Genomic DNA, 121896 nt, shown 5'->3' with positions numbered 1-121896 from the left:
AAAATCCCTGAGACTGAAACTCAGAGTCGCAGGCTTGAAGGTTACTTCCTGTAGGGGTGATGCAATCCGAGAGCAGACGGCGTGTGATAAATTCTGGATAATAAAAGGCAGCAGGGGGGTCTGCAACGAGGTGGGGTAAGGCAGCACCCAACATTAGCGGCCTGCAGCAGGTTGATAAGCAAATGGGTGGAGCTTAGCAGCCATGTCATACAGGCGGCTCAAGGGACGCCCGAGAACAAGATTCATTCTTCAAAAAAAAAGAAAATAATTCTTTTTCTGAAACATCTGATCACATCCACCTCAAGCTTTTCACAAGGCATCAGATGATTCTCTCCCCTCTGCTTTAACAAAAGTCTCTCCAAAGTGGAGCTTTTTGGTTTTTCTATTTCATCATCATGTTTCATGTTATGCTGATGATGCTCTGGTCTATTTATCTGTTAAGCCAGGTGAAACTTATCAGTTTACTAGACTAGCATGTCGCAGAGACGTGAAGGTCTGAGGATTTTGATGTTGGGGTTGGTATTAGTCTACAGACTCTGGTCTGCAGAGGAAAACCTCTCAGGAGGAACCTTGAAGCAATTTTTGCTTATTGACTCTTGGAAAATCACAAGATTTTGGTCTCAGAGAGTATCAGTGGAAACAGTTCATGTATTTGTTACTTCAAGATTATTTTATGCTGATTTCTAATCATCTGGTTGCTTCAAATGGCTTTAAAATTCCCACTCCGATCATTTCTTGATCTATTGTAAAAGTACCAGTGGTCTTTTACTTATGACTTATGTCGTTTTTCTAGGACATAGTTTCTGCAGAGCGGCAGTAGCTCATTAGAAATTCACCTCTGAAGTGGGCTGGGACCGTTAACCTCCTCTCGTCACTCATAACGGAGCTCTCTGTTAACACTCTCCCACTAGCTTACAGCTCCTCACAACCCTAACCAAACACTACCGGAACAACAAAACTAGCTAGCAATATCAGGCCAATCCAGCCGTACAGTTTGGATCCAGATTCCAGTTCAGACGAGGAAAACAAAGACGCTTGTGGATCTATTTGTCTGCAGATGCATCAGAATGGAGCAGAGCAGGGCGACTGTGATGTGGCGTAGTTTCCATCTGCTCCCGAATCACAACGATTTGAGTAAAAAAATACTCAGAAATGCAGTTTTAATCTTAAATTCCTTAATACACATCCTCCATGATCAGAAAAAATGCCACAAGAACATGTCAAAAACTCCAAAAACACAATTTTCATCGGAGTGGGTCTTTAAAAGTTTATCCAAAACGCTGCAGCCTGAGTTCTCAAAACAAGAGATCCCGTGTCTCTTACGTTGACTTCTCTTGGTTGGTTGCCCGTTTGAAGCACATTATACTTAAAAAGTTCTATTAATGAATAAAGTAGTAAAACAAAAACTTCATTTTATCTCAAAGAGGTTTTTTAAGTATGTTTCAGCTTTTGGTTTTGACAATTTTAACATTCCTGTTAATTGTATATTCTTGTATTTAATGACTGATGCAATTTTTAATTTAAATTTCAGTGATTTAGTAAATTTTGTACCATAATTGATATACTGACCAAAATTTCATTGTACCAGTGACAAAAAGGTATTATTATTATACTAGGTATTCTATGATATTTTACTGACAGAACTCTGCTTGCAGAATTCATGATTGTTCCAAGAACAATGTAAAAACCTCTTTAGGTTGTTCACAAAAAATGTAATCCTTCTTATCAAAGTGTGTCGAATGAAAACCAAATAAACACGAAGAAAACAGCATTTTATGATTTTTCACATCATGTAAAACCTGGGTCTGTTTGGATGAACGCAGAGCTGATATTCTGGCAATGGCAAATGTTTTTCATGCCAATTAGGTGAAATTCTGTTTGCTTCTGCACAACAGATGAAAAACAGTGGATTATATCAAGGATTAATGGATTAAATGAAACCAAATTGGGTTCATGAACTTTCTTTTTTCTTAGTTTGATTTTCTTGTTTCCCATGAACTTAGTCTTGATGTCAGCAAAGATTTGAACAGCTTTTTTTTATCTGAAACAATAAATGTTTACATTTAGGCCTTAATGTGTTTCTCATGCATTTCTTTTCTTAGAAATAGAAAGTTTAAGGAAAAGCATCATCTCATTTAAATTAAGAACTAATTTATCTTTTTTTTTATATATTTGTAAAGAAAAACACTTCATTCAAAAATAACCTTTTTAGTAAAATTATATTGGCTTCTTTCTAAATGTGAATATTCTCATTTTTTGTTTAAAAAAACATTTTTACTAGACAAAAAAAAGGTCCCATTTGGTTTGTTTTATTTTTATTTATTTTAAAGCAGTTAACATTTCCATAATTATATAAAGATTTAAGCTGAGGGGCATTCATGTCAAATTCCCTTTTCTTAAATGTTTTTTTTTTATTATTTAAGAACATGTGTAACTTTTTATTTTATTTGGATCTTTTTGGATGATTTTAAATCTTTAAAAGACAAAAATCTGCAAGAAAATACATTTGATTTTAAATTAAATTTTGTGCGTAATCCCCTTTAAAAAACGTATTTTTTAAGATTTCTTTGAATCCGGTTTATCAAACTGTAATTTTTGAAGTTTTGACAAAAACTTTAATTATTTTTTTAGATTTAAAAAATGTCTTTTTATTTGTAGCAGATATTATTCATCCTTTCTACCAGACGTTTAGGATTTAATTGTTCACAAATACGTCACATGATCCCAGATTTTAAAACAATATACAATTTAATGTTTCATTTTTTGTAACCTCAGTCTGATGATGGTAAAACTAAATACCTTTTGGTTGACGTTTTGGGCTGAACATGGAAATCTTTAAATGTTTAATAAAATAAAATAATCTCCAGTTGTTTATTCTATTGATCTGCAAAAACTGAGGATTGCTGCTGAAACAGAGAAAAACTAAAACAGTCATTTAATCCATATTTCTTTAAAAGTTTGACTTGTATTCTAAGTGAGTTTGTATTTTCTCACTTTTTTCCCCAGAAAAGAGGAAAATCCAGCCTGAAATAAAGTTTTGTTGGTTCTCTTTGCTGATCTGTCTTTTTTTTTATTTTCATGTATTTTTTTTTGTTCCTTTCATGAAAATTACTTATTGTCCAACATGTTTACATGTTTGTTGTACCATATTAAAAGTTTTCATGATTGGAAATCAACCTGTTGGGCAAAAAACATGACCATGAAAACGCAGATTTTGTGTGAATCAGCAGCAGATGCATCAGGTTTCCTGCTGCTGAAACAGTGAATCGACACCGAGTCACGGCTGAAAGCCGGTTGTCAGGAACGACACAGGAAAGATCAACAAGAGGCGGACGGTTTGCAGGTTGACTGGCTTATTTTTCCCCCTGCGAAAGGCCACAGGCACAGCGGCGGCCTGCTCCTCTGCTGCAGCCCCGCAGCAGCAGCAGCAGCAGGTTTGCAGATCAAAGCACAAGAGTCAGAAACAAAGAGCAGGAATGCATCCTCATGCTTCATCCGCCTGCTTTTCTCTCCCATGCAACTCATTCACCTGAAAAAGTGTCTTTGCCCCCCACCTCTTTCTCATACTCTGCATTGTTATCGTGGCTGTCATCGCTAACAATGAAAAACAGTGTGTGTTGAAGGGATGGGGGAGGAGCAGACACACAGAGCGACACAGGAAAAGAAGGAAAGAGCAGCCAGCTGTCGAGAAAACGAGAGTGACTGTTGGAGTTTGCAAAAGCTCTGCCGTCCTTCAAAGCAGCAGAGGAAAGCCTCAACGTCCACCTTAAATAAAGCAAACAAATGTTTTCCTCCTCGCTGCTTTGGGTTGGTTTATTCTCCTCTTTGATTTGGAAAAGTTAGGAACAAATTATATGCAGACGACTTGCTGCTCGGGATCTCTTTAATGTGACATATTTAAGCAATTATCAGCTGATTCAAACGAAGCACACATGTTGCCATGCCGACGCACACACACGTTGCGGGAGCATGTTGGACGCACATGTCCACATCCACTGACTCAGGTTGTTATCTTCCAACTGACTTATTTAATTGATTAATAAACAAAATCCAGGATCCAATGCCAAGGATTTCTGTCTTTTTGGTCACTTGGAGAGAAAAATCTGCTGACAATTAGTCATAGTTTGTTCTGAAAAAGTCTGTCTGAGGGTCGTCACTGTTGACAAAGCTGTGAAAATCAGCTGGAGGGAATTACCGTCCCAAATGCCTCTGACCTGCTTGGGCTCTCAGTCATTCCGACTGTCGGAAAGGTTTGATCTGCACTGGGCTTTGTTTCCTAAAGTAGTCCACTCTAGTTTGGGAGGTGTGAAAGCTCACCTGAACTCGGATGTGGATCAGTTTGAGATCCGGGATCCAGGTTTACTTGCAGAAGCGAACTGAAGGAGGTCAACAGAACCCTGTGAACACGTGACACAAATCACACAAAGTCTCTGGCTGCCTGTCAGCTTTAGGACCAATTCTAAAGACCCTCGCCGATCATCTTTAAATCTATTTGAAGTGTTCCCTTTCATGCTTAAAATGGCATAATCGTTGTCATTTCCCATCATTCCTTTGTTAATACTCTCCCACTAACTTACGGCCCCTTACAACCCCAAACTAACATTATCGGTGCAACAAAAACAGTGAGCAATACTGGAACTATGATTGATTGATTAATTGAAATTCAAATCCATATATTTATAAGAAAGTGAATATTTTCATTGAATATTCCTATTATATTAAAAAGCATTTTCTAAATTTGTTCAAGAAAATCTGTAACTGAGCAGAAACATTTTTTTAATAGACACTGAAAATCCTACAAGATGTTTGTCAAAGGTTAAATTAAATTTGATAATTCGAAACATGACAAAATTGTATAGAAGCTGATCAATGATAAGTTAGCTAAGATATACAATAAACAAAAATCTGCCTGACTCAACACTATTTTCTCTGTTAAGATTAATGTGCAGCTGATTCTTTCTATATTTTGGATTAAAAACTTGTCAGTAACTATTGTATTATTATATATAATCAACATATTTAAACTTTTTTCATTATATACAATTACTACAAAAAATTGAACAATTCAAGCATTTATTATAAAACATAACTACCAACTTTTTTAACCAACTTTACTTCTAGGAAACGTTTTTCTCTAAATATCCTTAAATAATCAAATCCTAACACACCCTCTTTTAAGATTTAACTAAGGAAATCCTTCCATTTACAAAGTCTTTACCATTTAGGGGAAAACTCAACAAGTAAGATGCTATTTCAGAAGGAGAAAGTAAACGTATAATTTCTTATTTACTAGTAACTCATTTTAGTCCATGTGAATCATTGCAGCTTTTTCGCTTTTTTAAAAGAAAAAGAAAATGTTCTTTTAAAAAAGTGTCAATGAATCAAGTACATAAATTGAAATAAATTATCCATTTAGGCTTAAAAAATCAAATAAAACAATAAAAATAAATATTTTAATGCTGAGGAAATGCAAAAGCTGTGCATTAATTGTATACATTAATCAATTTCAGGTCTTTTCTGGCAGAAAGAATTATTTTTAATGTGAGAATCCTAATGTTATCAAAGAAAGTTCTCCAATAATTCAAGTTTTTTTCTTTTTGTTAATAATAGGTATATTAAAATAACTTTAAAAATACAGGAAAAGAATCCGCAGTACCGCATCCCCAACGCTACGTGGCAGCAAACCCTCTAGTCTGCGTCACTTAAAGCTCACTGTAGAAGAAGAAAAATGAGCCGTAATGGCGCTCAAACAAGGATCAATCACGACTCTTTCTGTGCTCAGTTTGCTGCCTTCCCTTCTCTTTCAGGCTTGTCTAAGTGTAACGGAGGGACTGCACTGGGATGAGAATGGCTACGTCCTGTACTGCCCCTGCATGGGTAACTTTTTCAGGCTGAACACTCGGTTCGCAATGTAGCGAAGCCGACGAAGGCCAAACTTTAGTCGCTTTTAAGTTGCGAGTTCTGTGAAACGAAGACCCGGATGTGTTTTTTCGGAGACGCTTTAGATCAGGAATAACTTTGCATTTTAACCGGGAGGACATGTAAACCAAATAAAAGTTAAAACTGTTTAATCTCTTCCCGACTGTTCAGGCAACTCCTACTGGATCAGATTTGTTGGATAAAATACGTATTTTAATAGAGAACTAAGTTAAACTTGTAAACATGTTTCTTTCAGTATAAAACAACTTGAAGGTTGTCTGTGTTAATCAGTTTTTATTTGTGTATGAAGAACTTTAAGTAACACCTGAACGCACGTTTACGGCTCAGGTTCAGATGTTTTGCATCAGTTTACCTGAAATAAGTGACCAAAATAACCTCAACTCAGTTTTCAAGCCTTCACTTTAAGTTGTAGAAAAATCACAACAAGCGTTTATGAACCAATAAGATTAGTGTTTATGATTTTTGCCTTTCCCCTTACTAGTTAATTACCTAACATGTTGGGGGAAGTTTGGTCAAAAAACTGGAATGCAAGCTAAAATTTGTCCAAAGTTCCTCACTACTGAGTGCACTTGAGAGCGTTTGCCATTTTTGGGCGGTGTCCGAATCTACAATTCCCAAATCCCAGGCCCTGGAAATTTCCCAGACGTTTCTGTGACAAACTAGTAGTTTGCATTAGGGAATCTCTGTAAACCTGAATGTACTTCACGCCATTGAAGTGAATTGTGGGTAAAGTGTAGCTTTGCTTCTCTTCTGCATAGCCTTAGATTTACAATTTAAAGTGTTAAAAGTGTGCAAAATTTAAAAAGGATGAATTATTTATTGTTTTATTAAATTACACCAAGTTCTTTATTAGCCAACTGAAAGGTTTTTCCTAAGTGTTACTTGCCTATTAGCAAAAAAAAAGCATATTCCAGAATTTTTTTGTTGCTCTGAAACACAAATCATGTATCGAACTGAAACAAAACCGTGACCCAAACATCGTATCGTGATGGAAGAGTATCTTTGCATCCCTAGAGTGCATCAATGCTCACCAGATTGGTGAATAGAAACCACTATCCATCGCATTTGAACAAATGTTCATTTGAAGAAAGTATGTAAAACCTATTTTCATTAAAGCACAGTGGCTTCAGAAATAGTCTTTGTAAAATGTTCATATTTATTAGGTTTTTACCTTAGTAAATGGGTGACGTCATATTTGATGTTTGAAAATAATAAAGTAGTAAGCACGTGTCTGAATTACTTTAAAATCCAGGATGCTGGATTGTCCCGCACCAAAGACTTTTAGGGATTCGAGACTCGTGATGGAATTTCTGACGCATAATTCAGTCTCATAAAATGGATATTCTTGCCTTTCAGGCCGGTTTGGAAACCAGGCCGATCACTTCCTGGGATCTCTGGCTTTTGCAAAGATGTTGAACCGAACTCTGGCCGTACCCCCCTGGATTGTGTACCGCCACCACATCCCCCCGTACACCAACGTGAGTGCCGTCAGGGTTTGGAACCTCAGCAGCAGCAGAAGGAAAATACTGTGAAAATCCCGTAAACAGAAATGAAAGTTGGCGTCAGTTGGTTTTTGCAAAAACGGACACAAATGGTGTCTTTTTGGGGAGGTGGGGGGTGAGGTAAAGGTTGAATGATGATGGCGGATTTCCCCGTGGTCAGGTGCATGTTCCCTACAGCGAGTTTTTCCAGCTGGACGCCCTGTCTGCTTATCACCGTGTGGTCAGTTTGGAGGACTTCATGGAGAAGCTGGCCCCCACGCACTGGCCCCCGGGTCAGAGGAGGGCCTACTGCTTTGAGACGGCTGCTCAGAGAAGTGCCGACAAGAAGTCGTGTCCCATGAAGGTCAGAAGCAGAATAAATTGTTGGGTTTAGAATCAAAGGGCTGAGGGTTTAAGTGCTGCCCCCTGCTGGCAGAGGATCAGACAGGCCTGAACTCCTTGTTCTGATTCTTTCACAGGATGGGAACCCGTTTGGACCTTTTTGGGATTACGTTGGTGTGAATTTTGACAAGTCTGTTTTGTTTGGAGGCCTTTCCTTCAGTTCTTACCACCAGCTGCAGTGGATGAAGAAGTGAGTGCTCGATCACGGCTTTGATTTCTGGATGTTCTGGCTAATAGTTTAATACGCGAGGTCCTCAGGTTCCCCCCCTCTGAGCACCCGGTGCTGGCGCTGCCTGGAGCCCCAGCTCAGTTCCCGGTGATGGAGGAGCACGTGGGCCTGCAGCGCCTGGTGGTGTGGTCTGACAGGATGGTGACGGAGGGGGAGGAGCACATCGCCGCCATGCTGACCCGCCCGTACCTGGGCATTCACCTGAGAATCGGCTCAGACTGGGTGAGACCAACCCTCCAAACGGAAATTTAAGCTTCATCCAAGCTTCTCAAAAGGTCTGCAGAAACAAAAGACAACAGCTATTAAACAAAAATCTTGAAGTTTGGCCTTTCAGATACAAATTTTCTATTTAAGAAAAAAATCAAATCCCTGTTTTAAGGTGAAATCCTAATTCAGGATTTATGTTTTTGGTTTAGTTTAGTGGAGCTTCGCCTTCTTTTTTTTTCCAACAATCTTCACATTGATTTGTTTTTGGATTTTTACATTATTTTGTCTTTTAGATGTTTGGTTTTGGTTATATATATATAACCAGTTTGATCAGAACTTTTGTAGTAAAAAGTAAAAAGATTAAAATATTTTCTACTCAGAATTAAGTTTATTGGACAGTTTCAGATTCATTGTGGAATTATTGTGTAATTTAATAAAACTATAAATAAAAAGAGGCTGGGGTTTTACTAAACAGATGGACATTAAGGACTGCCTAAAAACTGATTTAAAGATAAAATATTAGAAAATTATAGGGAAAAAAAGTTTTAAAAGGTCTTCAAGCAATCAGTTACCTTCATTGATATAAAATGTAAATAGTTACTACACAAGAGAAATTTTTAAGCTCCAAGTGCTTAAAAATATAAAAATACAATATACATAAAGTGAAAAAAATAAATAAAATAAATGTTATTCCACCTACATGTTAATAAAATCCCCATAGAACAAGAAAACACTGGGAATCTTGTTTATAAACAATAAATAATAAAAGCAATCCTGGACATCCCAATGGGTCAAGTTTGGCTCTTTTTTTTTAACTTTTTTTTTTTTTTTAAATGCATAAACATTTGTCTTTTATGGATGCTGTTTTCTGCTGAACCCAGAACATTGTTGAAGTCACTTCACCCAGTCACCAAGCATTAATGTTCTCTTGATTTCTTGGGTTAAAATAAGGCTAAACAAACGAGGAATCTAATATTTAAAACAAAAAATGAATGTTTTTTTCTTCCTGACTCAAAGAACTTTGATCTTCCTCATCCCTGACAGCAAAATGCCTGCCGGCTGCTGGAGAGCGGCGACGCCGGCCCTCACTTCATGGCGTCCCCTCAGTGCGTCGGCTACAGCCGGCAGACGGCCCTCCCCCTCACCATGACCATGTGCCTCCCGGACCTGGCAGAGATCCGCAGGGCCGTCAAGCTGTGGGTGAAGAAGATCTCCGCCCGCTCCGTCTACATCGCCACGGACTCCGTCGCGCACAGGGAGGACATCGAGAAGCTCTTCGAGGGAAAGGTGAGCTCCCCTGGGATTGAACACTTCTGCTGACTTCCTGTCAGCTTCTTAACCACGCCTCTTCCTGTGGCTCCTGCAGGTGAAGGTGGTGAGTCTGCATCCGGATTGGGCCCAAACGGACCTGTACATCTTAGGCCAGGCCGACCACTTCATCGGAAACTGCGTCTCTTCCTTTTCCGCCTTTGTGAAGAGAGAAAGAGATGTTCATGGACGCTCGTCCTCCTTTTTCGGGATGGATCGACCGAGAAAAGCGAATGCTAAAGAAGAACTGTGAGCGTTGGTTGTTCCCCAGGAGGACAGGAGTGCTGCCCGACCGCTCGGAGGTCAGGAGGAAGAGGAAGCACGAGGAAGAAACCTCTAAAATCCAAAAAATGGATCATGGAAAGAAGGAAGAATTAAGTATTTGTATGCACAAAGATGAGGCACATTTCATTTTTACCAAGTAAAAGTATTTCCCCCCAAACTGATTATTTTGGGGAAAGCCGAACTTTCAAATAAACTTTTTTTCAGACCTCATTGGGTTTTAATCAGAATCTGGTCTGGGTCATCCCAGGATATCTAAGTCTTTAGTCGCTGCTTGGTTTTCCATTTAGTGATTTTGGTTTTTAATCGCATCTGAAATTATTACAATTCCCAACCATCTAAAATATTGCTGCAGACTGTTTAATTATAAATCACTTTAAGCTACTGAAGGCATCAACTTTTATTTATTAAAACATTTATACATAAAAAAAGTCACATGGAGAACAGCAACGATAAATATTTTTAAAAGTCTGTTATGGCTCAACGTTTCCTAAAAACCTTGCGAACAGAATAGGCCAAAAGCCAAAGGAGTCTTCATTTCCTGACAGCGCAGATGAGGCAGTCTCTGAAGGGGAAACGTTTGGCCTTGGAGTTAAACCCCCACCTGAGGACAGGAGACACAGCATGAGAAAATGACCCATTTCTAAAAAACAACCTCCATGTTTGCCTAGTTTAAGACTGCAGCCTCATTGGCTTCCATGTTTTTGTTCAGTGATGAGGAAAAAATAAATAAAAAAAACCATAAAGTAACTAAAAGATGTGAAATTATAAAAAAAAAAAAAAAAAAAATTTGATTAAATTAAAAACTGTCCTTCAGTTTTCTTGTAAATTATGACTCTTCTGGGTTGCCATACCATTAGTAACAACCTGTTAATATTCCATGAAAACACACCCACCTGTCATTTTTCACGTTGTACTCCAGAATCTTATTGCGGCGATAGAACATGGAATCCTCTGCCAGGACATAGATGACATTCCCGACCGCCACACACCTCATGGCGTGGATGCCCAATGGCATTGGCATTGGCGTGGCAGAGCACCACGCAGAAGAGCCAATTTTAAAGTATTCCACTGATCTCAGACGCCCTGTGGACACAGAATCACCACAGGTTTGTCGCTCCGTGCCCGACGTCATGATAGTAACAATAAATCGACTTAATTGATTTATATTCCTATGATCCAACCATTTTTGGCTTATATCATTATAGTATCATTTCAAAACGAAATAGATTCTAATCATTATTGGAAAATACCATTTGGATTGAGGTGTGGTAGGTTTGTTCTACTATAACCTAAAAAACGACCAAGTGCATCACAGCGGACAACACGCATGATGTCAGCAAAAACTGATCTGTCCATCATTCCAGTCCAATGTGAGGAAACACTTTGAATTTAGCAAAGTCATGTGACCATCCAGAGTGTCAGAATGTTCCAAGACTGTTCCCTTTGGATGTGGAAAAACAACAGTGGGCTGACCTCTAAGAAAACTAAAGTGTGAATGGATTTGACATTCATTCTTGTTTACTTGTTTGGACACATATTCAAATGATTATCTTGCAGGAAATACTAGGAATCTGGAAAACTTCACCTGCACTGTTCAGTACCAGGTATTTATGTCAGAGTCCGACGGGTTGAATTTTTGGTTAAAGATTTGCAGGATTCATTCCTGGTCAGAACTGATAGGAATCTCCATGAATTGTATCGTCAACCACAGATCATGATATAAATCAAATATTTAAAATGAATCGTTAGACCCCTAGTTCCCACCCACCTTCTGGGCCCGAACCCCCAACAGCAAAGATCCGGTTCCCAACGACCACCAGCCCGTGGCCCTTCCTCGCCTCCCTCATGGAGCACAACTCAGTCCACCTAATGATGTCAAAGAAAAAAATGTGCAAATACTTACTCAAAGAAAATACATTAAAACATATCCTATAAATTCTCAAAAAGCCTCAGGGTTTAATCATTGACTGTATATGAGAACTGGACTGAGCGACTGAGGCGTTCTAAACAAAAAGTACCTGCTGGTTCCAAGAAGCTAAAATCCCATAGACTGCTAACAGCTGTTAGTCCTTCTGTTCTATTCATCTTGCTCCAATTCCTTTTTACCGTGTTCTTCATATTCCTTTTTTTTTGTAGTCCAAATTGACTTGAGCCACAAAATGACCAATCAGATGCCTTAGTAGAGGTTGGTGGTGCCTGCTGGCGGTCACACATCATTTTAATCGTTGGACTGAATTTGAGTAGCCCGCTGTCCAGTGGTAGATGGTTAGACTCACAAACTCACACCTGATCGGAGAGTGGTTTCCACAGAAATTTTATTTGGACTGACATCACACAGCTGATAGATGATTTTTAGATTGAATGTGGCAGTGGGGAAAAAAATGGCGACTGACTTGGCTTTATTCAGGAAGAAAGCCATTTTCTATGGGTGACATCACACTCGATCCAGTTCTCATATACAGTAATTGGGTTTAACACAAAAATCCTTGAAGGATAAACTGCTTTACAGAAAACTCAGTGGTTGATGACCCCGCCCCCTTTCCCAAACCTGTGTTTTGGAGACTTACTCTTTAGTTGTGGGGTTGTACACCTCACAGTTGTTTAGAATGCGACCATCGTTCGACCTTCCTCCGCAGACATAAATGAGCCCCTTAACTTCCACCGACCCGTGCTTACAGCGGGGCATTAGCATGCTAGCTTCAACCTGCCACGACTCTGATATAATGTCATAAGACTCAAAAAGATCCAGAGCAGTCGAGCCTGGGGAGAAGTAGGCACATCTGTCAGGAGGACCTGCTCTCGCTGCCTTTTAAAACCCTGACCGGATTTGTCACCTTCACTTTGTGCGACCCCGCCTGAGGTGTAGATCTTCCCCTGGGTGGAGCAGGCAGCCAGGCCGCTGCGAGGCTGCAGCATCCCAAGCTTTGAGTACCAGAAGTCCCTGTTGATGTTGTAGCAGTCGATGATACATGACCCACCCAGGATGTAGACTTCACCATCCCAGAAGACTGCGACGGCGCCCTGCCGAGGCTGCAAGGAGCAGCGGATTTCTGTCCAGCTGTCGTCCTGCGAAGCAGAAGCATATTTTTGACGAACACCTGAGCCTCAGAGGTGATCAAGAACATTTACAAACCTTTGGGTTGAAAAATCGGCATGACGGACGAATGGAAGTTTGAAAAACAGCAAATCTGTTGATACTGTTCAGCTGTCGACGTCGACTGATCACTCCCAGGTCCAAACGGTCTGGTGGGCTAAGCAAGTTGATCTGGAACTCATCTAAGAAAAGATACCAGGGGCCTCATTCATTTAAGTTGACAAACAGTTGAGCTGTAGATTCCTAACAAAACCTAGTTAGAACAGAAACATGCCATAAATATTTAGTAGATCCTCCTTTTGCAGAAATGACAGCCTCCAATCGCTTCCAATAAGGGCCTGGATTCTGGTTGAAGGTATTTGGACCATTCCTCTTTGCAGAACATCTCCAGTTCAGTCAGACTTGATGGCTTCCGAGCATGGACAGCCCGCTTTAAATCGCACCACAGATTTTCAATAATATTCCGGTCTGGGGACTGAGATGGCCGTTCCAGAACATTGTACTTGTTCCTCTGCATGAATGTCTTTGTAGAATTAGAGCAGTGTTTACGGTCATCGTCTTGAAGCATCCAGCCTCGGCGCAACTTTAACTTAGTCACTGACTCTTGAACATTGTTTGTAAAAATCTGCTGATACTGACTGGAATCCATGTGATCTTCAACTTTAACAAGATTTCCAGTACCTGCACTGGCCACACAGCCCCAAAGCATGATGGAACCGCCTCCAAATGTGACTGTGGCTAGCAAGTGTCTGTCTTGGAATGCTGTGTTCTTTGTTGGCCAAGCATACCGCCCCTTGTTATGTCCAAATAACATTTTAGTTTAATCAGTCCACAGCACCTCATTCCAAAATGAAACAGATTTATCCAAATGTGCTTCAGCAAACCTCCGTTTGTGGCATGTGTGCAGAAAAGGCTTCTTCTGCATTACTCTTCCATACAGCATCTCCTTGTGCAAAGTGCGCTGAATGGTTGAACAGTGACACCATCTGCAGCCAATCATGTTGTAGGTCTTTGGAGCTGCTCTGTGGATTGAGTTGGATTGTCCTCACCATCCTTCACCTCTGCCTATCTGAGATTTTTCTGGGCCGGCCACTCCGGGCCTTTGCTTGAAGTGTGCCTGTGGTCTTCCATTTTCTCACTTTATTCCTCACAGTGGAAATTGACAGCTGAAATCTCTTAGCAAGCTTTTTGGATCCTTCACCTAAACCATGATGTTGAACAATCTTTGTTTTCAGGTCATCTGACAGCGGTTTGGAGGTTCCCATGTTGACATTCTTCAGAGAAGATGCAAAGAGGAGAAAAACTTGCTCTTGGCCACCTTAAATACCTCTTCTCATGATTGGCTTCACATGCGTATGTAGGTCAAGGGTCAATGAGCTTGTAAAGAAAATTTTGTGTTCCATTAATTATTGCTAAAGGTAGTCAAATCAATAAAACAGGGGTGCCCAAATTTACACACCTGCCTATTTTTGTTTAAGGAATTTTTGCACAGTTTCTTTAAATACAATGAACTTCATTTCACTTCTCAAATATCAATGTATTCATCTGCAATATGATACATTTATCTGCTACTGATTATCAGAACAACCAATGATTTATGAAGAAAAATCTTGAAAATGGGTGCCCAAACTTTCTCATACCACTCTACATCTGGTGTTGCCCCTCTGTGAATAATGGCTCAGCCTCACATCAAACACTTGTCTCCACCTCTCCATCACCGTTTCCTCATCCAAGTGTTCGTTAATGCCTGCAAACTGAATTGAGGATTTTTCGGCATTTGCGTACGCCATGTTTTACATTAAAATCCACAAAGTGTTTGGCCCCAAATCTTCTGTAGTTGTTGATTTGACATTTCAGTCACCCCCATTCCGTCATTTTAAAACAATCAAAAACAGATCATCCATCTACGAGATTTGAACCCAGAGGTTATGTTCTCATGCACTCACCCAAGAGCATATTGACACAGTCCATGCTCTCCGTGATGAGCGGCTCGGCTTTGACAGTCTTCAGGAGGAAGCTTTTGGACATCAGAGGGAAGCGAATGCAGCGCAGCACCTCCACTTGGTGTTGTTTTCTGCTGAGGAGGTCGTGCTTCAGCCAATGCAACGCCGCTTTGTAGATCTGGAACAAACGACTTCTTGAAAGACCAAAGGAGCTTTGGTTTGGTAGATTTTTTATTTTTTAACTTAAGCTTTTTCAGTTCATCTCTAGATCATCCTCAGTTGTGTTCCACGGCTGTCAAGCCCGTTTCTGTTGCCTTTACACCCATTTGAGAACAAGTTTGTTTCACGTCAGTTTTGGGATAGAAAGGCCGTTGTATTGTGGTGACAGACGCCTCATTTAGCGTTTTCTACATGATTGTCTCACTGTGTTCAGCAGGTCTGACTTATTGGAGTCAAAGCCAAAGAAATGCTAAAAGAAAAACCTTTTAAATGTGGCACCACTGCCAACATTCTGTGGGTATAAAAGGCAGATTTAGTCAGTGAATCATTTTAAAGTTCATCATTTAAACAGATGACGAGAAGCACCACCTGGCCACAGTGCTCAAAGAGTCATCAGCCGACTTGCATCAAGACACAGAACTATTGGCCGAGTTTGTGACAAACCCAGGAGTGGAGTCCCACCAGTGACAGACCATAACCACAATCCAAGGACCTCTGCGCTCAGACATAGTTTAGCAAACGCCACACAGCTGCAGGCCCGTTTTCCAGACATGAGTGATACTGAAGTATCCAGACAAACCGCTTTGACTTAAATGTCAAGACAACCGTTGCAGGTCACTCCGCTGACATCAAGACACAGCCGTGAACGTTTGCAGACCATGTGAACCATGGACGTTCCATCAATTCATTAGTGATTTGTGTGTCATATACGTAATTTTAATTTGATACATGTGCCATATTTATCAGTGGTACAAGTCCATTACATACATGAACGGAAAGCCGCAAATTTGCACATGCATCTCGCAAAAAATGATTCACAATTGCATAAGGTTTACATAATTCTGTAAAATCTACATAAAAATATGCATAAACTGCGTTATTCTAAACCAAACATTTTTAACAGCTGAAAACTAAATTTACTTAAAAGGCAGGTCGGCCAAAACCCTCGACGGACATCTGCGCACACCAACGGGGGATAATCACGCTCTTATCACAGAATAATGAAAGTAATTACATGGAAAATGTGCAAAAGTGTATGTAGTGGCTGTGTGACATGGCCTAAAGCAGTGTTTTTCAACCTTTTTTGAGCCACGGCACACTTTAACCTTGACAAAAATCCCGCGGCACACCAGCATCCCCAAAAAAAAAAAAAAAAAGCAGAAACTCATAGTCTGTTTTGATCCACAGCCCCCCCCCTGATTGGTCAGACTGATGACATGTGATTAAGCCTTCAAGAATGATTGGTGGAGTCGTGGAGACGGTAAAAGCTGCGGGACTTTTCAGAAAACAGTTATAGCTGCAGGTAAATCGCGGCGCCGTCATTCTTATCAAAATGTCTTTAATAGAATCAATTAAACACAAAGAAAAAAGTATTTTATGATCTTTCATATTCCTAACTACTCAGTGTTTTATCAGGACCTGTTTGGATGAACAAAGAGCTGATTTCCTGGAGATGGTTAATGTTTTTAGATCAGTTAATGAGGGCAATTTTCCACGGCACACTTGACCATCTCCCACGGCACACTAGTGTGCCGCGGCACACTGGTTGAAAAACACTGGCCTAAAGATTCCCCTCATTTACGCACAGATACAGAAGACAGATCCGTCTTCATTACTCTCCTTAAAAGAGCAAACCTCCACCTCCCTAGATGTTCCTCCACCTGCTCTTTGCTCTCACTACAGATCACAGTGTCATCTGCAAACATCCTGGTTCTCAGAGATTCCTGTCTAACTTCAGCTGTCCGTCTGTCCATCACCACAGACAATCGGGGGGTTCAAATCTGATCCTCCACTTTGAACTTGTCAGCACCAGCAGTCTTTTTGTTCTTCGTTCACTTTAGACTCCTTCACTTCCTCCTCCTTGCTTAGTCAACTATAAAGACCGTGATAGGTATGAAAGTTCTGGCTTTGACCTGCAGGCTTTGTTTTAAATTAGATGCCCTTGATAAAACTGTTTATCTTGACTCAAGACTGGCACAGCAAAACACTGGATTGTGCCCTTTTGTGGTTGCATTCCAAACATTAATAAATAAAAAACAAATCTGCAATTTTTCTAAAAGGTAAAAAAATACATCTACATGTCAGGAGGTAAGTAGTTTTTGTTTTAAAGTCCCACTCCAATCATCTTTTGATCCATTTTCAAGGTGTTCCCAGTGGGCTTTAGATTATGATTATGCCCGGGGGGGGGGGGAGGGGGGGGGGGTGTAAGCCAAAAATCAAGGAACTCATCGTTTTCTCAAACATTTCTGCAGAGCGGCAGTAGTTCATTAGAAATTCGCCTCAGAGTTGTTGGCGAGTTAACCCCGCCGTGCCTTCCTGCCACCCATAACTGTGCTCTCCATTTAGCGCTCTCTTACTGGCTTACAGCCCCTCATATCCCCAACCTAAAAAACAACAAAAAAGAAAAAAAATATATTATATATATATATTATTATTATACATGTGCTCCATAATAAGAAAAATGCCACAAGAACATGTTTAAAACGCCAAAAACAATTTTCCTCGGAGTGGGTCTTTAGCCGTTTCCTCGCTGCAAACAACCTTCATTTCAGGTCAGACTTCTAAAATTCCCCACATAACAGTGTAAATATATATAATGGCATAACTTTAAAGTCACATACCTCCTCCCCACAAACTTTAAGCTTTTCCTGGCGCAGCAGATGAGTGAGTGTGGTCACATCAAGCTGGAGGAATCTGCTGGTCTTCCAGATCCTGGTAAAGTTGCGTCTGAGGATGCTCTCTGCTATGGCCTTCAGCCCCGGACAGTTTGCACGATCTGCAAGGACTGCAACATCTGCAACACAAGCAGGTCAGCAAACACGAGGACCACGAGACGGACGTTTCATTTCCTTTTACGTTACCCAGGCAGTTTGTTGCATCAATCTGTCTTTTGATGAATTCCACACAAACGTTCTTGATGGGATCGATTTGGAAAAAGTCCGCTGCGTACAGCAGAGCCTCCACGTTTTGGTTGTCCACCGAAACTCTGAAAGTAACATGGGTTCATGCTGCATCACAGTACCGACTTCTGCTCAGCAAAGCCACATGACTCACTGCGCCGTGTAAATGAAACCAATCACCAGCTGAAGAATGTCAGGGGAAACGTCCCTCAGCTCCACCTCATGAGTCCTAGACTCCACCATACTGGCTGAAGAGAGAAAAGAAAGCTTAGCTTCAGATCAAATCGACCAATATGGCTTTGCATTTTACTTACTGCTAAACAGAAGATGGAAGAAATGACTGGCTGCCGCCAGAATCCCTCTGTGAGCAGAGAACCGATTCCCCTGAACAACCAGGGTCACGTCGCAGAGCCTACCCTGCAGGAGGGGGCCGGCGCCACATGTCAGAACAAACGCCTTGTGTGCTGAAACACCAAAGTCCATCTTATTCTTACCTCTTTTCTAAAGCTGTTCATGGTTCTCACAACGCTGGACAGTTTGTAGGACTTTGAGTCGGACGTCCAAGTTCCTCCATTTCTGTTGGCGCTCTGAGAGGCCATCCTCGCCTCAGAAAGCTTTTCTGATTGGAAGAACGTGAGAGACGTAAAAATAAATGACTTCCAGTTAGAAAAGGTGCCTCTTTGATCTGAAAACATTTAAAAATCTAAACTGATGACAACCAACCAGTGACGTTTGTTCTTTAGAACCAAATTTATTTTTAACCAACAAGTTTGTCTAAAGTCAAAATTTACACCAACTTAATTTATAAAAAGAATTTACATTAATTTAATTAAAGAATTAAAAAAGAAAAAACTCAAATGTCAATATATCCAGCCAATACCAAAAAAAAAAAGAAACAAAAAAAGTCTCAAAATAAACGCGGAAGTTTGATGAAATTCAAAACAAAGATAAAGTATTAAAAATATATATTAAATGTAAACCTTAGCATTTACATAAAAAATATTTAAAGCTGAAATAAAAACAAAGGACTAGAATTACTTTAATAAAAATATGCTAATGTGTAAATAAGGCCAACTGAAACAAATCAAGCGTAATCAAGCAATAATCTAAATTACTTAGCAGAATTTAGCCAAATAATGACGAACAAATACTCAAAAGACATTTTTTTTTTTAAAGTCAGTAAAAGCACATTTGTTCATACTTCAGCAGTGCCTCGCGGAAGTTTAGTTAGTCGGTTGAGAACAGAAGTGAGCCTTGAGAAAAAAAACATCTGCTGTCCCTTCAAGCGGGAAACAAAAAAATCAACCGACGTGATGAGGTACACCTGTGTCCGTTAAAGTGAAAAGACGGCTAAAAATATTTTTTCTCTTTTTTTCTAAATCATTTTTCTAAATCATGCCGTTATCTCTAGGTTCTGTGAATGCCGGGGGGACTAAAACCTGTCATAAAACGTAAAAAAGAAGAAGAAGAAAACCACCACGCAGACTGAAAGAAAATCGCAAACCGGAAGTTTATTTTGAAAAGCTAGCTAATATGGACTGAACTGTAAACTGGAGCCAGTTGGAACGATTTCTAAACAGTAAGTGTAACCCTATTAACATCATAAATTAAAAACATTTGCCTTTTGATTTGTCTATATGCTCTGTAAATGTGTTCATCTTCAGTGAAGTTTAAAAAAAAAAAAGAATACCACAAAGCAGCACTTTGTTTTTATTTAAACAACTTTTTTTTGTTTTACTTACGCCACTCCAGTGTGGTGTTTTGTTTGTTCCATCGTGCAAGTGTTTTTTCCTTTCTTTTGGGCTTTTTAGGTAAAACCTGACAGATTAAAGGAAACACAGAAGAATGTGATTTGTTGCTATGGTAATGTGAGTAGGTAACAAATTAGTGAAATCAATAAATTAATTGTTTTTTTCCAGGTAAGAATGGCCGATTCTCTGAAATAAGTGCACTTTGTGTCCCACAGGTTTGTCTCAGAGATTTTTACATTAAAGTAAACCCCAAAGTGCATTTTAAAACAAGACATGGAAAGATCAATGTCTCTCTGCATTATCACAGACAAATATATTGTGAGAATTAGAAACATTTGATGGGTTGCCGAGGCAAAGGGGTCAGACAAACGAGCATGTCCCCACTGACCAAGGCTACGTTTTCACTAAATATAAAACAGATAATAGCCAATAACTGCAAGTTTTATTTTTCTAATGTAATTTTCTACTTTCACCTAAATATAAGTAATATAAGAAAAAATTTGCATCATTTTATGACACCTCTCAGTTTTGTTCAGCCCCATATGAAACGATATATGAAAGAGCCCTTTTTGTACTACATTTGAACCGTACCGTAATGATAAACAACCAGTAAACCTGTCTGCTCTATGCTGCTTCATGGTCTTACCCCCCTTCCCCTCCTATTATCACCCTCCTACCCCCCCCTCTCTCTAACGTCCCTCTCTCTTCTTCCCTTCTTTCCTTTTCCGTCCGGTCCAACACCAAAGATTTTCAAACATGATCTAGTTCTTTGTATGCAATGTTGGTGCTCGTTTGAAATTTATATTTTTAGTTTTGGGGCATTATCGGAGTGCAGCACGTGTTGATGCCATATTTTGTCACAACCAGAAAATAAAGAAAACCGCTCCAAGAAAGTTTCTCCGGTGTCTCGTGGCTTCCTGAGGGTGCTCAACATCACACAACGCAGAGCAGAGACCAGAAAACGGTTACACATGTATGACCCTCAATAATCTAGCTAATGTTTACATGAGGCTTCTATTAGCTAAAACTTTATAACTTTCAACCTCAAAACAAACAAAAAAAACCCTGTTACAGGGTTGAATCATTGTTACTGGGCTGAAGGTTCAACTTGGAATTTTTTTTTTTTTTTTATAAATCAAATGAAATTTACCTACAATAAGTAATATTGCACAAGGGACGTGATTACCACGGAACTGGAATAGTTTGTTTGAATAAGTTTAAACATAATAATCATCCTAAAGTTAGATTGTCATGCTACGGGGTTGAATTAAAAACAAACCAAATGATGACTTCATTTCTAATAATTTTTTGGGTTTCATCCCTATGGTGGGAAAACAAATTGTCTGAGAAGTTCAAATTGTCAGATGCAATGTTCAGAAACACAATTATTGTGGTTCATTTTGTTTTTAGAAACCGTTAACTGAAAGTTAAAGGAATTTGGACAATTACGGTAATCAAATAATGTATGAAAAATACATTTCTATCACATTTAAATGTGATTTCTGCTTTTAGATACTGTATTAAAAAAACATTTGGATCCTTGATCCATTGATGCTGTCTAAAAGTGGACAAGCGAAGAAGTTATTCAACAGGCAATTTACCCTAGATAAGGAAGAAATACAACCACTGCAGAGTTATTGTACGCCTCAATGACTGTATAAGAGAACTGGACTGAGTACGTGTGACGTCACCCATAGAAATTGCTTTACTTCTGGCTCCAGCAAAATGAAGCCAACTCAGTGGGCTTTTTCTTTTGCGATACGGACGTCGCCTTACTGGAGGCAAACGAGAGTAATTGGTCCAAAGAGTCAATGTTTCTATGGTAACTGCTGTCGCCAATCAGGAGTGAGCATGTTCGAAGTTCACACCCCTTGCAAACTGTCAAACGTTGGAGGGAGGGGCCAGTGGGCAACACATACTTTTACTGAGGCATTTGATTGGTCAGTTTACAACTTAAATGATTTCCTGTGGGAAAAAAAAAAAAGATTGGAAGGAACTACAATAGTTATTCTGACAAATAGAATGACTGAGTCATATCTGCTTAGTTAGGGCGTTTTGGCTTTTTGGAGCCTGTAAATGACCCATTTTAATTGTTTTCTTATTACCAGTATTGTTTAACATTTCCTTTGATTGAAGATGCCTTTTATTTCAAAAGAAGTATGCTGAAGATGTAAAAGAACATTATAAAAACAGTATTGTTTGCAGAGTGTATTTTGTTTTGAAAACTTTTATTGTGAAGGTTCCACCTACTTCTGCTTTTTCTGTGAAGTGCGTCAGTTCAACAGAAACAAAAAAAAACGGTTAACAGCTGATGCTACGGCAACAAAGCAAACAGACAAATAACAGACGGATAACTGTCTAAAGCTATCATTTGTTTTTGGCATCTAGCTGGAAGGCGAACAGGTATGATTTTTGGTTCTGTTTACTCTGTATACATTTTGTGATTATTTTCAATTGGTTTTATGTAAAATAACAAAAAATGTTTCTGTTTGAAGTTATTCAACAATCTAACGCTACTAGCTGAGGTAAAGAATGGTTGTAAATCAAAAAGGAATTATTGTAAGTTTGTTGTTTTGATTTTCTTCAGCTCTTACGGTGTGACTATGACGGTGGCGTAAATAAATGGGTTGGAATACCCCAGGCACTTTCTATTTTAGAATGTGAGGGGCGAGTATTCGCCTGTGGCCCCCGACTTGCTAGGTCCGCCCCTGGCTCAATCCCTTTAACCGTAACTACGCGAGTAGACGCGCAGCGCCGCTGGCGGCTCGTTCAGCCGCTCATGAAACGGACTTTTCCCCTCATTGATGGTAGTTAGGATCTAGTTTCTATTTATTGAGGGAAAAACAACGCGACGTTTCTTGTGATTTGTGAGGCTGCAGTGGTTATCGGGCGGGTTCAGACGTTAAGCTCTCCTCGGTGATCGTTGTCCGTTGGGGTGTTCCGTTTGTTAGCCGGCGGATGCTACCAGATTTGTAGCTTAGGTGACCGGTGTGTTTGCCGTTGCCAGGCCGGTGTTGTTTGTTACCGAACGCGCTAACGCCTCGCTCAGTCCGGGTTCGGGTCGGTCACACCGGGCTCGGTTCGCGGCTCTGTGCCACCGAAGGCTTTTATTAGCCTCAGCTTTTCCAATTAAGAAGCCAAACAGGAACAGCTAAGCTGAGGTCGGTATCTTTCTTTCCACTGCACCGATCCAACACACATTTAGTTTTTTCAGGGAGCTGATTTCCAACTCAGTTTTTGTGTTTTTCCTGCTCTATTAAAGTATTTAAAGATTGGAAGAGATTCGAGTCACTGTTAAAAAAAAAAAAAAACAGAAGACTAAAAAATATATAACTTTTAAGAAAAAAAACATACCTTTTTCAGTGTTGTTTTTTTGTGTGCCTAGTTATAAATAACTTGTATAAAATTGCAGTTATGTCCGGTAGGGAGGCAAAAATTAATTGATGATGAATTAATTGATGTTTTTAATCAAATCCAAATATACCATTAAGAAAAAAAAACAAAATTAGATCAATTGATAATCTATATTGGTAAATACCATTTGGATTGAGGTGTGGTAGGTTTCTTTTTATACAATACCAGATATAGAAAACATCCCCTGCAGTGTTCAGTACCCAGGCTTTTATCTCAGCTATTTAACACTTTGGCTAAAGTAGTCCCAGATCGATCAGAGGTCAATAAATCGGAACGTTCCAAATGAATCGATATCGACTTTAAAGTGTATCAGTGGCCACAAATCATTGTTAAAATGAATCGTTACACCCCTAACGTCTGGTTGTCCATCCATCTTTCAGGTCGGGGCTTCGTTTCCTGAACCTGCATCGGTTTTGAGGTTTGGTTGGGCTGGCCGCTGATCGTCGCCATGTCCAAGAGCAAGAGCCCCGAGTCGGTCAAGGTGGTGGTTCGCTGCCGCCCCATGAATGAGAAAGAGCGGGCGGCGGGCTTTGAACGGGTGGTCTCCCTTGATGTCAAACTGGGTCAGATCATGGTGAAAAACCCTCGTGAAGCTTCAGCCAACGAACCCCCTAAAGTCTTCACTTTTGACTCCGTGTACGACTGGAACTCCAAGCAGATCGATCTGTACGATGAAACCTTTAGACCGCTGGTTGATTCCGTTCTCCTTGGGTTCAACGGAACCATTTTTGCCTACGGCCAGACGGGCACAGGGAAGACGTATACCATGGAGGGAGTGAGGAAGGACCCAGAGAGGAGAGGAGTCATCCCAAATTCATTTGAGCACATATTCACTCACATTTCACGCTCCCAAAACCAGCAGTACCTGGTGAGCGCATCATATCTGGAGATCTACCAGGAGGAGATCAGAGACCTGCTCTCCAAGGACCAATCACGCCGCCTGGAGCTGAGGGAGAGGCCCGACGTAGGCGTACATGTCAGAGACCTGTCGTCTTTCGTCACCAAAAGCGTGCGGGAGATCGAGAACGTCATGAACATCGGCAACCAGAACCGCTCAGTGGGCGCCACCAACATGAACGAGCACAGCTCCCGTTCCCACGCCATCTTCGTCATCACGGTGGAGTGCAGCGAGATGGGCGTGGATGAGGAGAATCACATCAGAGTTGGGAAGCTGAACCTGGTGGATTTGGCGGGCAGCGAAAGGCAGAGCAAGACGGGCGCTCAGGGCGAGAGACTCAAAGAAGCCACCAAGATCAACCTTTCGCTCTCTGCTCTGGGGAACGTCATATCTGCTCTGGTGGACGGCAGGAGCAGCCACATCCCGTACCGCGATTCCAAACTGACCCGGCTGCTGCAGGACTCACTGGGGGGAAACGCCCGCACCGTCATGGTCGCCAACATCGGCCCAGCTTCCTACAACGTAGAGGAGACCCTGACGACGCTCCGTTATGCAAACAGGGCAAAGAACATCAAGAACAAACCCCGCATCAACGAAGACCCCAAAGACGCCATGCTTAGAACGTTCCAGGAGGAAATCCTCCGGCTGAAGGAGCAGCTGAAGAAACGTGGGGGAAAGAAGAAGAGGAGGAAGCAGAGGAGGAGGAGGGCCGATGGAGAAGATCAGGAAGAAGGTGAGACGGACGATGATGATGATGAAGATAAAGGAGAGTACTGGAAAGAACAGCAGGAGAAGCTGGAGAGAGAGAGGAGGGCCATCGTGGAGGATCACAGTCTGGTGGCGGAGGAGAAGGCTCGGCTGCTCAAGGAGAAGGAGAAGAAGATGGAAGACCTGAGGAGAGAAAAGGAGGCTGGAGAGATGCTTGCAGCTAAAGTCAAAGTAAGTTTCTGTCAAATCACAAGCAATCATGTTCGATTTATTTATTATTTTAATTGATTTGAACTTGCCAACCTCCAGGACATGGAGAGTAGGCTCCTGGTTGGTGGGAAGAACATTGTAGACCACACCAACGAGCAGCAGAGGGTGCTGGAGCAGAAAAGGCAGGAAATCGCAGAGCAGGTAATGTGAAAGTTTAATCACATTGTTTTTTCTGAATGACTGTTTTATCCACACGGAACCTTCCAGGCGGGCTTATGCACCTCTTTCTTACCAATAAGCTCACAAAAACATCTATTGATGTTCTGACCATTGACTGTAAGAGACCTGGACTGAGTGAGTGTGACATCACCCATAGAAAATGCAACCAATAGTCTATTCTGTTGCCATTTTTCGCGATGCAGTAAGCAATAATTGGACTAAGTTGGCCTGAGTCAGTCGCCAATCAGGAGTGAGCTTGTTGAAAGGCCACACCCCTGCAGGCTGCTTTCACACCACGTGAAAGCAGCAACACTTTGTAAGTTTGATGTGAGACCACCTACTCTTAGGAGAGAGGGGTCGCTCAGTCCAGATCTCATATACAGTCAATGTTTCTGACCCAAATCATACTTGGACTCGCACCTGAGTGTGTCTGAGGTTTCTTTGTCTGGATCACCAGAAACGGCGAGAGCGTGAGATGCGCCAGCAGATGGAGAATCGTGACGAAGAAACACTGGAGCTCAAGGAGACCTACAGTTCTCTGCAGCAAGAGGTGGACATTAAAACCAAGAAGCTGAAGAAGGTAGAGCGCCGGCTTTCTCGCCTTGTGTTGTTGGGGTGGACTTAGTGGGACGTGCACATGGGATCATTTCTCTTCACATCATATGTATATGGGCATGTATCTTTATGTATTATGTATATTGTCTTCCAGTGTCATATAAGCCCGTGTGGGCTGGGCACATTAGTGCATGACACATAAATAAATCAAATCAATCAATCAATCAATCAATCAATCAATGCACACAATCCTATTGACCCTTTCTAGACCCCCTCCATTGAAAATGGTGGTAACATGTCCTTTGAGCATTTCTGAGTATTTCTTTATTCCAATCATGTCGGATCAGGAGCAGATTAAAAAAAGCAGTTGATACAACAGTTGCTGTGGGCGGGGCTAAGTCTCCTTCTCCACGCCAATTCTGATGCATCCACTTGCAGACAGATCCCTTAACAGCTTGCTTTTCATCGTCTGAGCTGCTATCTGGACCAAAACTGTGCAGCTGGATGGCTCTGATGTTGCTCGACGTTTTTTTTTTTGCTACGCTAATTTAAGGTTGGGGTTGCGAGGAGCTGTAAACTAATTGGGGAGGGGGTAGTCAAAGGAATGCTGGGAAATTAGGGGAGCTGACTTCCGCGCCAACAGTCCAGCTTACAAACCAGAGTCAAATTTCTTTTGAGGTCCTGCTGCTCTGCGGAAAATATACTTCTGAAGGAACGACACAGGCTTTTTCGTGTTTGGCTTAAACCGCCGTCATCATAATGAAAAGACCACTGGAAACGACTTTAGGGGACTTTAAGCAACAACAATCGTTGCATTGGAAATACGTTGCCGATCTAAGAGTTTGGGTAGTTTGAAGAACATGGACGATAGTTCAAAGAAGATTTTTGAACTGTCACAACTCTGTGACTGTAAACGGGTCTCCAATGTATCTCTAACAGATTCTGAAGCGAAAAAAAGCAGCTTTTGGCTGATACACATGTAGTCACGTGTTTACGCAATCAATGTCAACCAAAGAGTGTGTTACTTTGCTGTCGCCAGCGATGCATCCGTGTTAAAAGCTTAAGCAACAAAGCTTAATTATGGATGCAGCGATACACGTCAGCTGAAGAACAACTCGTTTTTTACTTTCTCTACCCAAAGTCAGGCTCTTTTGAGCCTTTTGGTCTACCATAGTTTTTCCACCAAGTTGTTCTGGACAACAGTCTGGTCAGCAGACATCCCATTTGATGATCTTTTCTTTCCCCAACAGCTGTTTTCCAAGCTACAGGCTGTTAAGGGGGAAATAGAGGACGTGCAGGAGCAGCACATTAGTGAGCGGCAGGAGCATGAGCAAATCCAGGATGAGCTCACACGAGAGCTCAAACTCAAGTAAGGAGCCCGTCTGTCTGTTTGGAACAGGAGCTCCCTCAGAAATCAACCTGCATCAAGCCTTTATGCTTAACAGATACAACTTGGTATAAATCAAAAAAAATATTCAATTCAATTCAGTTTATTTATATAGCCCAACATTAAAAGACATTTGTCTCAACAAATGTCACTAATTAGACAAAATATAATATCAGTTATAAAAATACAATAGCTCACTGCTAAACTAGAGTAACAGGGCCTCCTTGCCCTTAAGGCCTCCTTTTAAAGTGTTTTTTTTGGTGTTTTTAAGATGTTCTTGTAGAAATGCTCCTATGATGGAGGAAAATTCAGCTTCAGTTTGCATTTCTGAGTCTTTATTTAAACTGTTGTGGATCTGGAGCTGACATAAAGGAATCTGATTGAAAAAGAACTTATTTGTGATGCATCCGTGGATGTCTTCATTTCTGGCTCAAAACTCTGCGGCAGGTTAGCTCTGATGATGGAAAATTTCTTTTTTGTTTGCTTTTCAAATTTACCATGTGGCTTTTCATTCACTTGTAGCTGATTTGACTCCATGCATCTCCTCTGAACTGTTTTTCCTTCAGGCAACTGATCCTCGAAAATTTTATCCCACAAGATGAGAAGAACAAAATAAAAACCAGAATGTTCTTTGACGAAGAGGAAGAGTCCTGGAAAATGAAGCCCATCACACGCTTAGAGGAGTGAGTTTGAGAATGTTTTGTGCCATCATGAGGTTCGTCTCCTGTCTTAGCCAGTTCTTTTGAAAGCAGGATAGTTTCCAACGTCAAACCCGTTTGCGGATCATGTCTGCTTTGTGCTTTTCTACGGGATCACCTGGAGTCGGCGTGTATCCATGTTCTCCTCTTTGTTCCTCAGAGACCATCAGATGATGAGCAGGCCCCAGTCCGCAGGCGGGTACAGGAGACCCCTCAGTCGGGACGCCAGGTACAAAGTAAGTCCTCCTCTCCTCTAGTGTAGCCCCATCTGCACATACACAGGACAATGGTGCAAGTATCCAGCTACCTTCACACCGGCCTCAGCAACGCGCGTTCACATGGCTTTTCCAATGAAAAGTCTATGTAAATGTGGGCACGTGTGCAAGATTCACCAGATTTGCACCACCTTGACATTTCCCACCAAATCTCTTCCAGCCGTGGAAGGCGGACATTCATTCATTTTTTTTCATTCATCTTCTTAACCGTTTATTCCCTTTCGGGGTCACGGGGTTGCCGGAGCCTATCCCGGCCACTTGGGCGTAGGCAAGGGATACCCTGGACTGGTCGCCAGTCTGTCGCAGGGTAGAATATCCTCAATCACACATCCACTCACTCTCACACTCACACCTATGGACAATTTAGAGTTGCCAATCAACCTATGTAGCATGTTTTTGGACGGTGGGAGGAAGCCGGAGATCCCGGAGAAAACCCCCCCCAAAAAAAACCCCAGCTGGGACTTGAACCGGGGACCTTCTTGCTGTGAGGCAAGAGCGCTAACCACTCCGCCACCGTACAGCCCAGAAGGCGGACATGTGCTAGTAAAGTCTAATCCGCTTGTCCAGTCTGGTCCATCGACTGTATAAGAGAACTGGACTGAGTGAATGTGACCGTCACCCATAGAAAATGGTTTACATCCAGCTTCAAGGAAATGAAGTCAGTTCAGTCACCATTTTTCCACGATATGGATGCCGCCATTTGGTCTGACCATCTGATTGGCCAGTTTATCACTTGTTCATGAAAAAAAAAAAAAGAGGACGATCAAGAGCATGTTAATGAAAGGTATCAGAGAAAGAATGGTTCTTCTGACCAATAGAACGACTGAGTAACAGCTGTTCATTTCTCTATAGAAGTCTAAGGGGTTTTGGCTTCTTGGAGCCAGCGGGTACTTCCTGCATGTTGGAACGGAACGGGGGAGGGGTTGCTCAGTCCAGCTCACATATACTTACAGTCAACGGTGTGAACAGCATGGGCAATAGTTGCTTTCATGAACCTGCGTTTAGCCCGTTACATCCCTGGTGTGTTGGTAGCTTGAGGAAGAACATCTGTTGAACCGTAGATCCTCAACAGCATTTCTTGTTCTAAAGATTCATGTTTGATTTTGCGAATAAAGTCCTCTACATTGGCATTATTAGTGTGAGAAAAATCTATTTAGTTTGTCTGAAAGAACAGATCAGCTGAGGTTTCACCAAAAGAGTTCTGGTATGAAGGTAAAGCGGTTCTGAATAAAACGCAAAGATGCTGCTTTGAAGTTGCCACGGCAACAGCCGTTCGGTTTGAGAACTGAAAGTGCTCCATGAATGACGGAGATAAAAACATGGGAGGTCAAGTTTTTTGTTACAGGATCAAAGAATGTCAGAGATGCAAATTCTTCATAAATGTGTGGAAACAGGCGGAGAACGTGCTCATGTTGGCGATGGACATGCCCACCAGGACCACCAGGGACTACCAGGAGCCGGTGATCGATCCGAAGACGGCGGCGGCCCTGGAAGACGCTCTCCGGGAAGAGAAGGAGATCCAGGTGGACGCCTCGGATCACAGCAGCCTGGGAGCAGCGTTTTCCAGCGGCAGCCTCAAAAAGCCAAAGTCAGGGTAAGGCCGCCGTCTCAGCCCGCCACCGCGGCGTCACGCCTGCCGTCTGAATCTGCTCTCTGTTCCACAGCCGGCCGAGAACAGGGAGGAAGTCAGGCACTCCAAGCCCAGGGAACCCTCTGTACCCACAACCCCGCGGCCTGGTGCCCAAATGATGACCCACTGACAGCCCAGCCCCCCCCCGCGCGCCTTTCTGTTTCTCGCTGGTGTTTTTATTCCATCAGAGTTTATTCTGTTTGCTTTAACTTATTACAGTCGTCTTTATAAAGAGTTGTAGATAAAATTTTATATTTGTTTTTCTTCAGCATAGTTTTATTTTTGGAGCTGTGTAATTTAAGGTTGAAATTTTGTTATTTTTGCATCAAATCTGCAGGATGTGTGTTAGTTTGTATTTAGTCTGGCTTTTTAGCCTGAAGTTTCTTCCCTTAAAAAGTACTTGATTTTACACAATTTAAACTTTTCTTTTTCTTTTTTAGAAATCCGGTAAACACCGACATCATTACAGTGTTGACCAATTTTATATACTAATTAATTTCAAGCCAAATCGTTCTGCTGTTTTTTTTTATTCAAATGTTGAATTTATGTCTTAAATAAAGCACTACTACACTGTAAAGCTGGAGCCAACCTCAGAGGATTTTAATGAAACTGCAATGTTTGGTTTAACTTTAGGCACCATTTTACCACCTAAGCCATTCCAGGCCAACCTGAGCTAAGCCAGGCAAACAACCTCCCCGTCCTTTTTAATGTTTTACTTGAACTAAGCCAACATTTCTTTGCTTTTTCCTGGCGTCAACATTCGAGTACAAATCAGGACACTCAGAAAACGTTGCTAAGGAAACTGTTTAACCCTTATGCAATCCTAGGCACTTTAACATTGGGAGTTGGGTCATCTAGACCCACTAGACAGTGCTCTGAACCTTTTCTCTTCAATGATTTGTCATCTTCACTGGTGTCCATGGATTACATGAAATAGGAATAACACGTCAAAGTAAGGGTGGGGTCATCTAAGATAGCACAAGGGTTAAGTAGATGTTGAAAATTGAAATATGCGTTTATCAGCCTCGTACAAAAAAAGCTGGGTTTCCATAAATGCATCTTAATTCGTTGAGCTTGAATCTTTTCTAATTACATCATGATAAAATAAATCATAGTTTCTTACCTTGCAGAAGTTTATTTTCAGCAATCAGTAATACAACTCATATCTTTAAAATCTGCAAGCCATTCTTTTCAAGAGTTGAATAAAAAAAAATAAAACGACTATACACTCAACAGCACAGACGCACAACGCCACACAGGAACGGCTCCTAAAGGACTCAGGAATGACGACGCCAGCGAGGAAATTATCCAAACGGAAGCAGGTGATGCTCCGGCTTTTAAAAATAAGAGCTAGAAGAAAAAAACTGAAATAAACAGACAATTTTATGATTTTCAAACATTGTGACCACACCCACAATTTCACCGATAAAGCGCATATGCTGACCTGCATGATTGAAACGAAACAAAAACAAGTACTAGTTTAAATCCACGTCCTTGAGTTCATGCAGCCTGGGTTTGGCACAAAAGGAGGTTTTTCAAGGAAAGGAGCAACCAAATATTGCCCCTAACTGAAATCCTACGCAGGGAAAACGCGATCAAATGTTCTTCATGATTCAGGAAACGGTGCTGCAGATGCACATCACTAGAAAAATAAATAAAAACCTGCACTCAGATTAAAAAAAGAAAAAAGATTTTTCTATGTTGATTAACTCACTATTATAGAATCTACTCAATGAGATGTATGGATAAAAAAAATAACAGCTAAAAAGGTCCAGAACTTTCAATCATTTAAAGGGTCATTCTGGATGATCTCAAACCCGTTTTCTGTTCCTGGGTTGATCCAGAACCGAGCAGCTCAGAGTTTCTGAAGGAACCTCAACAACAATGAGGAGAAAAAAAAAGATTGATGTATTTCTGGGACCCAAGACTCGGTTTTTAGGCTGAAAATCGGTGGAAATGATCAAGTCCACCTCAAACCTTCAGTCATGGCTGCTCCTTACAGACAGCTCCACCTCCTGGAGGAGGAACAAGCGGCCACGCCTTGAGGCTCTGACCTGTTAGGAATGTCTTCCCTGTCAGTTGGAGAGCAGCCGTCAGGTGATGCTTTCATGATGACGTTTAAATCTTCTCTCAAGCCAAACTAGGCAAAGATGTGAAAGCTAAGAGAACCCCACCCACCCCCTGGAGACCCTTCACAGCAGAACGAGGATGGCGGAGACGTTAGACGATGAGTTGGGCTTTGGGAGCTATCTGGTTCGGGTGAAGGCGGGGCTTCGACGGCGGAGGAGCTCACTTCTCCCTGTAGAACAGCAGGAACATCTTGAGCGGCTCGGGAAGCGGCAGACTCAGGATGCGCTCCCTCAGCACGTTCACCGCCGGCTGAGGTCGCAGCAGCTCGCCCGTCTCCCTCTCCTCCTCCTCTTCCTGCTGCTCCTCCTCTTCCTCCTCCTCCTCCACCGTCTCCTCCTCTTCCATCAGCTCCCCCGCCGCCCTCCTCCCAACCCTCCTGCTCCCTCTCGTCAGACGCCTGGCCTCCCTCTCCACCCCCACCTCCTCGTCCTCCACCCGCCCCTCCTGGTTGTTGTTGCTGTCCAGGGGCGCGGGTCCGATCCCGCTGCTGGCCACCACCTGCCGCGTAGCAAGGACGAGGGCGTTGCAGTGGCGCCGGTGGACGCGCCGGCGTTTAAAGCGAGGGCCGTACTTGTGGAGGCCCGCCACGGCCAGACCCCTCCCCACGCTGAAAGAGGAGCCTCGGCCTCGCGGCTGGCTGTCCCACTCGCCTGTGGTCACTCTGAGGGTGTGGCGGATGCAGATTCGAGACAGCTCCTGCAGCGTCCGGACCTCGTACTTCGCTGCAAAGAGAAAACGGGCAAATAAGAGGAAGAAAGACGAGGTTTTCTGTATTAAACAGTTCTTTACATAAAACATTGAAAAGAAATATGAAAGGACAGAGTGATCCCTAAGATCCAGCCTCACCCCAATCACTCATAACCGAGAGCTCTCTGTTTACACTCTCTCAAGCTAGCTTAGCTTAGAGCCATTTTTGGGCACCCGTTGGTTTTAGGTCCATAGAAAAATGGAACGGACCGATTAGGGCGGAGCTACTGTTGAAAGGCACTGATTGGCTGAAGGTCATTACGACAAAAGAATGCTCCTAGAAAGTGGCTGCATTCCTCTTTCCCGCCCACAATCTCTTTTCAAGAAGCATCAAATGTTTTACGAAGTACTAAAAGGTAAAGAGTAAAAATGAGCTGCTTGGATGACCCCCCCATAGTTTTTGTTGTTGTTAGCTCCATCCCCACAGGCGCCGTGACGCTCCTAATTTGAGTGGAAACGCTCACCTGAATTGCCTGGACCTTTCTAAAATGGACCGGCCCGCTCAGCAGAACTGAGACTATTATAAAAGAATTAATTATCAACAAATTTTTGATACTTTCAATGCAGCGAAGTAGTCATTTAAACAACTGAAATAATGACTAAGAAGAGTTATTCTCACCATAAAATTTAAAAATGAGCTCAACTTTTCCCGGCAAAAGTGTTTTTAAGATTTAATGGAAGCAGCCATTTAGAAATAAGCAGGGAAAGCCAATCTACTGCCCCTAGTGGAATGACGACGAACTACAGAGTAAAAAACTTGGACCAAGTTATGCACGATGGGCTTTAAGGACAGTTTGGATCATCCTGACATGCATTTCTGAGACCCCTCAGAACGGTTACGAAGAGTTCATTTTTTAAACTTTTTAGGCTGATTTTGTGACTGCAGTACTATAATTTAGGTCTGCGTCCATCACTACATCAGAGGAGGAGGCAGAGAAAGAGTGAACGGGAAAGCGTGTTGAGGAGGAGACTCACGGAGAGGAGGGGTCTTGGGTCTGCCGTTGGTGTTGTGTTTAGGCAGCGATAGAGGGGCGAAGGACACGGAGATGATCTTCTTAGTCTCCCAGCTGTTTGCTCCGGTGCGCGTGATCTTTGTCAGCTGCAGGAAACGCCAAAAGTCGGACTTACAATTACACGGAGCAGCAAAAAGAACTTTGCATTCAGATGGAAGAAAATCCACAGATTTATTTGATCTTTTTCCAGCTTCAGAACCGACCTTTTCCTCCAGAGGCATCACCAGGATGCCCCCCACCTTGAGCAGGCTCTTCATGTAGTCCTCGTGCTCCTTCTGCACCCCAGCCCCACAGTACACCCTGTCATACTGACGGCTCTCTGGAGGAATCTCCAGGCAGTTCCCCTCCACGAAGGACGGCTCACAGAACTCAAACCTAAAAAATGGACGGAACAACAACGGTGGCTGAGAACGCGGACCTGAAGGTAGAACCTCAAACACATGTCTGAAGACGTACTTGTCAAAACTGTCGTTGGTTTTGATGAAAGAGTCCAACTTCTGGTAGGCGTACTCAATGACGTCAGCGTGCAGCTCAATCCCGTGGTTCACTCCAAACGGACCTGTAGATATCAGAACAGAACCTGATACGAGCCTCTCCTGCACGGACGGCATCATTCAGACGAGCAGGAAACGTTGAGTTTCAAACCACAAAGCTTCTTCTGAAGCTCAGGAATTCAGGAAATGAAATGCAGCTGGATGCCTTCACTTTAAGCGCTAACAAATAGACATTTTTGAACTTGGCTTAAAGATAAGGAGAACAGAAATGAATGCATAGTTGGGGCATGCACTAAAACACAGTGGTGGCAGTATCATGATGCAGTACGCTGTCAAAGTCATCTATTGGAGACCTCACAGTTTTGTTTTTGATCAATGATCAAACTTGGATCAGAAGACAAAGTCCAGATGACATGACTCCACTTCAACACCTGGATGAGAATCCTCACCAGCATCAACCAATGAAGAGGTTAAACGTAATACCACAAAAACAAAAGAAAAAGAAAAAAATTATCTCTTAGGGGATTCTTGTTCTTTCTAGTCACATCGGTCACACTGTTTGTTTTCTTTTAGTCACCTTACTCCTGAGGATTACCTGGATCAGTTGCGGCTGCTCCATTAGAACCTGGAATCCTTAAGTAAGGATTAATGGCCGATGAAGTGTGCATTATCACTTTTTAACGCACGCTGTGGAAGACTGAACCGTCCGATGCGAAGCGCGTTAAAAAGTGATAATGCATACTTTGTCGGCCATTAACACGCTTTTACCACGGTAACTTACAAAAGAAATAAATAGTAACTAGTTTTTATTCCTTAATTCTTGTTTTCCCCCCCAATTTGGATGTTCGCGTCGCACCACCGCTGCAGTCAAGATTCGGCGATATAAACTGATATATATATATGCTGATCTTTCCGATGGGTTGAATAAAGCATCAGTTCAGAGAGAAAGTTCACCTCTTCCCGCTTGTTTTTATCCAAAGGATTTAGCAAAAGGTTGTTTTAAAGAAGCCGGCGCAGTGATACAAAACATTTAAGCTAGGTGACCGGAACTTCTTTTTTCACCGTACAGTTATCCTGTGGTATGTCACTTTTTAATGCACACCCAGCAGCCAATAAGAATCGAGTATTCACCCGGACCACAGTATAAACTGAAATAATCAACATCCTAACAAAAAAAAAACACTGAGGATCCATCAAACCACCGGTTTGCTGAATTTTTGGTGCAATTATGGATGGATTTTTGTTTTGTTTTCTTGTTACAGTGCATTGTGTACTGTGTCCTGATTGGCTGTAGATCTTGCCATGCCGCATCTCCTAAACAGAATGTGCTTACTTTACCAAATCTGCATAAATAGTGATCAGATCCTTCATTCTATAAAACTGGACTTAATTTTCTATGAAGGTTTGAATATTGAGATTCTAAACAAGAGAGAAAATGTTCATGTCTGTCTGAGATAAGTGGATAAAGTCTGTACCGAGGAGGCTTACAACATCTAGAATAGTAGTAAAAAACGAGGGTGAATACTTTGCGGATTAATTTTTTCAAACATAACTGCCACATTAAATGAGGGGCCACTGTAACTGTTGGGCAGCCAGGCCTTAAAACACTGTTCTAACTGTAAAGCATGGTGGTGGAAGTGTCAGGATGCAGGGCTGCTTTGTTGCACTTCACAAAAATGAGCAACTTTATCCACAGAATAAAAACTCTGTGGATGTAAAGACCAAAAAGCAGAATAAAAAGATCCAAGATTGCAATGCAATAATAGTCTAAAGTTAAAAAAAAGGAAGTCATGGAGCGACGTGACGTTCTGTCCTTGAACTCAAGGAGGAATCGAATGCGTGCAATTCTGATAAGAAATGTCTGCAAAGAGCTTTTTGTAGTTGTGACTGAAAAACATGAAGTTTAATGTGAGATTTAGTCTTTTTTTTAAACTTTGTGTGAACTTTTGTTTAGTGAAAACAAAAACGGATGTCGACTTTTAGCTAAAAAAACTCAAAACGTTTCCAACTCAAACAGCCAAACATTCCAAGTTTAAACCACACTAAGATATGATGGTTGAGGGAAGGAAAACCACCAGGAGGGAAAAAGCTCCGCTGCATACCCAGGATGAGTCCCACCATGGTGCTGAGGTAGCCGGTCCCACTACCGAGGTTGAGGAAGGAAAGGCCGGGCTGCAGATCCAGAGCCTCCATCACCTCAGAGTAGATGCACGGAGCCGACAGGTGGATGTTTCCATGCCGCCACGCCAAGTCCTGCACTCGGCGACAGTGGGACTTGTTTATGTGCTGACATCTGCGAGCCGGTCGGTTCCCCGGTTCATCTGGGGTCTCACCTTATAGGCGTTGTCTCTGTACTCGTCCAGGTAATAGTCGGCACGGTCGATGGCTCGAAAGGCTCGCTCCACCAGGTCTGAGCGGATGTAGTACGCGTCCTTCAGGTTGTCGATCAAGTCGTCATTGTCCTCGCCGGCGCTCACGGCTCCACCCATCCTGACTGAAGCCAAACAACAACATTTGAACATAATTTGAAGGTCAGAGGTGCAGAATGACCTTTTTATGTCAACAGAAATCGATTGTAGATAAGAGCCGGAGTGGGTGAGTGTGACTTCACTTCTAGAAATGATTTACTTCCTGCTCCAACCAACGGAAGTCAATTCAGACGCCATTTTTTCACAATACTGATGTTGAACGTTGGAGATGGGCGCCGTGAGTAAACAGTGATTGGTCCGAGTCAGTAGATGTTTCTATGCCAAATAATCTGACCAATCAGGAGGGAGCTTGTTGGAAGGCCACATCCCTACCATTTAACAAAATCTGTCAATCAAATGTTTTAAAAATTCCATGTGTGACCAGATACTTTTTTCAGGCATCAATTGGTCAATTCATAACTTGAATCACTTGCACTACAAAAAATTAATTTAAAAAAACGAGCATCAGCACAGACATGTTAATAAAAAAAGTATCAGAGCGAGAATGATTATTCTGACCAATAGAATGACTGAGTAACAGCTGTTTATTTCTCTATATGCGTCTATGGGATTTTAGCTTCTTGGAGCCAGCGAGTACTTCCTGTTTGAAACGCCAGGGGGGAGGGGTCACTCAGTCCAGATCTCCTTTACAGTCAATGAAAAAACACAGAAAAGACCCACAGAAGCAAAACTCTTGCTAAACCAGATAGAATGAAGCCCTGAAGTCTGCAGCCTGAAGGAAGTCTGCTTTGGTTTCACCAACAATTATCTCAAACGAGGAACCTAAAGGTTTTTTGTAATTAATCATTTTCACTTTGATGTTTCTGTTTAGCTCGAAAAATTGCTGTTTTTTTTTTCTTTTAAGATTTTGACGCTGAAAAGGTCAGATAAAAAAACTGATTTTTAGACTTTTTCATGCAGTTTAAGTCGCTCTTGTGCTCAAAAAGCTTCTTTTTGTTTTCATCTAGTCTAGTCTTTCACCTAGTTTTTTTGTCTGACCAACAGGTTAATATAAAAAAAAATTCAGACTATTCCAATTTTTCTTTACGACTTTTTTTTTTAGCTCAATGTGAGATTTTTCACAAGATACTTACAAAGAAACTATTGTTGGTCTCTCCCCACTCACCAAAACATGATGGCTCAAGATGCAATTTTATTGAACACAAGCCTTTAGAAATAAGGTAAATTCTATAAAAATATATAAATTAAAAAGAGAAAGTCGTCTGTTATTAATTTGAAATCAAACTGCAGAAGCAGATGAGGCTTCAATGTGGACAGACATGAGAGGAGGATCAGCCTGTAGCCACATGAATGAATGAACTATCACTGTGGCCACACGGGGGCGCTGCAGCACACTTCCGTCGATAGGCAGCATGAAGCAGAGCGGCTTTAAATCCACAGGCTGCAGCTAGCGAGGCCGATCCGGGCTTCGGTGCACAACAACCACCTGACGCTGTTGCGCTAAACGCGCACGGTGTTTCTCACGCACTCTCCGATTGTAATAAAAAAATAAACCCCGTAGATGCGGTTTGAGTCAAGCAGCTGCCAGGCGGAGGCAGTCGATGAAGGACTCCAGGCACGACCATGGAGGCGGCCGGAGCGCAGCGGCGGGTGTTCGCCCCGCAGGCCGCCTCTGGCGCCTCCGTGCTCGGCTTGAGACAGCTGCCGGGGTACCTGCTGTCTGAGCCGAGGGCTGCCGTCCGTCTGCGCAGCTCCACGCGCGTCCTGCTCTTTGTTGTTTGGAGGATCCAGACTACACAGCACAGCTGGATGTAAACATTCGGCCATCTGACGCGATGACGTCAGACGCACGGCACGCACAACCCCGCCGCCGGTCACGCGCGGGTTGGCCTTCTTTCTGTTTAGGGGGCGGACCAAAGCCAAAAAGAGGTTAGAAACCACCGCGAAATGAGAATAAATGTCACAAAATAAACATTTTAGAGCCGATTAGGACTTTTTTTTAAATCCGCGCTGTTCACACGGTTTAGCTAATCAAGCTTTTATTTAAACTGCTCTGTGGAGTTTAAAACTGAGAAAAAAATGTTTTTCTTCTTTTATTTGATTCATCAGAGAGAAAAGTTTTATATGTCCAAAGAATCAAAAGAAAACTGCAAAATGGGTCAAAGTATCACATAAAGTTTAACTTTAATTAACTTTAAGAACTGCTATTGAACTTTCAGAACTGTTTAAGAAATGTTCAGCTATAGCAGAAATAAGAAGATTCTGACCGTTAGTCCTTCAATGTAGACCTTTAACCTCAAAATAAAGGTAAGTAAAAACATGAATTATTTTATTCTTTTACAGCCTCCAAAAGTCACTTACATGGAAAAATGTTTTGCACACATCTTGGAGGGATAACAACACGATATAATGTTGGAAGAAAACCAAAACATTCGTCAAAGCTGAAAACAATCAGGTGTTATGAAGTTATGAGTCAAAATACTGAGTTATTTGATTTCGTTTATTCAATTCATAATTCACAATTAAAATATTTGTTTCTTTTTGTTTTATTTACGTGTGTTAAACAAAAGCCAGATATGGTAATATAATTTTCAAATAGTAAATGAGGAGATTATATTTTCTTTTATTTCTTCTTTTTTGTACAGTGTTGACATTTGGACCTTGAGTCTAAAAAAGTATAGTATATTAAAACCCAAAGGCAGTTTCCCATCCTAAAACAAGTAGAAAAATTGCTTTGTGAATTATTAAAGTATCTTTTTGTTTTTTAAACATAGATTTATACTTAAATAGTGATCAGCTTTTTGTGTTTGTCCCACTGTATGACAAATGTACCAAATGAAGAAAATACAAACAACAGAGATACAAAAAAGAAAAACTGTTTACCATAATCATCTGGAAAACTTTGATTAGTTATAGGAGACTGCAAATCTTGGCTTATATAAATATCTTTTAGTGAAATGGCAGAATCTAAAGGTTTATTCAAACGTCCACCAGATGCCAGTGTGGCTCTGCATAGAAGCTGCATGCGAGTGTAGTGGGAAAATAAAGTAACTTCTGCTGTGTAGACACAGAAGTTACTGAGAAAATAAAGAACTTCTGCTGTTTAGACCCAATCTGTGCAAAATGAAAAAAATTAGCATTTTAAAATAAGAGATGAAAAAACGTTAAAAATTATAGCATAATATATTTTTAATATTCATATTAAGATCTTTTGTTTGGAATAACCAGCCGATTGAATCAGGACAAAATAAAATAATTGTCAGATTTTATCCTCAGGTTTTATTATGAAGCAAGTAAATTCCGAAAAAGTGAAATGAAATGTGCTATAAGTTTAAACAAGCATACAGTTTCTGTTCAGAAAAATAGTGAAGGAACATGTCAATGTTTGTTGTTTACTGGATATTTTGTTTTATTTAACAGCAATCAAGGACACAATCACACACATGAGTATGCCTGACGTCAAAGTAGGTTCAGCACAGTTAAGCAGACAGATGTGGGCTGACACTAAATGTGCCAGGGCGTGAATGTGACATCCTTTAGAAAACACCCCAATATTGCTTGGTAATAGCTCAAAATGTGATCTGCAAGCCAAACCATAGTGGTAATGTATTTATTAAAGTTAATGCTCTTTTTAAGTGCCTACAAGCTCCATTCTTTACACTTACTAATAAACGGTAACCCATTAAAGAGAATGCACATCGCCTACAACTGGATGAGGTGGCGCATGCGCTCAGTTATGTATCGTTATTGGAAACACTGACACATGCGAGGGAGAATTTAGACATAATGGTCAGTAACAGTTCAGTAAGGACTGCCTTTTGTGAGCAGACTACAATACAGTTTGGCTCTGAAAACATAGATCTGACAGTTGGTCCTGATATAACATATGGCACCTTTCAGCTTGAGGCGCTTCACGGAAAAAAGACAGAGAAAAACTACAATCAAGACAGCAAAATCACAGTTACAAATGTAAAATCATAAATTGTAACTAAAATCCTTTAAAAAAAGAAGAAGAGTAAAGTTAAAAGACCTGCAGCTGTGAAACGCTGAGTTGGGAAGGATGCCTTTGGTCTGGAACATTGTCAGAGTTGAAGTGGATTAAAAAAATCTTGTTGTGTCTGTTAAAGACATAAAATCCAGATTATGATTCATGTTCTTTTTTAACATAAAAATCAGATGTTTAGCAGTTTTGAGAGGGATGGTTTGAGGGCGAGATGTTGGATGGAGCTGGTGGCATTTGGGCAAATGGCCCAGGACAGGTGAACTTCCTGAGGGGCAGAGAGGGTAAGGTTTTACATGGCAGATGAATTTAGTGATGGTAAAGGCTGTGATATGTCCTATATTGGAGTGAGCGGCACCATTTTAACTTCTGATTTTACCAGGCTTTCAAATCCCTTTGATGAAGTTGATGATAGGATAGATGGTGACAGTTCTACAGGATGTGAGGGTGCAGCAGGTGGGGCCCAGGGTTGTGATGATAGCACCATGAAGATAAAGGAGGAGCAGTATTCAAAAGATCAAAAGTACTTCTTACATTAATATTTTGTTCATTTTTTTGTAATAAGCAAAATTGAAAAATTCAAAAACAATTTTTTTGTTAAAAGTTTCTAATGAAAGCTTTCATTTACTATCAGATACTCTGCACAGAGAAATGATCAAGTTTTTAGCCCTTTGATCCCAATTGATAGAAATACCGATCAAACGTCTTCTGCTTCAAACAAAACTTCCTTTAGCATCTACTTGAAAGCAGAAACATAAGTCTTTTTTCAATACAGTGGTCCCACGTTTATCAAAAGAGTGAAGTTGTAATAACCTGCGATAGGTGAAATCTGTAAACTTGTCTTTTTTTTACAACAATTCTTGATGTTTCAAGGCTGTAAAACTCATCACTACACACTTGATTGACTTTTCTCAGACAGACATGAACATTTTAAACTTTTTTCTCCTGTTTAAAGTCTCAAAGTTCAAACCTTTGTAGAAAAAAAGTTCTGAAAAACTGAAAAAAGTACAGTTTTATAGAATGAAAACAAATATCTGATCGCTATAGATGATTTCAATAGATGTGAACAGGAGACATCTTACAGAAGTTTGATTGGCTAGGTCAACAGCCAACCAGGACGCAGAACCAATTCTGCTGTTAGAAAAAGCAAAAAACAAACAAAAAACCCACTATAATGGGTAATAAATTCTGTTAAGTAGTTCAATGAGTCCACATTTGCTACTCTGTGTTTATTCACCAAAATATCGCTAGCACTGTTCCATCCATCCATCTTCTTCCGCTCATCTGGGTCCAGGTGCAGGGGCAGCAGTCTAATCATAGATGCCCAGACTTCCCTCTCCTTGGCCACTTCCTCCAGCTCCCCTGGGGGGACCCCGAGACGTTTGCTAGGCCAGCTAAGAGACATGATCTCTCCAGTGTGTCCTGGGTCAATCTTACCTTGGGTCAATCCCCAGTGGGAAATGCTCAAAACACCTCCTCAGAGAGGCGTCCAGGAGGCATCCGAACGAAATGCCCGAGCCACCTCAACCGAGGTCAGCATAACGGCGGATGCTGCGCTAACCCGCCTGTCGATCTCACACTCCGATCTTCCCTCAGTTGTGAACAAGACCCCAAGATATTTTAACAAGTATAAGTTATATTTCAAAAGGAGCTCCCAAATGGTTTGGATAGTAGTAATAATTTAAGCTGATCTGAAAGCAGTTTAAATTAACAACACTTAATGAAATCCTACACGAGAGCGCCCTCTGCTGTGCACGCTGTATAAGCATAAGCTTAGATAAAAGTTGATTGTGACAGAAAATGGTTACGATTCTATATATATTTACTGTATGTATGTATATATATATATATATATATATATATATATATATATATATATATATATATATATATATATATATATATATATATACTGTATGTATATATAGCTTATAAACAATTTTAACCTGATACTAAAACATACTTATCCTCAAACAGAGGTTTAAATCAGGAAGAACCTCCAGCGTCCCCACGATCCAGATGTGTCCTCATATAGAGAAGGGTTTGAGGATATCAGTGCTCACAAAGACAGACAAACGAGTACAAACACACACACGCACACACATACAACAACAACAACAACAGATCTGCTTGTCTATGAGTCTTTATTCATATTTTCATAGAGAACATTTAAAGTGATTCATACCCTCACAATAACTGACATCACTTTCTGCTTTGTAACACTGAAACAGGAACAGGGGAACATGTACACAAGTACACAAACACACAGTCACAAACTCGGTCCATCTACAGCAGTGTACACCCAACCCCTCCCACCCCTTCCACAAAAAAAAGAAGATGAACATAAAGAGGAGACCCAGAGGACACACAGCCAAGGCCTGTCCCACTTTACAAAAGGAACAACTCCATCTACAAAAGTAACAAAAATGACCATACAGTCTATCCACGTGGAAGTGCTGGAAGTAAGGAAATGCTGGAAGGTTTCATAAGTATTTCAATATTAGTGCCTAAAAAAATCACCAGTAAAAATAGCTCATCTCTGTAAAAATGTGATAGCAGGACAACCCTTGGCTGTGGACTTTTTTTTTCTTTGTCACAAATGTTTTTTTGTTGTTTTTTTTAAACAATTTTCAACTTTTTGTCAATACAACAACAACAACACTGTTTCTTCTAAATACAAATATGTACAGAGACTTTCACTTATTTCAAAATAATGCCCTGCACACTGATGCATTTATGGGGATAAAAGACGATGATCTTCAGATTCCAGTTCGGATACCTGAATGGACAGACTAAGATCACAGTTTCTTTAGCCCGACAACAGGTTCTGATTTTGTTTTTCCTCTGCAACAGAGCGCCCCCTGCCTGCAAGCGAAGGACATCTGAAAGTAAAACATGCAGATCCGGGGCGAACAGGACTTGAAGCCGGCATAAACAGGCCGTGTGTCAACATGAGCGGACTGAGAAAGGCACACATGATAAGAAGACCACACGACAGGGAGGTGGGCAGAGGAGGGGCTGTTTTGGTTTTGGTCAGCTTGATGAAAAAGTGCCGCTCAGTTTTATAGCGCTGCCCTTACCTCCCCACTTCTCCTCAACTCATATTTGGATTTCGGTGCGGACTGGCATCCCTGAAAGTCTCACCTCGGCGGGCACACCAGTCCAGTGTGTGATCCTCCACTGTTTGGAATACTAAAACTCCCTCCATCCCTCTGTACTTTATGTAAATCAGAAAACATACAGTGCGTGGGCTCAGCGCTGTGGGCTGCGCTCGCTTTCTTAGCTCTGCTTTCATGGCCTCAGTGTTATGTATTTACATACCTCAGCAGACAATTTCATCAAGCATTTTAAAAGGGGTCATGCCATAGCAAATGGGTCAGGAGAATATTCACAGTCTGAACACCCTCGGGTGGTATTCTCCAGCATTTCAAGAAGAACACACAAGTTTTCACGCACCGCGTTTTCCTGAGGAGAGGTTACAAGGGACGAGAACAACAAAAGGGGGTTTCGTGGGGCGGCAGAGGGCCGGACGAGGGGTAAAAGTCATAAAAAGCTTTGACATTCTTTTGAGTGACGTACATGTTTATGCAACAAACGCCTCCTCTTGAAACAAAAGGGGAGATTTTGAAGCTCGGCAAATCAATTTCCCACTCCCACGCTCTACTCCCGTTCCACATGAGGCCTCCATCCAGCTGATGATGTAGCCTCTAGCCTCAGCTGACTGGCCGACCTATGGCATCGCTCCGTTTTGCCCCGTCACCCGAGGGCCAAACTGGCTTCTTGTCAATCTCTTTTTGCTTTGTTTTCCTAGTACAAAAAGAAAAAGACAACTTTCTGGTGTATCTAAGCTACTGAAGCTGAGTTCCCAGAAATCTATGTTCAAATGCTGGCATTTTCAACGGTAGTTCAGAAAGTGCACAAAGGAGTTTCATTCTATGTTGGCTAAGAGCACATTGACCACCTCAGGAACAAACGGACATCCGAGTTACGCGCAGGCATTGAACTGTACACACCACTCAAAGGCAGGTTCCACCCGAGTTTCCTCACAGCGAACGGGCCTGGACGGTCAGAAACACGCCAAGCAGGGAACCGCACCACAAGGCCGTGTGCAGAACATTAGTCAGAGGCATCGTCTTTTTTTTTTCTTCTTTAAACTGTACATGAGATTCAGTCGTAAAACACACAGCTGATGTTTTATGGATCAAAGACACACAAGTAAAAGAAAACGTAATGGGAAAACTCGCAAAGCGCCGTTTTAGCTCGACTCAATGGTGCGTTTAAAGCCACAGTTGAGCAGGTCTTTATGATATTCAACCATCTGCTCATGATTCACCATCACATCTCCTCAGAACAGCTCCTCTGACAAGGAAAAGTCCACAGTTACACTGGAAAAATATAGGTACGTTTGTATTCATATATATATATATTTATATATATATATATATATATATATATATATAGACAGAGAAAGAGAGCATCTTTAAAATCTATTTATACAGAATGTATATATAATGTACTTCTGGCCATTTTGGCAGAGAAACAAAGGCATCTGAAACAATCACCACTCTTCGGATGCCATGGTCGTCCTGGGACCAGACATTATCACATTGGAGAGATGAATTAGGAAAGAAATCGTTTTTTCTTCTTTTAGTGGCACTTTGTGCATAAAAAAAACAAAATAATCTAAATCTAGAGTAAGGCTACAAGGGTGTGTACGTCTGTCTGATAGAAGTTTGTCAAAGTAGGCCATGTTATTGTTTCCTCGAGGGCTGGATATGTTGCTGTGTGAGTCTGTGTATGTGTGTGTGTTTTAGAGCCAAACTAAAACACTGCTGGAGAAGAGCTCTTTGTGTACCATTGCACTGATGAAAATCCTATTAGGAGAGCAGTCACGGTACAACACAGAGGTTTAGGGTGAGCCAGTGCTGGCCGCTACAAAGCGCTTGGGAGAGGTAACGTTTTTTTTTCTTGTCTTTTTCTTTTTTTTTACATTTTCACCTGACAAACACACAGAAAGTGGGCGGCTTTCTCCTTTTACAATCAGCTGCTGCTTCACCTAAGCAATCAAACCGTTTGTCATGACGTGGTTTCTTTATTCATTTCTCATCAGTGTTTTTTTTATTTCCTCTCTTTCTTCTTCTGTAAGACTACTCAAACTCAACCATCACATCACGCACATAAATAACAAAATAAATATACAGCCATATCAAAGGATTTCTCTCATTTTAAATAAATAATTAATACATTTCTTCTCAGTTGGTTTTCTGGATAACAAAAAAAAAAAAGAACAAAAGAACTTTTTTGTTGTAAAACTATAAAAAAAGAAAAAAAGTTTGTCGTAAAAACATCCGCACTTAAAAAGGTGTTTCAAAATGAGTCACAAACAAAATATGCCTCATCAGTTTTCATATAGATTCTTTAAATATGGATGTAAATCATCTGCAAACTGGTTATCAGAGCAAAAGATGCATTTTTTTCTGTTTGTTTTACAAAACAAGGTTAATAAATAGATCGCTTCAAATAAATAAACCTCAAAAACATAAACGGCAATAAGTTACAATTTAAAACGTTCACAAGTTTAAATAATTAATTTATAATAATAATTATTGTACCACAAAACTAGTTATTCAAATGAAGTGCATCTGCTATATTAATAAATACTATTGATATGACAAACTGATCTGAAACGTGTGCACGCTAAATGACTATAATCTGTTAGAAAACAAATGGGCACGTGGGGGCGGGACTTATCTGTTCGCAGATCTGCTTCGTAGTTTTTTGTGCAGATATTTTCGGTTGTGACGCCACAAAATGAACACGCACCTTCAGTTTGGGGCGTGCTTCCTATTGCTGGGTGGAGTGGGCGGGTGGAGTGTCTCTGTTGGCGAATCGGCGTTTTCGGAGCCACGGTGAACGCTGCTGGAGCTCAGCCAGAGTTCTTCTCTGTTGCTCCTGCGAGAGACTTTTTCCGTCACGTTCAAGACGCCAGTCAGCTGACCGAGTGCCAACGCCCGCACGGCAGAGAGGGAGCGCGGGCGAGCAGGTCCAAACTCTGCCGTACAGTTTCCAGCTACTCCTCGTCCATTCTGACTGAAAGGTCTGCGACGCCCAGCAGCAGCAGCAGCAGCGTGGTGTGGATTTTGGTCCGAGTCACTCTTCTTCATCTGTGTTCCCTGGGTTGCTTTTTTCTTAAAGTTGTTGTCTATTTAGATAACCTGAATTCCCTTTCGTTTGAATGGTATTTCAATACACCTTAGAGCATTTCAGCGCCTCGCTTCCGTCTTTCCAGCTTCGCCGAGCCTCACACTTTGATGCCCTTCACGGCTTTGTTGATGCTTTCCAGCAAGGCCTTGTTCTCCGGGCTCTGGAAGCAGTCCTTGTTGGTGTACATGTCCGTAAGGGTGCTCACGTAGCGGTCAAAGTTCTGCTCTGTGATTGGCTCCTGCTGAGGCGCAAATGACAAGCGGGTTCAGTAAAAGAGGCTTGAAGCGGAGGCGCAGGGTGAAAGCGCGGGGAAACACTCACCATGTGCGGCAGGCGGATGTTAGCAAGGCTACGGATGAGGGCGCGGCTCAGACCCGACAGTTCCACAAACAGAGCCTCGTTCTGCTCCTCGATCATCTTGTTCTCGTGCTCTATGCTCTTCAGGTTCTTCTCCATGGAGGAAATCTGCAACAGACAGCAGTCAGGTCACCTGTGTTTGAGGTCACTTCAGGTCATTGTCAAGTATGTCACACTAGTTTGGGTCTCAGCCATTGACCGTATATGAAAACTGGAGCAAATGAGTATGACATCACCCACAGAAAAGATTTTACTGACTAAATGAAGTCAAGTGAAGTCCAAGTCTGTCTGAGTCAACGTTCTATAGCAACCACTAGAAGTCCAAATCTCTACACCCAAGCAGACTAAAGAAAAGATTTGAATCTTTGAAGGGAAATTTTACATGTTTTCATACTCGTTGATTCTTTCCTTAACCCTTTAAGGTCCAATTTATACAATTCGTATTTATTTGGGTCGCATTGGTTGCAAGGCCATTGGAACAGAATTACCCCAAACACTAGGAAATGTAACACAAGCTGGTGACATCATCCGCAACTGGAAATTTACTCCCTTGGTGCAATTGTGTGCATATTGATCGATTTAGCTTTTATTTATTTTGAGCAATTAAAGTATGTGATGACGAAGCAAACTCTGTCCAGAAAAATGCATTTTTAACCCTGAAGTTGATGAAAACTTCATTTAAAAGGTTAGGAAATGCTTAACTTTACACACAGAGACAGACACAGAGAAAGCGAACAACTAGACAGAACATCAAGCAATTTACCGGAAAGATGTTTCTTATATCTTGTATCTTGCAGCACTAGATAAAGCCTTTTGCCTGTTTTTTCACCCGCCTGTATAAGTTGGGAGTGTGTTTAAGTCATGGCCTGGTCATTGGTTACACAAAATCTGTCAATCAAAGGTTTTAAATGTTGGATAGCAGGCCGGCAGGCGGCACATCCTTTTATTGAGGCATCTGATTGGCCAGTTTATAACTTGAATAACTTGCAAGTAAGAAAAAATATCAAAAAACTATGATTATCAAGAACATGTTAAGAAAAAGTTATCAGATCAAGAACAGCTATTCTGACGAATAGAATGATTGAGTAATAGCTATTTAATTCTGAATAGCAATAGAAGTCTATGGGATTTTGGCTTCTTGGGGCCAGCGGGTACTTCCTGGAATGTGGTGGGGGGGGAGGGGCCACTCAGTCCAGTTCTCTTATCCAGTCAATGGTTTGAACCAACTTATCAATAACACGTATCTGAGTTAGGAACCCTCTTAAGTTGACCATTGTTTTCATGTCAACTTGGCTCACTTGAGCAACCCTCCTGAAAGACCACAGCTGTGATGGAGTCCAGCAGCAGAAACTCACCTGAGTCTGCAGGTTCACCATATCAGCCTCCATTTCATTGTTGGAGTCATTAAGGTCACTGATCTCTTTGTTGAGCTGCTTAATATCCTCGTCGTTGTCTAGAACTGAAGCAGAAACATCAAGATGATATAGAAAAAGAAAGAAAAAGTATCTATTATTTGTAGCTTTGTACAGATATTGATTTATACCTTTGTAGGGAGGTACACTGACTGGCTACTATATTAGGCACACCTGTCTAACTGCTCATTAATGCAAATTTCTATGCAGCCAGTCATCTGGCAGCAACTCAATGCATTCAGTCATGTAGACCTAAGTCAAGACGAACTGCTGCAATTCAAACCGAGCATCAGAACGGGCAAGAAAGGTGATTGAAGTGACTTTGGCATGGTTGTTTGTGCCAGATGGGCTGGTCTGAGTATTTCAGAAACTGCTGATCTACTGGGATTTTCACTTACAAACATCTCTAGGGTTCATAGAGAATGGAACGGAAAAGAGAAAATATCCAGTGAGTGGCAGTTCTGTGGGCGGAAATGCCTTCTTGGTGCCAGAGGTCAGAGGAAAATGACCAGACTGGTTCCAGCTAATAGAAAGGCAACAGGAACTCAAAGAACCACTAGTTCCAACCAAGGTCTGCAGAAGAGCAGCTCTGAACACACAACACATCCAGCCTTAAGACAAATGAGCTACAGCAGTAGAAGACCACACCAGGTGCCACCCTTGTCAGGTAAGAACAGGAAACTGAGGCTACAATTCACACAGGACCATAGCTGATTGTAAAACGCTGTCTGGTCTGATGAGTCTCCATTTTTTCTGCCACAATCGGATGGTAGGGTAAGAATTTGGCGTCAACGACATGAAACACTGGATCCATCCTGCTTTGTCTCTATGGTTAAGGCTGGTGGTGGCGTAATGGTGTGGGGGATATTTTCTTGGCACATTTTAGACCTCTTAGTACCAATTGAGCGTGGTTAGAAGACCACAACCTACCTACATTGTTTCTGACCATGTCCATCCCTTTATGACCACAGTGTACCATCTTCTGATATCTACTTCCAGCAGGATAAAGCGCCATGTCATAAAGCTGGACTCATCCTATACTGGTTTCTTGAGTCCAATAGAGCACCATTGGGATGTGGTGGAACGGGAGATTGGCATCATGCATGTGGAGCCAACAAATTTGCAGCAACTGTGTGATGCTATCATGTCAATTTGGACCAAACTCTCTGAGGAAAGTTTTCAGGACCTTGTTGAATCTATGCCACCAAGGATTCAGGCATTTCTGAAGGAAAAAGGGGGTCCAACCAAATACTAGCATAAAGTGGCCAGTGAGTGAATATACAGATTTTCTATGCATGCTTGGTTAATAATAATGTAACATTTTTACACAAATGTCTCACCATCAGTGGGTCTGAACTTGGTGCTCAGATAGTCCTCTGAGGGAAACTTGGCCTTCTTCTTGGCATACAAGGCTCTGGGGCATCCTGAGAGGCTGAGCACACAGACAACACCTTTAGAGTCTCAGTTGAAAAAAAAACAGTCAATGCCTGGATAGAACAAAACAAGTTCACATTTTCCTATTTAACCTTTTAACACCGCAGATCTTGCACAAATAACACATGTTCTTGGACGAACCATAACTCTTTGACCATTTACATGAAGCCCCTCCCACTGTCCTCCATAAGTGTCAAAAATATGAATGGTTGAGCAGCGACTGCGCATCTACAGATTTAACAAACTCAATGGCCTAGTGGTAGAGTGTCTGCTCTGAGACTGGAGGTTATGGGATCAAATACAATGTCCAGTCATACCAACGACTGGGTGCCAGTGCCTCTATGTTTGACACTCAGCATAAAGGGATTGGATTGAAGCATATCAATTGAAGCGTATCTGTGTCTGTAGATCACCACCTTCCCAGAGGGATGGGTTAAATGTGGAGAGCAAATTTCACAAACCCGGCTAACTTTTAATTTTATCCCGCATCGATGCTACGCAATCTACATGTACATTATTGATGCTAAATAGGATAAAAGGTATTTCCAAAACAAAGCTACCTCACTTGTGCAATGACTGCATGTGTTTCCATCAAAGCAACTTCCTGTCATCTAAACTTTGGTTTTGCAGGTGTCAACGCATCATGGCGACATCACCACTGCGCTCACCTGCGGTGTGTGAGGAAGCTTCCGTTAGCATGACCGGATCCGTCACAACCAGGGGTGGGGCAGGTGGGTCCCTCGGTCTTGAAGGCCTTCCAGTTGAAGGGTGTTCCATTCAGGAGTCCCTCTTTTTGCCGCCGCGCCGCCAGTGGACAACCGTAGGCGCTGCGGTGAGTGGCGTATTTGCCGCTGATGTGACCCAGACTGTCGCAGCCCGGAACCGGACATCTGCAGGGGGGAAGCGGGAGCAGAGAGGAGGACGGCATTGTATGAAACGATGAAAAAAAAAACGATGAGCACAGACTGATGTGTTAAAAATGAAACGCAATTCACTGTCTGTTCTAAGTCAGACTGATTAACAGCTGGCAGGAGTGTGTGCAAACATAAACCGATGTTTGTCAGGTTCTACGTTCAGTCAGTATCTGCTGGAAGTGTGTTTTCCCCTTAGAAAGGGCCCTATTGTTGGATTCAATCGGGGGGGGGTGCAGGTCAGCAGCTCTGCATATGAATAACAGTGACTGTCCTCTCTTCTCTATCTGTCTCTGCTTTATTGCATTTTTACCGTCAGTCACGCTAAAAGCAGACGTTATGGCTTTCTGAGCGGTACGAACTTTAAAAGCTCCGAGTCCTCCTGGTTGTCCTTGGTAGGAGTTTTAATTCCACTTTTCTTGGCACGCGGGCACCCAGAGAGACTGAAAACAGAAAGTATGGAGTTGATAGCAAAAAGTTCAAAAGCGGTTCTGCTGAAGTGAGAGAACATTAGAAGGAAGAGTGAATTTACCCAAAAAAACGCCTAAAGGTGTGAGAATGTGCTTGTGGGCCCTCTCTAGTTCTACATGAGCTGTCACTACACTGACTCTGTGTGTGTGTGTGGGTGTGTGTGTGTGTGTGTGAGTGAGTGTGAGCTCCTCTTTGTGCGTTTGTTACCTTCGGTGAGAGGCGTAGTTCCCTGTGATGTGACCCGAGCCGTCACATCCCGGAGTGGGGCATCTGAGAGGAGGTAAAGGTTCGTGGTCAGAATGAAGACATAAGCAGGAGGCGTTTTACCACAGAAACAGTGAAAAGGCTGACTGCAGCTCCATTTCACATTTCTACGGGCTGATTCAAGTGAAAGAGCAGAGTGATCTAATTGCAGGGAAAAAGGCGCCGTGACAGATGCAGCAGCAGCAGCAGCAGCAGCACAGACAGCAGCCAGCAACAAAAGACAAGTCAACGTCAGCAGAATGAAGGTGTAGAGCAGACATACTTGAGTTCAGGGGTGTGGGCCGCCATGAGGGACCGCAGGCTCTTATCAGCGAGAGGACACCCAGACAGACTGAGAGGAAGAGGAGGACGAGGAGGACGGCAAAAGGGGGGGGCAAAGGAAAACGAGGGAGAGAGCAAAAAGATGTGAGTGAAGGGAAATTGAGAGTGCGAGGCACACCGAGGTCATTTAGGAATAAGAGAACGCCCAGAAAGAAGTGAATTCCCGGTGCACCCAGAATGCATTGCTGCCTGTGTAACATCCCCTCCCCCCTGTGGAAATAGAGATGAGGCAGAGCTCACCTGCGATGCGACGCGTAGTTTCCAGTGATGTGGCCGCTGCCGTCACAGCCAGGTGTGGGACACCTGTACAGGAAGAGGATGAGCGTTCAGGTGAATCACATGTCCACAGCGTGAGGCTGGATCACACTTCTTAAAGACCCACTCTGAAGAAAATTGTGTTTTTGGTGTTTTTAACATGTTCTTGTGGGCGTTCTTCATCTATAAAGAAAATTACGCTGAAATTGCATTTTCTAAGTATTTCTTTATTCAAATTGTTGTGAATCAGGAGCAGATGAAAAAATGGCGTCCGCTCCATTTTTCCCCCGTATAAAGGCTAGATATGGGATGGATACGGACTGGCTGAAGCTGTAACAGAGACACATTTTCAGTAGAAGTGATGTTAAAAAGTCGCGTTTCCTCACTTTATGGTGCCTTATCGCTAAAATACTTGTTCAAAGTTGACACAAAATCCCTAAATCAGTTGTATTTATCATTACAATATTAATGTTTGATTTTATGAGGCACATAAGTGGAACCAGCTTCGCAAAGAACTCCAGTGCCCTTTAACTACATGTCAGAGGTAAAATCCAAATTTAAACTACTATTTTCCTGCTGTTTTTGTTTCACATGCTGCAACAACTTCACTCTATTACTTTTTTTTCTTTTAATACAATTTTTAAGTGCCTTAAACCTTTCTGCATCTCTGTAAAGCACTTCTTTCACCTTTATTAAAGCAAATTATTAAACTGTTTCCTCGTTTCCTGAATCAACGAGAGACACCAGAGGATGGATTTTTCCTTCTTCTAGAATGCTTTTAGTTGTGAGTTAGAAAAAAAGGGCTTCTTTTATGTAATTTGTAACAACAGGACCTGCTTAGGGACAAATATCTCAGCCTTTCATCAATCGTTCCAGCAGCGAGGGATAGGAGTAAAGGGGCAGAGCTAAAAGGTAGAAATGAGATTCCTTCAGTCTGGGAAGCAAGCAGGAATGCAGCCTTCGGTACTCAATTTCTGATCTAGTCATAGTCTGGGCTTAAATCTGATTTTGTTTCATGGCCGCAAACTGTCGTGTCGATGGCAGAAAACTGAAAATGTGTCAGAATTAAACAACTCCACGAAAAAGACTGACACAAAGTTGTAAGAAACACACCTGACGACTTTCAAAAACAAAGATTTACAGTTCCACTGCTGTTTCTAATTATATTTTTAACAGTTCAAATAAATAAGACATTTCATTAACCCTTGTGGACCCCATAGGATAACACAAGGGTTAAAACCCTAAGTTGCATTTATCTGTTTCTGTAATGTGAACTTTTTTTGATCACCAGAATCTTAAATGTGTGAAAATAAGAGAATGAAATGTTGTTGTTTTTTCAGTTGTTTTGTCTTGTTAGCAGGAGCTGAAACTAAAACCTGATTTCCTGACAAACGGAACGCTATCTGGGTGGACGTTTTCACTCACGAGAGCAGCTCTTTCTTGCTGTCCTTGGGCTGGAACTTGACTTTGAAACTCGGGGTTGTGACCTCTCCGGGGTATTTCCTCTCCTCCAGACCGTCCTGCATCATGTCACAGTCCTCTGGGTCAGACGACACGTACGACTGCATAGTGTGCTCCATCTAAAAAACCACAAGAAAGCAGAGGGTTGATGAACTTCTAGGACGTTTTCCCCGCAACTCTTTGCTCAGTTACACACAAAGCAGAGAAACTTAGCAAGACTTAATGCGCGCTCGATCCGCTTTCAATCTTTTGTAGACATGTGATGCTTCCAAATTCAGAACGTCCTCATAAAAAATTTACTTTCAAGGCCCTTTAGATTTCTTTTGAAAAAGTTCAAAGGAGCGAACATTTGCATATGCCAAATCCAGGATGGTGCAATGCACCTGACACACCACCTCTGTTTCCCAGTGCAGTGTTTTAGCTGTACAGTAATTCTTGCATTTCACTGAAATGAATTATAGAAAGAGAAAAGCGGCACAGGAAATAAGGAAGGGGGATTAGACAAAGTCAAAGTGATGTAAACAACAGTTTTTAATTCAAAAGGCTTCAGGGGGAATTTCTCTGTGGTTGTTGATGCTGCAACGTCTCCTCTGTGACTCTAGTTGCAGGAAACACTTGGCGTTCAGAGCGTGTAGCGTAATGTTCACCAACACCGACCTCGTCCGCCTCCTCCTCCCGCTGGCGGTTGGGTTTGGTGAAATCCAGAGGTCCCTCCCAGTCCTCCTGCTTGTACGTTTGCAGATTTGGCGACGTCATCCCGCTGTTTCCACCGTGATGGAGCGAGGAAGAAGAGGAGGAAGAGGGGTCCGGGGAGCGCACCCCGGGGCTGGTGCCTGACACACTGCCCTCTCTTTTGATGGGCTTCTTCATGCTCAGGTCCAGCGTGCCGTTCTCGTCCACCTCTATGTCCATTTCCTGGAAGAGGAAATCAGCACAGAGATAAAGATTCACTTTAAAGTAAAAACTACAATAATAATGTGTGTATTCAGGACGAATAGGCTGTTAGAACCAAGGTTACCCCCCCACACCCTCTACTGTTGGAGGAGCCTCTGTGGACCACCTGTGAGCCTTTGATCTTCAGACTTTCACAACCCAGCAAGAATGGGCGGGAGATGCTAATAAAGTTCACACTAATTACGTTTCTTTTGCTTTCATACACAACGCTCAGTAGCTGACGACCAAAAGAACGATACCGGAGAACAACCAAATATCACCAGGCTGTTCAGGTGGGGGCGATATTGCGCAAAACAGTTCCACTTCTTCTCTGACCATACTGTAAACACAAACCCAGGTATCTTCTCAATACACTAAATTTACTGATGGTATGTGCCAAGCTTGTCGTTCATTGCGCTCCATAAGATTCACGCTATTTTTTCCCCTAAGCTTGTAAGATACATCACTTTTGTATTTCACTCCTTTTGAATCCCCCATTATTTTTAGTACTCTGAATAAATTGTGTGCATTCTCACTGAGGTGAATTGCATCAAAGTTAATTTCCAAGTAAAGCAAGATCCTTGTTTTTAAACGGAGCCCTTGTTTGGCACAGGTGAGCTCAGGTGGATCAACCTGCTTGTGTGGGTGTGTCCTCATGTATGTTCTGTCTGTGCTGTGAGTCACTGGTTTGCTGAGAACAACACTTGCTTCACTTAAGGGTCTTTAAACTGCCCTTATAGCGCCACAAAAGTCTCTGGACTGAAGTCGTGTTTTTAAAAAAGAAAATAAAGCAGATGCCAAATTAGTAAAACCACATCAGGATAATTGTGCAGCAATTCACAGCCAATGTGTGAGTTTACACATTATGGGCATTAATGTGTTAAAGTACTTCCATTTCTGGTGTGAAATCCCCCTTTAGAAATCCATAGTCTGAATGCTATAAACCCTTAAGTGGTGTTTTACAGAGCTAAACTTTGTTGACGAGTCTCATGGCTGCACAAACAGCAGCTAAAGCCTTAAGCTACGTCCACACCGTCCTCTAGGCGGCCACTTCCGATGAAAAGTCTATGTAAATGCGTGTTTCAGGCTTCTGTGTTCAAGACTCACATTCACGCCTAGCTACGCAAGTTTTTAAAACTTTTTTTAGGTTCTACGTACAAAATGTGCGGCCAGTGAGCAGGCTTTGAAAGTTAAACCAGATCCAACTTTGACCAATCAGGGACTTAGACCAGTCTTTTCCAAAGACTTGAGGGCCAATCTGTGGAAAATTGATCACGAAGGGAAAAATTTGTGATTTGTGCTCGGCTGGAACTTTATGACATAGAGTATTTTATTTATCTGAATAAAGCTGTGGAGAAAAAAAAGCCTGGAGCAAGTTTCACTGGATTTGCACCGTTTTGACATTTCACACCAAGACTCTGGCAGACACGCACTAGGAAACAGTAGCAAAAGAAAAAGACGAAGAAGCCCCTCCCTGGTTGCCCACTGTGAACAACACCATGGGCTTCGTGTCAAATGCCTGGTGTTTACGTAGCTTTAAACACGTTCCCTTATGGGTAGATACGGGCCATCTGGGGGGGAAAAATGGGCAAACCTGACATGCCCTGCACCACATTTTAAGGTCATAGACCACTAGAGTGAGAATGTTCCCCCACATTTTCCTCTTCGGGCATGCTGTGAGCCACAGGACATAGCAAACACTTAGACAACATGAAAGGGTCAAGTAAGGTTGAAGTAGGTGAGACATAAGGATTGCGGTTTGTGCCTGACTGGAATTCTATGACACCAAGTCTTTCACATATCGGAATCGAGCTGTGAAAGAAAAACCTGACGACTTGAACCGCTTCGACATTTTTCACCAGGACTTCCAACTGTGAGAACTAGTGCTTCTATCGGCTAGCGTCAATTCGGCGTGAACACTGTATGTTAAAAGCACGTTCAAGAACCCACATTCAGGATGTTTCTTGAACGTGCATCACATGCACGATCAAAAACCATCTTTGAGGTTCTTTTCCAAAGACTAATGAGATCAGATGAACTGAGCCTTTAACCTCATAGAACATTGATGTAAAGATTGTAAAAGCCGAATGTGTAGACAAAGTAAAAATGATGACAACTTAAGAAAGCAGTTTGTGGAGGAAAAACATTTAAGGTGGAGAACAAAACCACACAAACCATCTTAAAAATTCATGTTAAAAGCATTTTTTCCCCCTTTTGAGTCAAGACAAAACAAAACATTTGGGTCAAAATGAAATGAAGTGAATTGAATAGATAAAGCTGACAGATCGACGAAAGGCTCATAAATGTTGAAGTTAGTAACTGTGAACAATAAAAGCCCAGCAAAATATTAAATGGAACCATCTTAAAATAAAGGAGCATTTAATCTCTTTTTCTTCCCGTCAGTGTTTCATGAACAGAAATCTGCTGTTTAACAGATGGATTTGCCATCTTAATTCCACTGAATTACGACTTCATACATGTCTTTATGTTGCAAACGATTGATTTCTTGCTATTTTCGTCTATGCGGCTCCACCTGCTTGTAGAATCGCCCTGAAGCTTGCAGCAAACGTACATTTATTCGGTGTCATGCTCTTTCTGAGAGCTTAGGAGAGCGAGCTCTGATATCTGCGCCAGCAGCGCTGACATTATGCTTCAAAACAGCACACTTCATTTTAGGCTGGCAGGTGAACAGAAGCAGGAAGGGTGAGATGTCTTCGGCGCATTTAAAACGCTCCAGTCAAGATCTAGAAAAATCAAAGGGTTACGAGAAGCGTAAAGAAAACTGGAGCGGTTCCCAGAAACATCCCGGGTTGACGAGCGCGACCTTCCTGCGCTCTGCTATTGAATTTTAACTGACTCTGATTCCAGATCGGGTCCCCGATGGTCGAAGCAGCGAGGGCCCGCTCTTGGATGGCTGCCCCGCCCGAACAACACCTCGCTCGACTTTGGTGCCAGACACATCCCTTTTCTTCTTTTTATCGTCCTCAACTCGCGTCAAGAAATGAAAAAATGATGAGGCAGTTACTTTCTCTCCTCTGCGAGCCAAAAAGGCCTTTAAAGATCACAATATGGGGGACAGTGGCGCTCCGATTACACCTCCTGTGCACAGAGAGGGGAGCGAGGGAAGGAGTGAGTGAAAATTTACAGAGGTATGGACAGATACGGAAAAATCGAGACTTACACGGGGATGGGGAAGGGAGATAAAATAGAGTAGAGGGAGAAGTGAGAAGAAAATGAAAGGCAGAGTGGCGGGGGTGGAGAAACGGGGTGGGAGATCCGTCCGGCAGATAATGAAAAAAGGCTACCTGGTGGAAAAGTAATCCAGCAAACTGGCAGTCGGCCAAATTCAATAACAACATGAAAAGTGTGTGGGATGGAGGGATGAAAGAGGATGTAAGAGGTGATGCAACTGATTCTCAACACCGTCCTGTTGCTGCAAGCCTGCGCCTCCTGATGATGAATTCATGCAGGGTTGATGGAAAAAATGAACGACACACCCACCGCCATCCCCTCTTATTTTCTCCAGCTGCGGCCTGTGATGTTTCATCTGCATCGCTTAATGAAGAGCAGCGTGCGGAAGAGGGCCGCCGCCCCTTTCGGGATCGGCTAACGAGCATGAAGAAATCGATCAAAGACGAGTGTCATCAGCTCACCTTGTTTGGGGGTTTGGTGCTGAGGTTCTCAGGTTTCTCCCAGCAACGGGTGGACAGGTTGAGGATGGCGGTGGCGGCCATGTGAGCAGCTTCTGCGTCGTGCGAGTAGTCGTAGGCCAAAGAGGAGCTTTTCCCGTAACTGTGGAGGCTCAGGCTGGGGGAGGAGGGGGGCTTAGCTGCAAAAACATGGAGAGAGGACAAACTCCTTCACATAGGACAAACATCACAGGATCTCCAAGAAAGACCTTTATTTTCTAACCATTGACTGTAAATGGGAACTGGACTGAGTGACCCCTCCCCACCCCCCAGCATTCCAAACAGGAAGTACCCGATGGCTCCAAGAAGCCAAAATCCAAAAAGTTTTGGAGTCTCTTCAATGAGGCTCTTCCTCATTGGCTCTTTTCTCCCCAAAGACACTTTCCAAACACTTCTTTTTGTTTTGCTTTCTTTAACTTTTAGCGTTGGACTTATAACTTAGCTAGCTCTCTGAGCGAGCAGCCGCTTTTATGTCAAGTGATGCGGCAAGACAGGCGGCTGTGGTGAACAGGCAGTTTTCCAAGATAAAACATCCTTCTGAATCAGAAAATAAAAAAGCGGAAAGAATCAAAGTTGAATTAGGCATTTTTTCCAGTCTGCGGCCCTCGAACCGGTACTGGTTTTGCGGCCCGAAACAGGCAGCATGTCGAAAATACAATGGGATGGGGACACCCAAAACGTCAAAAAGTGACGCGGACGGGGCCCCGAAAATACGTCCATATGGCGAGTTGGGAGTGAGAATGTGTTGGTTGCAATGACAAAAGCTGAACCATTTAAAATAGAGACTTAAAATAGTTATCCCATCGAGTTTGGATCCGGGTCCAGTGTATGGGTCCGGACTGCAGTCTGCTATTTAGTGACCCCTGCCATAGACACTCAGACCGACTTGGACCAAACACTCCTTACTGACAACACATGCTGGCATCGCAAAAAATGTCAACTGAATTGTCTTCATTTGTTTGGATCTGGAGGTCCGTCATTTTCTAAGGATGACGTCCCACTCAGTCCAGTTCTGTACTACAGTTAATACAACAGACTCTAACATCTGGTAAAATCACATGAGCATATTTTTGTTTGTACAGTTAGCAAACCTGTATTTGTTTGTTTATTTATTTTTATTTTAAAGATGCATAGAAGCTAGAATAACCGGATTTAAATACAAATCATAATAATAGCAAAGGTAAAATTAAAAATGCACTTAACCTTTTAACGTCGCTGGGACACCCAAATAACACACGCTCTTTGACCTACTGTAACTGACCCATTATGCAAGTAACGTAAGACAGTTGCGCCAATTTGCAACACTTGTGAAAAGTTCAGAATCCGCTGGAATGACATCAGTTGTTTAAAAACACTTTACAATATTCAAAATAAGGTAAACAATGGAGATAAAAGCACAGTGTTAAAGGCTTAATTAAAAGTATCTGCATGCAAACACTAGCACTTGTGATGCGATATAATGTTGTAAAAGACTTTAAAATGCATACATTTAATATAATGTACACACGATATAACATATATAATAATATAACTTATAATTAAGAATAAACCTCATTTGGTTGGTGACAGAGGTAAACCATTTTTTATGGTTTACGTCACAACCGCTCAGTCCAGTTCTCTTATCCAGTCAATGATTTGAAGAAATCTTTCTACCAAGAATGGTTCTTCTTTTGATCAGAAAAACAGAATAAGACGTGTTCTTACTTTTAAAGGCTTTAGGTGAAGTTTCGCTGGTGCTTATCTTTGGGGCAAGAGTGCGCTTCCCAAACACTTGAGCATCAAAGCTTGCGTAATCAAAGGAGACCTTCGAGTACTTCTCCAGCTCCTTGGCCAGGTTTGCGCGAGGCGTGGAGGGCGCCATGTTGGGCCGGTAGCTGCCATACTGGGGCACGTCCAGCTGCTTCACAAAGCACATTGGCCTGAGGTGGGAGAAGGGGAGAGGAGAGGGAGAGGAGCGCATTAAACCGCAGCTGTCAGGATTAAAGGATAGAATAAAGCAGAACAGATCAATAAAGATGACAGACAAAAGAGGGCTGATGCAAAAAAAAAAAAAAAAGACAAAAAAAAATCAAACTGATAGGAAAAAATGAGAGGAGGCGGTAGAGAAATAAAAAGAGAGAAGATAGGGGTAACAGTGTACTTAGCAAGAGTGCTGCAGGATTAAAAGCTCTCATATCAGCAGAGGGCACATTTGCATGTTGTACAGCATGAAATTTATGAGCTTTAAGCCCTCTCGTTTCCTGGAGAGCCCAGGCTTTTGTCAGACCTGTTGGCATAAATCCACTGATAGATGAGGAGAAGGAGGAGGAGGAGGAGGAGGAGAGGAGCTGAAGAAAGGAAAGATGTTGCAGATGCAGGTGGAACCAGGGGGAAAGACACATTTAGGTTTGTTTGCTTTCTCATTTTTCTTTATTAAACATTTTTAATAAAAATAAAAAAATTAAATTTTTTCCAAAATAACCAGTTTTTTTAACGTTTTAAAATAATGGTGATGCCATTTACTGGAAAAATAACAGCAGATGAGGGTGTGGCCTGTTTTTAAGCTCTCTGGCCACCTCAGCTGGAAGTGACATCATCACATCGCTGCATTGGTTAAAACTGGCAAATACGGTGGGAAAAACAGACACGCCCACTTTTGTCTGACCGGCCCCTGTCAATCTCACGATGTCTATTTATACACAAACTCTGAGAGTTAGAGAAAAAAAATTAGTGGGGTTCATATATTATATATTATTATATATATATTATTTTTGGAAAGTTTCCAGTTTCTCTTTTGAGGGTAAATTAAAATGAGATATAGATTTTCCCATAACCTAGAGCCGTCAAATTGGAAACTAAAAAATCGAACGCCAACTTCAGCCTCGTCCGACTTTTAAGGTGGGACAGATAAATACATAAAAAAGTCACTAAAACTGGTATTTTCTAACTATATAAATGTGAATCCACGGTTAGTGAAATTACAATACAATAAATGTTTCAGAATTTGTTTTTTTAATAACTTTGCCAGCTTGGTGGTTTTAATTTAGTGGTCAGGGCAGCCACTTTATAAAAGTAGCGGATGGGTTTTCAACACCTGACCGAGAGAATTGGCATGTGTCCAGAATGAGTTGGATGTGGTGGAGATTCCAGTAATTTTTCTAAATAATAACTTCCTTCAGAATCTGATTAGAAAGAAAACAGAAAAAAAGTATTTTTTTGGTTTTTTTTTTTTTCTGTCTGCGGCCCGGTGCCATCTGTCTCACAGACCGGTTCCGGTCTGCAGCACAGACGTTGGACACAACTGACCTAAACCAGGCCAGGATGAGGCTTAGAGGCTTTGAGTTCTTCTGGAAGTTTATGATGACCCACCTCAGCACTCTGTCGTTGGGGCTGACTTTGAGGAGCTCGCTGGTGGGCGGAGCCACAGCCGGCTTGTCGTGGGTCTTGGAGAGCTTCTCAGCAGCAGCGATGGGGCAACCAGACAGACTGTGTGTGTGTGTGGGGGGGCAGAAACACAAAAACCACGATGATGCTGCTGCTGACACTGTAAATCTGTAAATCTACATCAAACCAAAGCGGGCTAGCAGTTACCGCTCATACACGCATGCAGCGGCATGAACGCACACGCTCCAGACAACGTGGGGGCGTACCTGCGGTGTGTGTTGCGATTGCTGTTGACATGGCCCTGACCGGTGCAGCCGGGGGTCGGACACTTCAGCACATTTTCATGCATGGCCAGAACTAAGCGGAAGGAAAAACAACAACGTGAGCTCTGAGAAAATTCCACAACCTGAGAGTTTGCGCTCCTCTAACTCTTTCTGCTTTAGTCTGCTTCTGTCTCAGATCAAAAATGGATAAAAGCTCCTGAAAAAAGAAAAAAAAAGCTCATTCTTACACAAGAATTAGATCCTTGTTGCCTCAGATCTCACACAAAAGTACGAGAGCACGTCAGATGAAATTCCTGACGTGCTCTCGTACTCTCTTTCTTTGATGGAATGAGAACAAATGTCCTTTTTTTTTTCTCCTCATCACATATTTTACACTCAAAGCGGCTGAAAGGAGGCAAGAAAGAGCAAAAGAATAAAAAAAAGACCCACTCTCGGGGGGGATCCTGTCCTTGTGCGGACAGCCTGACAGGCTGCGATGGTGGGGGTAGAGGCCGGTCACGTGACCCGTCCCGTCACACCCCGGCGTGGGACATTTGATCTCCCTCTTCTCCGGCCTGCTGCTCTCTGCGTCAGACATGATGGAAGGGGGTGGGGGTGGGGGGGTAGAAAGTGAAGAGGAGAATGGAAGAAGGGATGAGTAAGGAGGACAAAAGCAAGTGGTTAATGCCATCAGACAGCCTGCTTGACTGAGCATGAAATCTCGACATATTTCAGACAAAACCAGCACCATCTGTAAGCCTTCCCATCTCCTCATCGTGGTGAAATCTTGGAAATATCTACTGCTGATCATCTGGAAAACTTGAATCATTTGCACCTCTTTCTTCTATCTTTGTTTGACATTTTCAAAACCTAAAAAAAACAGCGCCTGGAAACACATCACACCTTCACATAATTCACCTATAATTAAAGACGCGGGCTCCTGCATATTTGGAGCCCAGCCAGCCAGTATCTGTGGCATTGGAGGCAAAAAAAAATAAAAAAAATAAAAAAGCAGCAAGAGGATGGTGTGACGCTCTATTGGCCTTCAAATTGAATGTTAACGAGACACGCATCTCCTAATTAGCGATGAGCAGAACAGGAACGTCGCCACAGGAGGGTGTTGAGGCCGCGGAGAGGGCAGCACTACCAGGCGTGTAATCACGCCGCAGCTTTACCGCGAGCATGACAAGTGGGCAGCGTGCCAGAGGCCCGAACACATGCGGCACGTAAACAAACACTCCACGCTCGCAGGCTGCGGAACAGCCTCGCCTCCGGGCCTCTGCACCCCGCCCTCTCATCGAGCACTTCCTCTCCACTCCTGGTGGAAGTCTATTCAGCTGGAGCCACTTCACCCCCTTCACAATGGAGAGGGAGGATCTGCACAGAGCTCCATCACGTCATACGCTGCTTGTTTGCTGCCGCCACTGAGCTCAGGACAGGAGGAACACGCCGGTTTGGATCCATCAAAAGCCCGTGTTTTCTGTCGGAGATCCTTTTGGAGAACTTTCCTTCTGTTTAGTCTGATAGGAGTGTTTTTTTTTTGTTCGTAACCATAGATACTTCTTAACTCATCTTTAACAACCCACTCCAGTAAAAATTGTGTTCTTAACATGGTGTTGTAACATTTTTCTGATGATGGAAGACAATTTAAGATTAAAACTCCATTTCTGAGTAATCCTATGTTCCAATTGTTGTGAATCAGGTGCAGATGAACAACAATGTAGTGTGAAAAAGTTAAAAATATCGTATTTTTGACAGAAAATATGCAAGGCTTCCTGCTCTGAGGCCTCACCAAGGGGGAGGGGAAAAAGGGCGGGTTGCTCCCTGCCAACGGTCCCGCCCACAACTCAGAGGTGAATTGTTAATAAACTAGTGCAGCTCCGATAAAACTTTGTCCTAAATGGCAGTTTTTTTCTTATTTTGTCTAAAAGCGGCACAATCATAACCAAAAAACCACTGGGAAGACTTTGAAAATAGATCAAAAGACATTTTTGCTCCAAAACCTTCCTGATACGTCTCTGTCGAGAACTGAACATCTGACCACACACCAAAACGTAATTTTAACCTTTGAGGCCCAAAGCGCTTCATAGTTCCATTCAGCCACTGATGGCGGCTCCACTGGCGAACACTGGCACCAACCTGGAACCACCAGGAAGGAGCAATGTGGGGTTCGGTGTCTCGCCCAAGGACACTTCAAAAAGGCTGGAACCTGCGATCAGAGGTCGACCGCTCTATATCTGAACTGTTATGTCTTTGTGTTCCTTGATTGTGTCTTATTGTCATGTGATTCAACAAGTTTTTAATTTAGCACAGAGCTGGTCCAGACAGGATATGACATCACAGAAGCGTTGACTTATATGTGAAAATAAAGCTCTGTCTGAATTCCTTCTCTACTCCCCAACACCAAAAACTATATAGTGCAGAACTGGGGTTTTAATACCATTACTACACAGACTACTGTTCTATTTTTTTTTAATACGATGTCACCCATATGCAAAAAACAACAAACCTAATGAATATGAACATTTTACAAATCCGCTGCGTTCTGACGAAGAATAATTTTAAATAGATTTTTTCAAAAGTCAAAACCATTTGAACGCAATGCATTGTGGTCTATATTCCCCAATCTAAAGAGCATTAATGCGCACAAAGACTTGTGGGAAATTTCCAGAACACTGGATTTTGAAATTGTAGATTCCAACACCCCCCTAAATGATGAACGCCCTACTTTGTGCGCTAAGTAGTGAGTGATGTTGGACACAGCATGTGTGCGATTATTGTTAAACTGAGGAGTTGTTGGTCAAGTGTCAGTCAAAAGACAACACCTTCTTCTGTCCTTAGCCTTCATTTCTACACTAAAATCGAAATTAACTCTGAGAATTTCCTGCTGGTTCTGTTGTTATGGAAAACACATGTAATATGAACAAAACAGCAAAAATTTGTTTTTTTTTGTTTAGAATTTGTATTGTTTTAAATAAAATGACTGTAATAAGCCACCTAGTGGTTTTTTAGCCAACTGACCTGGCTCCAATCACTTTCAGTTTTAAATCAATCCAAAAGTCAAAGGTCACCATGTGACTGACTTTTCCTAACCGTGTCTTCTTGAGGCGAAATTTCGTGTCAGAGAAGACAACAGTCACACAGCCACGACATACATTTTGCAAATTTCCCACGTTTGAAATTTCGGTCTTTCGTCATACGTGCACGAAATACGTAAATCATAAGTGTTTCTTGCGTTTGTCACTCTTGATGTATACAGACGTCCGTTGAGGTTCTTTACATGAATTCAGTTTTGAGCTGTTCAAAATGTTTGCACGGTTGAGAAACACACAGTTTATGCTTATTTTACGTAATTATACGCAATTACGTCAATCTTACACAACTGTACAAGATTTTTGACAGATCCAAATGCTAATTAGTAGCTTTCCACGACCGTTCCAGGTATGTCTAATGGACTTTTAACAGACTGCACCTCCGATTGACTTTTATATCGCGAAACGGCGCACATATCACGTTAAAATGTTGGCGCACAAATCACTAATGCATTGCATATAAGCAGTGCAATAATCACGCACGTTTCACGTTCTACATTGAGTTACATGTTCTTTGCGGGGTTTATTTGTACTTCCTCCATTGTTTTAAGGAGGTTCATTTGTGAGACATCTGTGAAAACTTCACGTAAAGACCACAACTTTTCTCACATAATCCTTGTATGTGACGAATTATCATGCGTGTAATATGCGCAAAATGTCCGTAGTGGGTCTGTAGCATGGCCTTAAGGTCTGTAGTGCACATCTATGATGCTCTCCACCTTTTCCAAAAATATACTTTTTTTAGCTTTTAGCTCCATAAATCCGTCCTTTTGCCAGCTGAACAGGAGGAAACCTCAGATTTGGAGCAGCAGATGAAGTTACGGCTTTGACTGCGAAGCATCAAGGTCATTTAGATCGTGTAAGCGACGAACCTTAACTGAGAGTCAATAGAAGCGGCTGGAGCTCCATTCACAGAGCTTACAGACGAAATAAGCTTGAAAGCTGGTGGCACAACAATTAAGATGCATTAACACGGCACTAATCTCATGGCTGGATCTCGGCATCAGCGCGGCTCTAAAGACGTTAACAGGCCAACTCGTGCAGTAATTCATCCGTTCAGAGCGCTTTCTGTTTTTGATCTGATTGAGTGCAGGGCGCCGAGGGAAGACCTCCAGTCAGGGACATGCTTTGCCGTCTTTTGGGAGAGACAGTGATAAAAGGTGTCAAGTAATTCAGTAAGTGAGTAAAAAATGTGCAGAGGTGATGAAGAAACTGGCGGTGAGGCTTTCTGCTTTTCAAAGCGTCGGTTTGATCTGCGTCAAACTGGGCAGAATTCATTTGTGATGGCAAATTCAAACTAAACTGACTTCAACCAAAGATCTGTCATTAGAAATGCAGAATCCTCATTCTCAAATTAAAAATTAATCAACTTCAAAAAGAGACGCTAAACATTTTTGTGTTTACATCTTAACAAATTCAATTCTTTTAGATTAATCTGGACATTTTTCCAAAACCAAAGACCACAAGATCTTCTATAAATCATCTCTGAATCTTATTTTAACTACATATATATATATCTATAATGTTTATATAGCCCTCAGATTATTCTTGCATTGATTTTCCTTTGAACATTGCACTGTTTAATAATAAAGCAAATCATTAAATTTAATGGCACTCTGAGAGCAAAGGGTTAGTGTTGCCAAGGCAACCGGTCTCATAAATAAAAGGTAAAGCTTGTTTTTTATAACTTAATACATACACACAGCTAAAAAGAACACAATAGGATGAGTAGAGTCAAACATGGGCGCAAAAAATAGAAGAGAACACAGATCACGCTTTTATCTTAAATGTTCTTCAGTTGTTTCAATAATTGATTTTCATGGTCAAAGCCTTTTGGTTTCTGAAGATCTCATAACTTGCTCTGAGCTGCTTCATAACCAGGCGAGGAGCGTTCTTCCTTTTTGGGTTTGTCCTTTTTTAATTTCAATTTTTGTCAATAACTAAATCCGCCTGAGAGTGTGATCAGTCCATCTTTTTTTGTTTTATTAGCTTCATGAGGAGGATGGACTTTTACTACCGTGTTCTTCATGTAACCGTTTTAAATCTTTGTTTTGCAAAGACCCACTCAGATGAAAATGTTGTTTTTGACATCTTCTTGTGACATTTCTCAGATGTTGGAGGACATTTATAAAGATTAAAATATCATTTCTGAGTATTTCTTTCCTCAATTCTTTGTGAATCAGGAGTAGATGAAAAAATGCAGTTTATAAAAGGGCTTTTTTGTGATGTAGAAAATAAGCTAGGCAGGCCACAAGTTCCCTGCTCTGAGCTCTGAGCAACAGAAAGGGAAGGGGGGCGGGGTTGCTTTATACCAACAAAGAACCGCCACAATCGCCAACAACTTAGCGAAAAACTTCTGATGAACAAATACTGAAACTATATCCCAGACAACAACAGAGGTTTTTTGATTGAAAATGAATAAATACTAAACGACCACGGGGAACACTTGGAAAATAGATCAAAGGATGATCGGGGTGGGACTCTTACCTTTGCTGAAGTAGCTCTTGCGGATGATGTCCAGGTGCTTGGGCCTGTCCTCCAGGGTGAAGTACCGCTGGTGGTGGATATCTGGGGCTCGGAGAAGCTCTCTGGGCCCACCGGGCTTCACCTGCTCCGCCTTTAGGGCGATGGCCTGCTCCAGCAGGCCCAGGTTCCCGCGCGTCATGTCAAACATCTCTGACTCGTCTGTGAAGGCAGAGCGCTGCGACAGGCTGTCCTCGTCGTCGTGGTCGACGTCCCCGTCCAGGTCAAAGTCCTTCTCTGATCGCACTTCGATGATGTCGGGCGAGGCCGAGGAGGAGGAGGCCTTGTGGATTTTGTAGTTGTCGCTTCTGGGGAGGGGCAGGTAGTCCTCCAGCGGGATGACCCTGTGGGAGGTGAAGCTCAAAAGAGTGCTGCTCTTGTAGCTCTGGAGCGGGCTCGGTTTCAGTGGGTCATATTTGTCCTGCAGAACGGTCCTGCGGTCCTCCACAGGACTGGCCCGAAGGTCTTCGGTCTTGCTGAGTGTTCCCTGAGCTGCTGCTGTGCTGGTGATGGTGCGGACGGCGGTCGGCGCATCAGATGTGGAGATGGAGTGACCTCTGTGCTCCTCTTCCTCCTCTGTTCGGGTTTCCTGCACAGACACAACCATCTCTTCTTCTGACTCCTCCTCTTCCTCTTCTGCTTCCTGTTCATGCTTTATTTGCTCATGAAGGAAGACGTGGCAGTCAGACCCTTCATCATCTTCATCATTCTGATCGTTTGCCTCCTCCTGCAGAGCAGGTGACTCCTCCAGCTTTTGGAGCCTCTGTGCCTCTTCCTCCTCCATCAAGTTCTCCTCCTGTTCGTCCTTAACTTCTTCCTCCCATTCAGCTGCAGGATCGTCAGCCTCCATGGCCACAGACTGCTGGATGGTGGGGGCATCAGCGGTAGAGACCCGGCCCAGGTGGAGCAGAGAGTTGGCCACCTCTTCTGCGCAATGTGAAGGCGACTCCCGTGCTGGAAGTGACGCTGCGATGATGACACACTCCTCCTCTGCGGGAGCAAAGACAAAGAGGTTACGGAGGACGTGGTGAGTCATGGTGAGCTCTTTATCTTCACTTGCATCACCTCCTGCCTCAGAGGTAATCTACCGTCAGCTCTCGGGGAATTCAACTCACAAATCTGCTCGCCAAAAGCCCATAAAATGTCCCTAGTGGTCATCTGGAGGTACAGCAACCCGATCAGCCTTTTATCAGAATAGGTTTTAAGCCCTTTGGGCCTTAGGTCCCTATGTGTGCTTTTCTAGCTCAGTGATCCCCAACTGTGGCACGAAGAAGTAAAACTGTTGTTCACTTTTTTTGTTTTACTTATTTTATCTGATGAAAGTTTTATTCAGTAAAACTATCATCACATTCGTCTTCAACTTTCTTGATGCCTTAAATACGTTAAATACGCTGCTACTCTGACCCTTTTATTAAAATCCCTAACCAACAGCAGTTTTTGTGACACTTTTATCATTTTTATTTATTTATTACACCACATATCAAAAAGCTTGTTTTATTAGATCTTTATCTTTTCTGAAATATCTACAAACATTTTCAAAACATAATTTTATACTAGACTTAACGATGAACCATTATAATGTGAGAAATAGATTTTCCAGAAACCAAAAGCTAAAAAAAACCTTTGGATGGGCCGTGAGAATGCTGCTTGATATCTAACCGGTCCATGGCCTAAAATAGGTTAGAGAGTACTGTTTTAGAAAAAAACACCCAACTAACCCATCATCACGATCATTTCTGGAGAAGCTCTTACAGATTTGATTACATCATGTCCCCTTAAAAGCTTCAAATCTATCTCATACAAATGGACTTCAACCACAGAAAGGTAGTAAAGCTGGGACTAAAATAAATGATTTGAACACAAAAGGACCAAAAAACATGAGCTGAAAAGCAAAAACAATACGCTCTTCCATGAAATTCTTATGTTTATGAAAATGCTAAATATTTAAAAAACTGTTTCTATGTTCATGAAGAAGCCAGCATGAACTGCACATTTCATGTTGATAAACTGGTAAAAGAAGAACAACCTTCATCCGCTGCAAAGTTCTCCTCCTTCTGAATATCGCCCTCCTCCTCCTCCTCCGTTTGCTCCTCCTCCTTTTGTCCGTCCTGATGGTGGTAATCTGTCACCTCCTCCCTTTCCTCCTCTACACTTGGTTCCTTCTCCTCGTCCTCCGCCACGTCTTTGGCCTCCTGAGCTTTCTCTCCATCCTTCTCAGCTTCGCCCTCGGCCTCACTGCTGGCGTCGCTCTCTGCGCTGAAGCCCTCGTCCAGGGCCAGTTTCAGGGGGTGGGACTTCCTTTTGGAGGCGGGCCTCTCCGCTTCCTGTTCTTGCTCCTGCTCCGCTTCCTCCAGACGCCGTTTTCTCGCTATGGGGCATCCCAGGATGCTGGCGAGAGAAGGGAGGCAAACTAGTTGATCGTCTAAAAATCCAAACCCTCCATCATGCAGGTTAGGAGCAGAAATGAAGGATGTGTTTGAGAGCCGTTTTAGCCGACACATTTGGCCTGAGGGGGGCGCCGAGCTCTCTTACTCAGACATCACTACCAATCTCAGCCAATTGAGTGGAACGTTTAATGAACAACTTGTATGGAGAGGAGTGCGGGCGAGGCAGCGGAGGGTGAAATCCAATAAACCGCCTCTTATTCTCACCTGTGAGACGCCGAGAGGGAACGAGGTGTGATCTATAAACAACGTGCGTCTGCAATTGCCCGCTGAACGGACACACATGTAAACAGATAGCTAATATCTTCCCCTTAATAAAAGGGGAGCCACAAGCAGCGGTGCCGCCCCCACGTCTTGTGGTCTCTCAGGGTAAAGCCAAGAGCGATGAACGAGGAGGAGAAAACAAAAAACAGGATCAACATCTAAAATCTCACTTCTGTTCTTTGAAGCATTTTTATTACACCTTACGAAATATTGTAGGGTTCAACAATGTTAGATTTAAGAAGCTTAGGTCTTCAGATGGGTCAAAGTCACATCAGTAGTTCTAGTGATGTACTAATATTACAATAAATATTATAAATATTCAACCATTGACTGTATTTAAGAACTGGACAGAATGACTCCTCCACCCCGGTGTTTAAAAAACAAGTATTAGCTGGCTTCAAGAAATAAAAATGAACAGCTTTTTTCTGTTTTTTGCTCTGCAACTTTTTTTCATGTTTTTGCTCATCTTAATTTTTTCTTTTAATGATATTTTTTCTGTAGTTGAAGTTATTCAAGTTATAAACTGACAGATTCTCCCAACCTCACTTTCAAGTGGTAGGGGTGTGGATTTCCAACAAGTAAACTTCTTATTGGCGAGAATGGTTACCATAGAAACACCGACTATTCAATGCTTACTACTGGTAAAGAATGAACTGGTATAGATTGAACTGGTATAGAATGAACTGGCAAAGAATGAACTGGTATAGAATGAACTGGTATATTTCTATACCAGTTCATTCTAGCTTATATGTATCTGGTGTATAAGCTAGAATGAACTGGTACAGAAATATACCAGTTCATTCTTTACCATCTTTACAATTTCTTTAATATGGTGAAGTAACAATTTTTACTTTTAAAACATCTAGTCATAATCTATCTGCACTAGCAATGTCTTTCAAGTCCCACTCCAATCATCTTTTGATTTATTTTCACAGCCTTCCCAGTGGTCTTTTAATACAAGCAGTAGAAGTTTATTACACAATCGCCTCTGAGTTGTGGGCGGGACCGTTGGCACGGAGCAACCCCGCCCCCTCTTTTCACCGTTGCTGAGGGCTCATAGCAGGGAGCTTGTGGTCCGCCCAGCGTATTTTCGACGTCACATATATGATCTTTTTCAACCGACAATTTTTCCTCTACTCCCGATTCACGATTTGAAAAAAGAAATACTCAGAGATTCAATTTTCCCCCCCTAATATTTCTTCTCCTTATTTCAAAAATGCCACAAGAACATATTAATAAACATCATTTTTTATAAGAGTGGATCTTTAAAATGAATAACTTTGGCCTTTTCATGCTAACCATTAGTAGCGTGCTAACATTAGCCTTTGCAAGCCGATTCTGTCAATTACAGTAATTGTTTGATTCTACTTTAAACAGATTTGCACAAGCAACAACACATCACTACAAATGCAAATGTAAAAGAATGACCTGTTTCAGCCTGAATCAAAACAAATTCACTTCAAAGAAACATGTATTTCATGCAGCATGCAATCATGCAACAACCTAATTATCATAAATAAAGAGTGACTACCTGTTTTTGCAGTAGTTCTTTTTATTTTATAATCAATTTGTTGTCTTGTAGAAATGTACTTGACCTGTTTTGCATCATTTGCAAAACCACAGTTACTGTTAAAGTTAAACTGGCTTTGCTCAGGTTTCATCCTGAGAGCTGTTCCAAACAGTTTCATGAAGGGAAATCATGGATACGAATAAAGTGCCATCTTATGAATGGTGTAAAATCTGAAAACTGTTAAAAGTAGAGTTACAGTTTCAAGAACAGGTTTTTAATTTCTTATTTTGAAAGTTATTTAAGAATTATTTTTTTGTTTTTTATTGACTTGGGACGGATGTCGTTATTGTTTGTCAATGGAAGCCGCTGCTTTTATAACAGCGCGGAGTAAGAATAAAAATAAGAATAAATAGAATAAGAATGTATTTATATTAATATATATTTTTTGTTTCAAATAAATACACTAAAGTGATAAAAAGTATGACAGTCTGGTTTGTTTTTACCTTTTCTAGGGAAACTTTAGGAGAGATTATAAATTTTTAAAATTCTTAGCATTATTCAACAAGCTGGATTACTGTTGTGAAGCAGTGCAGTGGCTTAAAAAATCTTTCTGGGTTTGAAAATTGTTGCATAATGCCTGAAAAAATAAATGACTGTGTGTGTGTGTGCGTGTGTGGCCACATCAGCTGGAATAGAGGAGAATTTGAGCCTTTTACAGACGTGTTTGACACATTCTGAATGGAAATAAGTCTTGCAAAGGAGACAAGAAAAGCAGAATAAGTGTATTTTTTTATGAGAATCTCGCTTTTATGAGCGCTGCAGATGGTGGTGGTGCGTGGCTGGAGGGAAATGGGTTAAAACCGCCCTTTGATTTCAGAACTACTGCAAAAGATCCTGATCTCATTGACAATTCAACATAAAATGGAATGAAAAGTTCCTTCAAAACCAGTCAGTGTGGAACAGAGACAGACAGACAGACAGGGTGGGATTTTTGATCTGCCCTACCTTCTGTGTCGTGAGTATCTCCCACTGATATGGCCAGAGCCATTGCATCCAGGGGTGGGGCAGCTGGATGGGATGGATGGCGGTTAGAGATATGTTAAAGACAAGGGTGCTTTTTTTTTTTTTTTTTTTTTTTTTTCTTAGTTCCTGTGCAACAGAGATGAAAACCACAGACCGAATAATGAAAAACAGAGCAAAGAGAAGCCGTGCAAACTGAGCACACGTGTCACACATGACATGCAGCCGTCCAACAGACTCACATCATGCATGAAAGCAGGTGGCAACAAGCCGGAGAAGCATGATATTGCGTGTCGTACATCAGCCCTGGCCTATATCCTGTTACTATGAGTGATAAGGATCAGCCGAGACCTTCTGTAATTTCCCCCGCTCTGCTTTCTTCACCAGTCGTCATCATCGTCATCATAGATGCTCACTTCTTCCTCCGTTCTCTCCTCTTTCATTCAGGTGGACCCCTCAGCGGCGGTGTTTTCATGTCTCGTCACTATCTCAGCCAGGAACTGTCCTTTTTTTCCAAAATCTAATTATTTTATTTCTCCTAAAATGCTGCATTTGCATTTTCAATGAGGAGGTCTGAATGCTGCTTTTTTTTTCAATGCAGAAATCTGAGGCTTTTCCTCCATAGACCGGAGGATGGATCAATGCTCTGAGCTGAAGGGAGTCGAAATAAAAAGGGAATAAAAAAAAAACATATCACTTATCAGGAGGACAAGTGGCTTCCTGGCCCTGAAAGCTGGCGCCAGGGTGGGAAACTACTGGAAGGAGAGAGGAGGAGATGGAGGAGGAGGAAGGTGGAAGGCCAGGAGAAGAAACTAAATAATCTCCTTTTATCATCCTCCCTCATTGTGTTGCATTCTCTGATCGGATACGCCCGCTGCATCGCGCCGCTTGCTTGCGTTCGGCGCATAAAAAAGCAGCAAAAGGCCACGAGGAATCAATAGCAGCCGGTTGGAGGCGCTGCTCATGAATTGAGAAGTGCTGATGATGAGAAATAATAAACCCCAGCATCATCTAAAGAAGCACCAGCAGAGAGCGGGGCAGGGGGGGCTGCAGGGCGGTTTTCATGAAAGAACTTTACACAGAGAAAAGCTGAGAGATGAAGGTGCTTCCTTACCTTAGCTCTTGTCCTACGAGCTCAATGGGAACTGGAAAGAGGAGGAAGAGGAGGGGGTGGGAGGGTGGAGGGAAGGAGAACAAAGGTAAATGAATGCTCAGAACGCCGCTAAAAGAAACCCAGATCAATAAATCACAAATGCATATGAATCCCAAGAGGATTTCCAAACACACTGCTGACTGCAGGATCAGGAGGAAGAAAAAAAACGACCCCCCGCCCCTCTCCTGAGTTTATTTATACACACATGCAAAGAAACAGACGCGCAACAAACAAAAAAGGGAGTAAGAGTGGGAAGAAAAGGCCTAAATCAGCCAATCCGCTGCCCAGAAAAATAGTGACAATTATGCGCAGACTTCAGCAGTAAAACAAGATTAATTGTTACACTTTAGCCATCATAATTGGGAAAATGAAATTAAAGAGAAAACTGCCTTCATCGGTAGAAAAACAGCACTTCTTTCAGGGACAACTTATAGTAATTGCCTTGGAAACATAAATCACGCTCTGCTCACAAACAACACGCACGCACGGCTCTTTCGCTCGCTCCGGGCATCGATTGGGAGCCGAGCAGCAGAATGAGTTTGGAGAAATATCCTTTTCTCATTTGGAGCAAAATGAGAAAACAATACCATCCTGGAGATTTCAGTTTGGGCTCACATATCACATGCATTAATCACACGTCAGAAAGGCTGGATATCCGGATACTCCACGAAGAATAAACACGCGCGTGTGTGTGTGTGTTTGTGTGCGTGCGTGCGTGCTTGAGCGGCAACGCAGTTTCACAGTCTTTCATCATGCAGTTGGAATGACTGGACGCCATCGTGCGCTCTGAACGCTACGTGAACTGTTGCTCTGCTTTCTTGCTTCTGAACATCAAACAACACACACACACACACACACACACACAAAACACACAAAGACCAGCATAAATAATGTAAATAACAATCACTCAAGGACACACCACAAACCATACAGCTGCAGATCCTTGTGCTTTACGTCAAAAACACACACTTTCTACATCACTGGCATAGTGTGGCTTCAGGATTGAGAAGAAAGGAGCTGGAAGGAAATCTAAATCATTTTTAATTATAGTTTTATGTCATTGCCTCTTGAGATACAATATTATTTTTTATTGAATTAGTAATGATTATTTTGGCAGCATCTGTTTTGGCTTGAATCTAGAATGTTTTAAAGCGTGTAGGTGTGTCTGTATAGTAGCTTTATTTAACATTTGAACTCTTTCTGTTCTTCTGCTGCAAGTTTCTAATGTTTATGTAGCTGTTTCCTTTTGAAAATATACTTATGAATTCAAAATAATGATTTGAATGACCTAAATCATGCTGTTTTTCTAAATTTATTGCTGTTACGGATTTAATTAGCGATGGTCTAGTTGGGTTCTTCTTAGAGGTTGTTATGGCCTCAATTGACCACTAGGGGGCAGAGGCTCTGCTCTGTTTTTGGTTAAATTGAAGCCTCAAAGCTTCAAATGTTTTAAGCAAAACTAGAAAGTAAAAACCTCGTCATTAAATAAAGTGTCATAAAATACTAAAGGGTTACTTTTCTAAAGGCTGGTCTCCTTTTTCTGAGTTTTTATTTCTGTCCAAAAGTCTTTAAAGGCCCACTCCGATGAAAATTGTGTTTTTGGTGTTGTGGCCTTTTTCTGATGATGGAGGACATTTATATAATGATGTTTAAGCTCAAAATAACATTTCTGAGTATTTCTTTATTAAAATAATTGTGAATCAGACACAAAAACGCTATTTGGAAAAAATCGTATTTGTGATGTAACAAATACGCTGGGCGGGGCCACAGGCTCCCTGCTCTGTTTGGGAAAGGATGGGCTCCGTCCAAACGGTCCCGCCCACAACTTAGAGATGAATTTCTAATGATCTCCTGTTGCTCAGCAGAAACTATGTGCTAGAAAATGACACAAGGTTTTTTTATATTGGCTAAAAACGGCATCATCAAAACTAAAAGACCACTGTGAACGCCTTGAAAATAGATCAAAAGATGATCGGAGTGGGACTTTAAAAAAACATTTGTAACCCTTGTGCTATCCTAGGCACTTTAACGTTGGGAGTTGGGTCATCTAGACCCACTAGACAGTGGGTCTTTAATGATTTGTGATCTTCACTGATGTCCATGGATCACATGAAATCTTTCCACCTTTCTCCACCTTTGTCATGGTAGGAATAACACGTCAACGTAAGGGTGGGGTCATAGGATAGCACAAGGGTTAAACGAGTTTCTCTGCCAACCTGGCTAAACAACGTTTATCAGACTAAATGTGTTGCTGGTTTTTCTCAAATATGGAAACATCTGGTGGTTGCTTTATTTATGCTGTGATGTAAAGTCCGCACACTACATGCTAGCTTTAGCTATTGCTATATCAGTTGTTATGTCAGCTTAGCTTAGCCTGCACTAATCAGAGAAAATGTTGTTGAATTGTTTGATATGGTCTAACATAAAATATTTGATTGACATTTTATTCAAAATCACTTAGTACAACACTTAGTTACAATTCCAAAGAATTGTACTAAGTAATAAGAAAATACTTACAAAAAATACTTAGAAAAAACTGTCATCGCTGTACTAAGAAATTTTCAGTTTATTTTGATGAAAATGCTGCCGGATTAAAACTGTCTCACTGTGTTTGGTTTAAAAAAACCATCATGAATGAGTGAATTAGCAATGGCCTGTTTAGAAAAGTTTGTGTTTGGGTTGAACTTTCCCGAAAAGAACTAAATCAAAAGAATCTGCTGCCAGGACCCACCTCGGATTCCTTTGGACCGGGTGCGAGTCCGCTTGTCGTCACTCTCCACGCTCATCTGTGATGGAGGGAAGAGGAAAAAAACAGAAGAGAGGTGAGGCAGAGGCGGGAAGACGGAAAACGTCTGCCGATGGTTTCTCCATGTTCTCGCTACGATCGGAGTTCATCAAACTGCCTCCATTTATTAATAATCCTCATTCACGGTTTTCCCATCAGCCAACTTTATTTCCAGACCCCCCAACCCCATTGTGTTCCTCACCACAGAAAACCCAAAACGGATAAACGTGTTCATCAGAAACATGGACCCCAAAGCAACTCTACTGGAAAGTCCTTTGAAAGCCCCCCCCCCCCCCCCCCCCCCCCCCCCCCCCCCACACACACACACACACACATCCCTGTCAGTGTAATTTGCAGCATGTGAGTGGTGCTCATGATTGTGGTCTTTGCAGAGGCAGCAGGCGGCGCCTTGCAAAGAGGCCGCGGCCTCTGTGAGCAGAGGGACTAACAATCATTACTGAATATAATAATAATAAAGCAGAAAGGCGCGGTAATAACCCTTTTTAAGGAGGCCGGTTGTGTGCGAGCGTCGCTCCCCTGGCTCGGCTTTTAAGCCACAATGGAGCAGGTGTTAAACCTGCTGCTCCGCGCACACACAAACACACGCACGTGCACGCACACCTCGGCCACGCCCCCCTTCGCCTCTACACTTTAAAGCTATCAGATGTTTTAAACACAATGCAGACGTTAGCTTTGATGACAGTTTTTTTCTTCTTTTATTTATTTATTTATTTATCCCTGATCTCCACTCTCTCTGTCCCGTTCTTCCTCCCTTCTGCACGCTCCCCTTCCAACCCCCTTTTATCCCCACACTCGCCCATACTCCCCTCGCCATGCCCAGCCACTTAGCTGCTTTGTTGCCTCTCTATAGTCAAGTTGGCAGCGCCACAGTGAAATTCAACAGACGGTCGCTGTTTTTTTTCTTCTTGTTCTTCATCTCTTTTTCTCCTCCTCCTCCTCCTCTCTGAATTTGGCAGCGCCCCTTTCCTGCTAATAGACTACTTGTGAAGAGAAGGAGGGATGAGAGGAGGCTGAAACACGCTGTTGTTGTTCTTGTTAAGGGCTTTTCTTTCCCCCCCGTCTCTCTCCTGACGAGCACGCGCGGCAGCGTTCATTAGCGTTTAGTGTCTGGCCGGAGGTACAGGTGCAGCCGCGAGCCCCTCCCTTCCTGCGCCGGCGTGTGCGCCGCCTCCGAGCAGGCGCAGCTTGAGTGAAACTTCTGTAACAAGCAGCAGCTTTGTGCTCGCTGTGGAGTTGGATGATGGGAGATGGTGGATATTTGACCAAAGTGTTCACTATTTTAGAACGACGAGCCTGCACTTAAATAAATCAACATATTTCTGCATCTAGTCCTGGAAAAACCCAGAAGTATGTGTCTCCATATATACTGATCCATCAAGTGAACCAGTTCATAAATATTTACCATAACTAATACATATTAAACTTTCCCAAAAGAGGATCAAGTTTATAGAATTAAATAAAAAGTGAAGATTTTTTTTGTTATAACTGACTGTTTATTTTAAACTAAAACCAAAAGTTGATTTTTTAAAGTTTAAAAAAATTAAATAAATACATTTGGTTGAGGGGGCGGGGCCAGAGTGCACCAATAACAAACAAAATTGTATGTTTTTAAAAGTTTAATCTGATCATTTTTAAAGCCTTTACTTCAGCCAAGCGCCCCACAGTGGCTATAGGGGATACTACATCACCAAACATTTCTTCTACAATTTAGGAACAAACGGTGAAATAAAATGAATCAGTTTCAAAACACATTATAATAAAACAAATGTAAAAATACTTCTATCTTGATTAAAAACAAACTACTAATTTTAAAGACCCACTACGACGAAAATAATGTTTTTGACAAGGTCTTGTGGCATTTTTCTGATGACGAATGACATATATAAAAAAAAATTGAGCTCCAAATTGCGTTATTCAAATTGTTGCGAATCAGGAGCATACGAAAAAATGCTGTTGGAAAAAGATCATTTTTGTGATGTAGAAAAAACGCTGGACGAGCCACAAACTCTGTGATCTGCTCCATTCTGATGCATCCACTTGTAGACGACTAGATCACTGTACGTCTTTGTTTTTCGAAACTATACGGCTGGATAGCTCCAGTATTGTTCTCCATTTGTGTTGCAGGTTGAGGGTGTGATGGGAAGGGAGGGGCGGGGTTAATCTGCACCACAGTCCCGCCCACAACTCACAGGCAAATTTCTAATGAACTACTGCCGCCCTGCAGAAACTAGAAAACAACTGTTTTTAAATTCTGGATAAAAGCGGCTTACGTTGTTTTGAGTATCAGTCGCATCTTTGTCATATTTTGGTCGGGGATGCAATTACATGTGTGATTTTTTTTAAAGCAACAACCCCTAGAGGGCAGTGTAGGCTTGTGTTTAGTGATCCGCTACTGACAGCAACGCAGAGGAAGAAGCGGTGCTGTCTTACACCAGGCTTCCCGGTTGTAAAGCAAAATAGAGGATGAAGTATTCAACAGATTTAGTGATTTGAAGTAATACCATAGTTTGGTTGACTTGTTAGCGTGTTCTTCGTACTAGATTACTTCTGTTTAATGAAGCTTAATGAGTTCTGGAAGTGAAGCATCCATATTTGATCTACTATTTTGTTACCTTTTTTAGATGAAATGTCCATTCTTGTTCCTCTATTTTGTCAAAAATTGCGACTTATATTACAGTGCAACTCATGTAGGATTTTTCTTCGTTAATATGCATTTTTTGGCCACTGCGACTTGAACTCCAGGGCGACTTGCAGTCCAAAAAATACGGTAATAATTAAAAAGACCACTGGAAACACTTTAAAACAGCTCAAAAGACGATCGGATTGGGTCTTTAAAGCCATCAACCAGCCAAGCGCCCCACGGTGGCAGAAGTGGTACTGCACCACCTAATATTCAATCTATATTTTACAGTAATATAAGAATTTCAGTTTCATAAAATACTATGTTAGCATGTTCAACATCCTTCGATCATAGTTAGAATTAACAAACTACCAGTAATAAATAAGTAACACTGAATGAAAGACTCACATATAGACGGCCTGCTCAGCATCGCTCATTCTGAGACATTTTTGAAAGACTTCAAGACAATGAATGAAATCCTAACCCGGGGTCCAAGGGATGAACGGAATTTTCTGTAGGGCCGTGAACGTGACCGCCAACAAAAGCAGAAGATGTTTGCTAACACGTGTGACAGAATGAAGATTCCTGCTTAATTAACAGAGTGCAGACTGTCAACCCCGCCGCCTCTCCCTTCTTTCGCATCCTCCCTACATTAAGAGTCAGTGGCTGAATCAAACCCCGGACTGAAAAGGGCTCCTGTTGCTTTCATGTTTGCGTAACCATAGTTACGTACATTTAAAAAGCATGTCTGAGGTCTCCTCTCTTTCCTGTCCTTTTCTCTCAATTCCAGCTCATTAAATTTGTATGAACACAAAGTCACCACAAATGAATCCACACACGGACGGGCAGGCATCTCTTTCAAAAGAAGCCTTTTTTTCTTCTACGTATGTCCAACTTGTCCTCTGCAGCTTTTTTTAATTAGGGTGGTGAGCAGAGTGGGTTGTGGATGCAAGGTGGGTGAACTGCTGTAGGTGTGCAGCGGCGTGCGCCTGCCTATGTGTGTGTGTGTGAAGGGGGGGGGGGGTTTAATGAGTGTGAAATGAGTGGGGCAGCAGCAGAAAAAAGGAGGAGGAGAAGACACAACTCATCTCCACAGTCTGTGTTGTTCCTTATCAATTATGTCCTTTGTGTGCAGCCGTCGGTGCAGGAGGCCTCAGCGCCGCTCTGCATTCTGACAGCTCAATGTAAATGGCTGGCTGGGGGCGATGACTTCAGAGAGAAGGTCACCCTCCGTCCCTCGGTGCACATAAATGACTCTTTTATTCATTTCCAGGTTTACAAGAGCAGATGAGCAGAGGGGGAGGAGGCTGAAGTGACGGGAAGTGGAGACTCAAAGAATTACCTGTGGAGAGCAGCTGTCAATTAGAGCGCCGCCATGTCGGACCCAATCCACTTTTAAAGGCGGAGCAGGAAGCTGGGGGAGGGGGGTGGCGTCATGAACCCCCCCCCCCCCCACAGCCCTAAACTCACTGACGAAACTCTGCAATCGTATGACGGTTGGTGTGTCAGAGGTTTAGCCGTTTCCAGTCTGATTCATTCACCCTCATGCAGTTTCAGGTCTTTTCTAATCCGCCGCTCTGTTTGAAAGCGATGCCTCTCAGAAATCAAACCCAATCAATAAAAGTCATCTCTGAGGATGAACCCCAGGCATCAGAGGGAAGCAAAACTACTTTAACTGAGTCCGAAGGGGGGAGGGGGGGACACCCCCCCACACACACACACACTACCACCACCTCTTTCCATCTTCCCTCAGTCCCTCCATCTCTTTGTTGGATGTCAATCACAGCGACAGCACACAGGAAGGAGGGATCAGGTGTTTTGAGAGTGGAAAAAAAAAACCTTCTTCTAGGATGGCGGAGGGGGTTAACTGAAAGGAAGAGCAGAAGGGGGGTGGGGGGGTGGGGGGTTCCTCTGTGCTGATAACGCAGAATCCGGCGGACAAAAAGTACGATCAGCTCAAGGACATCCTTTTGAGTTGCTGCTTTTTTGTGTTTGAGGAGAGGAGAGTGGAGTGAAATGAGCTCAGCGGCAGGAAAACGCTGAGGCGGAGGCGAGGGATGGGCCGGCCGCCGCCACCTTTGATGCGCAGCCTGATTTTTTTCTCTTTGGATGTCAACACCAACCCCCCCACACCCGCTTCCCCCTGCTGAGTTAGGGATCCAGGAAATGCCCAGGAAGCAGAATCCAGCTAGAAGGGGCGTTTAGGGTGCGGCGGCTGATGCTGGGGGGGTGGAGGGGGGAGAGACTGTCACTCACCATGATTGGTCGGCGGCTCTGCAGTCTCTGGGAGGCCTGACAGCGGCTGCTGGTCCTCTCGCCTCGTGTCCACCGCTGGTTCACCAGCTCACCCCGAAACTCATTTTCTGAGGACGACACAGGGAGAGAGTGACGGAGGGGGGGGGCAGCAGTTGGGATAAGGAAGGGCGAGCGCAGGGGGGGAAGGTTGTGCGCTGAAGCGTACTCCAGACACTTCTTTATTAACTAAAGGAAAGCATATATGAGGCTAAGTGCCCCAGCTGGGGTCTCTGTCAGTCTGCTATCAGAATCAATCAAATTTGAGCATTTTTATTAGAGCTTTCAGGCTGCAGATATGGGTGGGTGGTGGTGGGGGGGTCAGTAAATAATGAATCATACATAAATCAAACCTCCTCTCTTCTTCCCCCTCCCCCCTTCTCTTCTTTTTTCATCAAGGTAAGAGCTCCTCATCCCATTTTTCAGATGCTGCTCAGAACAAAACCAGTTTCAAGTTCAGAACTTTCCCCGCCGCCGCCGCTCAGTTTCTGCTCGACTCTGCTGAGCCGCCGCTTTGAAATCCAATCTCCTTTCAGATAAATATATATGTATATAGGAGCGTTTGTGTGTGCGCACGTTTCAGCCCTACCCTTCAGCTTTAACCTTTATTCAGCTCTTTGCGGCAGCCGGCTGTGAAAGAGGAAAGTGTCCTTGAGTTTTCAGAGACTCTTCTAACGGCACCAGCCGCTTTCTTCGGCCTCCTCAAGAACATCTGAGAGCAGATTAGACTGGAGCGGAGCGAGGAGCGGGTCAGTCTTATTGAAGATGCTAATTGAATCGGTTCAGGGTTCACCGCGGACGTCAGCGTCGGATTACATCTGAATTCTGCCACATTTCATATTTAAAAAGCGGCGTGACGACTGAAGCCTCTGCCTCATCAGCTCCAGATCACCTTGATGTTTTGTTTCCTTCACACTCCACTGTCCTCTGAGTGAACCCGAAGAGCAGAAAAAGTAAAAAGAGGGGGCAGAAAGCTTTATATTTAGCTCTCCCGCACTGCTTTCCCTGTCACATGCAGACCTCTCTTCAGCTCAGCCAGCACTTCACAAAACGCTTGTTTATCAACTTCCACCCCTCCCCAAGTCAAAAAGTGATGACAGCAGCAATACTGTTCCTCTGAATCTCAGTCAGCAATCTGCTCAGGCCGCTTTTTCTTCCTCAGGAGGAAGTGGGCATCCATCCTGAGTTGTTAGTTTTGGAGGCGAAGAAGCTGGAAGCCCCTCCCCTCAGCAGCGTTGCGCTCGAACCGTCGGACGGTTTATCCGTACGTCGCCTGCGAGCGACCCGGAGAGACAGGCAGCTGCTTACTTTAGCAGAGAAAACCGGACGGATGGAAGACAATTATCCATTCACCGGGGAGGCCTGCTTCGTCAGGAGGAGGGGGAAGGGGAGGAGGGGGCAGGGAGATGAATACATTTGTTTTTAACAAAGCTTGCACTTCCCTGTTTGCTTGAAATGATGAAATCAATACATTTATCTTGAACATGGACAGAAGCAGGTAAAAAAAAACTACTTTAGGATCAAGTAATAATATTACAGATCTGCAGCTTACTCTGCTGGGACAATAAAGAGGCCTAAATCCACGGTCAGATTAAAGACCCGGGTTCTGTCTGTAACTGTATTAGCACACAAACAGGGCCAGCTGTACACTCCTGAAACCGTTAGGAGGGATTTACCCACAACTTAGTGTGATTACCACAAAAAAAAAATCAAAAGTTATATACAGCCAGGGGGATTATTAGAAAGGTGAGGAGTTATGGCGTGAAATAAACCAAACTAGAAGAGGGTCTGGGACAAAGAGGGAGATGCTCTTATCAGCTAGAGGATGGGAGGGGGGGGGGGGGGGCAGCGCCATGGTAACCAGCTTTTTAGAGGAAGCCGCCCTTAGGGCCGCCCTGACCTCATCATCCGAGGACTAAAACAGACTCCTTCAGAAAGGATGCTCCGTCCGAACATCTCCACGTTTCCGTGCACTGCACTATTTTTTTAAAGACCAAGCAGCATTTGTATCATTCCTCCTTAAAAACTGAGTGCCCCCCCCTCCCAACATAGCCCCTGACCTATGCTGCCGAGTTTTTCCGGTTTGAATGACAAGAGTGCAATTAGGCCCCAGCTGCTCCTTCAACGTGTTTATTGCACTTCTTCCTCCTGACACCTACCCTCCTCGTTTGCCCCCCCCCCCACCCCCACCCCCCACCCCTCACAAACAGAGGGGCTTTCTCCGTATCACAATCAGAAACAGAAGAAGAAGAGCAACTTCCTAAATTTGGCTCTGCGTTCTGCTTTATGGCCTCCAGCGGCAGCAGAAGGCTTCAATAACCTAATTCCGTATAATCCTCTGAAACTAGGCTACATTTGACTGGAAAAGTAAACATTACACAGACACACAAAAAAAACTATTCATTTACATTTTCCTCACATGCACTAAAAAAAAGCCCCATCCACAAACACAACCAGTTTACCACAGCACCCCCCCCCCCTCTTCCATATATCTGGTGGTTTTCCAAACAGAAAAGAGTGAAGACCCTGAAACCCCCCCAAATGCGCCCATGCAGCGGAAGTTTCTCAGATCTGCGGCTGACATAACCCTCTGCGCATCATCTTTCATCTCTTTCCTCCATCTTAGGACGCAGGTGCTTTGACAAGCTGCACATTACGTGGCCATCTAAGCCGTGGGGAGGTGGGGTGAGGGACGAAGAGGAGGAGGAGGAGGAGAGGGTGAAGGGGAGTGAAGGATGAATAAAAAAAAATAAAAAAGTTAAAAAAAAAATACAAAAGATGACAGGTGAATCTTCCAGCGCGAGCTCTGAAGCACGCGCGCCAGACTTCTGAGGAGTTTCTATTTTTTCATCTGCGCTCTATGAAAGGCGGCTGACATTTAAAGAGAGCATCTCTGTTCTCTGCTGCAGAGGATCAAATGCCCCCCCCCCCCCCCCCCCCCCCATCCATCCATCCATCCATCCATCCATCCACACTCGCACACGGTGAGTTCGGCTCTACGCCCACGGAAGCATCCCCACGCAGCATCTTTATGCTGGACCCTTTACTAAACAGCTGGCGTGACGCGCGGTTTATCCACGAGACGGTGAAGCTGGAGGACGCTTCGGAAACACAAAATATGAATGTGCATATTTTATCAGCGACTGTTGTGGGGGTGGCGGGGTCCTGCCTGCCTCAACTTCCCCCCACCACACACGGCAGAACTGAACTGTCCGACCGCGGCGGAGAAGTGGATAAACACGCAGCGCCACGCTCCCAAAAAGCGCCATAGTTGGTTTATTCCCACTTCTGAGGGGCATGCGTGGAAACGCGGGGACGTTAAAGGGACTCCTCCGAGCGCGCGCGCCCCGATCAACATTCAAAATATTCGATCGGATTAATGTACTTTTAAATCAAAGTGTTGGGAAATTGGATATAAGTTTTAAAAAAACAAGAAAGAAAGAGATTTATTAAAAAACACGTGTTAAAAAAAAGAGCTTCGCCGTTTCGAAAAATAAACAGAACCATCAAAGTTATCCAAAAAGAAGAAAAAAATAATAATCTGGGATGATGAAAACTGTTCCATCAGATTACCTTTATCCTACAGTTCTTCCTGCGAGGGTCTGACGCCGTGTCCTTGCTCCGCTCCCGAGTTGCAGGTCGCTGCCAGTGAGTTTTTAAAAAGATATCCCGAGTAAAATCTCAGAAAAATGAGCATCTATCCCGGTCCAAACGTCCAGATGTGACGGATGAGAAGCGGAAGGTCGCGGCGGCCTCTCCTTCGCTGCGCGCCGGCGCAAGGCTCCGCATCCAGGCGCTCAGATGGACTTGTTTGTAAGCAAAAACATGGCTTCATTTGCCTTTGTCAGCGAGGGGGGGTGGGTGGGGGGTGAAAAAAAAAACGTAATATTGACTTACCTTTCCCTCATGAGCCATTGTACCACCCCCCACCTCCCTCCATCCCCTCTCCGCCTCCCGAACCCCTTCCAGCTCCTCCCTCCGCCCTTTGCCATGACATCACGGAGGCTGTAGTAAAATCTCCAGCATCAGATAGATGGGCAGGGCTTCAGGTCCACCCCCCCCCCACTTCTTTACACACACAAACAGCCCCCTCCTTCCTCCGACTTTCTCCCCACTCTCTCTGTCCAGCACGCGCATCGCCTGAGCCCTCAAAACTCCCCTCCAAGTCCTCCTGCGCGCATCCTTCTTCTCTTTTTTGTGCAGACGAATCCACCACAAGCCGCCGACACGCACGCGCAGCATCACACGCAGCTCACATGTCATACATTTCAGCGCAAGTTCTTGACACCCCCCCCCCCCCCCCGACTCATCCTGGAAAGTGGTACCGTCCAATAATTCATTCAGGGGTACTTTTTTTTCCTTCTTGGGCTGAAAATTGATGTAACAGTTGTATGCAGAATGTGCGCACGCGCCTGCAGCACGCGCGCAAAGAGGCAGGATGTGTTTTGATGCTCTGTGAGGAAGAGGAGAAGGAGGAGGAGGGGAGGGGGTGAACGTCTTCAGAGTGATCTCTGTCAGAAGCAGATTTCTCAGATAGTTTCTAACAGCCAGTCCTCACAGCTCAAACTTGGAGTCGCTCCCAAACGATGCTCACATTCTGCTTTGCTGTTTTGAGAACCATTAGTGGAAATGACAAGCATTCATTACAAGCCATTTGAGAATAGTCTCCACAAATGCCATCCTTTATCTGCTGTCTCCACGCCGCAGACGCAAAAGAATATTCAAAAAGGCCCAACCTTCAGCTTTCAGAAATTCTATTAAATCCTTATCTCTTTGCAGCAGGCTCTTTTTGTGCAATCCCATTGTTATGCATTGGAGCTGAAATCAATCACCGGCCTGCGCGCGCCGCCATCCCTATGATTTCAGGCTGAGGCAGCGGGGAGAGGGGGAGGGGGGGCAACAACACTACACAGTCAACAAAAGAAGGAGGGGGCGGGAGGGGCCCTAGACGGGTCAGGTGTGAGCTGGAGATCAGGACTGAGGACAGCTCCACGGTGGGGCAGAGTTCAGAACTCTGGACAGCTCCAACACGCAGGGAACGTGGGAACTTTAGAGACCTTTGTCTGACGCAATTTTAATAAAATAATAAAAAGAAGAAAGAATAAAAGTAAATGATATTCTTAACAAACTGACATTTCCTTGTTTTAATGAGCAAAAGTAGTGAGTCTAAATTTATATTTAAAAACTTATTTTATTAACATTCAAAGTTAAAATGTGTGTTTTTTAACCCATAAACAGATTGTTTCCTAGCCATTAAATCATAAAATGAAAAGCTGGTGTAAGGTCTCGCATGCAGTGGATGCAGATGGCTCAGGCCTGCAGCTCTGCGCGCATGCACGCCACTGCGCATGCACTGTGCAGCGAGGAGGCCGAGTGGAAAGCCTGTATAAATATTACATGGGGGCAGCAGCTGACTGAGCGCTGAGGTTGGGATCGGGGGAGGCCCCTATAGTCCCTCGACAGATGGAACAAGCCGACAGACTAACACAAAAAAGTTTTTTAATAAGCCCGAAGCTTGGCATTGTCCCTGCGGTACCGGGGCCACACGGCCCCTGGGGGACCAACTGTCCTTTGTCTGGACTTTTTTCCCTCTTACAAAGGGAGTCCAAGTTGGTTTCATCCTTTACGCCCCTTTAGTCAGAAGTATTTGAGCTCTATAGAAGTTTTAAAGTTACAGATGGTGTTTAGACAGAAGCTCTGTTTAATCCTGCGCGCCTTTCAGTTTGTTCACAGAAAGTTTCTCAAACAAAAGGCGAGTTTCTTTATTTTACTTTTTTAAAGATAAATAATATAATAAAAGTAAAGTAAAGCAAAAGGCGCCACTAAACAGCTGCTCCTCAATATCTGACTGAGGAGATTCCGAAACACGGACTGAAACCTTAGGGAAAAAAGGGAAGATACGAACCTAAAAAATTGCGGCACAGCTTCATGTTTGCGCTCCTCCGCCGCCGTCTGCGTGTCTTCAGTCCCGCAGCCTCCGCCTGAGTGCCGCCGGGCAACTTCACCCCTCAACAAACTTCTCCAAACTTTGGCTCAACTTCTGCTCCGCGGAGAGCAGCAGGTTTCCCGGAGGGGGGGGCGGGGAAAAGCGGCTGACTGACGGGCGGCGGCAGCCAGTAGGAGGCGGGGCTGCACCCCTGCCACCAGCAGGCAACAGCCAATCAGGAGCCGCGAGCGTTCGCTTTCAGCAACAAAAGAGCCGAACGTCAACAAAGAGCATCTGCTGCCCCGGAAACTTCTCCCACTCCCAGCTCAAAACCACGAACCCCCAACTTCACCCATTTCTTTCCAAAAAAGCAAAAACTTTAGGACCCCCCCCCATAATATTTTAATAAAACCCCTCAGCATTATGAATGAACAAACTTTCCACTCATGATTAACCCCCCACCCCCATGCACGGGCCCATGAACCAGATGTGAGATCTCTTCAGGAAGTCAGGGGAACATTTTCACTGCAACTCCAGCCCTTTCAGAGGGTCTGTGTCTGGGACGGACAGACAGTTCCCCCTCCCAGCAGCAGATGGTCTGCCAGATAATGAGCTCTCCCATTGCTTGCTCCCATTACCCCCCCCCCCCCCCCGCACACACACACACCTCCACAATGCAATGGGGAGGGGGTGTAAGGAGGCCTTCAATGCTTTTTCCTAAGAGTTTGATTTTCTAAAACTTTGTTCTGGACTCAAACAACTTTAAAAAGTTGTTTTTCTCTTTCTTTTCTCTTTCTTTTCTTTTCTCTTTCTGTTTGGTGTCACAACGGTGCTCATCTAAACTCAGGAGGGGTCCTCTGCTCCACGAACGCTCTTCAGAGCAGACCCGAATCCTTCTTCCTGACTCCATCTTCTTGTGTCTGCAAGGGCCTCTGGTTCCTGAAGGTTCCTTCGTGAGTCCAAACATACAGGTGCCATTTTTAATCAGCTTTTATTGCGAAAAACTCTAAACGCCAAAAGGACTCTTTTCATACTTCTCCTTACAGCAGAGTTCTTATGTTCAGAAAGATTCTCAAAAAATCTAAATATTTCTAAAAGAAATAACCTAAACAGACAGAAACAACTTGCTCTAATAAAAAAACTCTAAATTTAGTAATAGTGGGACATTTGTCATTAAATATTAAAATATAACAAAAAATGTATCTCAACATAATTCCATTCAAAAATCAATTTGTTAAAGTTTAGTTAAAAAGTTAATTAAAACAACAATTTTTTAAAATAAACTGGTAATAAAAAAGATAAGTGTCACACGCAGATCATGTTTGCATGCGAGTCAGAAATCTGACAAATTTACCGTCCAAACTTTTATTTTTCCTTCCGATTTCTGATAAAATAGAATAAAAATGTATTGATCCCATAAAAGGAGAAATTGCAGTGTCCACATCATTTCTTTAGCAATGTTTCAACCCAACCTGCTTTGGCTGTCCTTCATTTAAATAAGACGAAAATTCTTCTGGTTTCCACTCGCGCTGTGACCATTTTCTTACACTTTTCTAACAAATATCAACACAGTGTGATTACTGCCTTATATTCATCAATCGCCATTGAGACGACTGTGGTTGTGAATTTGGCCTATACAAATAAAATTGAATTGAAATGAATTTAATCATATAAGAAATATGAAATATTGCTTTTAAAAATTATATTAAAAAAAATCGAAATCAGGAAAAGTTCAGATTTGTGGTGTAAATATGTTAGATTTGCAGCCAAACTAACTTAGGTCCAACAAGAAAAGTTTATTTCTAAAAAAATCTTAACTCAAACATTTTATTCTTGCAGTTTGTTGAAAGAACCAGGAGTTCTAGTAACAAACTAATCCTTTAATTTGAAGAGTGTGAAATAAATCCGATGACATAAATTGCAGCTACTAAAGTCAAATATGAACATTTCGGTGGAAACCTTGTCTTCTTTCTTGTGTTTGTGATGTTCTGACATTTTTTTTGTGTGGAAACAGGGTGAAAAACAGAAAAAAAGCAACAGAGGAGGCAGATTTTAAATCTTTAAGAGTCTTCAAACTCAACTATTATCATCCTAAAAGCTGCTGCAGAGATAAAATAAGAAGCAGGGAGGAAAAATAGTCTATGTCGGCATGGAGATGTTCCCTCAGATGGCAGTTACCGGCAGAGGCGCTCGAGCGGAGGTTAAAGGGATCAAAAAACGAAAGGTTTCTCCGCTGCCCTCACACAACAACGACCTAAAGATCACTGAAGAATAAAAAATCTGCATCCAGGAGGAACCCAAACACATCCTGCTGCTGCAGAAACATCCGCTCTGAGCTCCGCTCCTCATCCAAGTTTTCTCCCAACTTCACAGCATCAAAGCTGATCAGTCAGATTTAGGAAAAACTCAGCGATTGGCCAACGATGCCACGCTCCGCAAAGTCAATCCTGTGCTAGAAAAACTAACACTTTGGGTTTGCAGTCTGATGCCAAGAGGCCCTCGTAGAGCGGCAGCGTGCGGCTGGTTGGGGGTGAGGCCCGGCTCAGAAAACACCATATGGGCATGTTAATGATGGATTGTGTCTTAAGCCCGCAGAGTTGAGCCCAAACTGTCACTGCTGAGCGACAGAGAATAGAAGTAGACAAAAGGGAAACTCTGCTGCACCCACTGACCTTGATGGAGAGCTGCAGCAGCTGCACCCAAACTTTAAACTCTTCTCTGCAAACTCAGAGATCCAAAGTCCGATCCCAACCTCAGGATGGTCAGCTGACATGAAATTTGACTCCATCTCTCCATGATCATTAGGGATGCAATGATTCGCTTTTCCCAGAATACGTTGGATATATGATTTGTCTATTACAAAACAATAACAAAAATGAAGAGCTCAGAAAAATCATTTAGCGTGATTAAACAATACAGTAGGGATGTAAAGATTCACTTTCCTCACGATTTGGTTTCGTGGTGCAACCATATGGTAACAATTGTGGCCTCCCTAATGATTATCTCCTCAAGATGTTGTCTTTTAACAACATCTCCCATGGTAACAGCTCCCATGGTAAGTTTGAGACTTTCTGTTCCAAAAATGGAGGTATGTTTCCATAGCAACTCATGCTCTGAACATACCCTGGTCTGGAGCAGGTTTAGTTGAAGGTTAGTTTGTTTTCAGAGAGGGGAAGCAGCATGGCGTGTCCATTTGAAGATGATTTAGTGGATGAAGAAGCTCAGATAATTTTTTTTCCACCGTGAGAGGGTGATAAGACCACATATGGATGTTGGAAAGATAAACTTTTTTACTTTGATCTAACTTAATTATTTGCTTCAGTTAAGATAAATCATTTTTTTGAGTTAAGTTAAAAATAACACGTAGTTATCAGACAGTTATTTTACTTTCATTCAAATTAATTCAATGAAGTAGGTGTAACTTTGGTGATGCTGTTAGATCAGCACCGCAAGGAATTGTGGGATACCATTCCCTTTGCCTATCTGGACGGATTGGGGTTTAAGTGTGGGTTTTTGACCAAAAGTGTTTAGTTGTTTAGCTGTTTTACTGTGTTTTGCCGAGTTACTTTGTCCTGTTGTTTGATTATTTCAGCACCAAGAGGTAGAGTGAGGAAGAAGATGATGAGTTCATTTAGCACTCCGGCTGGTTATTAGTGTAATGTTAAAGTCAGAGAATTGGTAAACGACAAAACGTTACATGTTATGAATTCATATTGTTTTCTTCCATTTTATCGTTATAAAAATGAGTATATCTGCGGCCTCAAACTAAGACATATGAGAGTTCAAGAATTATATTAAATTAAGATGGAAAAAACATTTAATTGAATTGGAGTACTATGACATTTTGTTAGACAAATATGTAAATTAGAGTTGTAAAAAAATATTGAGTTGGGTAAGATATTAGGTTGAAAAAATTTAACTCAATTACTTGTTACCATTTGAATTAATTCATTTAAGTTGGATGAGTTATATATATGCGTCACAATGAAAATGAGATAGAAACTCGTGTGTTTACTTTGTCCGTTATTTTTCTCCAAGCAGAAACTATTTCTTTTGATGATGCAGTCGTATTACTTTTTTGATGGGCGTATTATGTTCACACGCCTTCATTAAAATCTCAGACTCCGTCTCACTAAAGTATAGCGCTCTCTTTTTTTCTCCACGCGTTTCCATGGTGACCCCGGAAATCGGCGATCCATTGAGAATGCCTCTATGTACTTGCCGTGCACGTGCGTTAACCCAGGGTTACCAAGTGGAGCGTAATTACGCTAACTCATATCCGGTCTTTTGGAACCGACATATCCAGAGTAAGCAAGTTCAGGAGGATTTCAGCCAGAGTTCAGGGTTAAAGTCAGGCTAGTTTAAACATGCTTTCTGGAATACCCCCGTGAAGGTTCACCTCAAAGGTCCAAAAAAGATGTTTGATTTCTACGGTAAACAGGAACAGCGTGGGTCACACAAACAAACTTAGAATCACAAAAGTGTTTTCTAGATCACAACCATCAACTGTATCTGAGAACTGGACTGAGTGAGCGTGACGCCACCCAGAAAAAGGTTTCATTCTGGCTTCGACCAAATAAAGTCAATTCAGTCGCCATTTTTTCAGGATACGGATGCTAGATGGGACCAGACGTCGTCAGTAAGCAATGATTAGTCGAGTAAACATTTTGATGCCAACCATTCGCACCAATAAGGAGTTGAAAGCAGGCTACACAAAATCTGATTTGATTGTTGGACCTGGGGGTCAGCGGGCACCACATGCTTTTATCGAGGCATCTGATTGGCCAGGCTATAACTTGACCTACAGAAAAAATATCACTAATTAAAAAAAAAGCATAGGATTATGAAAAACGTGTTAAAAAAATATCAGAGCAAGAATAGTTTTACTCTGAAAAATATAATCATTGAGTAATAACAATTTATTTCTCTATAGACGTCTATGGGATTTTGGCTTTTTGGGACCAGCAGGTACTTCCTGTTTGGAATGCCAAGGGGGAGGGGTCACTCAGTCCAGTTCTCATATACGGTGAATGATCACAAAACAGGAAACACATACTTTCTGAACCTTCAGGAATAAACTTCTGTCTACCTGATCTATAAACAGGAGCCACCAAACGTTTGATCCAATTATTCGCATTAACATCACAAAGATGCCTGACTTGCAAATAAAAATCCTTAAACTGAAAAGATCTAACAAGTAAATAAAAATTAGAAAAATGTTTACTACAATGTGTTTATTACAAAATAGTGCAGTTACATTCTGAATGCATTTACTAAAATCCAGTTTGGAGAGAAAAACAATAAAAATGAGAAAATTAGCTCCTTTTTAAGCACTTAATCAAATTGTACTGTATGCAAATACATGCAAGTACATCTATTCATGATTAGAAATAATTATAATGTCAAGATGATAGTTTTTTAAATGTATTTTCTTATCAATTTATGAACTAATAATTAAACAGATTTGATATATTAATTTTATTGTTTTCTCCTTTATTTTTATTGCTTAAAATAGCTTGAAAAACAGAACAAATTAATCAATATAGGAATAAAACATGCTAAACTGTGCCAGAAAGTAAAAAACGTAAAGATTTGATTTAAATCTTTGTTTCATAAAAACAACAGTGGATGTGAACCCGCCTCAGTACTTCACAAAAATCTGCTGTATGATTGACAGTGTCTGCTTTTATTTACACAACTGACTTGTAAAATATACAAACACAACCTGCGTCCTGCTTCGTCATTCATTCTGCTGTTTCACTGCAAAATGTTTCCCCTCCTCCCGTTTCCAAGAAATTCTGGCATCGAGGCGACGGAGAAATGGCGAGTTTAATGTTCTGCATTGAGAACGCACAGATCTTCCAGGAACCAATCTTATCTTGACAGCCGAACGCGCCGCTTTGAAGCCTCAAAGAGCTTTTAGGCAAAGCTGCTGACACGAAAACAGAAGTGGAAAGCCAACCAAACACTGAGGTGTCCAACCTTCTCCAGTGTGGTGGTGAGCATAAAGAATAACACATTCTACTTAGTTGTTTAGGCTTTAATAAAAATTTTTTGCACAATGCTGGAAAAATTGTTCTCGACTCAGCTGTTTGTGACCACAGTTTAAATGAAATAATAAGAATTTCACCTTGTTGGAAGACCAGAATGTGCAGTAGTGTTTGGTATTTTTGCAGCTTTTATTAAACATTTACTTTTTTTAAATTGTCCAGAATAAAATCATCTTTTTTTCAGCAAAAGTCACGGAATTTTTTGTTTTTGCTGAAGTTTCCATGTTTCATTTGATGACCCACAGTTTCAAACTGAACAAGGTCCAAAGATGTCGATGCTGATATCTTCACACTGAAATGTCCCTTTACATTCATCTTCACCTAAACAAGAATTACCATCAAGTTTGAAGGAAAATTTTTTTTATTGTTTCCTACAACTTTGTTGAACCACTGAGTCTCCAGAAACCAGAGAAGATTTCAGTCTCAGGGAATTAGGCACAAAAAAACTTTAAAACTGTTTCAGTTTAATCCTTTTTTACAAAAACAAAAAAGTATAGGGTATAAAAAAATTCTTTTTTGAAATGAAACAATTAAAAAGACTAGTAAATGATAATGGAAGTGATTTTAGCTTCTAGTAGAGTTAAAGTCTGCGTCAAAAATGCTTAAAAAAAGAATTTAAAAAAACTTCAAACTGCTATAAAGGAGCTAAAAAGTGTTGAGGAATCCTGAAATATTAAAAAAAAAGCAAACATAAACTAAAAAATACACAAAAAAAAGTAACAAAGAAACATAATTGTTAAATGTTTAGATTTTCAATTTGTGTTTAATTTGTGAAATGTCTAATCATGCCAAACCTAGCTCAAAAACTTAACTAGAAGTAGTAAAAGTAAAAATGCCATTGCTTTAAATATTAAGTCAACAAAGGCTAAATGAAGTTGAAACTGCAGGTGGTGTAAAAAGCTTTTTGCTGAGTCATGCTAAGGTCCCAAAAGTCTGCTTAAACAGCAGATGAAATGGTTTAAACACCAATTTTGCTGACGCTAATGTAAAGCAGTTCAATGAATCTTAATATAACAAAACAAGAAAAACTAAGCAGCTGATAAAAATTATTCTAGACTATAGCAGCCGCAGGAAGCTGAAATATTTTAAAATGTTAACTAAAATACAAATTCTAAATTGGTTAAATAAAGGTCAATGACAACTGAGGACAGGATGTTAAAACATTACATTCTAAAAAGGCTGCAATATTTGCAAACTCTAAATAAAAAAAACCTAAACAAAGCTAAAGAAACTAAAGGACCAATGAAGGCGACACCGAGTAAAAAGATGAGGCTGAACAATGCGACAACTGATGCTAACACTACATCCTTAGAGGCAGATAAAAAAGGTCAGTGATTCATAATATTGGCCTCATGTGTTCATTAACAATTTAATTACACAATATTTCTGTTTAAATAAATACTTGAGTAAGAAATCCGACTTAAAAACCAAAAAAATGTGTTTAAAGTTAAAGATCATCTTTGACCTTTTATGAAAACGTTCCAAGTGGTCTTTCAATTATGATTATTCGGTTAGGCAAAACAAAAAACTGGGTTTTTAGCTTGGACATAGTTTCAAAAGAAATTTGCCTCTTAGTTCTGGGCAGGCACAACGCAAGCCCGCCCCCCTTCCCCTCCCTGTTGCGGAGCAGGGAGCTTGTGGCCCACCCAGCTTATTTTCGACATCACTAATACGATCTTTTTCAAACTTAATTTATCTGTCTGCTCCTGATTCACAACTATTTGAATAAAGAAATACTCAAAAAGGTTACTTTGAGATGAATATCATTTATGAATGTCCTCCATCGCTAGCAAAATTCCACAAGAACATATTAAAGGCACAATTTTCATCAGAGTGGGTCTTTAAAAAAACATTCTGATATTCATTTGGACCCAATCTAATTATTAACTCGTTAAACTGCATCAAACTGATGCACAAAAGTCTGTTTTAAATTAGCAAACAGAAAAAAGAAACTCAGAAAAAATGGTTCATTTAAAAAAAAAAAAAAACATTTTGAAGCCCGGAGGGAAGAAGGCGATCATAAAAAAGGAAAATAGAACAATCTCAAAAAGTTGAAATAAGTTTAAAACCCAGATTTTGTCAGTTCTTTAAAGTTTGCCTCTGTAAAAGTACATCTAAAAAGTACATCTAGTAAATGGTTTTCAAGGATTTAGAGGTCTGCTGTTTGTCTGAAAAAGTAAGAACCACCAGAGATTTAAAAGTTCTTAATCACGTCATCGATTTGCTAAAAACTGATCTGCAGGTTTTAAGGTGAAATGCATCCGAACGGATCGGACCCGCCTCCACTTTGAATGGAGTCCAGATGAATCCATCTGACTCGTCCTTTTATCAGCAGCTTCGCACTTCTCCCATCTCCACTTTGCCCCTTCTTTCACGGACAAAAAAAAAAGTGAAGGAGTAACACACTCCTCTAATGAATTCACTCCTTATTAAAGTGGCTTTCAGAGCGCGCGGACAAAGAAGGTGCCGCTGTTAAGGAGGACTGCTGGGTCTCAGCTAATGCCGCTGGAAGTTTTTATCTGGGCATGCCAGACAGCCTCCTTTCTTCTTCCTGAGCACGGTGCTCTCATTAGCCTATTAACTTCACAATTCAACCCCCTTCCACCCTTCTGTTCCAGATAGGACCTAACACATGCACCCCCCCCACCCCCCACACACACAGACATATGCAAAAGGAACATAAATGAATGAACACACTGAACCCCCCCCCCCTCGCTCTGCAGCTGAACTCTGACACAGCCTCCAGCTGCCCTGCGCGACAGCAGCCATAAGAAACTTCACTGAAGTCCACGTCCGGATGCTGAGAAGAACAGGAGCTTCGTGGAAACTTCCTTCAGTCGCCGTCGCTCCACCAGGAGGCCGCTGTGACGTCCCGCCATCGATAAGCGGCTGTGAAGGCGTCAGAACCGACCTCGTGGACGTTTGACAGTGTTTGACATTTGACAATCAGGTTTTGAAGCTCAGTGACTCCATTGCCCCTTCTCCTCCTCCTCCTCACGTTCATAACCCCAACCCTCTTCCTCCATAACAGCCGTGCAGCATCATCATCCCCATATCTGTCAGCTCCCATTAGACACAGATAAGAGCATCACCCACGGCTGCGAGGAGCTTTCTGACTTCACTCCAACCTTCCCTCCGTGTTTGTTCAAGGAAAGAACATCAGTTATCAGAGCTCTGCTGCGTGGACCATTTCTGCCTCTTCAAGCAGCAGCAGACACTTCCGTTCCTTTGTTTCCACTTGCTGGCTGCGTTTTCCCACAAACTTTCAGACGTGAAGCTGCAGAGCAGACTTCAAAAGCGGCTGTGGAGCCAAACCGGGCTGAAAAAAGCCGTCAGAAAAAGCGGCATCCCAAAATAAGCTGAGTGTCTTCTTGGCGAGGATGATGGGCTGTTTTTTTTTTGTTTTTTTTTTATTGGGAGCTAATGTTGGATAGTTTTCCAGATTTTTATCTCATAAACTATAAAGGAAAAATGACTTCCTGTTCTGGGGAAGCTACAGAAAACTATACCTCGATATTTTGTGTTAGTTTCAGGGTGAAGCCACTGCGAGCGTCCCTATGGCCTGATGAAGATGCACGCTGCCTGGAGCTCTTCATTACTCATGGGTGGCTTTTTGCCGTCCTCCCTCCTTTGTGGCGGGTATGAATTTTTAACCAGAGCGATCGCTCACACTGGGAGTGAAAGCAAAACGCCAGGAGACAGACAAAGTTTGGTCTGGGTGCCACTCTGGATGACCATCATGTCTGGAGAGTCCTCCCAATGTTTACCCAACCTGACCCCCGCCCCCCACCCCTCCTGCCCATCAGGGAATGAAGGGGGTGTCACGTGGAATGGGGTCACCCCTGCCAAAAGGCATCACGTCGCTCCGTGGTGCCTCTTTCTGTCCATTTCTCTTTTGCAACTTATAATGCATATCTTTGCGTGAGCCTGCAGTCATGAGGCGGATGAACCCCCCCCAACATCCCAGCACTTACACCCCCCCCCCATCCTGAGCCCTCCCCCCTCCGCCTGACCCCATGTCATCCTGCAAAGTCACCAAGTCGGATTCTTCTGCGCCTCTCCTCGTCACTCCTCTTTCCATACTTCCCCATCCCATCATTTCAACCCCCTCCTAGTCTTAGCAGTACCCCCCCTCCAAACACCCCCCCCCCCCCCCCCCTATTCCTCCTGCTTTCTTTCTGCTCTCTCCCCTCTGCGCTAGCCCAGCAGCAAAAGCAGGCTGGGCAAATATGCACGCTGAGCAGCGGTAAATACAGGCAGCACTTCACAAACAGGGCCTGATTACAATGACAAAGGCTGCCACACTTTAGGGAGGAGCTTGGAGCAATTTGGAGGCTGCGGGGGCCACGGAGCGAGTGGCATACTTAATGGGCTTTGTGTGCCAGAAGAAAAGAGTCTGAGCTTCTGGGCCCAGCTGTCACCACGGAAAATATCAGACTGACACAGCGCCCGACGCTCTTTGGCTTGCTCTCTTTTCTTCTTCCAAGCCCACCTCCCTCTCCTCTTCCTCCTCTTTCTTCGCTGGTTAGTGAGCACAGAAAAGTGAAGCCTGTCAAACAGACAAACTAAAGAAGAAGTCCCCCTCTTGACCGCCGGCCCGCAAATAAAACACAAAGTGGGCTGTAGCAATGGTTAAAACCCCGAACCCAGAGGGATCACTGACATTACTACGCCGCACTACTTAATTACGTGGAAGGTTACTAAACCAACGTGTGCAGATAACGTGGCTCTATGAAGCACTCTACCAGATGTTTAAGGTGGTAAATCAGATCTTCAAAAGTGCAACTATGAAACTGCGAGGCCTCATAAGGCAAAAAATAACTCAAAGATTTGTTTTTTCTCCTGCGGAGCCAAAAAGCAGTTTATTCTCTGGAAATGATTCTCCTCCAGTGATAATGGGTTTGGCTGCGAAACAAAGACTCCAGAGATCCTCTGAAGCAGCTCTCTGGTTCCGCAAAGAACTCCAGATCCAAGTGTATTACACCAGCTCTGTGACTTATGGCACTGTAACCCGCAGCATAATGCACGCGCCCACGCATGGATGCGCCAAAAACTAGCAAACACATGTGCGCAGTTGCACAGAGTTGGATGTTGTTTCACCTAATCTCTTTGATACCACTGTGCTGCTGCTAAGCTCCAGAAAATCAGCTTAGCAGATGTCCTAAAGTGTAGGTGGCTTGTTTCATGAGGCAAAAGAAGTCGACGAAGAGGAAGATGGGGGTGGGGGTGGCAGATTTGGAAGCGGGGGCCCTCAGTTCAACTTTTTTTCTCTCTCACTTGTTCCAGTCTTTTCTGCCTCTCCTGAGCGCTGCTGTTTCCCTGAGCCAGGGTTCTGATAATGATGCTGATAATGACTTTAATGAGGATTTGTTTCTCTAAAGGTTGTCCCCCCCCTACCCCCCACTGCCACAACCTGTCGTCTGATGTCAGCTGATTGCATTCAAACTCTCTCCAACACGCGCAGCCACACGCATTATCAGCACAAGTGAGACATCTGTATGCAAATTGTTATTGTGCTGGTGGCGAGAGGGGCCGGCTGTGAGTGATGTTATGATAGTGAAGGAGGGACTGAAGAAGGTCGGTCTCTAAAAAAGAAGTGTGCGTGTCAAGAGCATTTACGTATGGTCTCCATGGCAACCAACACACCCAGGTCAAGATGTTGTGCGGTTGTCCCGCTTTATCGCTTTCTCCTGCGGCGTTCTGCTCATCTGTTTGTGCCTCAGGAAACACACCGAGGAGTCTCTGAAGCTGCAGGTTGGATTCAAGTACGGTGCATCCGTGAGCACCTGAGTCCTCAGTTCAGGTATCTTAACCCTTTCAAGACCCGCTTCAATGAAAATTGTGCTTTTGACATGTTTTTGCGGCATTTTCCTGATGATGCAGGAGAGAAATTAAACCTAAAATTTCATTTGAAGTATTTCTTTATTCAAATCATTGTGAATCAGGAGCCGACGAAAATAAAAGTTGTACAAACTACAATGGGCTCCATTCTGATGCATCCACTTGTGGACAAATAGATCCATAAACGTCTTTGTTTTCCACATCTGAGTTGGAATCTGGATCAAAACTGTACGCCTGGATAGCTCCAATATTGCTCGTCTTTTTTGTTGCAACGCTAATGTTAAGTTGGGGTTTAAGGGCTGTAAGCTAGCAGGACAGAGTGTGAACAAAGGGATAATGGGAAGTCAGGGCAGGTTTACTCCACGCCAACAGTCCCCCCAGAACTCAGAGGCGAAATTCGTATTAACTTTTGCAATGACAAATAACTTGTCATCCAATCAGTGAGGCAGAATAATACCTACCTTTAATTTTTTTTTTGGATTTCTTTTTATTTTTTGATAGTTTGGTTTTTTCAATTTTGTTTTCGCAGTTGGAAAGATTTCTGCGCCTTTGAGCGAAAATTTGACCCCCGCCACATGAGCAAAACGTCACCAAGATTTGCACACACCTAGAGAAGAAAAAAATCCAGCAACACAACCTATGGCTTGGGGGTCATTTTGTGGGAAAATGTTAAATGAAAATGTTTGTCAAATTTAACGTATTCCCAAACAATGGGAAAAGAGAACTTTTGTTTAAGCTATTAGGAATGTGGGCGTGGTTAGAAATAACCTCTGTTGCTAAGGAAATCCGAAAGTTAACTGATTCAACTGAAACTCGCATCCGTCTGTTTGAAATCCCCTGGTCACCAAAACGTAACATGGTTGCTATGGAGATAAAACTTACACAAAAGCCGCCATTTTGAAAAAGTGGATTTTGCATCAACATAGCACAGTAGCACCATTATGTTGCATTGCCTGTTATCGCAGCTGGCAGTGCTTCTATTGTTAGCGTCTTAAGCAATGCGTTTTTTGGAGACAGTTGATGCTGATCGCATCCTAGCACTTTTAGCCACATTAGCGTAACTAGCCTAGTTAGCATTATCAGTATCTTAAGCAATGTGTTTTTCTGAGTATGTTTATGATGCTGATCGAATAGTTAGCACTTTTAGCCACATTAGTAGAACTGGCACAGTTAGCATGGTCTGTAGAGGCGGGCAGCGAGGGCGGGTGGCGCGTAGAGATGGGCGGCGAAACACCGCTCGTGGCTTTAGTTTGTTTAGCACTTATAATTGTCGTTGTGATCTTTAATATGTTTTTACGTTGAGTGATTTGTTGATGTGATTTGCACTTTCAGGTCACCTCAGGTTTGAGTTTCTAATCATCACAGCTGCTCGCTGTTAGTTCATCAGATTAGATCAGATCGTTTATTAATCTGGCAGATTAACATCGTAGCAGCAGGAAGCGGTGGAACAGACACAAAGAAAAGCCAAACATGAGAAGAAAATGCAGGAAGAGAGCCGGCTTTGTCCTGGCACTGGACTCCATTGAGGAGGTGGCAGAAAGACGGATGTTAGCGTTTCTGAGTAACACCTCCCACCCCCCCAAACCACACTGTGCAGGCCCTGAGGAGCTCCTGCAGAAACAGTCTGTTACCACCCCCCTCCCCCCAGTGCAGAAAGGAGTGCCTTAAGACTGCAGTAATGGACGTCAAACTGCTGCCATTCTTAAAACAAAACTCCTGATTTTTTCTTTGTCTCGTATAAATAGTTATTTCAACCTTTAACTTAAGTTTTGGAAATTCTGCGACAGTTTTCATTTTATGTACATTTATTATTATTATTTTTAGGATATTTCTCTACTTTAGCTATTTTTCAAGAACCTCTGATGCCAAACTTTTAAAAACTGTAATACTCAAGTTACTAACAGTTTTCCATCTCCTTTCTGAACTCACTAATTCTCTTTCAGGGTCAAAGGGTTGCTGGAGCCTATCCCACCCACTATTTAGTTAAGGCAGGGTGCACCCTTGACAGGTCTCCAGTCTGTTGCAGGGCCACACACCCACATTCACACCTAGGGGCAATTTAGATGCACCGATTAACCTATGAGGCATATTTTTGGACTTTGGGAGGAAGCCAGAGTGCCTAGAGAAAATTCACACGTGCTCAAGGAGAACACACAAACTTCACACAATTTAAATGCTTCATAAATGAAGTTTATTATTATTAATATTATTAAGTATGTTGTGGATTTTATGGTTTATCGTGTGTACATTTATTATAATTCTCTATCTTTTAATCTATACAGTTCTTTCTCAAGGCGTTTCCAACCATTTTGTTTGAGTTTTGATTGTAGTTGTTTTTAGTCTATGTTTTTTTTATGACTTTTTATTGTTTTATCCTTTGTTTATATATTATATCTTATGTTAAACATCTTGAGTTTTATGCATGTTGATGAGAGGTGCTCTTCAAATAAAACGATTGATTGATTGGGATATTTTTAGCGTTATTTTACCCTTCAGACCTCTTTGCGTACACGTGTAAATCAGCCTGTACTTACGAGGGTTTAATTAACATAAGACTAAATAAGTGAAGACCCACTTAGATGAAAATGGCGTTTTTAACATGTTCTTGTGACAAATTTTCTGATAGAAGACATATAATAAGAAAATTAAGCTCAAAATTGCTTTTCTGAGACTTTCTTTATTCAAATTGTTGAATTGTTGAACTGAATCCACTGAACTTTTCATACATTGCTGTTCTCAAAAGAACCAGAATGTATCCATAAAGATGTGTTCTGTTGTGTTTTGTCTGTTTGTTGTCCATCATTTACTAATTAATGGTAATACATTTTTCTAATACTCCATTAAAAACCTTTTAAAATCTTTTTAAAGCATGAACAGTTCCAAAAAAGCAACAATGACAAATCTTTAGCTGCTCCAAGTCAGACTTCAGCGGGTCTCCGGTCCACATCTCTCTTTTGGTCATAAAATCCAAACAAAAAGAAGCAAAACAATGAAAATTCACAACGTCAAGGACAAACCACCCGACTATTTCCCTCCAATTCTGCATTTAGGTGCATCTTTGTGCTCTAAAAGCGTAAGGATTGTCTTGTCAAATTAATTTGATTCATTTTTTTGTGCTTACAGCACTTTGGAGGAGGTGACAAATAAAAACTATTAAAGGAATTATTTCTGAAAGCACCTCACTTTACTTTTAGTGCCTGAAATATTTCTTAATTTTCTGTCTTATGACTTTAGCGGTCTTATTTTTGGATGGACCAGGAAAAAAATCGGGAGTTTCATGAAGTATTACTGCAGGTAATTTTTACCTCCTCGCTTTATTACAAGCTTTTTAAGATGGTTGTTTGTAAAACGACAGGAAACATTTTTCTGTACTGGTCGAGTTTTGTTTCTTCTTTGACATAAGTATTTATAGATTTTTGCCTGCAGCATTTTAAACTCCACAGACTTTTAATTGCAGAGAAAACATTGGGATTCTTAATAACTTTTACGCGTTTTAGTCATCAGCAACTGGGTAATTAATCTGGCTCCTGGCTGATGTTTGTGCCAGTTTAAGTAGATTTGGTGCCCTTAATGTGTAAAAAAATGATGGCTTTTAAAACCTTTTACTCTGTAATAAAATTAACATAAAAAGGGAATAATTTATCCAGGACAGTCCTTGACACGTTTGTTGATTTTTTTCCACTTTTTTACTGAAAAAAATCAGAAGGAAGAAAATGGCCCAACAGCATCTGAGCTGTTGTTTAGTTTGTTTAAAGACATGGACTGTTTACCATCAGCCGGTTGAAATGGGAATCTTTCAGCTTCCTATCTAAGCCTGTTTCTCCTGCTTTTGTGTTCTCCTAACCAGGGTTTATTTGGATCCGTCGCCCTCAAGTTGAGTTGATTCTTTGTCTTTCCGAGGATAAAAACAGAAATGTTGGAGCCGGGCCAGTGACTGCGGGAGAATGATTCATGCCGCTCAAAAACGGACAAAATCTGTTTCCAAAAACGATTCTGAACACAAGAGCTCACAAACGCCGTTAAAACAGGAAGCAGAAACACAATCTGCACTGCAGCTCCAATTGCAAACAAAAAGTCTCAGCTTTAGAGCTGTGATCTTGGTTCTTAATTCCATTTACAAAAAGAAAAGGCAAAGCAGATTGAGTGACAGTCTTGAGCAGTGTGATGTCCATCTGATTTCTCCGAATTGTCTGCAACACAACCAAAACAGTTAATGTTCAATGGTCTTTGCTGAAACATTTTAAAAGCTAAATGTGACATTTTATCTTTGAAAAAGTAGGTCTTTTTACATGTAAAATAACAACATTTTGAAGCATAAATGTACGACTTTTTCCTCATAAATAGCTTTTTTTTTAAATAATTGTAGCGGCTAATATTTTTAGCCTGATAGCTACGTGGAGCGGTGTCAGTTTTTATCTCATTTACAATGCATGGAAGACAGATGGTGTTGAGAGATCAGGTTTATTTGTTTTAAAGAGCTCTAAAACGGTCTTTCCGTCTCTCTCTGAACAAATTTAAAGGCTTGTTGTCGCGCATTAAGCAGAGAGGGTAAAAATCAAAACGAGAATAAAATCAGCGCTGACCTTTTTTTAATTTTTTTTTATTGCCTTGATGAAAATAAGAAAAATCTAAAGTTTCAGCAGCCAGAAGCAGGCTGCCTCCCCATCCTGCAGCTGACCTCTGTCTGGTCGTCAGCTCGCCTCCCAGGACCAGGCGTAGTGATCGCCTCGTTCCAGCCCCACTGGCCCTGCGACAGACAGTCTAGGTTGTATCTGCCTTTGCCCACCAGTAGCCGGGACGGGTTCTGGAAAACCCGCTGCCCCAAAAAGGATACAGCTGGTTAAGAAACTACATGGAAGTTCAAGAGAACTGTTGGACCGATCCATCATCTTGGATGTGTTTTCTATCTGCTGTGACTGAAAATGTCACGTGCCCAAAGTCGACCTTCACAGAGTTCAAATATTCTATAAACTCTAGAATGCCGCCCAATTCAGGCCACGCCCCTGAAATCTCGCTGCTGCCAGACCTTCGCGCCGCTGGACCTCAGAACGTGTCAGTACCGTTGACTTAACATTGAAACTTGAAAAGGCGGGTTCTGTCATTGGCTGCAAACAGGACACCTTTGAAGCAGTGATGGAGAGGAGGTCCCTGAACAGACTCCTTTCAATCATGGACAACCCTGAGCATCCTCTCCACCCTCTTATGAACAAACAGCGGAGCTCCTTCTCCAGGAGGCTCAGACAGCTCCGCTCCAAAACTGCCCGGTACCAAAAGTCATTCATACCCAATGCAATAGCCCTGTACAACAACACACAATGCAAAAGATAACCTTTGCACATCTTTATTACCTATTTATTTAGTTGTTTTCTATTTTGCACATTTCTTTTGCACATCTTTCTACTTGCACTGTTCTGTAAATAGCTTTTTTAAATTATACCTTGATGTCTGTATTTATGCTACATTTTCTTGTTTTTTTTTTTTTACTTAATTCTAAGTCTTTTTCCCCCTCTGCTGTCAGTTGCTATGGTGACAAACAAATTTCCCACGTGTGGGATCAATAAAGTATCTCTGATTCTGATTCTGAAACTGGCAGAATCCGCCGCACGAATCGCAATCGGTGTGAACACAACTGTTACGACCCTTGTCATATTTGTGTATGTTTTTTTATTTTTTTATTTGTTGTTTTGTATATTGAGTGTTTGTGTAGGGGGGTTAAAGTTCTTTTGTATGTGTGTAGGTTCTGGTTTTTTTTTTCAGGCTGCACTGAGGCCTTGTGGCTGCCCTGAATTGGAGGATGAGTGACTGGTGCTGGTGCTCAGGATTGGAGGGAGGAAGATTGGTGGCTGCACGTAATTGGAGGATTGGACTTTGAAAACCTGGCCTCTCCATTGCCCCATGGGGGAAGACGTTTTTGGCTGTGGCTTTGTCTCTCCTTCCCCCCATTGACAACACTTAAGTGCTTTTGTGAGGCCTTTGGGCTGTGTAAGCTTTTTGGTGAGCTTTTGTGTGAACCATTCTCAAACTTTGTGTAACTTTCATCTGGAAATGTCTTTGTTGTTGTTGTTGTAAAGCAGTAGGGGTGAACTTTTGGTTCATTTTGGTTGTGTCTGTTTTCTCCTGTTTTGGTTAAGGTTCAGGAAGACCAGTCAGACTCTGTCATTTATTTTTCTTTTGTTTTATAGAAGGCCAGATAGAGAATTTGACATTTGAGTTAGTTCTGTTTTGTTTATTATTTTGGTCTGAGTTCACCCTGAAGTTACATGCTACATTTGTTTTCTTCCTTTTAAATTTGGGACAATAAACCAATAAACTTGTAAAGACATTGGTTTTGGCAGCTTTATTAAATTTATTGATTTTGAGGGCTTACTTTTTGGCATTTGGGGTCATTTCCTTATTTATGTTATGCTCCACACCCCTAGACATAAGGTGCATAACAACATTAGGCAGTAGCGCGAAGGGTCTTCCCCAAGGACTCACACTGGATGAATCTCATAGCACCCCCTGGGAATTGAACCCTGATTTCCCATGTGTCATCCTGCATTTACAGCTATCTAGTCACTCACTTTTCTCTCATAATGGTTTTTAAACATTTTTTTTTCATAATTTAACAACTTTATTCTCATTAATTTTTGAAATATTTCCTCCTAACTATGACTTTACTCTAATATTTTTGTTTCTTTTTCTTCTTTTATGGTGGTTCTAATCCTCTGTCACAGTTTATCCACCTGTTTTAGCTTGAACCCTTATTTTAACTCTTTCCACGTGTTTCTGCTGCATCAGCTGTACATCTGTAATGAGAACCGACTGTGAGGAACATCAACACACGAGCAAGAATCTCACCGACAGAAAAAATAAACCCATTAGACTCCGAACTACAAAGTAAAACAGGAAGTCAACCAACTTTTTCAAAACAAATGAATCCCAAAAACATAACCAAGCAAGATAATCTACCAGCTGTCACTGATGTAATTTGAAAATAACTGGTTTTGGTTGGACAGTGTCAGTTAGAACAACATGAACTGCAGCAAATGGAGCAAAGCAAATGATTTAGAGATGAATCTCCTGAAATTCATCTAAGATGCGTAAAGTTTGTCAAATGAAGAAGAAAATTTCAAATCTGCAGAAGAAAAATGTTGTTTAATCAGATTACTGACTGCTTTAAGCTCCATTTTCAGAAACGAACATAGACCAATTAAATGAAATCTAAAGGGGGAGGGATATCCAGGCAAACAGCACACAACATCCTGGAGATCGAGACTGCACGCTGTGCTCCGTTTGTCGTCTAATCCAGACATAGTTTCATCAAAATAAAATAAAAAAAATTAAAAGAAAATTGGAGTAGAAAGTGTGAAATTTGGTTTGGGATTAAAGCATCACTGAAATTGCAGATGACAGCAGAATTACAAAAGAGTGCAGATTTGGGAAGCATCCGTTTGCGGGAGATAAAAACACAAGTGAACAAGGGTCGTGTGTCCCGGCGCACAGCCACACAGGCACACAAACGGCCGTCAGTGTCAGGCTGATGGGTAATGGGGGGAGTCACAACACAGATCGGGCTGCTGCGTCACGCTGTGCTCCAGGTCTGGCTCGCCGGCCCGACCCTCTGGTTGCACGCTGCGACACGCTCTGGAGCGCACACATGCCTGTGCGTGGTGTGCACAATTCACACACACTAACAGGCTGTCTTTACACAAGTGTGCACAGTCACACAGCAAATGAGGCACCATGAAAAACCCACAAATGCTCCCAGATTCAGCTGGGAGAATAAGAACACAGACTCTGTCCGGAACAAGCTGGAACATGTCAGTGCAGAACCGCACACGGACAGATCCATGCACTTTCAGCTGATCTGTTAGTGCCTCACAGTTTTTTACATGTGCAGCAGGGAATGAAAGGAGAGAACTCGCACTAATTTACACCTGAGCGTGGACACAGATCGTGTTGGTCCAGCAGTAAATTACAGACCTTCATTTATCCACAGCTGAGCAATGTGAAAACTACTGATGAAGGTCAAAATGTTCTACAGAATGGAAAAACTGGGTGTGTGTGCGTACAGACACAAGAACACAACTTAACTTGATGGTTAAAGAGAACCAAGGACCAAAATAAAAATGCATTGAGAGTTTTATTTGCCATATATTCCTCTTTTTTTCCTCATATTGGCTGTTTTTACAGTTTAGGAATGTAATCTGTCTTCCAATCACATTTTGATCTGTTGTAAAAGCATTCCCAGTGGTCTTTTAATTATGATTATGACGTTTTTATACAAAATCTATGACAAAGTTTCTGCAGAGCGACAGGACTTCATCAGAAATTCGGCTCTCAGGTGTGGACGGAATTGTTGTGGCAGAAGTAAGCCTCCACTGATGTCCCGTCATCCTTTTGTTTACGCTCTTTTCCGCCAGCTTACAGCCCCTCACACCCCCAACCTAACATAAGCGGTGCAACAAAAATGGCGAGGAATACTGGAGCTATCCAGCCGTACAGTTTAGATCCAGATTCCAGCTCAGACGAGGAAAACAAAGACGTACGTGGATCTATTTGTCTACAAGTGGATGCATCAGAATGGAGCAGAGCGGGAAGACTTTGGCCATTTCAGTTTCTACGTCATAACTGAGAGCTTTTTTTCTTTATCAGCTTCTGATTCATCCAGACTTGAATAAAACTCAACAAAATACAGTTTTAATCTTAAAATCCATCAGAAAAAGGCCACAAAAACGTTTATAAAACAATTTAGAAACTCAATTTCCATTGTCTTTAAGGGATCAAAGTAAAGGTTATAAATCTTGTCAGTTTAGATGAAAGGACTGTGGGGTTTTTTCTAGATTTTTCTATTTTTATTTAGGTGTTGTGTCTTTTCTATCTTCTTGTCTTCGATCTACTGGAACTGTAGTCAGAAAAACTTTGATGGTAAAAAATGTGGAGAACATTTTCAGAATTTGTTGTTAAATGATCCAAACAGAGATGTTTATGTTTTGTTTACTGTTAAAGTTAATCAGGAAGTCAACAGAAAAACTTTTGAGTGTGACATTGTTTTACAGTGATAAATATTATTTTGTATCTATGTTTTGGTGATTTTAATCTCTTGTTTCAAATAAAGAGTATAAATAACGGTAATTAAATTGTTTTATATTAAATCTCAAACATCCAGTAGAAAGACAAGCGCATAGCAACCATTCAAACATAATATATCAAATAATACAAATCATGGTTTTATCTGTGAATCATTGATCTTGATTTGTGAATCGAATCGGAATAAAATGATCCACATTCCTACTCACTACACCTGTAAGCGGCATGGGAGGGGGGGGGCATAGGTGTGGGAGTGCTAGTACAAAAGACAGAAAAAGTAAGAAAGAAAAGAAAAACTCCCAACCCAAAGTGTTAGGAAGTGAACTGAAAGCAGGAATTTGTGCTGCTTCATCATAACAGCATGAACTTCCCTCTACTCCCTTCAGGCTTGTTAGGAGCTGCAATATTCATGACATTTTCCTTGAAATTGTTACAGGATGTGAGCCGAAAGGAATTTTACTTCCTATTGTAATTTCTTTGTAATGTTTTCATTTAGTTTTGTTCATATTCTTTGACTATTTTGATATAATTCCTTATTTCTTACATAAAGACATACAACAAACGCACACATGGACATACATGTGTGTGCACACTCTACACTCTTGTGTGTCAGGAATAAAAGTGGACCTGATCATCTTTGTTTAATCTAAGGCCTAAAAACTCCCCAATACCTCCATTTTTTTTCATCCTTTCTTTTCCTTTGGGCCTTTTTAGATCGTGAAGTTTTGAAAAAAAAAAAAAAGGTTGCAAACATTTACATTCAGTGCATTCAAACATCAACAAAAAGTTCTGATGTGTTCATTAAACATTATCATGGCTGACAGGATCCTTCCATGTTCCCTGAACTGTGAAGAAAAACTACAGTTTAAGTGGGAAGCCGGACCAATTAGTGGTCAGTAAAGCTCCGGTTTGCTTTAATTAGCCAATTTGTTTTTCAGGACAAATTTCAGTCCAAGGTTTTTCTGGAAAGCGTGCGTAATGGGCAATTTGTCCTGCAGGAGTGCACGAAGAAACGAGTGCGAATATTTCAGCGTGGATCTTCTGAATCTGTCTTCACGGGTCGCTCCATCATCCTTCTCGTCTTTACCTTACCCAGCTTCTCCCTCCACCTTTCCCTATGTCTTCCTCCTAATGTCCTTCCCTCATTTCCTCCTGGCCTCTCGTCTCCTCTTCATGCTTGTCAGAAAGGAGTCAAACAGGCTTGCTCCTCTTCACTCCGCCTCCCCTCCCCGGTTTCCTGGCCGTCCTCCAGTTCAAACAGAAGGCTGTGCTGGGGGAGAGATGGGAGAGGGCCAGTAGCTTGTGTGAGTGCTGCATCATTCATGCTGCCCTGTAATGAAGCTCGTCCACTCTTTTAAGTGTTTGATGTGTAATGGAGTTTCAGGGACAGGCCTATCATTTTCCCCTAATAGCGCTTTCTCCGCCGCGCGCCGTGACCCCTCTCTCCACGCCCCCGCCCTGCGCACCCCCACTGCGGTAACTGCACATTACAGGCGACGCGAACGCACACACCAACACGTGCACACGCCGATTACCGACAGCTGCGGGAGTTTCTGAACGGCAAAAGTGGCCAATTTTCTCCCCCTGCCATTTCAACAGCAAACAGGGCGGCGTGTTAAAATGGGCAGAGAGGAGAGAAAGGGGGATCTGGACTCAGGCGGGTGGTTGTCAGTTAGAAGTCAGAGTTTTATGATCCTAAGGGTGTTTGTTTTGTAAGTTGAAGATGAAGGGCGGAAAAACCCAACCGTGTGCTGTTAAAGCCTTGAGATGTTCAGGAAAGTGAACCTTACTTTTAAGGATCTGACTTTGCTTCCAAAAACTGGGAGTCAACAGTCCTCATGAGTGTGTGTGTACACGGGACTGTGCACGGGTGGGAGGACATTTTTACCGGAGCAGATTGTGGCACGTGTGCACAGAGCAGACCTGAGATTACTGAACAGATTGCACAGCTGGCAAACAGCCCTTTCTGCACACACAAACACACACATGCACAACGGGGAAAACAAATATTGACAAAGTATTGATCCTGGGTGTATTGGTCCACATTTACAAGCCACTAATGCCCGATACGTCATTCTGGTCCACGTGCTAAATCAATTTTGTTCAAATTCTCAAGTCAAGGTGTGCTAGTAACACAGAAAGTTCATTTATGGGGGGAAAAACAGATTGGATTTGTGAGAAAAGGTTAAAAAGTGAAGGACGACCGGAGGGTCGGTGTTCCCTATGAAGTTTAAATGGATTTATTTAAGTTAAGCTTTGTTTTCTCAAAGAAATCCACCAAAAGGAAGAAATATTTAACCCAAATATGTAGTCACAACTGTCCTTATGGGTGGATATGGGCTTTCTGTGGGTGAAGAATGGGCAAACTTGCACGGGGCATGTAGGTGACCCACATTAAATATTCACATTCCCGCAGCTTTTTGTCCCACAGACATGCTGTGATGACAGACTGAAGCAAAGATTGAACACGTAACAAGTAAGGGGGAATTATGTGAGACGGAGGCAAGTCGTTTTTTTAGTTTTTTTTTACTAACTCTCTTGATCTTCCTATTTGCTTTCCTAGTTAGCCCGGCTGGTAAGGAAACAGAAGCAGAAGATCCAGGATAATTTAGTCATTTCTGTTTGCAACAAGTTAGGAACCGAAGTTAGGAACCTAATTTAAATAGATCTATTTTCTGTTGAAGGATTCTTGAAGTTTCCTTCCTCTGTGAAAGTCTGATCCCCTAATGAAGTGCTGAACGTTTAAACACAATGGAAACAAACAAAAACCAGAAACAGTTATTAGTCCATTGTTTTAATTTAAGTCCATATATGCAAAAAAAAAACTGGTGATTCATGAATACCCTCTTCTAAACTTGTATAAGTTGCAGATCTGAGCTTTAGCGGTTGCTTTGTGTCTCTTTGTAGTTGTTTTGTGCTGTGTTGGGCTGGATTTGAACTCTTTGTGGTATTTTTGTGTTTCTTTGTAGAGCTTCTATCTATTTCTGTGCTGCTTTTGAATCTTTTTTTCTTTTTCCGCCTAACTTCCCCAGTCTCTGCATAAATTCAAAGCAAGGAAAAAAGTGAGTTACAACTTTCAGTCTTGAGCCAACTCTGAGTTTATGTTTCAAAACAATTCATACCTCAATCTTCACCAAAACAAACTAAAATATACTTTGACAATCAATTTAATTTATTTCCAAATTGTTTTATCATTGTTTGTTTACCTCTCGAACACAAAATTGCATCCAAAATAAAACTCGTCATCCTGTTTTACATTTGTGCAATTAAAAAAATTATCTACCTGTAATTATTGCATACTAAAAGCATGTTTTAGTAAAATAACCAGTCTTTAACTTAGCTTTAAAAACAGAAAAAGATTCTCACAGCTGAGGGTTGTTTGTCACTCTGCAGCTCACCAAACCGCTAGAAAACATGCAGGTTACAGTTTTCCTCAGAAATAGGCTGAGTGAGAAGGGAACGACTCACATTCCTAGCATAACTTGAGCTCACGCTGTTCATCAGGAACGCCAGATTCTCATTGCCGTCTTCCATCAGTTACAGTTTAATTTCATTTAATTACATAACTGGTAAATGGTGTTTCCTTACAAAGCACTTTTCCCCCTTCTTCAAGGCTCAAAGCACTTTACAGTCTCTCACACACACGAACATTCATACACTGGTGGTGGAAGAGCTGCTAAGCACCCGGCTTTGGTCCATCCATCCATCCATCCATCCATCCATCCATCCATCCATCCATCCATCCATCCATCCATCCATCCATCCATCCATCCATCCATCCATCAGGCTGCTTGTCTTCAAGATGTCGTTCTTTCAGTCATGGTCCAGACCTCATGACCATAGGTGAGCAGTGGAACGAAGATCAACCGGTAAATCTTTTAGAGCATCCCTTTTTTGCTCATCTCCCTCTTTACTACAACAGACCGGCACATCGACTGCCATACCAGCGGACGCCGCACCAATCCGCCCGGCAGTCTCACCGTTTGATCTTCTCCCATTTGTGAACAAGACTCCAAGATACTTTAATTCCTCCTCCTGGGGCAGGAGCACTCCACCCACCCAGAGAGGACTAACTACGTTTGTCCAGTCAAGAACCATGGCCTCAGTTCTGCTGTTTCACACATGGCTGCAAACTGCCTCAAGAGGTCCTGGCTCGATGAACCTAACAGGACACCATCATCTGCATAGAGCAGAGCAGAAATTATGGGGTTCGCAAACCAGACCACCTCCAGTCCTTGGCCGCACCAAGAAATTCTGTCTATATAGATTATGATCAGAACCAGTGATAAAGGGCAGCCCTGCCAGAGTCCAACATGCACCGGGAACAGGTCCAACTTACTGCCAACCATGCAAACCAAGCTCCTGCTCCGGTCGTAAAGAGGCCGGACAGCCCTCAGTAAAACCTCATTATCCCTCCACAGGGGACCAAGGGGGACGCAGTCAAACAAACATCCATCCATCCATGTTTTTTGACAGTGGCAAGAAGATACAAACGCCACACAGAAAGGTCCCAGCCGGGGTTCAAACCTCTCGCTGAGAAGCAAGAGCGCTAACCACTGCTCTACCGTGTAGCCCCACTGTGAAATGCTTTCTCCAAATCCACAAAACCTGCGAGAAATTCACGGTGCAGTGCTTCACACAAACGGTAGGTGGGCAGAGAGGAAACAGAACCTCCAGGCTTCCATTCAGAGATACACCACAGAGCCGGCTCAAACGCCTTCATTCACTTAAAGGTTGTCTTCTCATTAGGCTTCAGCAGAACGTTCAGTGTGTTGTTTGTCATCGGATTAGTTAGTCCTTTTGTTGTTGTTCAACCAGAAAAAGTTCCTATCAGCTGATAGGTGCAAAGACAAAATCTCCACTTTCTGCAAACTTTTTAAATAGTTGTTCAATTCAACAGCTGGGCAGGAAAGCCGCTTTGGACACAAAACGAAGTAAAGAAGAAAGTTAGCTTTTTTTATTGTTAACAATGGTTGCACATCTGCTGGGGTTGCAAGAAAAAGAGTGGAAGAAGAGGAGGCCTGCAGCTCTCCGTCCACGAAACACCTGCCATTTCCTGCCATGCCGACATTTGTATCTTTGCTTTGTCACTGGCAGCGTGCAAAGGCAGCGCCGTCTTTGTGCGCCACTCCTCTTTGTACACCCCTCCAGGGCCGACAGAAAGGGACCTCTGTGGAAGAGTTGAGCAAATAAACAGCAGAGAGACAAAGGCGGGGAGGGAGCACCTGCTGGGGGCTTTGTGCCTCACTGGTCCTCACTGTACGAACATGTCCCGTCTATTGACTGAATGCATGTGCAAACATGCAAATGCACAAGTAAACCTTAGCCTCTAAATACACAACAACCACAAAATTAATCCCTCTTTTTATGGAAGCGTATTGCATTCAATAAAAAATAAGGCGATTTTCGAAATAATTTTTTACTGGAATAATTTAGGAACTACAAACGGAAGAAAACTACAAGCTGATCGGCAATTAGAAACTGACCAAAAGATACGGCGTGTCTGTGTCCAGGATGAAGACTTAACCTTTGTTTGAAGTGATGCAGAAAATGAATTACAAATGGAGTTTTTGGTTAAACAGGATCCACCTCCTGAACTCATGACATTAGCCTGCAGGTTAAGCTGCAGAGACAGGCAGGGACCGTCAACAAATTACACCAAAGCATCCCAGACAATTAATTTTGTTTATCTACCACTCACAACTTCAATTGGTTTTTTGAGATTTAGTATTTTAATTTTCATGATTATTTTTTTGTTATTCGATGTTTTGTTTTTGTTTCCTAAAAAATTACAGTGAAAATTATCTTTAAAAAACAAAAAATTGTAAAGACGTAAATATTTTTCACAAAATATAAAAAAACACTCAGTTATTTTGAAAGTCACACAAAAAAATTATTTAGAAAAGTTAAAACAATCTTTTAAAAAAAATCTCAAAAACCACTAGATCTATTTTAATTGAATGCAATACGCTTCCATACTTTTTAATCTGAGATCCAAAAAGCAAGGTTAATCATTGTTTTGCTCAAACATGATCTTTTTTTTTTTTTTTTTTTTTTTTTTTTTTAACTTGTCCTGTCCAACAGCTAGGCAAACAGATGAGAGCTGAGGGCCTCTTGTGTTGGACATATTTTATTTTAACAAGAGGGGTTATTCATCTTCAGACAAACCAAAGGTATGTCTGAATAAACCCCTTTTGTAATTGAGGCCAAACTTTATTAATTTCAATCGTGTTTGAAAATCTTTGGTGTTGGACCGGACGGAAAAGGAAAGAGGGGAAGAAGAGAGAGGGACGTTAGAGAGAGGGGGGGGTAGGAGGGTGATAATAGGAGGGGAAGGGGGGGTAAGACCATGAAGCAGCATAGAGCAGACAGGTTTACTGGTTGTTTATCGTTACGGTACGGTTCAAATGTAGTACAAAAAGGGCGGGGCCTGTTCACACACACTCAAATATTATCAACACACCTGCTAGCCGCAAAAATGTCCACATGTCAACATGTACACAAAACAGATAGTGTTCACGAACGCATACCTATGCCTTTAAACCAACTAGTGTGAAATCTTTCATTCATTCAATCATGCAAACTATTAGTGCAAAGGTGAGCTAACACCTGTGCTCAGGTGAGTGTTTATGTTCTTCTAAAATGGATGGTGGAATGTGAAAAGAAGGAGGAGGAGCGCCCAGCCACCCCCACACCCATACCCCCGCCGCAGCAGCAGCGGCAGCCGGAATTCCCCCAACGCCACACGGGAACAGGCAGGGAACAACCGCCCCCCGGGCGACCAAGACCGCCACCCAGGCCAGGGCCAGCAGGACCGCCGCGAGGCCCCCAGAGCCAGAGAGCAGGGAGGCGCAGAGGGAAAGAGAGCGCCGCCCCAGCCCAGCCAGGAAAGCAGCCCCCCGCCGCGCCGGAAGAGCCCAACGCAGGGCCCCACCGGAGAGGGACGCCCACAGCCCCAGACGAGCACCCCACCACCACCCAGGAGTTCCGGGCATCCCCCCGCCCCGACCCCAGGTACGAGCCAGGACCCCCCAAGGGAGACCCGCTCCGCACTCCAGGCAGCCACCCACCCGGCCCACGGTTGGTCCAGGTAGGAGCAAGGCAGGGGCCCGCCGCCCCCGCCCAGGAGGGGGGAACCCCGGGGAAAAAAGGGCGGCCCACAAGGGATGTTATAAATATGGCCCGACCAGGCTCGGCCATGTTGGAAGTTTGGCGGGGCCCAGCGCCCAGGGGCAAGGACCAGGACCCACCCCCCAGGGACACGAACACCCCCGGCTCAGGTGTAATATGAACCCCCCCACCGTGCGGAGAGAGCACCGCCGGGCCCAGGGAGCCGGCACCCAAGGGACACGGCCGCCATCGCCAAGGGGCCCGCACCCCCCACCAGGGAAGGGGTAGGGGACAGATGGACCCAGGTCCCACCTTCCTTGTAAAATGTGTGTGCGTGTATGGGTGTTTGAGAGGGTGTTTGTGTGCATGTGTGTGTGTTTATGTTTGAATGTATATATTGAAGGGGGAGGGGTGTGTGTACTAAGGGGGGTGCAGTTAAAATTGGCGAGTAGGGCACTAAGGGGACATCTCCTGATTACTCACAGTGATGTCCCCTCACCCTCCACACCAAGGGGCCCTAAATGTCTAAGGTGCGGTTAAAATTGGCGGGTAGGGTGCCAGGAGGACATCTGCTGCTTGCTTGCAGTGATGTCCAAGCACCCCCCCTACCAAGGACCCTACATGTCTAAGGTGCAAATAAAACCGAAAGAGGGGGGGCCCACTCCATACGGCAACCATAGGAGGGGGGCCACTCCCAAGTAGCCCCCCCCCAAGGCGCATCGCAGGCTAGACCCCCCACCCCCTCACCCTAATATGAGGTTATATAAGGAAGGGGGTAAGTTGGGGACAGCTGGTAGACTGTCCCCCGGTGGTCAAACAGCCGTCCCCCAGCCCACCCCCAGCAAAGGGGCCAGGGCCACCCAGCCCAGGGGCCCACCCCCGGAGGCGCCGACACCCCAGGCCCGGCACCACCCACCCCACACAGAGAGAGAGGAGCCAGAAAGTGTCGCCCCCCCCCGGAGCAAGCCCAGGCCCCCACCCCCAGACGCCGGCCCTAGAAGAGCTCTGGTCAGGCCTCGACGGGACCGAGGAGGCCAACCGGCCGAGGCAACCACTGATTGCTTCAGCGGAGACCCCGACCCGCTAGCCCCCCCGACCCGTACTAATAATGGGCCCCCCCTCCCCCCCAGAACGCCCCCCCACAGGACAGGGCCGACAAGCCCCCCACCCCACCCCACCCCAGACCCCGCAGCCGAAGCGGGTGACACCCAGAGCGACCGGGGGCCCCGAGAGGGTCGTCCCGTCCCGTCCCAGAGCCAGGGAAGGGCCGATCCCAGCCCCAGGTGCAGATGGGCAGCCCATCCGGCGCCGCTGGGCCCCCCCCACCCGAGCAGGGCCCCCCGCCAACCCCCCCCAGCACAGGCAAAGGGACCACCCCCCCAAGCCAAGCCAGACCACCACCCCACCCCCCCACCACGCACCCCCACACCCAAGCCCAGAGGACCACGCAGCGCCCCAGCCCGCCCCACCCAGGCACCGGACCCGACCCCCCGACCAACGGAGCCCCCCACCGCCCCCGCCAGGCACCGGAAGCCCCGACCCCCACCCCAAACCACGGCAGAAGGGCAAGGAGCAGCGACGACCAAGCCCTCCACCCCCTAAGTCATGGAGTCAACCACAGGAGACCAGAGAGACTGAATTCTTTCAAAGTTACTTGAGCTTTGGGCTGACATTTTTTCCAAGCTGATATGATCAAACAGCAGATTTCTGTGTTGACTTATGTTTATATTTTTCTTGTTTTTCCAATTTATTAAAATAGTTTTTTTGGCAATACAAAGAGTTATGAAAATGATAGATGCTAATCCTTCTTCTATATCGATGGCACTCATGTCACCAAGCACACAAAGTGACGGTGAGGCAGTGATTGAAACCTTAAGCCAGACTGATAAATCGGCACATACCTGCTGCCAGAGAGCCTGGACAGGAGTGCAGAACCACAGTGCGTGCATGTAGCTGTCGGGTAGATTATTATCACAGTGCTCGCAAATGTCTGAGTTACTGAGACCCATCTTGAACATCCTCTGTCCAGTGTAGTAAATTCTGTGAAGAGTTTTGAGATGGATTAGCTGCAGATTTGGACTTTTTGTCAGTTTAAAGGTGTTTAGACAAAGTTCTGACCAGAAGCTTTCATCTGTGCTGATGCTCAAATCTGCATCCCATTTTTTTGTTGGAAGGGCAAACATGATCTTTTTCACAGCTCAAACAGCTCTGAGTAACCGATATAATGTAAAAAAAATATCCAGAAAAATGTTTTTGGATTTTATCTTTCAGGGATGAGATGATAGAAAAAGTTTCCCCTGCTCGTCAGAATTTGCAGGAAAAGAGCAGATTAAATGCTGCGACGTTTCAGCACTCAGGTTTCAGGTTTGCCTGATGTAGGACACAAGGTCGGGGAAATGATTCCTTTTTCTCCCAAGTTGTGTCAGAGTGTCGGAATCCATTTCTATTGTTGGTTTAAGTTGCCTCTTTTCCAGCACACCCGACTATAATTGATGTAGCAGCAAAGAATCATTAATCAGATCTTTCTGGAAATCAGTGTTGTCAACGAACATGATCAAAATTCAAGCTTTTTATTGGAAATAAAGGTTTAAGTTCACCGGGAAGCTAACAAGATGCCAATTTTTACAGTCAAACCTTAGTCCCAACTGTTTTTACAGGTGGATACGGGCTGTCTGTGGGCAAACCTTTACAGACACTAAGGTGGCCCACAATATTAAGTTCGGGTTACCAGTCAAAGAGCCCGTAGCGCAAAAACGTTCATGCTATGGGCATACTGTGGAGACAGGTGTGAACGCTTAAACGACAAGTCAGGGTGGGTGAAGTAGATAAGATGGATTCTTCATTTTTAAGCCCCCGTCCAAAATCCCGTGGACTGCACGAGGAGCCTGTCAGTGCTGTTCACAAGATGAGTGGGCTCTCCATGTGTGCAGCCTGACTGCTAGAAATGAAGGGATCAGACAATCAGAGCAGGGTTTGTGTGGGGATCCTCTAGCCGTCCTATGGACACTTCTGTATTGCGTGCACACCTTGTGCATGCTGCATTCGCACGTTGAGTAAGGGGTCAGTACTCGCACTAACGACTAGAGTGTGACATAAGGTCACTGTACCACAGCACCACCCGAATGTCATAAGTGTGTCCAACTAGCATTATTTTCACCAAAAACTTCAGAACACACTTACGACAGTGGTATGTTCCATTTTCATGACATCCCTTGAAATGGCCTCTCCGGTCCCTTTAAAGCACTTGTGTCAAACTCAAGGCCCGACATAACATATATATGATAATATATGACCTTTGGAACCCAAAAGAATGAGTTAAAAAAAAAAATTCTTTATCTCGATCTCTGAGGCCCCGCCTTTTGCTCCTTGTGGGTGCCGCCCATTTCATGAGAGTCGGCCTCAGCAGCGTGTCTGCGTCTCGCCCACAAAAACAAACGTCCAAAATTTTGCAAAGATGGATGTTCATACTGTACATGTGCAAGGAAAGCATTTTTCTGATTACCGCTAGCTCCACGGAGAAAGCGAAAGTGAAGCACTTGTGTGGTTAACCCCCCATGCGACTTAGACTACAGACAAAATACAACGTTACACAAAACTAACAGGTAAACTAAACTTTGTGCACCAGAATTACAGCATTTTCATATAATTCCAATAAAAGTCTCAGAAAGATTCATTTGATACTTCAAAAAGGATAATCCCTATCGACCTATATTTAGGAGATTATCTTAAATGAAGAGTTGACTTGTTCTTGTTGTGCTGGGCATCCTCTTTTTGGGGTGGGTGGAGTGTTAATGGATGTTTGTCATAAAGTAATATGACCTCACTGATGCTCTGTGTTTATAAAAACCTCCAGCTTGTTGCTATTTTTTTGGGATCAAACTCCTCTTTTTAGGAAAACGGTCCCCCGTCTTCATGCCTCCTCATCCTTCATCATATCATCGCATCTCTCCGGAGTCACATGTTCTCGTGCACTCTGCAGGGGTTTGCACGTGCACATTTATGTGCCAGTTTCAACACATACTGTCGCAGGACTATATAATTTTATGGCTGAGGGGGGCTGTCAGCTGTAAAGGTGCAGCAGCACTCATGTGAAACATATAAATGTAGACGGTGTCTTTCTCTGACATGTTCTTTGTAGTGACCCCCCCCCCCCCCCCCCCCGAGGGCCAAAGGCATGCAAAGACAAGCATGATGAGGAGAAGGTGCCTTCATCGCAGGGAGGGTGCAAGAAAATCCACATAGTGAGGATAGTGAAGGAAACGGAGGAAACAAACGTGATTGTAGAGACTTTGTGTTAAAAGCTTTTCAGGAATTAAAGGTCTAAAAAACTGGATCTGCCGACCCCCCCCACACACACACACACACACACACTGGCCATCAATCACGTTTCAGATCCACTCATTTGCTCCCGCCACTGAATGTGATCCGCCGCTCGTCAGACTTCAAACATGTCGACTGAAGCCGCTTCCAGCTGTTTGTATGTAGGATGGCTCTCTGAGATTAATAAATCCCTGCAGCTACGCACAGCAGGAGCCACCACGTGCACATCAATAAAGTCAGAGTGGAACTGGGTGCACGAGCGCGTTGCTACTGGCTTTTTAATCACTTCTAATTATTAATTAACTGATGCTACTGTTGAAGTTGTAATGTGACAGAGATAGAGAAACCTCAGAAGGAGAGTTTAAGGAGGAAAAAAACACACTTTATAAAGAACTCCAGAAGAAATGCTCCAATAACTGAGTTTATTTTTTTAAAGTGATCATTTACAAACAATATTTACTCCATGTTTTGCTCCAGGAATGCCAAAATAAAATCAACCAGGAAAAAAACTAATAGAACCAACAATTGTTATCATCCAGTTAGTTCCAGGATATTTTAGACGGTCCACTTCAGTCTGCAACATTCCAATAAAGCTGAATTATCTCACAGTATTTATTAATGGTCTAAACGAGTGGCAATAGATTCTTTGCAGCGACGGACACTAAACATCCATCCTGTCCATACATTTATCCATATACCCATTCATCGATCTATTCATCCACCAATTGATCTATCCATTCATTTATTTATCTATGTATACGTATATCCATCTATCCAAATATCAATCCATCCAACCATTTGCTGGTCTGGGTTTCTGTTGACTATTGAATTTTCCTTAACGGACTGAAGTAAAAACACTTAGAAGACAAAGTGTTTTTTTTGTCTTTTTCTTCTTTGTCTTTTTGGTTATTTTAATATACCTGAGTTTGGCAGCAGACCGGTCATGTCTGGGGGGGGGGCACATGAACCCTGCATTCTGATAGTAACCAGCAAACAAATATTGGGAGATGGACCTCAGTTTTAAGGTCCGAGTGGATTTTCCCACAAATGATCAGCCATGTTTTTTGGACCCCTCTAATACCACCGCGGTGCCCTTGAGCAAGGCCACCTGACTTCAATGGCTGTAGAGAAATCTGTACTGAAGAACTGCTAGGTACAACTGTACAGGAATATTTCCTTTTATAAAATACTTTTTTTTTAATCAAAATTTCTAACAAAAGTTCCAACTCTGCAGCCTGTTGTAGTTTTAACAAATCCTTTAAAAGTTGCAACTTAACCGTAATGATAAACATCCAGCAACTTGTTGCTTTATGCTGCTTTATGGTTTTACCCCCCCCCCCCCCCCCCCCTTCTGTAATCACCCTCCTATCCCCCCCCTCTCTAACATCCCTCTCTCTTCTCCCCTCCTTTTCCTTTCCAACAAATGAATAAAGTTTGGCCTTGATTACAAAAGGGGTTTATTCAGATATACCTCTGGTTTTTCAGAAAATTCATAACCCCTGTTGTTAAAGTAAAATATGTCCAGCACAAGAGGCCTTCAGCTCTCATCTGTCTGCCCAGCTGTTGGACAGGAAAAGTAAAAAAAAAAAAATTAATAAAAAAAGAAAGTTGCACTGAGATAAAATCTTTTGGTTACCAAAGTTTGATCAACTCTCAGTTAAAAAGGGAAATAGATGTACAAGTTTCTCTGTCATTCTGGTTTTATTAATGCTTTTGGTTGAACAATTTTAGGCATAAAAATTTACAGAACCATTATTTTACATGAATATTTGTAAGTTTCTTTTTTAGTAACTTGTGATGGAGACTGTGTTGGACAGCCATTAGGTTGGTATGGTGCCAAAGCAGGGACGGTCTGATGAAGCAAAAGTTCTGCAATATTCGGATCGAGTGTTCAGCTAAGCCAAAAAATGGAGGCTAAAAAACAAACAAACCGAATTTCCTACAGTAAC

The 121896-nt window shown here is 42.6% G+C and overlaps 5 protein-coding genes across 13 annotated transcripts; 2 read left to right on the top strand and 3 right to left on the bottom strand.

Moving 5' to 3' along the window:
- Positions 1-5738: 5738 nt before the first annotated feature.
- On the top strand, positions 5739-9820 carry pofut1 (protein O-fucosyltransferase 1). The gene is given in 7 exon segments (NM_001104906.1): positions 5739-5877; positions 7297-7418; positions 7603-7785; positions 7901-8013; positions 8082-8274; positions 9304-9546; positions 9626-9820. Coding segments are annotated over 7 exon segments (1188 nt in total).
- Positions 9821-10290: 470 nt separating this feature from the next.
- On the bottom strand, positions 10291-19512 carry LOC101155684 (kelch-like protein 7). 2 transcript variants are annotated; one of them, XM_020704455.2, is made up of 13 exons: positions 19486-19512; positions 18503-18627; positions 18323-18425; positions 18163-18256; positions 17970-18094; positions 17730-17902; positions 14893-15067; positions 12986-13128; positions 12687-12918; positions 12420-12612; positions 11621-11718; positions 10746-10935; positions 10291-10453 (listed from the first exon to the last, which is right to left on the bottom strand). In XM_020704455.2, exons 2-13 carry the CDS (start codon positions 18605-18607, stop codon positions 10384-10386), a joined length of 1701 nt encoding a protein of 566 aa, XP_020560114.1. In that variant the 5' UTR covers positions 18608-18627; positions 19486-19512; the 3' UTR covers positions 10291-10383. The 2 variants fall into 2 exon arrangements, with proteins under 2 accessions (XP_020560114.1, XP_004070356.1); XM_004070308.4 differs by having other exon boundaries at positions 19210-19508.
- kif3b (kinesin family member 3B) lies at positions 19501-30336 on the top strand. 4 transcript variants are annotated; one of them, XM_011476803.2, is made up of 9 exons: positions 19501-19587; positions 23554-25010; positions 25089-25190; positions 25666-25788; positions 27014-27132; positions 27717-27833; positions 28009-28084; positions 29518-29717; positions 29788-30297. In XM_011476803.2, the coding sequence occupies exons 2-9, from the start codon at positions 23622-23624 to the stop codon at positions 29870-29872; spliced, it is 2211 nt and encodes a 736-aa protein (XP_011475105.1). In that variant the 5' UTR covers positions 19501-19587; positions 23554-23621; the 3' UTR covers positions 29873-30297. The 4 variants fall into 4 exon arrangements, with proteins under 4 accessions (XP_011475105.1, XP_020560112.1, XP_004070355.1 ...); XM_020704453.2 differs by lacking the exon at positions 19501-19587 and adding an exon at positions 22060-22162 and having other exon boundaries at positions 29788-30336; XM_004070307.4 differs by lacking the exon at positions 19501-19587 and adding an exon at positions 22470-22566.
- A 532-nt stretch (positions 30337-30868) lies between these two features.
- On the bottom strand, positions 30869-38427 carry LOC101163412 (protein-L-isoaspartate O-methyltransferase domain-containing protein 2). Its single transcript, XM_004070587.4, has 7 exons — positions 38280-38427; positions 36471-36631; positions 36240-36390; positions 34100-34202; positions 33847-34018; positions 33606-33729; positions 30869-32605 (listed from the first exon to the last, which is right to left on the bottom strand). Exons 2-7 carry the CDS (start codon positions 36624-36626, stop codon positions 32043-32045), a joined length of 1269 nt encoding a protein of 422 aa, XP_004070635.1. The 5' UTR covers positions 36627-36631; positions 38280-38427; the 3' UTR covers positions 30869-32042.
- A 4266-nt stretch (positions 38428-42693) lies between these two features.
- myt1 (myelin transcription factor 1) lies at positions 42694-87641 on the bottom strand. 5 transcript variants are annotated; one of them, XM_011476797.3, is made up of 23 exons: positions 87534-87641; positions 81593-81699; positions 76642-76696; positions 73872-73902; positions 72743-72805; positions 69546-69907; positions 67484-68509; positions 62355-62489; positions 61908-61998; positions 61627-61743; positions 59983-60197; positions 58243-58418; positions 54314-54571; positions 53621-53775; positions 52181-52243; positions 51882-51950; positions 51563-51625; positions 51247-51327; positions 50642-50863; positions 49880-49971; positions 48483-48586; positions 47092-47235; positions 42694-47011 (listed from the first exon to the last, which is right to left on the bottom strand). In XM_011476797.3, exons 1-23 carry the CDS (start codon positions 87556-87558, stop codon positions 46868-46870), a joined length of 3798 nt encoding a protein of 1265 aa, XP_011475099.1. In that variant the 5' UTR covers positions 87559-87641; the 3' UTR covers positions 42694-46867. The 5 variants fall into 5 exon arrangements, with proteins under 5 accessions (XP_011475099.1, XP_011475102.1, XP_011475101.1 ...); XM_011476798.3 differs by having other exon boundaries at positions 46868-47008; XM_011476800.3 differs by lacking the exon at positions 51247-51327.
- Positions 87642-121896: the final 34255 nt, after the last annotated feature.

This window comes from Oryzias latipes, chromosome 7, assembly GCF_002234675.1.
Source record: "Oryzias latipes chromosome 7, ASM223467v1".
NCBI classification, from domain to species: domain Eukaryota; kingdom Metazoa; phylum Chordata; class Actinopteri; order Beloniformes; family Adrianichthyidae; genus Oryzias; species Oryzias latipes.
Note: the sequence above shows the minus strand (reverse complement) of the source record. Positions and strands in the feature narration are given on the sequence as shown.

Bases quoted from the DNA above. Each gene is read 5' to 3' on its own strand.
- LOC101155684 (XM_020704455.2), bottom strand. From the start codon at position 18,607: ATGGCCTCTCAGAGCGCCAACAGAAATGGAGGAACTTGGACGTCCGAC. The intron at 13,129-14,892 runs GTGAGTGCATGA...ATCTTTTCTTAG, and splicing joins CTGTGTCAATATGCTCTTGG to ATGAGTTCCAGATCAACTTG. The intron at 10,936-11,620 runs GTGGGTGGGAAC...CTGTGTCCACAG, and splicing joins TGGGGGTTCGGGCCCAGAAG to GGCGTCTGAGATCAGTGGAA.
- LOC101163412 (XM_004070587.4), bottom strand. From the start codon at position 36,626: ATGGGTGGAGCCGTGAGCGCCGGCGAGGACAATGACGACTTGATCGAC. The intron at 34,203-36,239 runs GTATGCAGCGGA...TGATATCTACAG, and splicing joins CATGGTGGGACTCATCCTGG to GTCCGTTTGGAGTGAACCAC. The intron at 33,730-33,846 runs GTCGGTTCTGAA...CGTTTCCTGCAG, and splicing joins TGATGCCTCTGGAGGAAAAG to CTGACAAAGATCACGCGCAC.
- myt1 (XM_011476797.3), bottom strand. From the start codon at position 87,558: ATGAAGCTGTGCCGCAATTTTTTAG. The intron at 51,328-51,562 runs GTAACAAACGCA...TTCTGTTTTCAG, and splicing joins AACTACGCCTCTCACCGAAG to TCTCTCTGGGTGCCCGCGTG. The intron at 48,587-49,879 runs GTGAGACATTTG...TTTCTGCTTCAG, and splicing joins CAAGTTCAGACCCACTGATG to TTCTAGACAACGACGAGGAT.
- kif3b (XM_020704453.2), top strand. From the start codon at position 23,622: ATGTCCAAGAGCAAGAGCCCCGAGTCGGTCAAGGTGGTGGTTCGCTGC. The intron at 25,191-25,665 runs GTAATGTGAAAG...CTGGATCACCAG, and splicing joins GGCAGGAAATCGCAGAGCAG to AAACGGCGAGAGCGTGAGAT. The intron at 27,133-27,716 runs GTAAGGAGCCCG...TTTTTCCTTCAG, and splicing joins ACACGAGAGCTCAAACTCAA to GCAACTGATCCTCGAAAATT.